This window comes from Scomber scombrus, chromosome 11 (assembly GCF_963691925.1).
Source record: "Scomber scombrus chromosome 11, fScoSco1.1, whole genome shotgun sequence".
NCBI lineage: Eukaryota > Metazoa > Chordata > Actinopteri > Scombriformes > Scombridae > Scomber > Scomber scombrus.
This window is the reverse complement of record NC_084980.1, coordinates 6379655-6486904: the sequence shown is the minus strand read 5'-3', so window position 1 is coordinate 6486904 and position 107250 is coordinate 6379655. Positions and strand designations below refer to the sequence as shown.

The 107250-nt window shown below is 41.4% G+C and overlaps 1 protein-coding gene across 1 annotated transcript; it reads left to right on the top strand.

Annotated features, from left to right (window-relative positions):
- The first annotated feature begins 40322 nt into the window (after positions 1-40322).
- Positions 40323-103311, top strand: zswim5 (zinc finger, SWIM-type containing 5). Its single transcript, XM_062428931.1, has 16 exons — positions 40323-40851; positions 87378-87565; positions 88705-88873; positions 90277-90425; positions 91855-92005; positions 93227-93403; positions 93547-93723; positions 94490-94636; positions 94746-94883; positions 98767-98915; positions 99582-99684; positions 99820-99955; positions 100158-100315; positions 100449-100612; positions 101208-101289; positions 102160-103311. The coding sequence occupies exons 1-16, from the start codon at positions 40323-40325 to the stop codon at positions 103020-103022; spliced, it is 3480 nt and encodes a 1159-aa protein (XP_062284915.1). The 3' UTR covers positions 103023-103311.
- The last annotated feature ends 3939 nt before the right edge of the window (positions 103312-107250 follow it).

Genomic DNA, 107250 nt, shown 5'->3' with positions numbered 1-107250 from the left:
TGTGATTGGCATGTTAGGCATTAATAACCTGGAATTACCTGTAATAACCATGGTAACACTGGCAATTTGCTTGAAGTTCTACTGTCTTGGTGAAAGGTGGTTGGTCCTGCTGGATGGAGAAGAAAACCTGGGAGATGTGTCTGCACAGCTCAACTTAGTATTAAGTGTGCACATTGTCAGCTTATAGCCATAGCCTGTGACAAAAGAACCACCAGCCGCTATCTCATCTCACTATGGCTCCATTGTTTTATGGAAGCTGCTCCCCTACTATCATTTTCTCTGCCTCTTTCTCTTAGTTTCTTTCTAAATCACTCTTTCGGATGCCCATAAACTCTAAAAGTGTATATTTATGTCCACTTCTGAGAGATTGTTCCCCTTTTCCCTTACGTACACAGTTTTCCACGTAATGTACTGGGCCAAAGCAAACATGAAAGTTCAGCAAATCAGCAGGTAAGAAAGAACAAAGGAAAAAAATATCTGGTTTTATTAAGTCAACTACAATTTGGAATATTAAAAACACTACAGAACATTATGAAAGTGGATTGACTTCATAAATTAACTTCATAGACATTAGCTAAGTGAACTAAATGAATACATTTTCATGATGACTAAATTACCATATTTCATCTAACAGTGGCCTTTATCAGAAGTAAGCTTATATAAGGGAAAGGCCTCCATTTCTAATTCCCTCTGTTTGATAAGCCTCCTTGTTTTCTGATCTGATCTTGTTTTCTTAAGACATGGAAGATGGAACTGTGTCTTAAGACTGGGACGTTTGTGTTGTGGTTTGGGTTTGGGTTTCAGAACCATACACTTCTATCAGTGTTCATTTCTTAAAGGTTGCTTCCAAAGTCAATGTCCACACAAATGAGGATGCATTGGAAAGAACAGTTAATGGTGCGCCTATCTCTAAGGAATAGGAATAAGGTCTTGGAGTACAGGAGTTTCTACAGCTGCTCCACGCAGAGAACCACTCTTCATTCATGTAAATAGAAGTTAGTTGATGGGTGGTTCAGATATCTTATCAGGATGCCTCCCTGTGGAGGTATTCGAGGCATGCCGATGTGGGAGGCATGTCCAGCTCCCACTTCGACCTTTAAGTCACAACTTTATGTCTTTTTGCTTTGATATTCATGTAAGAAGAGTCACCAACAGACTACTGCTAGCTAGGGGAATTTTTACATGGCGTACTTCAACAAAACGGAAAAAGGGGTGAAAGGAGCCATGGGGCCATCCAGGTGATCGAACAATAGTGTGTCAGGCTGTTAAGATGAAGGCTGAGATGGCAGCCATGCAGAACTACACCAGGCTGGTCAGCTCACTCAACTGGGCTGATCATTAATTTTTCACTACGCCATCGGCACAATTGCCATAGCAACCCACTGGGAAAAGTCTTTGTACCATCCTCGGATACAGTTCTTTGCCCTACTCACAGTGTGTGGCTTTTAAGTTGGCAATGTCAGTCCACTTTAAAAACCCAACAATTATTTCATTGATTGCCACAAAAAAATGCAGACATTTATGGTCCTCAGAGACTTCAGTGATAGCCTGGCTTTTCATTCAGCAGCACAACACTTTCACTTACCCAGTGCAATATCTGAACATTGTTGCAAAGTTTTGTAGAGACACTCATGGTCCCACAAGGATCAATCCTACCAACTTTGATGTTCCTTTGCCTTTTCCTCTATTGCCACCTTGAGGATGTCATTTGTGGTTTTGAGTGAAACATGGAACCAACGAGAGAGAGATATCTTTTAAAAGGCCAGGGGCAACTAATTAACTGGTTGGCTAAGTTCATGTTATTCTTGTGTAAAACATATTTGGTTTCTTAACATTGCAGGCCAAAGTCAGCCAAGTCATCACAAGGCAATAATACCAAAGGTCAGTGTTTTTAAAAAGTTATATTTTCTCAGTAAAAGACACAAGACTGTTTTTGAAAAGATCCATTTTATTTGCTGTAGATAGAAGGCCAAAATGGAAAAATACGATACAATTATTTTGGATATGATTCACCACAATCTAAACCTCACTCCGTCAACCTACGCAACCCACCTTCAACACAACTGCTTTTAACCCCACCAACCCAGTCCACATTTCTGAGGTGGCCTGACCCAGAGCTGTTGGCTATAAAGGACATTTAACTATTGCTGTCAAGGGTGCTGGATTTAGAACAACCTATCTCTTATCATCAGATTAGCCCCAAGAATTGAAATCTGAGTTGAAACTTCCCCCACTGAAGACAAATTCCTGATATGTCACACCATGTTTTCTGTATCTGTGTATCTTGTACTTGCACATCTGAGTTTATAACCTTTCATTCAAGATTGTTAAAGCACTTTGGCAGCTTGTGTTGCTTTTAAATTGACTTTTTAAAATGAAATGACTTGACCTGACACAGCCCAACAATAGACTGACAACCTGTATTGCAACCCTTAACAGGATAAGCATTTTAGAAATTCAATGGGCACACGATTTCAATGAATTTTACAGTGTTAATCAATACTTTTCTTAAAGAACATTTCTGTACATTAAATATAAATGTGTGTTTACACACACATTTCACACACAGACACATTTTCATTATCCCACCTCCGTTACAGTTGTGTGACTGAATGCAGGGCTGAAAGCATGAAGATTAATGCGGGGCTGTACTGTATGGAGGACTGAATGTAGGAGTGAATGCAGAACTGAAAGCTCGAGTGAATGTACAACTCAATGTAAGGTTGAATGCTGCAGAAGTGAATGCAGGGCTGAATAGCACAATTGTGCCAACACACTTACTGTCAGTTTGACAGTACACTCCTTTATTCTGGAAACACCCACCACCCTTGCTGCCAGCACACTCTTCTTTACCATACTGCTGTGCTTGAAAAAATGTTATGATTAATTCTGATTATTAAGGTATTATGCAACAGGGAAAATGGAAAGAGTAAGATAATTGAAAGACAAATATATGAGTGGTGGCAATGGTTTATGGAGGCAAAGTAACTGCAGAGGCTGAAATAACTCCTGACTTCATCTGGAGTTTATTAGAAGCTGGTAAGATCAACATTTTTGACTATTCATGCTGACAGAAGCTGAGATGAAAGTAGATAATAACAGTAAAAGAGGAAAAACTTCTCTGCTTAAACCAGGATATTTTAAAAAGATGTAAAATGGGCCAATTACACCTTTTCTTGGGGCTCCTTTTTACTTGATTGGGCAATCAAAATGGTATTGGTCAACTATTGGTGATCATTTGAGCCACCCGTTGTACCATTTTTGGCGTTTTTTCTCCAACAAAAGTTAGGTAATTTCTGTGAATTGGTCCCTTCTCTTCTCCAATTAGTAAAAACATCATTGAAATGTACAGGTCAATTGTGAGTTTAATAGGGTTGACATGCAGTAACTAATTTGACAGACAGAACCAAGTAAGTTTTGTTTTACAACGAGGCAGACACTATCATTTTGTCTTACTCAGAACCTACCCAACGTGTTCTGTGGCTGAATACAAAGACTAAATAACATACTCCCAATTGAAATACATTAGTTTGAAAGATTTGCCATAACAGTGTCCATACAAAAATGGAAGATTAATGTCCATGAAACTATAGATTACATTTTGTGACTATTTCATGAATGCAGAAAGCAACTTGACAGTGTTTGCCTGATAGTATGCCAACTGCACCTAATGGGGTCCACCAACATTGACTCAAATAGACCAGTAGACCCATACTAGCCCATATATTAGAGACAAATGTATGATGATAACACAATAAGCAATCGACAGGCTGATAATAGTCTAATCAGTCTAACCAGTCCGATCCAAGTCCTTTAATAGGAATTCCTATTATGAGAGAGGAGGCGGAGGGGACAGATAACAGATTTAGCACTATAGGAAACTAGAGAATGTATTCTGCCAATCAGTGTCAGACCTAGGAGTCACTCACAGAGGTGTGCCCAAATAATTTTCCACACTGTCACATTTTCACTGGTATATGCGGTGAAATGCTCAGACTGTGAGCTGTCGTAAAGGAGAACAGCACTGCAACACTAGCAGGCAGAGGTGATAAAACACAACAGAATACAGTAAAAAGATGATTGGTTTTTGAGCCGGCTTATTTTAGCTGAGCCCTATCAATTGAAATATGCCCAGGTCTGCCCTGATACTTAGATAAACAGCTCTCCATTACTGCTAAACTAATGTAATAGTTAGTCACAGACTGACAGGACAAGCTGCTGTTTTTTCCTTGACGTACCCTTTCAGAGGTATTAACATGATGAACTCACGATATTAATGTAGTGTAATTGAGTGTTTCTCGACCATTGTTTACTAGCATTAATTGATTGGTCAATACGTGGTTACTACCAGTCAAGAACAATCTTATCATTTTAAATAAAATGTTGGCACTCTTTTGTAAAGGGTTATTCACTTAACTAACTGTATCACTTTTATTGCATATTGATTATTCAAAGCACCATCAGATGCTGAGCCACTCAAGCTGATTATTCAAGATCTTCAATCTGACAGAGCTTTTAGTAATGGCATGTGTGCAAAGACACAAGACGGAAATGTTCCCGAATGTATCTGCATGTGTGAATAGTGAAAATCACAAGCGGTGCCTGAAATGTTAGCTGAGTAATTTACCGGGAACTGAGTGTGAAAGAGACTTAGCAGTTAATGCTAATATAATCATTTCTGAAAAGACATTCAATAGGGTTTTTTAAACACCACAATAGACATTCTTTTTAAATACCAAATTATATTCAATGACACGAGTGTATTTTCTTTTCTTTCTTATCCACATGTAATTCTGAGTTAACATGAGCTGCAGCTGATTAAATCTAAAACAGCATTGATCCTGCCCTTGATTTTATGAAGGACAGTTGGGTGCAGGGATGTCGCCCTTACGAGACATTTTATATTTTATGAGGGTCACTGTTGCAATGGCGCACTCTGATGCATTTGGTTTAAGCACATCCATCCTTCTATGCACATGAAAGATTCATTTAATATACTCATTGATTTAAATGAGATTCTGCAAGTTTCAATTAACTACTTGAAAATACCCAAGTATGTACATGGTTAAGTCTGCTTACTAATCAGCCAGAAAGCCAGCTCTATTAATCCATCTATCCATCCATCCAGAAAGGCTGACTCCTCGTGCCCTTTAGCCCAGGACAGGGCCTCTCTCCAGGGGACAGTGGCTGGCTTTGTTCGCATCTCATGCCTCGCATTCCCCAGACCTGCCCCGGTTTCCTTACATGCCTGCTCTGTGGGCAAGAAGGCCAGCCAGGCTGCGAGCCGGGAACCAGCATCCATCCATCCAGACAGCCAGTCAGACATCCATCCATCCATTCTTACAAGGAGCGACTCACTTCTTGTACCACCCTGGCCCAGAACAAGGCCTCTCTCTAGGGGACAGTAGTCAGCTTTGTTCCCCCCCAACCCTCCCCTCCATGCCTCACATTCCCCAGACCTGCCCTGGGTCCCCCCTCAAGGCACAGGGCACTGGGAGAGACGCAGGCCTCTATACGCCCCCATTTCCTTTTCTTTTTCTGATATTATCGCTCTTTTAAACCCCCATCGCACCATCACACCCACCAAATCTCCTCTTCTTTTTCTGAGCCTTTTCTCTCTTCAGCTTTTACTGATGCCCTTTCTTGCTCTTTCTCTTTTTTTCCCTGCTTGGCCATAAAACTGACAGTTAACAACCTTGTCTCTCCTCTCTCAATCCCTTACATCCTTCCTATCTGTTTCACTCCCACTCCCACACACACACAGATACACACACACACACACACACACACACACACATACACAATCAATCCACTTTCATATAAATCCTCTCTTTTTGGATTCCGTTTAATTGGTAGAACTCTAGTAGAGTGAGAATATTACACATGACTCTGATAGTTTTACTCAACACAAGGAAAGAATATCCTTGCATAATTATGATCTGGGCAAGTAAATATTTATCAAAATCATACCTACATATTGTACCTCTATACTTTCTTCCCTTAGGCCCGTTTTCCACTTTTTCTTTCTCTCTTAATATCCAAGTTGCCAAACCTCAGATCAGCTATTTAAGCCACTCTAAGAGGCTACCTGAACCTCTGAGCTGGTCCAGGATCAGCACCACCCACCCTCTCACCTCTTTTTAGCAGCTCTCTCAACACAAAACACCAAAACCTGATCCAGCGCCAGTGGCTGTCTGTACCTACAGCCCACTTCTATTCAGCAATGAGAAGGGTGGGGGCGTAGGCCATAATTAAAGATGGCGGCATTGCCGTCACACAATGGCTCTGCACAGAGAGGGCTTTTATTGCATGTATTTTTCCCAACAGGAGAGTGGGCAGTCTACCCTCTGTGAGCATTTAATTGGTTTAACAGCTGGAGAGGAGGAGGACGAGGAGGAGGAAGAGGAGAGGGAATGGAAGAATCCAACAGGAGAAAGGGAAACAAAGACACAGGAGAAAAAAGTGTGAATCAGTGGGATTTTAAATTTGTTGTGTCTGATGTTGATAAATTTATCAGCGGCAGACTTGAGCTATTGTGCATCAGAGTGGAAATTAATAATTTGCAGCCCTCACCTCCCATCTGCATGCAGCACTCATTAGCATGCATCCTAATTCTGCCTGAGCAGAAACATGCCAGGCGTGGGCTCTTTGGCAGGTAGTATTTTCCCTGTAGCACCATGGATATTATTATTATTTTAAAAAGATACACTGAGATTAAGAAGAGACTGGCAGTGTTTTTTTGTTTCAGGATTTTTTTTAAACATATTCTACCACCCACCCACTAGTGAGGCTCTGTGTGTGTGTGTGTGTGTGTGTGTGTGTGTGTGTGTGTGTGTGTGTGTGTGTGTGTGTGTGTGTGTGTGTGTGTGTGTGTGTGTGTGTGTGTGTGTGTGTGTGTGAACGCTTGGTTGGATGTGGATGCTGACAAGTGTCTTTGTCTGGCCTCTGCCAATAAATGAGAACTGGAGCAGAGCCTTGGGGCAAGGTGAGGCCTCAACGTTCCTCTGGAGGTTTCAACTAATGGAGATCCACTGTTGGGTTGCAGGACCGGCCCTCGGGGGCAGCGTTGGGGATTAAAAAATGTAATCCGTTGCACATTACAACGTACAGGCTTGAAATTGCAATCTGGGGTGTAAGTGGCTGCGTGTCTGTGCCATATTCCGATGCCTTCGACCCCGAAGTTGTTACTGGTGCTTTCTTTCAGTTTTGATTTGACTTTTCCATTCTCTGTTGAAATGATGGTAATTCAAAAGTGAACATTTTAGACAATGCTGCTACCTGTACAATTGAAATTTTGTGTAATATTATTAAACACAACATATTTTCTTCACAGAGTAGATATGGCTTTATAGAAAGAAACTTTGTTTAGTACCAAATACAATGACACTAGTGGATTAAGGTCCAGAACCAGAATTAGTTAACACACTAATTATTCAAGAGTAAAATGCAGGACATTCATACAATGTTTCAGTTTTAAGAATATGCTATAATATTTAGTGTTTCTGTCTAATTTCTACCATACTCAATGTCCGGTACTCTTTTATACAACTTACAAGGAAGGTTATACGCTATGCTATCTGCTCAGCATCAAACCGCCCACATACACAGCTAAAGAGCTAGATAATTCCCTCAGGAGTTGTGAGAGACCAAAAGCAGAGCTAAAATACAGCAAATATTGGACTTACAGTTGTTATGTTGCAAGAAACATGACTCCAAATGAATGATAATGTTGCTCTGTAACAGCTAGGTGTGTAAATAAGTAGCTGTTTGCTAACATATAAGCCAGGACTACAGTGGAGGCTAAAAGCACCTAAACACCGTTTACCCTCCTCTCAAATTCTGAAGTGGCGTTTATGATTTTCCATCACTTTACAGCTGTTAGCTCAGACTGGCGTCTTAACGTAGTCTCTGTTGCAGATTCCAGGAATGCTTTTTGATAAACCACCGTCTACCTGTGCTACGTAGGTATTGAAACAATCGACCTCCATGCTGAAGCTAGCAGGCAGGGGGAGCGGCGTAGCTTTCATAGGAAAAATGAGTTCAGACGATTATTTATATTAACTGATGTGCAACATTAAATAATAATGTCAGACAAAAGACCACAAAGTAAGTTAGAAAAGTTCTTCAGTGAAGTTAGAGGGTTTTTTTAAATTGACTTTCTGTTTGGTTTATCTGTTGCTACTGCTTTACACTAGCCTAATGTAGTGTTAGCTTGATAGTTTGGATAGTTTGACTGCTGATGCATTCCTACTGTGTGTCGCTTGTCCACAATTACTGTAATTAACACCATACAAGTTAAAGTTCTGCTTCATGCTCACCCACACTTTTAAAAGGAAGGCCTTTTTCATTTCTAGTGAGTGAATGAAGGAATTAGAAGAGAGGAGACAGAAGAAAGGAATAATTGCAGAATGTAATGGTGAATGGTAACTGTTGAAGGAAAAATGAGGAGGAAGTAAAGAACTGATTCAAGAATGAAAGAAAAAGAGACAGCCCAGGCATCAGGTGATGGAGAGACATGTGCAAATTCAAAGCAGGAGGTAGAGAAAATGGTTATTTACAGCTGTATCTAGATGAATTACTGTTCTGGTGAATATTTTTTAAAGGCACAATCTGTTATTCAAATGTAAACTGAAGGACATTCAGTTATTATAAAACACAAAATGCTGACTCACTTATAAGTCAAACTGTTATCTTGTTTTGGCTTTAAGTTCGAGCAAATTCATTTCCCATAAGTCAGTTTTATTTTGTTAAATTCCAAACATTGATCTATATTTATATTGACGGTGCAAGAATAGAGATTTATTTTTAAGATGGAAACTGATTGGTCCATCTAGCCATCAATGAGGCCTGGCAACTGCAATAGAGAAGCTGAGGTAAGGCAGGGTTTACCTAAGCTTTTATTTACCACGATAGTCCTATTTCAACTGAAAAAGGTCATAACATGTCAATGTTTACAGTAAAAAAAAAAGTGCTCTCACATCTCTGAAATCAGCAAGAGCACCCACCTTACTGAAAACAATGCAAGTTGATACATACTACTTTAAAAGTGAAATACAAGATAGCAGAATGTATCCTGATTTGTGTAGCATCAGTTACATACTGGTCAGGATCATTTTCTCAGGCAATTAGAGAAAATTGTCTGTTGGCAGTAAAGATGCCAACAGACTCTTTCTACTTGTTTTCACTCATCAGTAATTTCTTCTTTGGCAAGAAAACACATTACATGAGGCAAGTAAAAAAAAACAGTTTTATTTCTCACTAACCGTAAAAGACACTATCACTTGAAGTAACTCGCTGTAGCCTAGCAACATTAAGGTTACAATCAACCCATAGCGCAACAATCTCTGTAGGACCAGATGTTACGACATTATTCCTGATGTTGTGAATACTTTAATGTCAAGTCTTGTTATATAACACCATCCCTGTAAATTTCCCAGGTACTTTAAGAAAAGGTTTTATCCAGGCCAACAGGACAAGAAGTCAAGTTACGACTGATGCCTACAACAGTGAGAGCTCATGGGAAGAAGCTGTTGGGGTCTTTACAGAAGGAACAATACTTTCTTTTGTCTTCTTCAACTACTCTCTATAATGTATTCAATAGCCAATCATCTGTGGCCATTTGGAATTTAAGCTGCTACAAGAATGTTAAGATGCTGTTAATTACCAATTACTGAAGCGAGACCAGGGTGTGTCATTATTAAGTTATTAGTTCAGGTATCACACTGCATCCATGCAACTTTCTTTCCCAACATGAGTATTCCTGCCTGTAATTTTTTTTTTTTTTTTGGGTGGGGGGGGGGTCATGGAAATCACTGTCTTCTATGTAACTGCATTCCCTTGTGCTGCTATGTGAAATTGAAATGAATCCCATACAGGTGGTCAATAAAAGTAGACCGTATCGTATCGTATCGTATCATATCATAATGTATCGTATTGTATCATATCATATATATGATATCTTATCCTATCTTTAGGGCTAACCCATATCCTCTCTCCAAGGCCTCATCAGCAGATTACTGTTACACTAAAACAAGGGAGTTTATGTAGCCTTTAATATTCCCCGCTTCTCATTGGCAGTATATTCATCACATGGAGTACCCACTTTATCACCATCAAATGTTTGCTTTAGCAGAGGCCTAATGGGTAATGTGGGAGGCTATAGAGCTGGAGGGATAGATGGTAAACATGTGTGATGTGTTGAGGAGGGATTTCCCACAGCTCCACTCCAGAGAGACAGAGGAGCTTATTTCACACTTCATTTCATTCTAATATCTACAACAACTGTATGTGAGAACACACACACACTCACACACATCTGCTTAATATACGCCAACTGAGCAAATGCACACAGAAGCACTTGAACCTATAAACACCACAGATTTTTCTATATGAACATGGATATATGCACACATTTTTCATCACCCACACACGTAATAATGTTCAGGGATTAGAAGATAGAAGGAAAGAATGGTAGTAAACATTGGAAGTATCTGATCATGGCACTTATCAAGGTGTGTGTGTGTGTGTGTGTGTGTGTGTGTGTGTGTGTGTGTGTGTGTGTGTGTGTGTGTGTGTGTGTGTGTGTGTGTGTGTGTGTGTGTGTGTGTGTGTGTGTGTGTGTGTGTGTGTGTGACAGATATTCTGTGTTTAGCTAATCTCTAAATAAAAGTATTTGCGTGGGCTAAAAAATCAAGGCAGCACAACTTAAATGGATTGTAAATGGATTCATACTCAATTCCACAAAGATGAACATGTATGTGTGTGTGTGTGTGTGTGTGTGTGTGTGTGTGTGTGTGTGTGTGTGTGTGTGTGTGTGTGTGTGTGTGTGTGTGTGTGTGTGTGTGTGTGTGTGTGTGTGCGTGTGTGACACACACCTTGAATACTTCATGTTAGTAGTCATTAGTGAGAGTGCAGTGCATTATGAGAGTTGAAACCCCACTACACACACACACACACACACACACACACACAATAAATCCACCCGTCTGTCACATTTCATTCATCCATCCGTTGCTGACAAGAGAAAAGGGTCCTATTTAAATACAATTTCACAGCTGGGCCTGATTGGATATTGTTTGTTTATTAGTTCGGTCTCACATATCACATGGCTGTAAACACACAGCTGACAATAAATCAAAGGGTCAAGTGATGTGCAAACACACAAACGGAGAGAGAAACTATAATATGGAGAGAAAAAGCAGTCTATTTGTGCAACAATTTTTAACTAAAATCGATGTAAATGAAAAGTTAAAATGAAAAGTTAAAATTTTGATCTCAAACCCTCTCAAATGTAAGTGTACTAACTACTAAAACTATGACTTTAATAAAATGTTTATATTCAAATGTAATTTTGATATAATATAAACATTAAGACTTTCATTACTGTCAACTTATGACACTTTGAATAAATTATTCATTTTTATTTTCGAATTCCTTTCATTTTATATTTCTTCCTAATTGAAATCTGTTATCCCAAATAGATAGATAAACTCTAATTAGAAACTTATGCTTAGAAACATACTTCAGGTGAGAAGGCTGGTATCAATAAAGAGAGGTGATTGCAGCCACTGATGCTACTGATTTGACTGTATTCATAAAATGACATGACATTCATTCATTAAAAAACAATAATCATCCATCCTATGTGAGAAGCAGCAGCGACATACTTGAAGATGGATAAATCTTCACATCTGTTTGTTTTAATTCAATTATTATTCATATCTGTTATGTATACACAAGAGTTGATTACTCTGACCACCAAAAATCAAAGTAAGTGTGAAGTTGTAGCAAAAAAAACTGCAAACCCTACTGACATGAGATAATCCATATGATTTGAATCATATGAAGTGGTGATGGGAATTACAGCTCTTTTGAGTTCAGTAAGAAGAGTCGGCTCTTCTTCAACAATGTTTTCACCTATGACTTTAATAATTTCCAGATTACCATTATTTTACATTATGTTTAGTATAAAAATATTAATGTTAAACACCAGACACTATTACAAGTGTATTTAACCATTTATTTAGATTAAATGTTGTGAATTAGATTTGAAAAAACTATCCAAAACAAATACCACTACAAACAAATCACAATATAAATGGAACATAGAACAAAGAAAAAATACATTTCAATGTGTAACTGTGTTAGATTGTCTTTAAGGGTAGACTGACATTAAGACTAGAACAAAGAACTAAAACTAGTTTCTATTTGTGGTACTGTTACAACCAATCTCAACACTGTGTGCATTGCAAGGCTAAGCTGTGGTCTCATGAAGCCCCGCTATTTTGCACTTTAAATTGTAATTGCTTCGCCTCAGTATATGCCGGTGTCATACTCATACACACATTATACCATTCACTACAAATGCTGAAAGTGCCAACCAAATAACCTTTATTTCTTTTTTTGCAAGTGGCCATCAAGCACGTTCCCAAAGATGGTGTGAGGCGCACACGGGTGATTTGATCTAATGTCAAACACAAATTGTTGACATTAGAACTGTTACCTGAATGTTGAACATTTCTTTCTCAGCTGTGGATGAGCAAAACCCACGCACAGACAAGCTGTCTGTTCAGGTCTGTCATTTGCATATACATTTTATAGGTAACCAAGTGCTGCCTGGATTACCTCTTTTTTTCAGCATAACAAGAAACTGCTTCAACTGAACCTCATTTACCATTCAACATGTATACATTTGTTTCTTTAGGTTTGCAATGGGAAGGTATTTAACATCATTCTCTAGGTGATCCTCCTCCTGAAGACTGCAGGTCTACCAGGACCAGTTGGACAATCTGCCGCAATATTCCTTTTGGACTGGTACACTCTGGAGCATGAGTTAATCCTGGTTTTGGAAAGACCAGCCCTCTCCCAGGACCTCTACGATTACCTCAAAAAGAATCTACTTATCATAATGTGAGGCTAAGGTACTGAAGCTGTGTGGAGAATTTTTCTGTGTTTTTTTGTGTGGCCCATAATATTAATTTAGACACTTTTCCACTCTAAGAATCTGGAGAGAATACAGTCTTACTGGCCCTCTCAACTACTGTATGTCTTCATCTCCCTCTATCTTAGATGATCCTGAAGCCGATGGTGGATGCTGTTGTTGACATGCACACCAAGGGTGTCTTTCACCAGGACATCAAGTTGGAAAAGTATAAGTAGTAAGTAAAAAAAAAAGTAAAAGGATAAGTAAGCTGAGATCCTTCAATATCTGCAGGCCTCTTCTGTGTACAGTCCACCAGACTGTTGTGACCAGTGCTCTGTTCTTTGGTATTGTATGCTGAAGGGGGAGAGTGCTCACACAGCAGATAGAAATCGGGTCAACAAATTGATTAAAGGCAAACTCCATCATTGGGACTGAACTGGACATGATTCAGCAGGTGGCAGAGAGGAGAATGCTCTCAAAGCTAAACTCTATTATGAACAATCCAACTCACCCACTCCATGCCCTGGAAGTGGTTCAGCAGAGCACCTTCAGTCACAGGCTGATTACACTGAGGTGTTGGACTGAACGCTGCAGGACGTCTTTACTGCTTATCTGCCATCAAACTGTTTAATGTGCTGAATTAATGTTTTATTTTAAACTGTGTGCAGTGTACACAGGTTTTTTTTTACGTGTAATAACTTTTGGATATTTTTTAAATACTGCTGTGCACTTTTACTGGCACTTTTTGCACACTTTCCATTTCATTGCTGCTTTTCCTTATAATGTATGCTAATCGTTTTGCGGAGTTATTTAGCTTCTCCATTTATCCTCTCCATTTCCACAATCCATGACCCTCCTTGCGTTGTTAAAACTGTGCAAAGCATTTCAAATGAGTCTCCCCCAAAAACAAATGTGGCCTAGCTGTGTTGTATGTAAATAACATGTTTAACTGAAGATTTGCGCCTCTGACAAACTTGTTTTTTAAAACACGTTAGCTAGACGTTAGCCAGCTAATGCTAACATTAGCTGAGCTGAATCTGCCGGTTTGTCTCTGTTGTAAAAAACTGTTGCTACCCGATGTGAGTCGCTACTCGATGTGAGTCACACATGCGCTGTAGCGTCCGCCATCTTTGACAGTTATGTACGGCAACTCCGCTTGGAAAAATGTAGCGACTCACATCGGGTAGCGACTCACATTGGGTAGTGTGTTTGAGTCAGCACAATGGTAGTCTGTGGAGTTAAATGTGGACCCTCAGTGTTTTCATTTGTTCTTTTTTATTATTAACTTTTTTATTATTACACGTGTTTGTCTCTCACATCATATACCCCTCTTTAGTCACATTGTACAAATTTAAAAATTGTTTCGTTCTAGTTCAATGCAATTTTAAGAGACTGTGTGTGAACAGTTACATTTTGAACAGCTTTTTAAGAATGTTCTAAAGTGTTTGCATTAAAATCTAATGTAAACAAGTATGAAATGGTGTGAAAATTTTTTTACTTAATTTCTCAACCTAGTCTTTTCGGTCTTTAGTGACCTACTTTTGTGGAAAATACTGTACATTTATGGGGCTGATCATGGAGAAGCACTTTGTGTTCCAAAATATTTTTTTCAAGTAAATAAATGATTGAATGAACTGACTCTCTATCATGGCTGTGATGTTAATTTGTATGTGATATTTTTTTAGTCTACCCTGACATGTACATGAACATGTATGTCGATCTCCAGAGGAGAACTCCTTACTCAGGTCCCTTGTTCCAGAATGCTGCAGATCAACTGGCTTTGTGCTTCATATGTTCACGTCTCCTCCCGTCAGTTCACCGTGCATTAAGCTGCGCACCACACAGACGTCATGGTGCTCCTCACCTATAAATCAGAGAAGGAAGAAGACCACCAGTTTAAGGTCCTAATCACGTTATAACCCCTCATACAATTGTTAAGACTGTACACAGCGGCACTCTCCAAGGTGCTGATCCACCCCCACAAACACACACGCAGACAGTAGTGGAAGGCTCATTCTCATTTAATCTATTATTACTGCGATTAGTTAATTATGATAAATATTTTTCACTGTCCATTATGACATGTTCATATGTTGATGTAATTCTTTTATTTCTAATTTTTGCATGTTTGTGTACTACAGCATGTCCGTGTGTGTGACAGACAGAGTGTACACGCATTGTTCACCGGCCTATTAAAATCTTAGTAATGCACCCTTAAAATAACAGTGAAATACTGTGCCACTGATTTCAGACCAGATTTTAATAGGGCCCTTTCTGTCCTGAGCTTCAACACTGAGTCAGCACCAATCTACTTCTCCTTAGCGGGAGAGACTGAATGTTGGCTACAGCTCATGTTAACACCTGAGCCTTTACTAGAAAGAATTGCATATTGTTGATAAACAAGTAAAGTCATTTCTGTAAGTCAGGAAAGCTATTACAAATTACAATATAAATCAGACCTGCAAGATCCTCTAACTGTCTTCCCTTGTCCTAGCAGCTGGCATTGCTCTTTGTTTGTGCTTTGCTTTCCATACACTCACACACTTCACCACTCACACAAACATAGCACACAGCACTTGTCAAAAGTTTAATATTAAAATAGTATTAAAATCTGTTATTCTAATTAGATATGTATACTTGAATTAAAACGTTTGCTTAGAAACTGACATCAAATAAGAGGGGTGCGATCAATAAAGAGAGGCGATTGCAGCCACTGCTACTGACTTGACTGTATGGGGTAAAGGTCAGGAGGTCACTGACATGCCTGACTTTTTTTAGAACAAGACAGTAAGAAGGTGAGTATGTTTCTATTTGCCTGGTTTCATGCACATAATTCCAGAAATGTGAAAAAAGCTGGAATTCTGCATAAAGGTTTTACAGTTGGGAGTGGTGGAGAAGTTGCTTCTTGTAAAACCTCCACTCTACCAGAATGCCCTGAGAATAAAGACTAAATAGAACATGGGCATCAGTGGTGTATGCCACAACAACGTCCACAGATTAGGACCCTTGTTCCACATCACCCTCCTCTCAGTCACCATAGTGGTCAGTAAAAACAACCACAGTGTAAGGATCGGAAGAGTGACATTCATACATTGAAAAACAATCACCCATCCTATGTCGGAAACAGCAGTCACATGCCATGATATATCAATCTTGTCACATCTGTTTGTTTATATTCTCATAAAGGGAGTTGATAGAAACAAAATCCATCAGTTGACTCTGAGAAATTCACCTAAAACATACACCTCACTTGTAAGCTGTGACTTAATGGTGTTAAATACACACATTATACATAAAATATGTTGAAGGGGCATTTTATTAACATTTAAAGATTTGCTCTCAGATGAGACCAAATATTAAAACCAGTGGCAAATTGGAACTGTAGTGACTGTGTTAGTAAGAAACACACTCCAAATAGGATGAGATTAATCACCTGAATTCAAATAAAAATATGGAACTTTTGCTACATGTGTGCCTTTGGTCAGATTCTAAAGCATTATGATGTCAAAGGCCTGAAGACATAAAATTCCAAATGCACTGCTTTCATCACAAGAACCCAAGATACACTGATGAGTACACACTCTTCAGATATCTGCAGTTATATCTCTCAGTTATATCTGAGTTTTTATTGTCAAGTCTTAGAAAAAACTTCAACAACTCCATATCTACTATGTCCACACAAGAGTTGATTACTCTTACCACCGAAAATCCGAAAAGTAAGTTGTCCAAACATTAACTTTCAAGGTACAGGTCTGAGAGGGGTTGAAGTCTTGCATTTGCTTATTTAATTCGCTCTTGCCCTTATTATCATCACCTCTTGTTCATTAATGATATGATTATTAACCTCCATCACTTTAACGAGGTGCAAGTCCAATATATGTTTCTCATGTCATATTACACAACTATCAAATGTGATCATGTACATGAAATGTGTAGTATAAAAATGTGTTCACAAGTTTTTTGTGATTTGTAGAGATGAACATTGAGATGGATATCAATGTGAGGAGGAGAAAGACAGAGGAGAGCGATATTGCAGAGCCACCCACAAAGCAGATCAGGGGTTGCGACGTCTCGACTGAATCCAACAACAGGGTTCAGGAGGATGTCAGTGGGAGAAAGAGGAAGGCTGATAGTGAAAATGCCAGGACATCAGCGAAAAGGATGAGGTGTAGCAGCAGCACCTGCATCACTGTGTCCAGCACCACTCAATCAAGTGCTAATGAATTCAGCTCTACTGGATCCTTCGTTACTGTGTCCAGCCGCCCTGGATCCAGCTCCAGTAAATTCAGCAGTGTGGAATTCTTTCTGTCAGCAGTGGAAGACAAGAAGGATGATGCCATCAGTCATACCTTTAACAAAACCTCACTGGAAGAGGAGAAAATCTTTGAGATGGCCTCCTCTGGAAACTCAAGCAGAGGTGGGCAGATAGTGTGAAAGAAAGTTAGAGAAAGAATAGTCTGTGCTGCTATTGCTGTGTAAGCTAAGTGAAGGCACTCTGCCTGCACTTTCTACAAGAGATTACTTTCAGCCTGAGCTTTGTATTCAGGGTTATGGTTAAGAATAGATTCAGGACTGGTTAGGAGAATGCTTGGTAGTAAAAATACAAATGTCAGAAGTAAAACAAATCTCTTCTGCGTGTTTGTGTGTAGATGAATTTGAGGAAAAGTATCTTCAGCAAGGATGTATCGGTGCGGGAGGCTTCGGTTCAGTATACGCCGGAATCCGTAAAGAAGACTCTTTACCGGTAAGTATCATATTCATACACACATTATACCATTCACTGTAAACTCTGTAAGTGCCAACCAAATAACCTTTATTTCTTTTCTTGCAGGTGGCCATCAAGCACATTCCTAAAGATGGTGTGAGGCGCACACAAGTGGTAAGTGATTTGATCTGATGTCAAACACAAACTGTTGAAATTAGAACTGTTACCTAAATGTTGAACATTTCTTTCTCAACTGTGAATGAGCAAAACTCATGCATGGACAAACTGTCTGTCAGTTGCAGCATAACAAGAAACTGCTTCAATTGAACCTAATTTTGCAGTCAACATGGATACATTTGTTTCTTTAGGTTTGCAATGGGAAGGTGTTTGATGTCCTTCTTGAGGTGGCCCTCATGCTCAAGGCTGCAGGTCTACCAGGATCAGTGGGACAATCTGCCATGATATCCCTTCTGGACTGGTGCATTCTAGAGGATGGGTTAATCCTGGTTTTGGAAAGACCAGCCAACTCCCAGGACCTCTTTGATTACCTCCAAATCAACAGAGGCCACCTCTCAGAACATGAGGCTAAGGTACTGAAACTGTGTGGAAGATGTTTCTGTGTGTTTGTGGCCACATGTATTCACAGCTAGCCCAATTCTCAATTGAGTTTGCCTTAAAGACAATTGAAACTGACAGTTCAGCACTATGTAAAGTTTGAGGAACTGTTCTGAAAACTCTTGGTCCTTAATGTTATTTTAGAAAGAATCTGGAGAAAATTCTGCCTTTCATGCCCTCTCAATTACTGTATGTCCATATCTCTCTCTATCTTAGATGATCCTGAAGCAGATGGTTGATGCTGCAATTGATATGCATGCCAAGGGTGTCTTTCACCGGGACATCAAGCTGGAAAACACCCTGATTCAACAATCTTCAACTGGTGCCCCAAGAGTCAGGGTGATTGATTTTGGCTGTGGAAGCTTCTCAACAGAGGCACCTTTCAAATCCTTCTGTGGTATGATCTCCATTATCCAGTTTTTAGAATAATGACTTTTCATGTTTAAAGGAAGCTTAGCTCCCTTCTCATTCTTGCCCACTTTCTGTCTTTGTCTTCCACCATTGCTATACTGTCGTGTGTTCTAGGTACCCTTGAATACGCCCCTCCAGAGTGGTTTGATGATAAGTCCCACTCAGCCTGTCCCACCACGGTTTGGCAGCTGGGTGCACTCTTCTTTAATTTGCTGCATAAAGGAGGGTATTTTTCGACTGCGGAGTTTGTCAAGAACCACATTCAGTTTAGCAAGGCACTGTCCCAAGGTAAGAGTCTTATACCAGACAGTATCTCCTTCTAAAAACCAATATATTTTTCCCTTCACAGAAAACAGTAGCTGTGCCCTCAAACTTTGATCTGCTTTCGCTCTTACTTTTAAGACACCAAGACTTTGTTGAACATGTGCCTGGCCAGAGACCCAAAGGATCGGGCCACATTAGAGGAGCTACAGTGCTGCCCTCAACTCTAATACGCCACCATCTGCCCTCCGCCCACCAAAGGTTCCGTAAGTTCTCCTCCTCAATAAAAAGCCTTCAGGTATGTTCCTCTCTCCACCCGGCATTCTCACAGTCAGGACAGCATCACACACTATCTCCACAGTTACCATTGAAATGTCATTTGAGATATGCTTTCTTTGCATGGGATTGTGCTGTACCTGTTTCTCTTTCTGCTGAGATGTTCTGGAGCCCACCTGTTCTCCATCGCTGTCTGCCATGTGCCCTGCTGGATCCATGGAAATGGAACATTAATACGAAGGAGGAACCTGGAAAAAACACAGCTACAGCAACCAAAATGGACCCTGTAGAACACCCAGCCATCCGTGTAGAGGGGATCTCTCCTTGAATTGCCTCTTCCGAGGTTTCTTCCCAAAGTTCCAAACAGACTAAGAGTTTTGGGAAGTTTTCCTCGTCTTCTTGGAGAGCTTGGGCTGGGCCAGGAACTATAGCTGATGTTTAATCTACAAATAAATCTATCTTTACTTGATGTAGTGATGTGAGTGATTTCTTGAGTATAAGCTCATTGTACTTATATAGAAACAATAGTGCATCATGACCACTTATGGTTAAGCACATCTTGTCTTGAAAAATGTCACACTTTATATTTTTTAAACAAATCACAACTATAACAACTACAACAGTGGCAACCGATATTGTTGGAATCACTTTCAGAGGGATTTCATGAACCACACTGTACAATAGAATCTCCATCCTGCTGGACATTTCTCTTAAAACTTAAAAACCTGCGTATGTCAGCTTCATTATGGAAACTGACAGATGACTTTATTTATGATAATGTGGCTTTGCTCCTCTCTCACCACGGACTGATACACTGTAAATTGGAGCAGAATGACACCCAGAGGTTATCCTAAGTTTCTTTTGACCAAATGCGCAGAACAAAGTAGATAGATAGATAGATAGATAGATAGATAGATAGATAGATAGATAGATAGATAGATAGATAGATAGATAGATAGATAGATAGATAGATAGATAGATAGATAAATAGATAGATACAGTAGATACTTTATTGATCCCATTGGGAAATTCAGGTATCTCGCAGCTCACTGGTTTTTTCAGCAATACAACTTGGACATTCGACACATTAAGGCCAAAGGTAATATTGTGGCTGTCCTGTCCACCTTTGTAACTTAATTAATGGTAACATCTTTTCTACTCTGGCTTCTGCAGTCTCTGCAGGGTTTCAATTTCTCTTGAATTGCTCTCACTTCTCTTGAGTGTTTAGGCCAAGCACTTTCAGTTTTGTTTATAAGATAATTATTGGAGTAAAAAAATCACACTTTGGTGGTTAAGGTCGAGGGTATGAGCCCTGTCTTATGGAGGAAAGTAACAGTCTCAGGTTTGACTCCATCTTGTCTTCCCTTTTTGGCTTTTCCCTTTGTTTGAGGAGGTTGATGCTGAGACCTTGTCAGAGATGCCACACACCTGAGTAGGTTGGGCTCAGAAGTCTATAAATCAGACCTGCAAGATCCTCTTGAAACCTGTCACAGTTTAAAATGAGTGTATAGAGGCGCTGCAAGCAAATAGTATAAGATTAGAACAGTATTTTCCTGTTGAACACACTACTTCCCTCAATAAAAGCATTTTTATTGTTTTTTATTCCCACTGTCAACCATAACAAGTATACATTTGTTTATATTGTTTTATCCTTTCAGAGCAAACACAGCAGACAGACCACACATGAACACAGTGTCACACTAAATCTATCATTTTCTGCACAATACAATCTATACACACACACACACACACACACACAGACACACACACACACACACACACACACACACACGGCCTCCCACTTGGGTTTATTTAGGGTTGTAGAGATACCTCCCCAGATCAAGTGCTAGCCATCTGGTGCTACACTTACCACACCATGGACTCATATGGAGCAGGCGTGTTTGTGCATATATGTGTGTGTGTCTGTGTCTGTGTGTCTGTCTGTGTGTGTGTGTGTGTGTGAGTGTGTTTGTTTGTATAGTAGGTGGGGCATAGAGCATGTGGCCCCACCCAGGGTTACTTTGTTGTGTGCAGTGGTCTGGAACCTATGGATCACCACATTTACACCCCACCTCCCAGTCACACACACACACACACACACACACACACACACACACACACACACACACACACACACACACACACACACACACACACACACACACACTCCGGGGACAAGTCAAGATCCCTTTCAGAGTTTGATGGTTAGCTGCATTAACAGCACAGTGAGGGGAGTGGGGGAAGGATGGGAGGACACTGGGTGGGAATGATGGAGTGCAGCGAATGAGGTGGAGCAGGGAGAAGAGGGTGACAGAGTAAAGTGATGGCTCAGGGCAATGAAAATGGAAGTGGTGGCTGAGGTGAAGAAGAGAGTGCAGCCAGGCGATGATGCAGAGTTTAAAGCTGGATTTTCTCCGGTGCACCCTTATGACATGCTCGACAACCTCTAAAACGTGAGCTGTGTTTCATCAGCTCAAATCATTTTACTTTGTTCAGCTTTTTCTTGTGATGTCTTACTTAACAAAACAGTCTACAAGGCGGTAAACTGAAAGTAGATTTTGTTTTTTTTATTGCTAATGTTATGTAATATGGGGTGTATTGTCAAGAGATTTACATGATATTTTGTTTTCTGTGTGTTCTATTCATAGACAACTACAGTCTAAGGTCAAGCTCACAAGGGGGGAAATAGATTCAAGATATTTGGCGGTGATAAAAGAAACAAACTTTTATTTTTGGGAGCTTTTTTTGGCTTGTATGCCTTTTTCCCATCCTGTAACAAGCCTGTGGGTGCTATCAAACTGCTTCAGCATGAACTATTCTCTAGATTATGATTATGGTCATTATCAAGACACTGAGAATAGATATCTTGTGTCTCAAATTCCATTCTGGCATGATAATTTCATGTAAGCACCGGTGTAGGTATTTCAGACATTTTCAATTTGATGTTGAACTTCATTTTTGAAGATCATGTAGGGATAAGGCAAGAGAAAAGAGGGTGTGTGTAAGATGATAAGATAAATAATGTGTTATCAGCATGACTATTTACAGCAGGTCTCCATGACCTACTGAGGTGGACACACACACACACACACACCCACACACACACACAAGCACTGTCTTCTCATGCAAGCAGATGCAACTACCCGTGTATGCAGTACACAGAGAAGCACCCATGCACACATTTTCTCTGCTTGTCAGATTTCATTGTCCAGATGGCCAAACAGGAAACATAAATTTCACGGCTCTGATTGGTTAATTACTCTCTGTTTATATGTGTTCTTTTGTCTGTCATTAGAAATCCCCACATTACCTTGAGGCAAAATGGCAGTCCACTGACCTGCACTGAGATGTCACAATGCTGCTGGAAGTTTGTTCTGCCAGTTTCATAGCTATGGCTGAAAATGAGTAATTGTCTTACAAAGGCAAAGTAACACTTCAGTCCCTCCAAAAAGTCCAACTCAATATAAGCCCTTTCCCACACAACAAGCAAACACAACCTCAAGAGTCAGATAGAACCATGACAGTTTATTCAGACATGACACTGACTCATTAAGTTGCCATCAGATTAATGTAAAGGAGTGCCTGTCTGAAAAGGGGCTCAGTTATCTCTTTTTTCGTTTCTGTCATTTTGTACGTGAACAAATTAGTTCAACCCTATGAATGTTTTCCAAAAAAACTGACTGAAATTGTGCGCCATTATCCGCATGTTTAAACAATATCATGCCTCCCTCCACTCTAGAACAACTTTTCACTCCACCGTCAAGTGTGGTCATTTGGAATAAGTATAAACACTTTTCCAATGTGGTCCAGCAACATGTCATATAGCATAGCTCTGATTGAACATAGACCGATCCATACTTGTAAAAGTCATGATATCTCAGCCTCTATCTTAATAATTGTTTTTTTGTCTCTCAAATGTCCTCATATGGAAGCACATTAAGTACTTAATGTGTGACGTACCCTCAATGCGATCTATGTGACTATGAAGCGATTCCACAGTCTATTTGCACACAAAACGTCATGGAAAAAGGTTAGCAGTGAAAATGGCTTTGGGGCTAGAAATATGCTTTATGTTATTTATTTGACAAAAGATTAGTTAACCTCATTATCAACTTTAATCACCATCATCAGAAGCATAATGATAAAAACACAAGCAGCTCAAGCTGACTGATCATAGCCCTCATGGTCTCCACATGGTACCATATATTCATGAAGCCATGCTAAATTTTTTGAGAAAGGGCCCATCAGCTCAACTAGTGCCTCAAGCTACCAATACCTTGATGTCAAGCTTCAGTTTGGTCACATGTGTACGTATAAATGCACACACACACACACACACACACACACACACACACACACACACACACACACACGCACGCACACACACACACACACACACACACACACACACACACACACACACACACAAGGTCCTTTCAGAGGGACACAACAAAGACGTTAAATGGCTGACAGCTATCTTCCCTTCTCTTCGTTATCTGATCTGCAATGCTAATCTGCCGTATTTGTCTCCTGTCAAAGAACTGTTTATTGCTGAATCTTTAAATACACTTGATCCTGTTTGAATATGCAAATTAGAGAGTGACAAGCAACACAGACATATACACATATAAATAATCACAACATACACACGCAAACAGAACAGAAGGATGCATTCACGTAAGCAGCACGACCACTAATGTGAACATTGTACTGCACACTCATACACACACACTTGTGCAAGGAGAACAATGTCTTTGACTCACACAAGCCATTTGGCCAATATGGTGGCTGATGAGACCATAAGGCTGCTGGGTGTGAAATCAACTCCTAATACACACACACAGTTCAAATCACCCCCCCTAGCACCATTAGAGACATCATAGAAACACACACAAACACACTCCAATCAGGGCCCAATGAGCCCATACAGAGCGAGAAATGGGCAGAGGAGGAACACGTTGTTGGTTGGAAGAAAGAAAAACAAGATAGAAGACAGACTGTTTGATTTCTGTAGCTTTGAAGTAATGTCCACAATTTCAAATATAACTGTGATTTGATGGGAGTCAATTTTGTTTGAGTGAAAAGAAGCGAGCGCAGGGCTGGAATCGGACGTAAAAAATATGCTTGGTGTGATGTTTTATGTTCTCCTTCAGCTGTTATACCTTTTGGTTTCACGTTTCCTTTTTATCTCCGCAATATTGTCTCGTCTAACCATGACGCTGGCTTTAATGCCTCTGTGACTGGAGTAATTACAGGGCTTCTTCAGTAATCGTAGCTACTCATTGTGGCCACTTCTATCTGCAGTGTCATTCGTCTGGTCACTACTGAAAAAGAATGGAAATTGTTGTTGCAACCAAATTAAATGAGTTTCCTGTGCAGGGTGTCTGCAGTACCATTTACAGTCCTTTCATGATAGTAAGGGCCATTTATATTATAATGAGGAATACAATACAATGAAATTACAATTTTAAAAGCACAACATGTAATTACTGCCACTAGGGGTCTCTCAATTTCAATCAGAGTTTGATGACGTTGTGAAGTAGCGTTAGAAGTTTGTATCATTTCAAACTATACAAGTATCCATTCTTATTTTAATGCATCGGTTATGTTACGATGGAGCCACATTGCCAAACATAATTGGACAATTCTACGAAACGTCTTATCGCTGAACAGGGATTAAAGAGAGACAAGAGGAAAATCCAGCCAGTAGTGATGTAACACTAAAAGCAGACAACTCAACATTGTATCAACCTATCAAAGCCAAAGTATTGCAGCAAGATGGTTTGATGCCTCGCATCACCACGCCCAAAAATCAGGTGACCACCCCAAATGCCTCATTACGTTACACTCGTATCAGTGAGGTGTGGCATTGGTTTTGAATATGGAGTCTACTTCTTAAACTGCTACAATATCTAAAAACATCTGTAGAGTCTGTTTTAAAGTGTTCTGTTGTAATAGTATAGACTTTATTGAAAATAATGAAAATAAAAAAAGCAGTAATACCATTTATAATCTCACTAACTATTTCATCTCAATCTCAGATTCAGCCAAAGTAGCGCAATACCAATAGTTGCCCAGCAGATGTTGGGATTTTGACTGTATCAAATGCTTCAAAACAGTGAACCATTTCCAACTGCTTCATATTGTTTCAGTGCTTCAGAAAGTTTAATTTCACCATCACTACCAACCTGCTCTTTTATACTACTGCCAACTCTTTAATGTGTATGCAGTTTTTTGAAGAGGTTAGGTATATTGTCCAGAAACTTTCTCTGCTCTCCTCCACACATCTCAAAGGTGTTCCTCATTATCCCACTTCCCCTTCCTTCTAGAAGGAAAAGGAGTTGCTGCTCTTTTGTCCATAAACCCTTTCTACCACAAAACCTTGCATTCATTGATTTTTTTTGGTTCACTTGGTGGCAGCATAACAAACGGTTAACACACCATTGATATATTGTCACCATATGTCTACATGGCACGTAGAATATGGACATAAAGTTGTCATGGTGAACCTGACAGAACACAGTCACAGAGCAAAAGCCTTCTTTTAGAGATGTGGCCATCTGATTCATTTAAATCTGGTATACATTTTATTTTTAGCTCCATTTTGCTTTCCAACAACTCCTGAACAAACCATCTGTGCCCCATGATGTTTACTAGCCGGCCGCTAACTTTGCCTGGCATATGTTGCCGGGCAGGGAGCGTATAGTGGGTTTATCAGAGTTTCTTTGCTGAGTTGAGAGACACAAAGGATTCATCACTATAATTGACTGCTTTCACATCTCTCTTTAAACTAAAGCACTTGCTTTACTTATTTAGTTAGTTACTCATCATGGTTCCAGTCTCCTGCTTGTAGCTCTACATACCCATATGTTCCGCACTTCTACATAAGGGACACTGAGCCTTTGGTTATGAGTATGAATAGAATTAATGGGGGGACTGGGCTGAACCATGGCTTAACACCTGTCTTTTCATTGACCTTTTTGAGCTCAGCCAGATGCCCAGGAGGCCACTTTGTATTTTACCACACTGACATTTCATGGTATTTATAGTTTATCTCTTTTCTTATACATCCATACAATTCATAAAATTCAATGAGTCCACACTTGGCACTTTCCCAGCTAACATGCTGGACTCTATAAGGGGTAAATGATGCCTAGGAACAGGCTAAAACTGGATTCACAGTGTGATGTCCATATGGGTCCAACAACATGAATTCGACGTGGCGTGTGGACATGAGCTGACTGTATGGGCCCCTTATGGCATATCTTGTTGGCAAAGGAAAATTCAGCAAAAGGATGCTTTCAATAGCTTATTGGAACCATACTTAAATAAAGTTGGACTTCTTAAACACAAGCAGCATGTAAGTAATGGTTTTTAGTAATTTATACCTCAAATCAAATGACAGCCTGAAGTTGGTTGAAATTTTTATCAAATTTTCATTTCTTTGTAAAGAAAAGAAAAAGCTAAAGTATAAATCTAGCAGGAACTACTAGGTTATGAGCCAACATGTCCACCTGGGCATTTTGTCTTTTTCATGGGACTCTCTTCCATCCCTCTTTTCTTACCACCTTCATTGTCTCCTTTCCTCCTTCTCTCCTTAAATTCTTTTCCTTTTCTTCCCCCTCCCTCCCTTGCCCCAGAGTTTGTTTTGCAGCTCTTTCTCCTGCTGGATGTCCCACTGGGGCCTGAGAGCCTCCACAAAGCCCTGACACCCAGAGTGAAGGAGAAAAGGGCTGCGAAAAGAGAAAAGGGGAGAGAGAAAGGCAAAGGGAAAATAGAGGGTGAGAGGTCGCAGAGGAGGAGAGGAGGCAGAAGAAGAAGAGCGCTGTAAAGAGAACAGAGAATAGGGGACAGAGAAAGAGCGAGGGGAAGACTTAAGAAGACGAAGGATATTGAGAAAAGGACGCGGAGAAAAGGGGGAGTGAGAGAGACGGTCTGTGGTGAAAGAGATAGAACAAGAGGAGAAAAGAGGCAGGAGAGAAGATAATGGGAAAAAGACAAAGTTGCAAGGACGAGCAGAGAGAGAGAGAGATAGAAGCTAGGGAGGGAAAGAGGGATTGGATTTGACACAAACAAGAGTATCCAGCAGAGTAGAAAGGTGGAGATGAGAAAAGGGGAAGAGACAGACTTGATGAAAAGAAATTGAGCTCTGAATAAGGAGGGAGGGAGAGAGAATCCGTTGCCTGGAGCCTGTGTGTGAGTGTGTATTGTAGGGGATGGAGGGTCATAAGTAGCTGCTAAAAGGCTTGTGCCACCTCTGCTAAGGAGGAACCCTTCAGAAAACATCTCATCTGCTGAATGTGTGTGTGTGTGTGTGTGCGTCAGCGTGCAATTTGGAGAGGAAGTGTTGTCAGGCGCAAACAGCACGCTCATGAGTTTGCCATAGGTTAGGTGATTGCACACCTCCCCTCCCCTTTGACACACAGACAAATACACATACACACACACTGTCTGGCCAATCCACAGCCTGTTGACACCTCAGTCTTAATCATCACCTCAGTGTCAGGCTGACAAAATGTTCTGCTCTGATCTGGCTCTGTCACACACTCACTCGCGTTTACATGCACTTAAAGAAATCTGATTATTCTCGGCTCTCGGCAGTAACCTAATTTCTGAAATGCCATGTAAATGAGAAATCTGGTTTCCTTAACAAGGTTAAGGGATTAAGGGATTAACAGAGGTAGGTTTCAGCAGTAAAAACATGATTATTTGTTCATGTCTACTGATGGCTACTAAAAGTTTCTCACCATTCGTGCATCTCCATGACAGGTAAACAAGTAATCAAGTTGTGAATGCAAATAATTTAGTTATTTTTACTTGTACAGCTTAATTTGTGCTAACGCCATGAAAAAGTGTCAAGCTAACATAGCATTATCGCCTGAAGTTGTGTGGTCAGTTAGGGGGGAGCAGTTAGTAAAATAGTAGCTGTGTGACGGAAACACAAAAATGTGTTGATTTGTCAATTTGTTAATCAACAGAAAATTATAGGGATACATTTTAATAATAGTCATTTCATTTAAAGTAGTTTACCAGGCCTATAGCTATGTTAGCTATAGGCTGCATTCATACTGTGCACTAAATGCCAACATCAACATGCTAACATGCTCACAATGCAAAAAATGTACTAGCACCCAAGAAACCAGGTTACTTAACTGAGCTAGCACACTTGTAAGAAAGGTCTATGTGTTGCAGTTGTTAGATTACAAAGCTCCATTATGACCTGGTTGATCGGTTGATTCTGAAAATGAGTCCGGGCCACCTGAATCAGCTGTCTGATTGATTGGGGTTTGAATCTGTAGTTTTGTGTTCGTGTTATGCTGAGAATGTTTTTTGCAAACTGTGCTCTGAGAGGACAGTAGGCTAATTGTTGTTTTCTGATTAGGGCTGGGTTTTGGTCCTTGATACCTTTAAGGTATCGACCGAAATAAATAGATACCAAGTAGTATCAAAAAGTCTCCTGTCATATAATACCTGCAATCAATCCTTTTTGCACTCAGAGCTAGAAAATATGGCTATTTGTATGGACTTGCTCACAGCCAACCAATGCAAGCGTTTTTAATTTAATATGACATGTGATTGGCCCACTGCCACAGCAGCTACAACCCATCTGTGGTGGTGAACTCGCAATTTAATGCTTCTATTCACATGTTGGGTATCAAATGAAGTACTCAATTGGTGTCAGTATCACTTTATGGGTACTTGGATTGGGACTGGTATCATCATTTTTTAAATGATACCCAGCTCTATTTCTGATGTAGCCATCGTGAACCAACAATGTCTTTGATATGTATACATACCACAACTTTCAGCTTTTCCTCTATTTAGTTTTAAGCTATTTCCTGTAGTGGATTAGACTAATTGGACTCTGTGCTTCAGTTTTCACAGGAATCAAAAGATTGCGATTGGCTCTCGCTGGTAATCACTCGCACTGTGTACCTTGCATGTGTGTTAAGCCTTTCTCAACTTTCCCCTGTTGCTTGGCGCTTTTTGAATCACTTCAGCTCAGTAGGGCGCTTCAAAACCAGGTCTCATTCACAATGAATATTAGCCCAATGCTGTCACAGCTTTTCAGTCCATGTGTGAACAGCCTGTTAAGCAGGTGTTATCATTATGTAACAGTTTTCTTACCCCATCGAATACAAGAAGCCAACTATGGATTCTCTCTGTATGTAAATAGACCAGTTTGTGTTTTTTTCGGGAGTGTAATAACTACAATGTTAATGCTACAGAAAACTAAAGAGGTGTTAACTTGCTATCAGCTCTAAACAATGTTGACAGTTCTTCTCTTCTGTTCCATTACTGTATTTCTTTTGGGTTAAAAGTTCAATAATCAATTTTCCAAATATAAAATACTTAAACAGACGTCCCTTTTTCAATTGACTGCTTCTGAAGCAACATTTCAAGGAAATGGATAAAGGCTGCTTTCAATAAAGATGTGGTGAAAGAAATCAGTGCCATTAACACAGTAGGATGTAAGGAGCCATTGTAACATGTATGTATGTGTGTCCTTTCCATATCTCAACAACCGTTCATCCAATCGACTTCAAACTTGTCAGGTGTAATGCTGAGAACCCAGGGAAGTGCATTGTAGAGTGTGAAGTTGTTTGGATGAGTGGTGGTTGAAAAATACAAGCAAAAAAACGGATAGTGCCACTTTGCCATTGCAAGTCACATTGCACATTGTAGTCAGAGGTGGGACTGCATCTGTGGTGTTAATGAGTTTGAAAAGTTTGTGAGACATTGGCTCTACTACTGAACTGTGACAGATGAATTAAACTTGCCATGAACAGTCTCCTACTCAAAAATACATTTAAGATATCTAATAATCCTTAAAAAGTATATGTGGCCATTATTTTCAAGCAAAAATGACATGCGTCCATAGCCTTAGTTTCAACTCATTCCTGCAAATACCTCTGTCCACCTTAAAATGCTGAAAAGGGTAATTCCCCTAATACTGGTCAGGCACAGAGGACAGAAAAGCAAGTCAGCCATAAAAAGCCAGCAAAGAAGAACAAAATACTATTCCTCTTTATGCTGTAGCTTTCTAACATTGTATTTATCGCAAGCAGATTACACAAATTTCAGCAAGAGAAAGGTGGTGGTAGATAGGTATGTGGTAGAACAATATTTCACATGAAGCCAACCGCCATTGTTCTTGTCATTAGTCGTGTTTCTTCTCCTTCCTCTTCTAATTAAATGCCAATGAAGAACAAGGAAACACTGTGCTACTATCACCATCTCTTTTGTCACTGATACAAAGCTCCATTTTCCCCATACACACTACGTCACCAAGTCAGCGTTTTCAGATTTACACATTTCAAATATGCTCGCTTTTCAGGGGAGTCTGGACGGATGGCCAAAAGAGAGAGAAAAAGATGCATGGCTTAGTCTGACCACGGTCCAACCAGAGTGACAAAAGTCTGCTGTCATAACATCCTCCTAGCTAAATCACACATCCTCGACTGCCTGAATTTGTTGTCTGTAATGTAGTCTCAACACAACAAACTGTACCAGTCAAGATAAGGGAGCACACTTTCAAGCACAATGTCCTTGGAGGCATTCATGGTGCACTTGGTTGTACTCACAAAGAGCAATTGCTATTGCACCTCTGCACACCCTGCCAATCACTACGTGAAGTGGACATGCTTTCGGAATTGTCTTGCTTTCTTTATTGAATGGCACATACAAGTGTGTGTGGTGGGATGATTCAGACGCCGTAAGAGTGGAGGCAAGTCAAATCATACTACAAAATTGTACTCCATTGATTTGGCATAGCACCCCTTTCACCACTTTAACAGTCATACTTATAATTGACAGTTAAAAAAAAGATACAGCAGAACCAGGGCTATCATCTTTTCAATTCAATGCATTCTTCTTCATTGTCAAAACGGAGTGCCTACATTATCCACGGTGCAACTTGGCCACACTATCCTCAAGCAGAGATGAAGAATGGGCTATAGAAATCTGGCAACCTCACTTCTTCCCAACTTCACAACCCCAGTTGTTTTCTTCATTTTTAAACTTTGTAGTCCTCTATTCATGGAAATGTAAGGTAGTGCTTACCTTACGAAGCTGCTGGATTCGCAAGATCATGACATATTCATGTGAGAACCCATCTTGTCAGGCTTTCACATTATGAGCTTTTGTTTGGTTAAGACCAATGAGCGTCCTATGAAGATTCTTGCATGAACTTGCAAGTCCAGCTGCCTCGCAAGGTAAGATGGTGATAGATAGTTTATCCAATCACCTGACAAGTAATTTTTGAAAGTGCCTGCCCTTTTCCAAACAGTTTCCAAGGACGACTTCTTAGATGGTTTCTTGTATAACAAACCATCTGGCACATCAGTTTAAGGTGGTACAAGAAACTTCAGTCTAGATTTTCTGCATTGTCCATTAAAGGTACTTGCCATTTGAACTCTGTTATATACAACAATAAGCAATGGGAATATGCACAATCTCTTCTAGTGGTTTTGACACAGGTCTTGGTCACAGTCAAGTCCAACATTCACTGGGCTTTCATTTAAAATCCAGTCAGTAGTTTATGGGACCTTGCATGTGACCAACACCCCAACATGTAGACACAGATCTATTCTCCCTGCTGCCACTTAATCTGAAGCCTTTATATCAATGAACAATGAAGCAGTCGAGCTCAGAAGGACAAAACTGCTGTAGGAAATAAATTGAAGTGATTATAGCCATCGGTGCGGGGAGAGAGAGCGAAAAGACGGACAAAAGGAGAGGAAGAAAGGTGGATATTTTTGCTCTATTGTCCCCCAATGATGAACCGCTCAAGTGGAGTGTTTACGGTGTGGAAAGCTCCGGAGCTGTCAGCCCTTTGGTTAGCAAGACTTTGTGAAACAAAAGGTGTGTATGCGTGTGGTTGTGTGTCAAGGCCAATAAACACACACATACACACACACACACACACACACACACACACACACACTCACACATTGTATGTCTATTGAGGTTCGTTTTTCTTTCTGCTCTCACTGGACACAAAAAGATCTATTTCTATTTCTCTCTCACTCTTCAGGACATGACTCGTATTCCTGGAGGAGTGAGTGTGTGAGAGTGTGTATGTGTGTGGGTAGGAATGTGTGTGAATGGTACTTGGATATTGTGCAGTATTGTACAGTTTCTTGTTTTGTGTTTGTGCAAACATAAGAAAAATCAATATAGTAAACTAAACTGGAAAAGACCTATTGTCACAGTAGATATTATGACGTGTCAAAGTAAGGAGAGCACAGGTGTCACTTATAACATTAACAATGGCTCTTTTCTATTTAGGTGTCCCAGTAAGCCATCAATGACAGTGTGACTATGATCCAGCATGAACAATAGCAGGACCTTGAAACTGAAGCAGCTAAATGGAATTCAGCCATCATTCATTGTATGATTTACGCCTCTGCTTTTCCTACTGTGACATGTCAAATTGTCTGCTGTGAAATGGGCCTATTGTCCTACATAGGGGTGGTTATCAAGCCTCAATACTTCATTGGAACCAAAATTGCCACCTCGAGTTTCCACCACTCGTCACTTCTGCTTTAAGCAAAAATCCCAATTTGAACACTTTTTGATAAAAGGCTGGATTACTAAACAGACCATCACAGTTTTTGTCTGCACTCATCTGCGTGCAGAGGAGATTCTTCAGAATTCTGAACTCTTTCTTCAACTTTTCACATATAGTTTGCACATGAATTCATATGTTTTAGTAGTGTTGTCATTTAGCAGTTACAGTTAATTTGGTTTGGTTTGGTAAAGTTTGCTTTCATTTATAGCCTTAATTAACTCCTTAATTGCCTAATCAGTATAGAGCACACTGCATGGTCGCTATTTTATGTTAGTTATTTGTTTGTTTTGTTAGTCGTTGTCCTTAAACCATTGTATCATGAGCAGAAAGATGCAGTAATATAATCTCCGCATTCATGAAGAGAGTTTTGATAGTAGTAATGATAATAATGGTTGCTTGTGATTTAGGCAACAGTTAATAGCCTTTTTTCCTTTGAATGTCATCATCATTCATGTTTATAGTGGGATTTCGTATCATATATTATCTTTTATAGATCACACACACACACACAAAATATCATCATCTCTTCTGCCCTGATTCTTTGACCAGAATCATATCCATATCTGTCAACCCAAACCAGTCAAATCTTCTCAATGCCCCAGCCTTTATTATACCGAAAACTGACCCTCAGGGGTTTCAAAGGCCCCAGGTTCACTGCACAGCAATTAGTGTGCGGTAATTGGATTAATGGATTAATAGTAACTGAAATGGAAATTTTTAATGAAAAAAAAAAAAATTGTAATTGACAATGTGTTTAATCAAACTAAGTTAGGGAACATGGGGGCCTCAATAGTGGCCCATAACTCATATTTTTTTTGCCCTGAGCCTGTTAGCAGGTAAATCAGGCCCTGGTGTGACATTTCACCCATCCATGAGCTAATCTAACATTTACACATAGACTGTATTTAATGTCTGTTATATTAACTATACAGGGACTAAACATTCTCACAATTATCAGCACTGCTATGCTTCATGTTCATCTCTTTCCTCATATGTGCTTCCTGAGCCGCCCTGCACCAAACGCTGTGTACAAAATTTTGGCAGCTGAACCGACACGATGCAGCAACTGGGAGTCGGTTGCCTTGCTCAAGGGCAGGCTGACAGTGGCAGTTAAGGGACGGATTCAAAATTTTCATCCTCCTCAACTAGAATGTTTATATAATCTAGCCTCTGGATCCTTACCTGTGACTTTCTAATCACAAACCAGCCTCTGTAACCTCAAGGCTCCTCCACAACCTGAAAACACATCAATACAGACACACTGCGTATTTACGTCCCCTGGACACTGCCTGCGTGTGTGTGTGTTTGTGTGTGTGTGTGTGTGTGTGTGTGTGTGTGTGTGTGTGTGTGTGTGTGTGTGTGTGTGTGTGTGTGTTTCAGTGCCTCACACAGGGGTACCTCTACCCTTTATAGCACCTCCCCTCACCAAGTGATAATGAGGGGAATTATACACAATGGATCCACTTTTTGCTTTGGAGTCAGGTGAGAGAACGAGTGTGGAGGGGAGACAGAGAGAAAACAGGATGTGGGTGGGAATAGGGGCTAATACAAGGGAAAAGAAAGAGAGAAGAGGGAGTTACTGCAAGAGCAGGAGGGAGTGATTGCCTATTGACTTGATGAGAGAGAGGATGCATCATTATATAATTGTAAATCCCAGAAAGATAGGGTGTAATAGGGCTTTCTCTCCTCCCACTGCTGCTCTAGTAATTTATCCCTCTCTCCTTCCCATCCCTTTCTATCTCTCTCTTTCTCCCTGTCACCCATCAATCTTTTTCCAATTACCTGCTCTGTCTATCCACAAATCCATCATAATCATTTCCATGGAAACGAGTTGCATCCTCCATTGGCTTTGGCCTATTGTTCGGTATAATTGCATGCCAAAAAACAGTCTTTAGAAGAAGGAAGGGGATACACAGAGACACATATCTGGATATTGTCTCCGTGTTCAGCCACTAATGTCTCTCCCATGTCTCCAAAAGAGTCAACTTCAGAGGAGAGAGTCAGCTTAATTTCAACCATAGCGTCCATTCATCAGACGTTTTAGTAGCCATTATGAGTAGATTGGCTTTGTCCCAGGCTGATGAAACATCGTCTCCGCCCGCACAATTGTCAATTATTGTGAAAATGAAAAAGCATAGCTGCCCATACAAGGTCAGAGAAGATCAAAAACGATATGTATTTGTTAGGAATCAATGGGAGCCAACGCATTACGAAAATCTATTTAGGTGGTTTTATTTTATTTGGCCAGTTATAATTGTGAGTTAATGGATACGCCCCGAGTCTCACTCTTTTCCACATAATTCCCAGAGCGGCCTTTTTTTCACCTTTAAAGACCAGCAGGTTATTGGTCCATTGACTTGGTACCAATTATCCAGATAGTTCACTTGCTCTCTCAATGCACACACACTATCATATGCTAAGTGATAGTAGGTGCACTATCCAAAGTAAAGAGTATTTGTTTGTTTGTTCATTCTCTGTTTCAGTTTTGACAGGATGGAAAAAAATAGCAATCTACAGTTATTATTTAGCTGTAAACCAATAAATACTCCTAATTAAATAACCAATTACGTTGTTTCTAACCGACCTTTAGAACAACACATACTGTAGAAGCGTTTTCTTATCTGATGCTCCTAGAAAGTGACAATGCTAAGGTCTGGTTAGGTTTATTGGTACTTTTTTAGGGGGGGGATTGTTGTTTGGGTTAAAATAAGTGCTTTGTTAAGCCAAGGGAGGTTTAGTTGCGATATTCAAGGTTTTTTATGCAAATTGAAATAGAAAAAAAGACAGGTGGAGGTCATGCTGGTTGGTTGGATGCTCTGATTTTGATTTGTGAGTCATCTTTGTACTTTCTGTGTACTGCCGACACTCATGGTCATGGCTTTTAACCATGAATGTAATCATTCCCCCATCTTAACCATGTATTTATTATTGTGGCCATGACAACGAAAGGTTCCCCAAACCTTAACACAGTTGTAATTTTACCCCAAACCATGATTTTTCCCTAACTGAGTAATTTTTGTGCCTTAATCTTAATCATATTCTACAAATGTATCAATCCTCTGTAACTCCTTGTGTTTTGTGAACAGCTGTCCAAATGACATGAAATCTGTTTGTTGAGAACTTATTAACTGCGTATAATAATGGATCAAAGCCACCGGTTTCACTGTGGTGGGCCGTAGGCGAAGATACACGAGTCAATAAATTAAAACAATGCTCTTTTCTTCCTGTATACTTCTCATAGAGCCGACTTGAAACTGTCGCGTCTACTGAATTTCTCATTTTACAGTCGGGTGAGGGAGGTTTGTCCAGCTGCAGGGAAATAATACTGTTGAACACTTACATGCTGCTGCTGTATTCTGTCTGGTGTGTACTTGAGGTTTGTAGGATACAACACAGTGTGTTAGAAAATACAACTGGAGCCAACAATCAAACTGGAAAATCATGAGTTTTATGCATGAAACCTCCACAGCTACAACATGGAGCAAGTTGAAGAAAGTCTCATTTATATCTTATTAGTAACATCACACATATTTTGTGATCAAGTAAAACAATGTTTGCTGGTCACATTGTTCTGGCTTTAGTCTGGCTGCTTTAAAGATGACATGAAAATAGTTCCATCTGTACCTTAATAGTTAGCTACCGACAAGGCAAAGCTTCTTATCATCGTGCTGCATGATAACGTGAATAAAATGACATGTTATTTTTGTGAATGGAAAACCAAAACGGGAAGAAAAAAAGATTTCAAATGTAATGCATTAGGTTGGACATGACCTCAGACAGACATCATTATATACAGTAGGTTTTTTTCCAATAGCACACTCTGAACTCAGAACATGAGATGAGATCATCAAATCACATCAGACTTTGGTGCACAGGCTTTAAAACATCTTGTCCAGCTGTAAAGTACCTCCCGTACCTAACTTCATCACATTTCTAACCAAACCTAAATGATCTTTTTTGTATATACTGAATCAAGTATCAATCACTCTTTATTAGGTTTTCATTGCCTAGAAAGTTGATCAGATTGATAACCTTACAAAAAAGTGTGTACTCTTTGGTGTTGGAGGCCAAGATGCACAAAAGTCAATGCAATAGTGCTACACTATGTATATAAATGTTAATATAAGATAAGATATCCATTTATTAGTCTGACAGTGGGGAAATTTACAGTATTGCAGCAGCAAGTGAGAGTAAAAATAGAAAGAGCATCAATGAAAAGAAAAAAAACCCAATATCAATCAATCAATCAATCAATCAATCAAACTTTATTTATATTGCATCTTCCATACAGGTTAAGTGTTTCACAGTTGACTGACAAACTGATAATAAGACAAAACACGTGACAACATATAGAACAGGAATAAAAGCGAGAGAACAAAAACAAAGAACAAATTAAAAGAAAAATATAGTAGTTAAAAATATAGTAACATTATGTACAAGAGAGTTGGTTTCTTTTGTGTTTGATCGTACATGTTTGAATTAGTAAGCTCAAGCTAATTAACAGTTTAATTAAAGAGGGATTCAGTCTCTATAAATACACACAAACACTGGTACATACATTACAAATAACAGTTACACATGTTACGATTTATAATTAAGACATTTTCCTGCGTATTTCTCATTCATTTTAGGGTTTTCAACATCTAACAGTATAGCCTGAGCATATTGTTCTGTGAAATAAGCCTTTAGCCTAATTACTAAAGTTGCTGGTTGGGCTCTGAACTCACTGTGTCCTGCTGTGGGGAAACAGACACAGAAGTGTGTGCTGCACTTATTCAAATGAATGTGTATTTGCTGACCTGGAGTAATTGATATGTATAGGGCACGTAATGGTGTGAATTTAATTTGCAAAACAGTAACTTTGTTATTCATGAGGATGAGTTGAGATCGTTATCTGCCTCAATGTAAAAGGCGCACATGTCAAGGACTTTGCGGCCATGTCAGAAAGAAGAGAACAGGAGTGAGAAAGTGATTTTGTTGGGTTTTTGAAGAACAGCTAATGATCTTAAAATACATTTTACAGCATTAACAAATTACAGGAAAATTACAATAGGACTATTGTATGTATGTAAGCAATATATTCCATTTTTTCATTTTCTCTGTTACCCATTCGCCTTGTTTTCACCTTGTTTTTGTGCACCGTGTCATCTGATTGTTTGTGCATCAATGGCTAGTATGCTTTCACATAAATAATACAGCATTGTCTGAATGTAAGAGAGCTGGGATGTCACGCTGATCAGAGACTGGAAGGTTTTGTTATTGTGTGGGTTAGTGATGTGTAACATCTTCCACCTCCTATCAATCTTCTCTCTCTCTCTCTCTGCTCTCTATGTTGCTCTCTCTTCCTGTTCAGCTGCATCAAGGCACACAGTCATATAGCAGAAGAGACAGGAAATTAACACATTTGGTTTTTAAAATAAAAGACTCAACATTACCATAAGTGTTTTTCCACAGAGTACACGGGGCCAACGGATGGCTGCACATTTCAGACATTGTGTAAATGAGAGAGTTTCAGTATGTATAAAATACATTCGTCAGTTTAACGTCAGCTACCACGTTTGTCTTTAAAAATGCTTTCATCCTCAGCCAGACTGTCTGTAGGGACACACTGAAGCTTTCCTGAGGGCTCCTGAGTACAAAAAGTCTATTGTGAAAATAGCAGCAGAAAAAGACATTGCTGCCATTTTCTTAAAGGCCCAAATGGACTTTGAGGAAGAAAATGGCAGCTATAGTTTCTGCAGCTGGAAAATCAGGCTGTGGGGACACAGGGAGATGAAGCTAGAAGGAGATGAGCCAGAACAGGCCCACACTAGAATGATGAAATATCTGCGGCAGTGTGTGGAGCTCACAGGCCTCGCAGGAACAACTGGTAGCACCATTAAAGAGCAAAGTGGACACAGAGGTTGAAAAGGATCAAGACGCGACTGAATCCGACCTTATTGTTGACTTTTCAGTCTGCGCGTCATCTCCGAAGCGTCGTCTGGTTTCTGCAACAGAGGGGAAAGAGGAGAAACACAAGGGGAAAGGAAAGCACTTGAAGTAGCAATGAAATATTCAAGAGTTTGTTTTTTTTCCATTAAAGAAATCACAGTGGCAGGAATAAAGAAATATAAAGCTGATTGTGTGTCAGCAACGTCACTAAAATATGTTGTTCATTTTCAGTAAACATGTCAAATTTCTTAGTATAGAACATTTAAAACCACCACAACAATAGACAAAAAATAATAAAAATATTACATTAAAACATACTATACACACATACACATACATGTACATATATACATACATGCATTCATACAAACGCATACAAGGTCACGGATTAATAGTGGTCACATAAGTTGAACTCTTGAACGTTCTATCGACACTGCATCATACACCATGCTCTTTGTATATATTTCCTCCCTTGAGGCTGAATAAAGAAGCAAAGCAAGAGACAGATGAAAGATTGATAGAAAAGGAAGAAAGACACAGAGGAGGATTATTGTTAATGTTTGTGGGTTTCGTTACAGTTTAAAAATGATGTTTTTGCATCGTTTTAACTACTTATTGTGGCATTAACCTAAGAAAGAGAAATTAAATCTTTATTCTGGCCATAATTACCAGCAAAATTATATTTATGATTTAAATCCATTTCTAGGAACCATGCTTGAGGATCTGTCATTAAAAAAAAGTGGCTTTACATTGTAACTGTATCCTTTTTAAGTTAGGGCAGCAGCTGCAGCCCATGCTGATTAAACTCCTACATCTACTATAACCATGAGTAAACTAGCAAAGTGTGAGTGCTGCTGCTCCTGTTAACACTACGCTGTATACAACAGATATTATATCATATTTTAATATTATCTTCAAATGTATGTTATTCAATTAACAGGTAAATAAATTCTGAAATAAAAAAATAGTGTGATGTAGTCAGTGTAAATGAGGTTGTTTATTCACATCTAGTTCAACAAACTTATACATCAGATATTTAGAAGTGTGATCAAAGTTTATTGATAGTGAATTACAGAATTATGGTGCATGCAGTGCAGAACAGACTTATTATAAAGTCACTTTCAAGGGAGATTTCAGACATCTCTTTCTTGCAGACTTGTTAATGCAATTTCTTCAAACAGCAAACAAACAGCATTCATCCTTTCCTCACATGAAGCAAACAAACGGATAATTGTGGATGAGGCTTCTTGCTTCTGGATATTTGGCCTCAGTTTCCCAGTCTTATGTCAGTCACACTCCTACTAGTAGCCATCAGCGGTTTACACGATTGCAAATAACCGATTCAATTTTGAAATCTGTGATCGGAAGTCTTGCCTGAGATCCTGTCTGCTTTGACACTGGCTTCTCAATGTGTGTGTGTGTGTGTGTGTGTGTGTGTGTGTGTGTGTGTGTGTGTGTGTGTGTGTGTGTGTGTGTGTGTGTGTGTGTGTGTGTGTGTGTGTGTGTGTGTGTGTGTGTGTGTGTGAGAGAGAGAGAGAGAGAGAGAGGGAGTGTGTGTGTGTATTCGGCTTCCTGCTGCTGCTCGGTGTCCGCACACCGTCCGTGTAGTCAGTGTTGATCGGCTCGCCATGGCGGAAGGACGCAGAGAACAGCCGCATCCTCTCCTTTCCTTACCACCGGCCAGCAAGCGACCCTGCCTGCGCCCTGCTCCCCGTGGTCCCGGCCCGGGGCCCGGCCACGGCAGTGGGTTGCCCAGCTCCCGGTATCGTTCCCCGGAGTCCCTTCTGGACTGCGCCGCTAAGGCAGTAGCGGAAAAGTGGGCCTTCGAGAGAGTGGAGGAGCGCTTCGAGCGGATCCCGGAGCCTGTCCAACGCCGCATCGTCTACTGGTCTTTTCCCCGCAACGAAAAGGAGATATGCATGTACTCTTCGTTTCAGTGCCGAGTGGCCGGCGAGGAGGGTCCGTCGGCGGCTACCGGCGGGGCTGGAGGTACGGGGTCCGGAGCTACAACCACCGGTGGTGGCGGAGGATCTACCGCCGGTACGGCTGCTGCTACCGCGGGGGCAGCCGGAGCGGTGGGAACGGGAGACGGACTGCCTTTCCGCCGCGGTATCAGGCTGCTGGAGACCGGCAGTGTGGAAAACGTTTTACAAGTCGGTAAGTGGAATAAAAGAGGAAAAAACACTATCAAAGCACTTTGCGCTTGAACCCGGTGGACTGTTTGAGAGTGTCGCTGCTGCTGCTGGAGCTTCACTCAGATGATTGATGGAAGTTTTCTCTGCTATCGTGGAAAGTATGCAAAGCATCTGTCTTCGGTTTATTTATGACAACACTCGGGTGTCTGCTTGTGTGTGCGTGTTTTTTTTGTAGTTGAGTGAGCTCAGAAGGAAACATTTGTCACATTTAGTTTAGCTTCCACTAGCCTTTCTGGTAAAGGGGAAGGAAAGAGAAGGTCGCTCATTAGCAGAGCGGCTGCTGTTTAAAAATTAAAGGGCTATTCTGCTCTGTGAAGCTCTACTGCTGGATACTGCGTCTTTGCACAGTTTTTTCCCCCTCTTATTGAAGCCTTAACTCATTGTCTACGGGGTTGTAAAACACAGGAAGCTGCGTTTGAGCGACTATCAGCACTTTTCTCCCTCTCAGGAGCTCTTCGTCGACGGCCGGAGCTGGCTGTAGCCGTAGCCCGGAGAGAGGCAGGGGGAGGCGGGGAGGAGGAGGGCTGACAGACGCGGGTACAATAGGAGCCAGCGTTACAAGCGCAGGGGCTTTATTTTTGTTTGTGTGAATTCCCCAGTTGCAAAAGTCGTTTTTTTCCGAACTCGCCATCGGTTGGGGGTGGCTTAGGCAAAGAACAAAGGCGGTTATTGGGTCTCTTATTATGATTAATCCAATGTTAATCCGGGGGAAAAAAATCCCCCACAGCTTTTTGTTTATTTGCTGCTGCTGGTCCTACCGGACAAAGAGCGCAGTCGCCACCAACGTGGAAAATACATGTTGGTAGTGTGTGTTTGTGTGTGTGTGTTGTGTTTTTCTACTATTAAAGTGAGTCAGATACAACATTTAAATCGCCTTTTATGTGTGCGTTTCGCCCGCAGCCTCTCGGTCGCTTGCAAACACAAAAGGCTTCCAGTTTGAAATGATCGATAAGCGTCTCGCGTTTCCAGCGCTGCAGAGAGGCTGTTTCCAAACAAAGGGCCGTTCCGCAAAAGCTCCATCTCCACTCACATTCTCATTAGCTTCATACCCCCGGCTCCACACGGCCGCAAATTGAGCTCAGACATCAGGGAAATTGATGAGATGAAACCGATGGATAGTCCCAAAAAAAGAAAAAGCCTTTTATGGTGACTGGGGGGATTTTTCTCAGGCCATATGGTGTAAGAGCCACTGGAGCATGTCTGGGGTTTCATGTTGCTCCAAGGTATCTAGGGGGGTGGGGGGTTGCAAACTGTGGCTAGTGCATTTCTGTGAGGCTGCTGGATCTAATTGCATCTTATAAATGCCCATCGATTCCACCCCCATAACTAAATGAAATGTGAGACGCATGATTACGAAAGTGAGATTTGTTGCAGTCTGGGCTTGATAAGTTTGCGTCTGTCTCAGAGAGTTGATGTATTAAAGCTGAAGTCAGAATAAGTCTTGTGATTGTAGTTGTGTTGAGGGTTGTTAAAGGCCTTAAATTATGCATCATATTCAAGGATTGTTTGTAAAACTTAATTTAAGGGAGGTGATGACCTACTTTTAACACTTCCTGTCATTACAAACACATCAACTTTTTTTTTTAAATAAAAAAAAAGATTCAGTAACAGGTCTGCCACGTAACAGAGGCGTATAGATGAATAATACGTGATTAAACAAGCTGCATCCCGTCAGGTATAAACTAGTTGGAAATATAAACGGTCAAAGCCTGCAAGCAAACACTTCCAGTCTTACCTGCCTCACCAGCGAATCATTTCCATTTCCGTTACCCCTCCACCCCTCTTCAAGGTCAGTCACAGCAGACAGGCACATGGTTTTGTCTTTCTGTCAACAAAACACAAGACAGGCTTAAATAGCTGTGTGACAATCAAGATAAGATTTGGCTTGTTCTTCAGTTTGCGGGCCCTGGGAACCGGTTGCTGTGGAAGGTTTACCGACTGACTTAACAGAACAATTGTTCAGCTGGGAGGGTTTTTTCACGGTTGGATTTAGAGCGACTACACTCACGCACAATGCATTCATTATGGATCTTGTTACACACCTGTAAATGATAGTCTTAGGATTGCTTTCACCTGACTTGACATAATATAATCAGCCCTTAAAGTAGTGGCAGTGCTTGTTTGTAAGAAGGCGAGATGGACATGCCTCATGTACTTTGTAATAGGAATTTGCAGGGGAGCGATTAGTAAGGAGACGAGGCTGCGTGCTGACACATGAGTGGTTTGAAATATGGTCTTTATCTTAAGGTATGGCACTGTGGAAAAGTGCAGTTAAACTTGATATAAATTGTTACAGTCAGGGCGGGAAGCTACATTTATACACCAGAACAAACTTCCCTTTTTCGGTGTAAATATACCTTTTTTATTGCTCTGTAGCCCAGACAGCCCTCATCAATCTGCTTCAGTGTAAAGTTGAGGTGAGTGATGCTGTAGTTTCAACCAGCACTTGAGCATGACTGTGACTTTTAGGGAAATGAAACATTTTTCTATCTTTAAGGTTTATAAAGGTTAACCAGTTGGACATATCAGGCACTTAAATTACACAACCGTGATAGAAAAAAGAACACAGAAAACACTAAAGTGATGAATTCACAAGCCAGGATATCATGAGATTACTTTTTTTTTTGTGTTTTTCCTCACAGCTATCACAAGCACAGCAGGAGCTCCTGTTTCTATAAACTCATGCTCATCTTTAGACTCATATCAGTCCTGGTTTCTCTGAATTGTTGTGCCTAGAGCAAGCGAGATCAGGAATTGCGCCTGTTTTTTTGTTTGGTTCCTCTCAGGTAATTACTAATGGGATCTGGTATTAGGGAAGGGAGATTTGTGATCTGCTTTGCTACTCTGCAGGATTTCACAAATTCAGTGTCTGGGTCACAGAAAGTTTAAAACCAGACTAGGAGAGGAGGAGGACAACTGTTGATGTCTGTTGCAACAATGAAAAAACACGAATGTGACCAACCCAAGGGTCTCATCTTTCATAAAAGTGGTGGGTTAAATGCGTCATTTGGGTTTTTTCTAATGAGTAAAAAGGTTGAGGAAGTTGCATCAGCGCTGATACTTTAGATACAGAATCGTCTTCTATGCAGGAGATATTTGAATTTAAGACAGTGGTCTTAAATTCAACTATCCAAGCGAAAATTGCAACATTCAACATATGTTTTTAATTTGACCGACCTGAACACCATTTGAAACATGCGATATCTAGTAGCATCACACCTTGGTACTGTATTGGAACCAGTGACCTTCCAGTTACAGGACGTTTTTAGACGATCAGGACAACACAAGTCAACACTAAACATTAACTTCATTCATACATACGATAAGTGAAGTACTGCATTGAAGTCAATGAGAGTGAATCACTTAATGATCTGTAACGTTTAACCATGATTAGATATTTTGCTGGTGATCAGTTTTGTAAAATGGTTGTTTTTTTTAGCAGCCACTGATGGCTTTAACTCCCAGGGTACAGCAGGGGACCTAACCAGATGCGGGTAGTTTTCTGACGCCCTCTTGAACCCCAGCCACTGGCTCCTGAGTAACATCACTGCAGACTCAAAGTCATTTTTGTACTGAACGCCAAATTGATAATGCATATGTGTCAGCAGTTTTTTTTAAAGAATGAGTCAACTGGTATGTCCCTTATATGCCCCCCCCTCCCAACCCCCCTTGTACATTACAAGTAAAGGCCTTTGTCTGTCCGCCACCCTTAACGGTAACATTGACGGATTGGAGGGACGTGAGCTCATCAGCAACTCATCAGCCCATGTGTTCATAATAATCTACTTCTAGCTCCAAGTCATAATTAGAATAATCAAAGCTAAGCGTGCTTGTATTTGTAGCCCCCTCCCCTCCCCATAAACACACCACACACACACACACACACACACACACACACACACACACACACACACACACACACACACAAGCAAACCAAAAGCCCCCTTATAAAGTCCTCAGAGAGCGGGAGGAAGGGATATAAGTGGAGGGAGGGAAGAGGGGGTGTTATTTAGTTTTGAGTCAAGCTTTGGGATTATTGGGTCATGCTTTGTTACCCAGCTGTAGAAAACCCCTTGTTCACAGAAAGGGGGGTGGTGGAGAGGGTGGGGGGGGGCATACACATGTATGTGTGTGTGTGTGTGCGTGCGTGCGTTCCATGCACGCCCCTGTCTCCACGACGTTACATAAAGCTGTAATGGGTCCCCGACGCCTTTTGAAGCACTGGTGACTCTGACAAAGCGAGGCAGCAGAGTTGAACAGGATTAAACAGTGTGGGACAGCCAGTCAGCGGGCTGAAAACACCGTGGGGCGTCTTTACTCCAAACGTTTGAGGCCCCCGAGATGTCTAAAAGATCCTAAAACAGGTCCTTTAGTAAGAGCTAGGTATCGGAGGCGAGCGCTTTTTAGTGGCAAAGTTTCGAAACGTGACGAAAATTTAAATATCAAACAACTGGTCAGTTACATACTTTATCTGTATTTATTCTGTGATCAGACACTTCCAGATTTTAATCCAAAAATTTGCCAATGTTAGACATTTTTGTAGCCAAACTTCATTTATCAAGTTTTGTAGAAAAGTAATTTTTCCACTGGCGTACAAAAACTCCAAATAATGTCCGGTCCTCCTTTTAATTACCACAGAGTGACAGTTCAGTTCAGTGTGTAACTTCAGTATAGATTACCATGATGTTTTGTGTAAATGTTGAACAGGATTTCCCTTGTAAATGACCAGGAAACCAAGCAGAGACCAAACAAACCATTACATCATTGCACATTTTCTATTTAGGGCTGCGTCTACTGATTACTGTTGATTACTTATTAATCAGTTTATTGTTGTTTCCATTCATAGATCAAACTTTTAGTCTGTAAAACGAGGGGGGAAAAATAGATAAATAACAGTAACAAGTTTCCAGAGGTGACGGTGAAGCCTTTTAAATGACTAATTTTGCCCAACCATAACCATAACCTATAAGCTATTTAAATGTTTATTTTGATTCCCCGTTAAGTAAAACAGTTATAGGTTGGCGTTTTCAAGGAGTTCCTACTTGTTTAGTTTTTTTGCTGTGTTTACTTCGGGTCAGTTCATTTACAGTTGTCAGTTTTGACTCAGAGAATGTTTGTATGAGTGTGTGTGAAGGGAGGTGTTTTGCCAGTATTTCCTTAGATGTAATTTCCTGGCAGAGTGGCCGTGGGGGTTCCTCGTTGTGGAAAAGCTCGCGAGCTTCTGGTGTAAATCTTCGGTTGCTCAAGAGCGTTGCGATAAAAGACAGAAGGAGGCGGTGAGCTCATCCTCGCCTTGCCTCATCTCCCGTCTTTCTTTCTTTCTTTCTTCCTCGCTCGGCTCTCGGGAGCGGGTCGCTCTGACGCAGCTCGGTATTTCATCTTCACTTCTCCGTCCCGTCCTTACCTTTTCGTCCCCTTTGTGTTTTCTTATCTAATATCTTTATCTGCTTTTCACTCAGCTTACACGCAAGTCCTACATCTGCTTTCTATCTTTCATGCTCTTTTAAGTTCTCCACTCACACACTCCCTCCCCCTCTCTCTCTCTCTTTCCGTTTCTGTAACTTACATCATTAAAAGATGACTTGCTCTTTAATCATATTCTGTCTGTAGGCTCTCGTATGGTAAAGGGCTGTTAGTCGGCCAAAGCGAGATCTTTAAAGTTTTTATTTCTACCTCCCTTCTTCCCTTCTGCCTCCTCCAGGGTTGGTGTGAGAGGCTGCTGCCGGTTGGGGAAGTGTTAGTGGTTTTGACAGACGGAGTTGGTGGTGGTTTGGGGGGGGGGGCTGGCAAAGCTGGAAAGAGTCAGTCATGATGGTGTATAGTGACAAAGAGGTCAGACAGTAGAAGGCGACGCTTTGGGCACACGCGCCTCTCTGCTGCTGATGTTGTCTCATGTACTTCTGGGTAAACCATGAGTAATTTCACAGAGTTCAGACCCCTGTGTGAGGTAGATGATGATGGTGTGTGTGTGTGTGTACAGAGGAGAGACTACGTGTGTGAGAGGGTTTAATTGTCGGCCCTCAGAAACGGAAAAGTATCCTCTGTGTCACAGTTTTTCTCTGATTTTTTATTCATAATGATGTATCATGTAAGTATGTATGCAACATGTTTTTTTAATGTAAACAATAACCTGTAATATGAAATGGATTGCTTGTAGTAACAGAATTTTTACCCGACAGCTTTTTTAGTGTCTTTCAGCTCTTTGTTTTGGTTTTGTGGCCTGCAGACTGTTTTGCTTCACTCTCACGGCTCTCATCTTTCCCAGCAGCAGCCGGCAGGTGTTTGTACACTAGCTGCCCGGTCATGAATGCTAATGTTGCTCCATACCAACAAGCTTGATAGTTTTTTGTTGATTAACACTCATCTATGATATATTTTGAGTGTCAAGCTACTCACGCTGTCTAACAACAGAAATGTGGCTGAAGTTTGAAGCGGTTTGTAAGCCGTTGGGAAGGTTTAATCATAAACTGCACTTCAGAAAGCGGAAAAAAGGAACCGAAACACAAACCAAACATCACTGTGGTTCATCAATATGACTATTTTTCTACGTATCTAAAGGCCTCCGTGTTGTCTGCAACCATCAGTGTGCGTACTCGCTCTCTAAAGAATGTGTGCTCTTGCTTTTTTTTTTTTTCCAATTCGCTCCCTCGTTTTTCTTGTCTTTTTTAAAATACTTTGCAGTTTCTGGTGTGTTTTGAACCCTATCAATCAATGGTGCAAATGGCCACAGGCTGCCATGTTAGAAATTTGCTGAGGTTTGAAGGTGCACGCACAAGATTGCAAACATAGCTGACCTAAAGTTCTCAGTATGCTTAAAGCAAAACAACGTGGTATCGCCTAAAAACAAAAGTGCTTATACCTGCACTGAATGACAAGCAAGTAGAGCAACATAGAGAGGCGAAATACGTAATCAATCAATACAAATAGAAATGGCTGTCATAGTAACATACAGATTGTCACAGTTCAGTCAGCTGTTGTCAATCTCACAAGCACTCCACTTGAAGCATACTGAGGCCGTAAAGGCCAGTGAATGCTTAAAAAAGACCCAGTATGAAGTGGCTGAAGGCCTCTTCAGGTGACGAGCATCACCTCTTGTACAAAGATGTCTCCACGAAAAAGTGCACATAAAAAAGCTTTCATGAACTCTATATAAATGTTAACAGCACTGTGTACCAAACTCAGAACAAACATTAAATTAATGAAAAATTACATAATTATAACTTGAAACCTTGGAAAATATGACTTAACTTAATAATGCTCGCTGTTGAACAGATTTCTACCCCTGTTCTTGCCTTAGTATTTCCAGCATTGTTTCCATTGTGTGTGTGTGTGTGTGTGTGTGTGTGTGTGTGTGTGTGTGTGTGTGTGTGTGTGTGTGTGTGTGTGTGTGTGTGTGTGTGTGTGTGTGTGTGTGTGTGTTTTCCCCTGACATGTGCTCTGTTTACACCTGGCCTCAGGTGTCTCAGCCACATTTTTTTTTGCTGTGATCTTCAGCTATGCCATTTCCACTCTGGACTTGTTTGCAGTAGCAAGCGAAAATGGCATACTTTGCCGTTGGTACTGTTTGCTCAGCTCCATCCCTCAACAACAGCTCCTTTTTCTTTTTACAGTTGTGTAACAGTTATAACGCGTGTGTGTGTGTGTGTGTATGTATGTACGAGTGTATGAAGGTTGTGTGTATCTGTACATGTGCGAAGATAAACCTAAGAGCAAACACATTTTTACTACTCCTATCCTGTTTTCATTCGTCTGTGTGTGTTTTCTTCCACCTTTAGTGCCTTTACCTTGGGTGGTGGGTGTGCAATTATCAGCCGAGATCAATGGCAGCCTTGTCCTTTTAGCTTTTGAAGCTGACAGCCTGCTGTATTCAGTTATTGCACTGTCCCCACACCTGTCTTTTATTGCCTTTGTGTGTGTTTACCATTGGAAGTTGTACACATTTGTCCCCCCGTGCTGTCTTGTGGACAGACACAGAGAGGCTGCACTTGAAAGAGTAGGCTGAGGCCGGCAGACTGGACTATAATGTCCTCGTTTGGTTGTAATTGCCTAACAAATGTCGGGGGAGAGAAAGGAGAGAAATGGACAGACACAGAGGGGAAAGAAGAATTTGAAATGCAAAACAGACCCAAATCGAACTCTTTCTTATTGATCAGGTTGCTTGTATAGTATGCTGGTAGAACTACTATACTACTTTTCCCTGTAATATAATCTCATTACTCATCCTACATGAGATACAGAGAGTCATTTCCATAAAAATAAAAGCAGAGCCCATGGCGTGGAGTGCAGCAGGAGGGGAAATCCAGGATGACTTCAGCGGGGGAGGAAAGCAGTGACAGGTAGCATTGTTGTAAAAAAACAAAAAGGTAAATCTCTTGGGGGTAGACCTATTTGGAGAGGAAGTGAGTCTTTATATGGACATGTTCCAGTCTCGGCCTCCTCACTAGTCACATGTGAGGTTTAAGTCTGGAACTTGAAGAACTTCAGCCGTCAACCGTCTTGCTAATCGAGTCATTTTACCCCAGATTGAAACTTAAAACCCGCCTTCATTTTAACTGACCCACAACATTTTCCTTTCCTTCCTTCCTTTTTTTTAGAAGGATAGAGTGAGAGGAAAATAAGCAGCATCAACTCTCTTCATATTGATTACTTGATGGTTGGATAGAACTCATTCGAGCAGAACTCTCGTTTAGGCCTCGAGTCCGGATCTGTGTGTGTCTTCTCTTTATCTTCAAGTATTACACCAAGGAACTAATAAAGCTTAAAGGGATAGTTCAGGGTTTTTTGTAGTGGACATTAGTTCAGGCTGTAGATCATGTGGGTGGAAATATCAGAGAGTGTCTTCCACTTGTCGGACTGAAAGAAACAGGTAGCGGGTAATTGCTGCAGCTGTAATAATTAGTAGCATTTAAAGGTGCTGGAAGACAGATTTTTAATCTTTGGACACCGCCAAGCTAACTGCTTCCCTTTCCTTCCAGTCTTTATGCTAAGCTAAGCTTAGCATACCTGCTGGCTCTAGCTTCATATATTAGCTTATAAAGTGTCTTGCTGCTCCTTTAACCCGAGTGTTTTGATGTCTTTCTATCTTACAGGCTTTTGTTGTGCGCTGAGAGAGCAGTCACAGAGAGTAAAGCGTAACATTGAAGGGAGATCAGGGATCCTCAGAGCCAATTAGATTTGACCTTTTTACACCACACAGCATCATCAGCTGTGGTCACATCTCATTTTGATCAGTGCGGCAGAGCAAATTCCCTGGAACCAGCTTTGGGGATTCTGTACTGTGAACACTGTTTTACTCTCATAGTGTATCAAGACACAGCAGCACACACAAATACTGTACACAACATTCTGTATAGCAACCACTTAAAAGAGTCTTAAAGTAATGTGATTATCTTTTTTTTTTTTAAGTACCACAACTCCCTTTCACTTCTAATGGAAATCCATCCCCTCTCTGCTCCCATAATGCACTGCTTTGTGTTAGACAGTCCTGATGCTTTCCATCTTTCCTTTGGGTGCTTTATTGTGTCACCCATCTCCTCTTGAGGTGGTAGATGATAGATATCAAGCACAGATAGTTTCCTCCACTCCTGTTTTGAGCACACACACACACACACACACACACACACAGGGTAGTGTATTGCAGTGAGTGGCTGTATCCTACGTGCTTTCCCAATCTCAGCAGCACTCAAAAGCCCCCTCACAACAACAGTGCTATTACTGCCAGCCAGACAGGCGAGGGCCCATAGGAGGCCATTGTGTGTGAGGCATCCATTATAGCTGGATTAGACCATTTCCATACATTTGGTCGACTTTGATCTGCAGAAATGGGAGTCCACAACCATGCTACACATCTTTTTTCTCTCTCTCAGTGCGTGTGCAGCATGGTATTATCATGGCCTTCAGATGATAGCACTGTCATGTTCTTTCCACATGAAAACATTTTCCCGCCTGCTGTATTTAACAGTTAATATGTAATTCATCAGCACTGACCTCTTCAAAAGATTTGATCTTTTTCATCTCTCGCTCTCTTTCTCTCTCTGGTCTTCTTGTGCTTTTCATCACTCTCTTTTTTCTCTTTCTGGCTTTCCATCTCTCCCTCTCCCCAAATGTGTGGATAAGGTTTTAAAGGAACCACTTAGTGCTAAAACTACGAATAATTATATCACTTAGAGACCAAGTCCCCTATTATGGTGATTCAGACTGTCAGTGTGCATTAGCAAATGGGCCGGAGCCTCCTGTGTGGCTGAATTATTCTGAGTCGTTTTCTGTGTGAATCTGAAATGTGACCAGCCACACCACTTGTAACCCCCCCAAAGGTCCTTCAGAAAAATCCGAACCACTCCAGTTTTTCTTTGTCTTCTTTGTTCTTTATCATTGTGTCTCCATATGTTGATATACAGCAGCAATTGAGGTTACCTGAGGAAAAACAGGTTATATTTAAATATTCATCAAACTTCTAAAGTCTAGGAAAAAGCATACATAGTCTTTACTGTATCAAAATGTGCCAACTCATCTCCATTCAACAATAATGCAGATCAGCATCGGATCAGCAGCATCTCTGTCTGTTTTGTTGAGTCATTGTGGACACACAATTCTTAGGCCACCCAAATTCATACTAATTCCTGCACAAATACAAATATTTCTTACTTTTAGCCATCATTCCTGTTGATAATAACATTGTTCTCATAAATTTAAAGCTGCATTGTCTGATATTTGCTATTAACGTTACATTGACATATTACGCGTTAGCAAACAGTTGCTTACTCACGTTTAGCAGACACGGATCAATTTTAGCATTCATCTGCTGTGTCTGGCCACCTGATGAATCTAACTCCAATATTCACTTTTATTTTACTCTGCTATAGTTTCCTGAGGGAAATATTTGGTTAATTAGCAGCTAAACGCTCCACTATGATCTCCAGCTACACAAAAAGAAATGGAAGTAATTAGATGGTCATACAGGCTTTAAACAAACCCTCGGGTTAGCCAAAGTGATTTGTAAGAGTGCGAACAGTAAAATTATTCCCCAAATTGTCCGACACACTGACTTGCTGGTTTAACAGATTTTACCGTACTTGCTGTAGTCGTGCGCTCGCAATAATTGCAGTACAACAATGGATTATTATTATAGACATTTTGTCTTACGTTGTGTTTACTTGAATATAACGTGATTCCCATATTTCTTTGTTCACAATTATATCATGTTTCGTGACTTTTCAGACGTACTTGTCACAATGTTGCTCTTCTCATAGATATCAGCTTTCAATATTATGTTTCAGTTAACTTAAAGGCCGGTGTTACCATAACTGGCAGATATAGTCTAAGTTATAAAAAAAAATATATTGTCCTCTTATGAGAAACCAGCACACCTAACAAAACTCAGTGAAACTCAGTTTTATATGTGAACATGCGTCACTTTTATGTGGTTAAAAATTGATGAGTGGGGCTTTAATTTAAATGTTACAGACAGGTTTCTCAGTTTTATTGCATCTATTCAGGCAAAACTGACTCAGCTATCTGTCCTGGAAGAGATTGTCAGGTCATGCTGATCTATTGAAGGCCTCTTCTTCTGTAAACAAGCAAGTATGGATACGTGATGACTGTATCATGTATGGAGTGGAAGATTGCCTCATCAGCACTTCTCCGTTGAACGCCGTCACCTCAGCTTACCTTTTTCTTGCGCTCGTCTTTCCTGTACATTATTCAGCTATATTCTCCACTTCTTTTTTTTGCCTCCTTCCTCCGCTTTCTCTTTCTCTCCCCTGCCTGCTAATATCAGCACTCTGTGTGGGTTTCTTTAGTGGATGGCCTGCTATGGCCCATTAGGCTGCAGTCTCACCGACAAATGAACGGTACGATGACTGCAGAGAGAAGGAGGAGGAGGAGGAGGAGGAGGAAGACAGGAGTGCGAGGATGAAAAAGGACCCAGGCAGAGATGGGCTGGGACGGGTGAGAAAAGAGATGAGGGCAGGAGGAGGGAGAGGGGAAGGAGACAGGAGAGAGAGAGAGAGAGAGAGAGAGAGGAAGGTGTGAAGGGAAGAGGAAGAAGGGAGAGGAGGCAGGAAGAGGAGAGCTGAAAGGCAAATGTAGAAGTACACAACCAACCTGTCACCTCTGGCTCTCCCTTCCCCCTTCACACACACACACACTCCGCAGTCACCAAAAAAGCCAAAGGGGAGGGAGGGACCTCATTAGGCTCTCAGCAGTCCATCACACACAGGGAGAGAGAGGGAGAGAGACTACAGAGCTCTATAGTGGGGGGATGGGATGCCCTGAGAAAAAGGAGGGAGCAGAGGGAGGAATGAAATTGAATTGATAGGAGCAGTCAAGTGCAGCAACACACACACACACACCAATTCTCTCTATGCAACATGATTAATGTGGTCAACAGCCGTGAGGATCAGTCTGGTCGAGACCTCTCACCCTCTTACACGCATGCACACACACACATAAATGTCGCCCTCCTCCACTTCAAGCGTTTCCGTGCCCCGTTCACACAGCCTCCCCCCCCCCCTCCTCATACCCTACCCTTGCACCCAAACAAAGATGGAGGAGACAGACACATTATATTAGACTGCTAAAAGCTCTTAGCATCTTTTCCATTTCATTCTCGAGCCCCATTATGTATGAAATTAGATCATCTACATGGACTCAGCATTTGTTGATTCCTCGATATTATGAAAAGGCTCTGATGCTCATTTCAGGAGGAACAAGTTTCTTTAATAGTCACTGAAACAAAAAAATGCAGATTCATTAGTGAAGCCAACAATGACATAATATTTAAATGCCTAATACATGACTGCACCTAATTACTATTTTAATTAATCTGCAGGTTGTTTTCTTACTACATGGATTAATAAATAATTATCTAGGCAGTGAAATATCAGAAAAAAGTGAAAAATGTCTATTAAAAAATGTACCAGAATGTAATTGCCAAGAGTAAAAAAAGAAAACCCTTCACAATAGCCAGTTTACTCTCATAGAAATCAAAGAACATCAGCTCATCTTTAATTTCGTGAAGCTGGATTTTCATACTTTCGGACGTATCCTACCGTAGTTTACACATTTCGAAGGCTTGTTCATGATTCAGTACATCAGATAAAAATGCACCTATGTCACCTCTCCTATTGAGAATGTCCTGCATACTTTTGCCTTTTCACCAAAGCCTACCAACCGTGAACGCCTCCATTGACAAGTGATTAAGCCGATTATGTGAAGTATTTGTAACAGTGTACGTATTAATGGTCACTTGCTGGTTGACACGATTACGTAAAAGTTTCCAGACCGGTATGGAGCCTTTGGAAATATTACAGCATGGCCTTTTAACCTGCTCGCAATCAGCCTTAAAGCAAGACTTCAATCCCTTCTTAAGCCATCTGTTGGGATTTTGTAGATTTCAAAAGAATCAGCCTTCCGTTCCTACAATGAAGTGACATTTATCTGAGCCTATACAAGTACTGCACACACATTACTGTTAAAGGAAGGAAGCATGACTTGCTCTTTACTAGCTTTTGACCTATTTTGATATGTATTGTATTAGGAATAATTATCAAGAGTAGAACAATACAGTCTTGTTGACTTGTTTGTTATCCAGAGTGTCAGAGTGACTGTAAAAACACTCAAACATTCATTTCTGCTCTTGAAACCTGAGATTTTAGAATAGAAATTTGGTAGAAACAGGAAAAGCAGGCTGGCTGACTGACCTGCATATGCTCTGACAACATACTCTGTCATCCTTGCAGCCAACCAGCAAACACGCTGTTAGACAGACAGAATCACAGCTGTAAATATGACATAATGAACAAATGGATCCCGCTAATGCAGCATTACCTTTTGTAAAGATGACCTCAAGACGTTTGAACCCAAACCACTTAAACTGTCAGTTGAGATAAGGCCGGTAAAGTGTCTGTTACTGAAAGCACATTACAGGTCACTAAATGTCCACTTTAAGGCTGCGAATGATTTCCTGCTCCTTTGCTACGTGTTCGTGTGTGTGTGTGTGTGTGTTTAGAGGTCAATTTGTTCAACAAGTCCACAGTTCGGTTTGTATTCCGTTTTTTTGATCATGGTTTTGGTTTTGGTTCAGTTTGTTTGGCATGTTACGGAGAAGAAAAACATGTCTCGTTAGCTTGTTTTAAAAAAGTAACATGGTCTTCTATTTAGAGACTTACATATTTACAATATAGCTGCATTCTTCGTGTTTGTTGTTTTGTTTGTTGTTGTTTTTGCCTTATTAACAAAAATAACACTTTAAATTTAAACATAAGTAAAATAATATTTAAATAAACTGTCCCACTATCTATTTTAAAACACTTTACTACTTTAAAATAAACATAACATACTTTTTACTGTTTGGCAAATACTACCGTTGATGCGCCATCATGTTAGCTGTAATAACGTTAGCATATCTGACATGTCCATCAGCGCTAACAGACAGCCTCTTTTTTTACTGACGACTTTCACCCCCTCCCTGTTGTATTCAACGCTGAATCCAAAATATTCTTACGCAGCTGAATTTAAAAGACAAAAGTACACCCTCAAACGTTACATTTTACCCTCCACATACCATCTCTACACTGTATCATTACCTATTAGCTTCTCTTTCGTTTCCCTCTCTACACTTCCATCTACATGACCCATCACTGTATGTGTGTGTGTGTGTGTGTGTGTGAATAAAGGGTTTCTGGTAGTTTTCATACTGTCTCCACTGCCTTTCAACACATGATCATTTTGTGTGTGTGTGTGTGTATTTCATGTCTCTGTTCTAAAATTCTTGACAAAAACTTGAAACCTTTTCAAAAATGACACTTCAAATAAATGATTAAGTATGATTTTACTGGAGGTGGATATTAGTCTATTTAGTGGTGCAAAGTTCAAGTTGTTTCTGCTCATTTTTACTTTCATTTTCTATCTTGACCTTGACAGAGAAAAGATGAATTTAAGAAAAATCTATCATATCTGAAATTCTCCTCCCTTCACCCCCACTCCTTTTTAACTCTTGCTTCCTCTCTCTAAGGCACACACACACACACACACACACACACACACACACACACACACACACCAAGCCTGATCTGTATATTCTGTTTTGTATTTTAAAGTCTAATTTTCACCTAGTTAAATTTTGCCTCAAAAAAGGGAGCATGTGGCACGCTAAGCACTTTTTCTGCCACGGCAGCAGAAAGGAAATCTTAGTGTGTGTGTGTACATATATATACCGCGTGTGTGTAAATCAGCGTTCAAAGTGTTGTGAGTTATCAGTGGGATGAAACACCACTGCTGTAACAATGGGATTAAAGCAGCGCTTATGAAGGAAGCAATTAAATGGTATCTTATCTCATCTGCTTCCAACACCAAAAAAGCACTTTCATATTTTTCAAGTTTTTTCTCCCGTCCTCTTCCCCGGAGGCCATCTGCAGGTTCCCAGCAGACGCCGCTGATTGGTGAATGGTCGAACAGTCCTTTCATCTGATTGGTTTGTTGCACTTGTCTAAAGTAGGCTAAATGTGCCACGCAACTTTCTACTCTTTAATTTTGCGTGCTGGATAATTAGAAGATTTTCATAGAAGTAAATGTGCAAATTGTGCAGCCCATACTTCACTATCATATAATAAGTCAACTTGCAGCTTTTATAATTGCTGGTGCTTGCTAGTTGTCTATTGGGAGATGCTAGCTTTAACTTTTTTGTAAAACAGACCAATTAAATTAAAATGTGAGGTGAGGTAACGAACGAGCTGATGTCAGAACCTCTTAAAGCTGCGTTTATACATTAGTCATCGACAACAATAAACGGACAATAATCTCCACCTTCTTCATTCTCACCTTCTCCACCCCATGCCCCCCTCCTCTCCACCCTTTTGCAATGGAGAAAAAAACCCTGCAATATCCACAGCCATTACCTTTTTAATCATCTTTCATCTCTTCATTCTGAGTGCTTTGGAAAGAGACAGATGAGAGAAAAGCAAAGAGATGTAGCAGTAGGGGTGGGGTGGGGGAGTTGATGGCTGTGTGATTGAAGAGGGTTTGTCAGGATAATTCTCTCTGATTGGAGTCTCTGTCTTCTCTCTTGGTGGTGGCGAGCGTCAGAGCTGCTACTTAGCCTTGACTTGGCCTCTTTGTCCTCTGTTTGTTCCCCTCCCTCCCTTCCTCCTTTCTTTCTCTCTTTATTTCCTGCCTCTGTCCTTCGAGGCCAGCAGGAGTGTAGCTTTCAAAGTACGGCGGTGACCGGGCAAGAAAGGTGTTCAAAGAAAGAGGAAGTGAGGAAAAAAACCCACCAAACTTCGGATGTTTCAGCCAACTTTTACTTGTTATGATTCAGGTTTTAGGTTAAGATGAGATTGAAGAATAAGTCAGGGTGAGGCAGGAATATTAAAAGTAATTTTTAGAGAGAACGTACCATTGAACAGTATGTAACGACAGAGCTAACTGGAAGCACAGCAGCTGATTGCAGTCGGTTTTCAGCACAGAGCTCTTTGCAGTTGGAGCGTCTCCCAGAGCAATGCAGATTGTGTTTCACTGACCTGACCTGATAGACTCTTGGTGAAAGGAGTTATTAAATTGAATTTGTGTCCAGCTGTTTTACCATTTTGAATCTGTTGAGAAGGGAAGCTGTTTTAAATGACCGTGGCAGAATTTGAGTGCTGTGTTATTCTTCTCTTTTTTTTGGCTCCCCCTTAGTCTTGCCAATGGCAAACTTTATGTGATTACTTATTCTTTCATCACTTCGTAGGTGTCTCCATGGTTGAGCATTATCTGTAAGTCATTGTGGTCTGATTTTGGATGTGAGACAGAACATTTGCCATGTGTGTATTGAAGTTCTTGAGTTTCTGAAGTGTCTTTTTGGGCCTACTACAAACCACCAGAACAGCTTCATTGCTTCTTGACAGATTCTTCAAGTGTGGGAAACATTCTTGTAAAGATATTCCCCCATTTGGTGCAATGGAGAGTGCCATCTAATTCATCTAGTATTGATATTATGTAATTGACTAATTCAAGCAGGCTTTTACCTTTTTATTTGTGCCTGTCTGTAGTTTTAGGAGCAATAATTGACATTTTGAACAAGCCGTTAACACATCTATCAGACACAGCAACACTAGCATTCATTTGGAGTGAGATCATATAAAAAGAAAAATATTTATTAGTGCAGGTTATGTAGAGTGTACACAATATGTAATTGCAATGTTGGGGGTATAATGGTTTCACGGTTCAGTACGATTTCAGTACTGCTGGGAAAAAAGAAAGATATACACCATTTTGGTTCTTTTATTTTGAAAAATGTAAGCATCCGACAGTTGCTCATTGGCGATAACTGTTACTGACTCAGTTTAGTTGCTGCAGTGGGAAAGGAAAACAACATTTATGCTTCCTGCAAGTATTCAGTACACCTGCTGACAGCTGTTCTATGCTGATTTATGGTCTGATTGTATATAAAGACGTTGAAACTAGCTCCACCTCCAGCAGCTACAACAGTAACATGCTGATGATGTCATATATAATAATATATCAGTCAGAGCGACCAAACCACTACTTTTACTGCAATGCTTTTTAACTACATTTTTGAACATAGAAACATCCAAATATCCATCAGTATTAATGTGCAGCAGCTGTGCAGTGAAGAGGTGTTTCCTTGTTTTTTTGGGGGTCATGAGAGAGGAAAACAGCAGAGGCCTCACAGTAACAGATGCCTGTTCACATTCATGACTATTAGCTGCTTCCCCCTGTGGCTGCCACGCCATCCAGATATCAGCAATGACATGCACACACACTCATAAACACGCACACACACACACACACACACACACACACCACTCTGCAGATTTGATGCAGTTTCAATGTTGTCCATGTGCACTGGCAGTATTTAACTGCACACACAGTCCCACACTAACTGACCCTGGCCTACACCCCTAGGGGGGTTCCCATGCTATTTAACCACAGCCTTTGTTGCAGAGGTCTATAGCCGAGCCTGGCACACCTTTTAACTTACAAAGACCAGTTCAGTTGGAAGCCAGCGGTTACTGAGGCCCAGGGGCAGTGTGTGAAAACCAAAAAAAGACTGTGATCAGACCCCCCTCAATTGTCCAGCCCCTGCTCTTTTCTTTTCTTTTCTTTTCTCCTCCTTCTCCCCATCTTTCTGCTCAAACTAAACTAACTCCATTCAAAATGTTCTTTATTCTCGCCTGTTGCAGTGTCCAGTTTGTCTCCCTCAGAGGTTTTTAATCGTTATCTGAAGAATTATGCGAATCAGTGCAAATAAAAGCTGCCCACTGCGGTGTTGTGAATCAGGGTTGCTATGCACGCTAGTTAGGGAGAACACTCGGTGTATAGAATCGCTGAGGTGAAACCGGGCACTAGGTTTTAGCGTGTTGCCAGGTGACTGATTCAGCTGGCTCAATAGACAGGCAGCACAACGGTAGCTGACTGATGAGGAGAAGAATGCTTTTGATATCAAATACCACAAAGCCAGGAAAGAGTCATTTTTCTAAAAGTCGGAGCAAGTCCACGCAGGGCCTGCCAGGACCAGCTCTAAATGCTGCTGGCACTGGCTGAAAAAAACCCTGTTACTTTTATTATTATGGGAAGCTACATTTGCCATAGCAACAGGATACAGAGATGAATCCCGTAAAGGATATGAAATCTTTTGAAATACAGAGGCGCGGCCCTCCTGGCCATCAAGGCTAAAGACCAAAGGCTGATATTCAGTGTGAGACTGGCAGAATCCTTCTTTAAAACCTCTGTTATTAAACTGTCTAATTAATTTAGAGGCTGATCACTTACATATTTGCTCCAACTAAAAACAAAAAGCTTCACTTCCATCTCATGTAACCTTGGCCAAACAAAGTTATTCAGCATCTTCACATGCACTCTATTCATTTGACTGTAATCAGATTAAGACGACACTCTGACTATGGGAATTGTTATGTAAAGGACTTGGTCAGATTAGTTTCTTAACTGCATTAAGCTTGATTATCGCCATCAACATAACATGATTAGCACACCTCATTTTTCACCACTAATTAGATTACTTTCATAGGAGGACATCAAATTGCACTGAAGTGATTACTCAATTAATAAATTAGCCAATAAAGGAATTTTCTTGTTTTTACATAGTTGTAAATGAAGTATATTTACATGTATTTGCTGGACAGACAAAAACAAGCAAAACATTGGCATTTTTTTCATAAACTAAATCAACATCAATCGACAGATTAAACATAATGAAAATAATTTTTGGTTGCAGCCTTGTGTCACCTGATATGTTGTTTCCAATTTAAAGGAGCAGTGTGTAGGATTAAGTGGCACCTAGCGGTGATGTTGAAAATTTGCAACCAACTGAATACCCCTCCTCCTCCAAGTGTGTAGGAGAACCTACGGTGGTTGCGAAACTCTCTCTGGTTTTTCTGTACCAGGCTACTGTAGAAACATGGCGGTGCAACATGACAGCCTTTATAGAAGAGGATCCACTCCCTCTGTAAAGATAATGAAAAGATGATTTACATTTTAAGGTGATAATATAATATTTAAATAACACTCATGAATATTACACTCCATTTCTGCATAGTCTGTTCTGCTGGATGCCTCTAAATTCTACACACTGCACCTTTAAAACCGCTCTTATGAGTAGTTTTATGTAAACAATTGATCAAATATCCTGGTGTAATATGTCTGTAGTTCCCCTCAGTTATATGGAGCATTTTAGCATCTTTCAGCTTTTTGTTTTGGTTGACAAAAACATGACTCTGAATGAATGCCAGTGTTGCTTCCTGTCTGTGGGATGTGTAAGTAGTAAAATATTCGCTAAAATAGGCTCTGGAACTACATGGTCATAATATGTCTATGTGCTATAAGGGTCACTGAGGTCGCTTTCTGCCCTGCTGTGCATCTGCATCCATTTTGGAGAATACCAGGGACTTCATTCAAATGGAAAGCAGCATTTATGAGCACAAGTAGCGTCACTGTTAGCAGGTGTTGAGGGAGAAAAAGCAAACTTGACGGCGACATTGAAACAGGTTTAAATGTTTCCTTTTAAAATTGAGACAGACAGAAAGTGAAAAGCTGATTAGTGTAGACTTAAATCAAATTATAAACTCAATCTGGTTATTTAGATTAATCTAATTACAGCCAGGATGTTAATGTGTAATCCGGAATGATGAACCACTCGTATAAGACGCATAAATGTTCTGTCTTTATTTTGGCCTCTTTCTGTCTTCGTAGTCTCGTCTCCTTCTCTGCTCCCTGCAGTATTGTGTCATGGCTGTCTGCTGACTTAAGGGGGAGTTCCCCCATTCGTCTGTGTCTTCTCCCTCAGGTCCTCAATGTGAAAGGACCTTATGTGTGTATGTGTGTGTGTGTCCAAGGACAGGCTGCTGTGACATTTCTATTGAGTTCAAAGCAGAGAGAGAGAGTGTTTATGACACTAGAAAGCTACTATAAGATCTCAGTGTCTGAATTTGTCACTAGTTCTCTCTCACACACACACACACACACACACACACACTCACACACACACACACACACACACACTCACTTTCAATGAATCTGACTCACCCCCAAGCCTGAAAACTTAGAGCTTTTCTTTGTGGTCCATCTGCATTGGATTGTATTTCATTTCCAGCTAACCATCACTGCAATGGGCTTTTTTTTCTGTAATAAAAATACAACAGGTGATATTTGAGCTGCAAACAGGGCTGGGTTTACACACACACACACACACATATACACTCAAAGAACACACAATGTGTATTGTCAGCACGATCAGACGTTTGTTGCCCGTGGGTTCAAAGTGAGACAGGGCTGTTTTTGTGTCAAGTGAAAGGTATTTTCATTCATACCGGGGCAGTTTCGGAGCGTTGTGGTGGTAGCAGCTATGCACGAACACACACTGAAGTCTGGTCAGCCATTGTGTGTGTACGTGCATGCGTGCGCGTGTTCTCTTTGATGATTGTACGAGAACAGAAAAAATCCACCCCATCATCAAATCCTCCTTTTAATATCTAGTCAGGGGGCTTACTCTCATTATCCTCATCTTCTATTTTACTCTTGTCTGTTCTTTTTATTTAACCATTGAGAGGTCCTGAAAGTCCTGACGGGCATTTTCTCAGGACAGTCCGTTGCTAGCGAATTTGATCCATTGGCCTGCTATGTGTGTGTAGATTTACAGGTTTCCATCTCTCAGTGCATGTGTGTGTGTGTTTTTTTTTTTACTGTACTAGTTCGGCGTCTATGTATCTGCCAATTTAAAGGGACAATGCACTCAAATAAGCTCTTGAAGTGCCAACAAAACAGATTGAGAAAGAACCTGTTTAGACCCGCAAATACCCGAAGTGATAGTTTGCACATATCAACTATACACCAGCAGTACCAGTTTAAAGAGCCCTGAGCTTTAGAATACCTACTAAGTATAAGTGGTTGCATGTATTCGATAAGCCACCACACTGTGACGTCTGAAAATGTCACAATTGGCTGCAGCAAGGATTGAGTCAAGATCAACTTTTTTACGGACGACTCTGTGTTCTCTTAGTAAGTCTGCAGCAACATCCGTGCTATGTCAAAGCAGACCATGTTCCTGATCTGTATGAGTCTGTGTGTTTGACTCATGCTGATGCAGAATCAAAGACAGTTTGCATGTATTAGCCTGATCTGATTAAATTCACATGAACTGAGCAGGAACCATTCCCCCTAACCAGTAGGTTTATCTTCATCATGATAAAAGCACAGACCTAAACAGCATGTAAAAGTGCACAAAAAATCCATATAAAGACTTCTGTGCTCTTAAAGACTAGATCTCTGTGGACTTTGCCTTTCCACAAGCTCTCCATAATCTCCACTAGGAGCCTGATGAGATGAAACTTTAATGGCCCCTGTGGGGAAAGTGGGTCTGATCACAGATTTACCCTACACACCACCGCACATTACATTACATTACATTTAGCATTTAGTTGAGGCTCTTACCCAGGGGGACCTATAACACCGTTTCTAGTTTGTCACTGTCAAATTAAGTGTTGTCCTTTTCCCCCCAGATTCTGACAGCACAGCTCTGACATGCTCTCATTCCTTTTTGAAATGAGGAGAGAAAGCAACATATCCATGGCGGGAAAATCCTCTCAGTGTTTTCTGCTTATTTAAACGAGAGCAGGCAGAGCCTGTGAGCTCACTGGCCTCCATGCAGGGCCGTCGCCGAGCACTCTGCACTGGCTTTCCAAGCTCTATTCATTAATTCATTTCTTATTGGGACGGAGATAACAGGATTAGTGCTCCAAGCATCCAGGAGTCAGCAGGGAGGGAGGGGGACCCTTTAACCCTCTTCCCTCCTGCAGACAATGGCTGTGTGTGTGTGGTGTGTGTGATTGTGTGACTTTGTGATTGTGTGGGTGTGTGTTTGTGTCCTTGCCAGATGGGACCAGTGCTTCTTCCAACTAAGAAAATCAGCAACACACACACACACACACACACACACACACACACACACACACACATACACATACATATTACATTCTCTAGCTCTTATCCACCTCCTCCTGGTTTATGTCCAATCCACCACTTCACTCTATTGTCTGCTGGCTTCCAGCAGAGCTATATTTGTAAAGCCAAATATCACAAAGATTTTGCCCAAACACTAAACCTTAATATTCATTATTGTTGATATAATGGGGGGAAAGTAGATGAAGGGAAATGAATAACCTCTTGTGGATGATAACCAAACAGAAGCAGTCATAGTTCATTTAATTCTGACAGTCGAGTAGCTCAGAAAGCATGAGTTGTAATGTAGCCTTTATGCCCAGGAACTATCACAATATTATGTCTGGGCCATTATATTACCATATCAGTGTTTTATGGATACATCATCAGGCTTAAGCTTCCAGTAACTTCTCGTAATAAACCTTTTTAATATCCACATTTCAACTGAAGAACTATCAGTACAACAGATGAGCAACTATGTTCTAAAAAGTCAGTGTGTAGATAAAAATGTGAATAGAGAAGGAAAAGGAGATAATTGACCTAATAATTGATCCTCTATTGTGTTCAAGTTCAGTGCTTACAGAAGTTAAGGAATACAAACTACATATAGAAGTCATGTTTAGCTCTTACTTGCTTTGTTTTGTAGTCTTGCAACTTAGACTTAACAAGGCTGCGTGGCTTCAAAGGTTAGCGTGATATATATATATATATATATATATATATATATATATATTGTCTCTTGTCTACTACTGCAGGGTCTGTGTTCTGCCCACAATGTGACGTACATCCCAACAACTGTGTGAACAATTCCACCTATGCAGACACCATATGTAACCGAACCACATGAACGTCTGCTTGTCCTCCCATTTGCCGTACATCCGGCCCTTTAGCATCCAGAGTGCACTCATTATCTGTATTTAAGTTATGCTGCGCTGCCGTTTTAATTGCTAATACATGTTATGAGACCTAGTTTTAACAGCTAGGAACAAATGAGAACATTTTTGGTGATCATTAGCAGTCCCATCCCATACAAGATGCTTGTACAGAATGAAGACTGTAAAGCAGAAATCCAGGCACACAACACAAAATAAGATGTAGAGGATGGTGGATGATCAGTAATGTTATGATACTACATGTGGCGATGAATAGGTCATTGCATAAAAGCACTGCTCCGTCTCTCTTTTTCGATCTCTGGTTTTGCTCTTCCTCGCTCCGCTCCCGAAGCGGCGTTTCGTTCCCTCTTGCTCGTCCTCCGTTCCCTCCCACCCTCCCTCTGTTGAGACAGAGTCTATTGCCTCCTCTCACTGTTACTGTGGAGAAACCGGCAGCATGCGTCCCAGGAATGCAAGCATACACACATTCCAACGCACACACACACACACACACACACACGCAGCCACCCTGTGCCCTGCCAGCTTTGCGGGTCATTGTGTTTGGCACGTGGCCACTATCTCCCCTACGTTGCAGACACACACACACACAAATCACACACTCGCCCCCTGCCTGACTCCTGCCTTGGCAGACAGCTCCTGCTGAGTGAGGAGGCCTGCGCTCACTTTCTTTTCCCCCCCTCTCCCTCTCTCTTTCTCTCTTTTTGTACCTCTAGTTTCTTTGCAGACTTCTCAGCCATCTCTCTTTATGTCCACACAGTAGCCTCATTTCATCTCTTCCCACATATTTAACACATCCTTAACGCGCCAGAGAATAAGTCAACCCAAGGCACTCCCTATTCCACCCATTTTCCGACGCTAACCCCCCCCCCCCCCCCCCCCGTCCTATCAGATCCCTCAAAAGGTTTTTTTTTAAACTGTCGGCCGTATTGCAGCACGGCTAAGCTGCACTGCATGCTTTGGAGTTGACACGTTGTAACTGGATGTGAAGATTTAACTTTGGCCATTAGTCATGTCTTCATTCTGCTGCTGGCAGTAATGTCTCAACAGCTAAGAATTAGAGGTGGGGCGTCAGGGATTGAGGCAGCTACACTGAGCCTTAAGCTATAGACGCTGTTTCACAATGGCGGGTAGTGTATGGCCGGGCTTGCCCAATCCCCCTCACAGTGACTCACACGTAAATTACGGATTTAGGACGCTGCAAAAACAAAAAAGTATAGCTTTAGATGAACAAGGGCGCAACTCGAACCTACAGACACTTGCTTAAGCGCAGATTTAGTCGCACCTCGGTTGCTGTGTCAGCATACTTTGACCATCGTTCATTCTAATAATTTCAGCCTACACGAAATACCTCGTCACACGTGCTGACTGTTGATTAAAGGATATATACATTGAGTGACGTCTGAGTCACTGGACCAAATGTTAAGCTGTTTGCTCCCAGTAACCTGACAATGACTACTATTCTGTAAACCATATAGATAATAACAATATTTAGGGCCTAGTGAAGTTTTTACAGCCTCAGTGTCCTGTCTGAGCTAATTGCACCCACTCACCCGGATAGCCAGGTCCTGGTATGAGAAATATTGTGAAAAACTCCCCCTCAGCTCATTATGCAACACAGCTTTTGGAATGATGGAGGAGGAAGTATTGCATATTTTAGGGCTAAATAACTCGAAACCTTATGTTTTGTGTATCCGTGGTTCTCTATTGAGGTAATGTCAACAAAGCAAACTTGGTGCATCTGTTGAAGATGGTACTTGCTCTAAATTGCCTTAATAAAGGTGCTTTGAACACAGGCAATAGCTGGAACACAGCCTCTCCCTTCCTTTTAGAAGTCATTGGATTTTGGAACTTTTAAAGGTCTAATTAATTAACTTTTTTTCTGCAAATCTTCATCCTCTGATGGAACAGTTCCAGATGTACATACATTTGTCTGTATTGCTTGAGAGACACAAACAGCCAGATCCTTGTATATGTTGACATACTTGGGCAATGAATCTGATTCTGATTAATCAAACCGCTACTGGAGGCTCAACACCTGGTTGCGGCTTCGGTCTCGTCCCCTGGCATAATTTACGATTTCCTACCTGGTAACAAAGTTGTGTAATTGTGTGTGGCGCCTTGAACTTTGAAGCGTTGTGGCTTGTGCTTGCACTGACGCCACATGGCTTGTTGCAGATGATTGGCTTCTGGTTGCTGTGAGTAACTATTTGGAGCATCTGGTGGTTACACCAGTATTGAAAAGAATATTTATTTTATCTAGGGAATCTGCATGTGGTATCATGCTGCAGACATTGCACTATGTGGCAGCCATCTTGCTTGGGGTTTTGCTTCATAATGGGTGACATTTTTTAGGTGTAACATAGGAGGTACTCTATGTAGAACAGAGATCAATATGTATGCTGGTTAACTTGTGGTAAAGGTCTCATCTTCTAGTTTCAAGGAATGCCATGTAGCCTTTTAGACACTAATCAACTCAAGTTGGTTTTCCTTAAACAGCAACGAGTGATGAGTATTGTGCAACAGAATCAGTTGGTATACCAGGTCTCATATTGACCTTCCTGGTTGCTTTCCAGAATACTGTCTGTGAAGATTCGCCGTTATCCAGGTCCTCTGGAAGAGCTGAGTCAGGGTAACTGGAGTTGTTTTAGATTCTTGAAGACATTAGTCAGTCAGTGGTGAAGAAACCTTTTGTCTGAGAGGCAAAACATCTTCAAGAAATTGGGGTCAGATCACGTACCCACCACAACCGAACCACTCCACGATTTGTTTGGGACTGGACCGGGGCCACTTTCTCAAACAGTTTCGGTAAGGTTGTTTTGGTCTGCACTTGAATATAATTGCTATGTTTTTTATCCACCCAAACAAACAACACCAAGGGAGACAGCAAACTAGAATCTGATTCAACCAGGTAAAACAAGATAGGTTTGAAAATGCCCGAAGGGAACCAATCCGAGAATGGATGGTGACCATAGAAAGTTTTTGCGCTATTGAGTGTTTATCCTCCATGAAACTTTAATGTACGAGACCTTGACTCACAAGGTCAAGTCAGTTTTCTGAGACCATAAACACTACCCAGCACTGTACTTGAAGTAAAAGCCTGTCCCAAATATTTGTCCAGCTCCCTCAACAGCCGCCAGCTGAGTCCTGTTCAAGTTCTTCTTGTATCTCTTTGCCTACACTTGTTATAAAGATGAAAAGAGGTGTTTCTGTGGTGTAGCCCCTTCTTACTGGGATCTGACGAACAGAACCTGTTTTAAGTGTTGGGCCTCTCTACAGCTTTTTTTTTTTTTTTTTACCTGAGAAGCTGTGTGTGTGTGTGTACATAGGCATGTGTCTACGTGTGTGTGTGTGTTTCATTGTCATGCCAAGGACAAGCGGGCTTGTCCCGTGCCAAGTGGTGCCAAGCCAGCTGGCTGTCGCTCATGCTTTTGTTTTGTGCTATGCTCTGTATTCAGCCCACGACACACATTGTTGTGAAGAGCCTTTCACTCGCTCTCCCTCCCTCACCCTCTTTGTGTGTGTGTGTGTGTGTGTGTGTGTGTGTGTGTGTGTGTGTGTGTGTGTGTGTCTTTTATGGCAGTGACCTTGATATGGGGAGAAAACTAGAAACACGATTGGGCCAATAGAGAAAATGAGAAATTAAATGCTGCTGCATGTAATTACCTACTTAATATTCACTGGTGTTTGACTTTGGACGTACAGTAACTCTGGTTTTGGCCTGTTGTTACACCAGAGAGGTGAAGGGTCACTACTTCACTCTGCAGTCAGATGCTATTCAACTTTTGCATAGATTTATATTCGTAGCAAGGCTGAATGCACTAGTTGTCCTCCAAATATGTTGATGCTACTAAACTAAACTGTAAAGAGGTCAGTGCTTGTATGATTGTTGAACGTTATCTGAGCCACTTTGACTTTTTAAGGGAACGTGCTTGTGCTACTCAGTCACAGTCCAAGCTACTTTGTCATTTTTTGTGCCCAGGATTGTACATCATTTCATCGAACAGAAAGTTGCTGGAAGGATATAAAAGCTTCTTCTGTTGAGCTTTCTAACTGACAGCTACGGACAGTTAGTTCACACAGTTTATTCAAAAGGCATATTCATACCATTAAGTCTTGTCTGCAAACCAGATGTCTTAGTGGAGCGGTTTATACTCTGACAGAGGAGGTCAGATAAAGTGGGACGGTGCAACACAACCAAATAAAATACCAATAGTTTCCTCCATTTTGCATTCTGTCAAAGTTCACCAAATCTGAATGGATTTTGTTCATCCCTGCAAGCAAATCCACTGTTTTCTGTGATGCCATTGAAATTAATTGATTTCCCAGTGAGTGCTGTGATGATCGGCCCTTTAAAGAATTACTAAAAAGACAAGAAGCCTCTTGTAGTGCTTTCACCCCATTAAATCATGGATTCAACAAATAAGAGAGCTGACTCTCTGTTGACTGAGATTCAAGAGCTAAAGGTCAGCCTGAAATACTCTCAAGAAGATATTAATGAAATAAACAACGATCAGACCAAGTATTCTACTGAGGCTTAGGATCTTGGAAAACAGGCCAGACAAATCAAATCAAAGCCATCGGATTCGATAGACAATTCCGAGAGGCTGGATTATTTGGAGAATCAAACCCAAAAGAACGATATAGTTATTGAGACTTGCAAAGGTGATGAGACCTGGGCTGAGACTGAGACCAAGGTCAAAGCTCAAACAGGTTACATATAGGAATGGTACATTTAGGGGTGATGCTGTAGTTATGTAATTGTAATTGTATACACTTGTATATGAAAGCATATGTATGCAATTATGTTCTAAAAAGGGACCACAGAAAGTGCAGCTCTTACCTTGGTAACAACTAATGGATGTTCAAATAAACAATACAACAATACAGCCAGCCTGTGGTGCACATGACAGAGGTAGTTTTTGAAAAGAAACTGATTTTATTTACTTTTGTATGTGACAGACAAAATTAGATATTTGCTCTTCTGAACGTAGTCTTCTTTTTTGTTCAATTGAATTTTAAAAGCTTTGGCTGAGCTGTTTTTAACATTCGTGCCAATAAAATAGACCAACTGGACCGACTTGAACAGCGGTGGCAGAAAGAATATTTCTCAAAAGAAGTTGATTGGCCGATTTCCCCCCTGTGGTGACCCATGAGAGGATGTTTAAAGTGTTTATTCATAAATATTCATGGAAAGAGTTCAAACCCCTCAACCCCCCCCCCCCCCCCCCCCCCTCCTCCTCCTCCTCCACCTCCTGCTGCCTCATGTGTCCAAAGCTGTTTTTAAATCTACATAATTTCGGTTGAAGTGCCATTCAGGTGGCCTTCCCTGTTCTGACACTTTACGGAAACAAGGGAGAGACACACTTATTAATCAGGCTCTCATTGTGTGTGTGTGTGTATGTGTGTGGTGGAAAGAGAGAGAGAGAGAGAGAGAGACAGAGATACTGTGAATTTCTGCAAAGGGACACCCACAATAGTCGAGAGAGAAGTGGTGAGAATGGAAAGAAAGTCGCACAGAGGGGATAGTGTGCGCCAAACAGACCGAACAAGACGAGGAATCGTCATGCTGCATTCACAGTGGTGGCTTAAAAAAAAGCAAAACCAGTTGGCGTGGTGAGATGTCGGTCAGCCACAACAGCAAACTGCCACGGCGGTTTTGATAAACAAGATGTTTCAACTATTTAATGTACAAGCATGAAATTAAAAGCATTCACTTGTCGTTACTATTCTCAGAGAAACAGTTTGAGTGCTTTGTCTGCGCTGGAGGAGGACACAAGGAGAACAAGAGAAAGGACACTCTCTTGTGTTAGAATTCAATGACTGTCACCCTGCCCTGTCTGCAAATCAGCCATGGTTGGAGTTTAAGCATCATTCTCCTGTTGAAAAGCATTAACATTGCCATTAACATTGCCACGTACACCGCACTGGCACAATGTGAATATACCATCTGGCATGAAATGAGTCTCCACAAAGTACCCTGGGAAAGGCTTTCTCTTTCCTTGTCAATGTGAAGAATATTGAGCGTAGAACTCCATGTCACGATGTGTTTTCTCACCTCTAATCATCAAATTTGCGCTAAAAGGCCAGTTGTCTGCTTAAGTTTGGCTGATCAGGTCTTAAGGTTAAGCAGGTCAAGGGCAAATATATAACTGGATTTTGAGTTTTTTTTGCAGTCTGATCAATAAGAGCATGGTAATGCCATGGAGGTCTGGATGGAGGTCAAACAGCAGCTCCACTGGAAGCCTCTAGAGAGAAAAGAGTCTGAATACATCTTCATCAGACCCCATTCACCAACAGTCATGAATTTAATAAAGTGCATATAGAAATCAGATAGAAATAATGTCTAATCAAATCAATCTTTCATGTATTAAGAACATGGGGACACATGGGCCAGCATACAAAAATCATATCATCAAAAGGCACATCAAGGTTACTAGCTTGGGGCTTCATGTCCAGGCACAGCTACTCATTCTGGGACTTTCCTGCAGTAAATCTGTATGTAATCTTTGCTTAGTTGCAGAAAACTTAGTCCTTATGATCTGTGCACTTTGGTATTCAAGGGTGATATAGAAATGCAGCCAACGAATACGTTACTGAACAGCTATGAAAATCAATCCGTGTACAGTAAAGGGTAAATTAAAAAAGGGACCCAGAACGGAGCCCTGGGGAATCCCACATTACACTGACGTTAGCAGAGAAATGGTCTTTCATCTATTTAATGACATATATTACAGTAAGTATATCAATGGCAGAACTCATATTTGAAAATACTAAAATTGAAAGATTCACGTTCACACTCGGGTCACACACAGCTTTAGCCGGGGCAGTCCCGTTGCTTTGGTGATCACGAAACACGCGTGCACATTTAAGCTTTGTGAAACACAGGTATAATTAAGGTAGGCCTTAGCTGTTGAGGTCTTTCAGCGATTTTGCTGAAAGAAATCGCTGAAGCGTTAAAGAATGTAGGACTAGGTTGCTTTTCTTTTAACAGGTTTCACAATAGCACCTTTCAGTTGCCAGGGGGGGAAATACCAGGAAATAGGGAATGACTGACGAAAGCTGGCGCCTCATCCTCTCAACAACCAAACATACTTTAAGAGGTGGTTGGTTTGGAGGTCAGATATGCAGGTTAAGGACTTATGTTTTTCTTTGTCATTTATTTGATTCTTTTTACTAGTTTGAAGAAAAAGACAACTTGTTTGACTGATCAGTGTTTGTTTCAGTATATCTTTTTAATTGTTAATTTAGTTAGTACAACTTTCTACACCTTGAGATATCATTTTTCTGAATATCTTCTGTAACAAAAGTAAGTGTCAAAACCAGAGTTGGGTAATCATTTGGTAGCATGGTGTTTGAATGAGAAAGCCAGCACACACACACACACACACACACACACACACACACACACACACACACACACACACACACACACACACACACACACTCACACTTATACAACTGTAGCCCCAGGGTTGTTGTTACTAGCCCTTCATTGTCCATACAGAAGGGGTTTGGAAGGCTTGCATCACTGTTGGTTCAGTCTCAAGCCGTCCCCTGCACTGTGTGAATCCAGGCTATTGTGATGGGATGCGATGTGTGCGCCAGTTTGTGTGTGTATGTGTGTGTGTGTGTGGTGCCGTACTGAGTCGGGGCCCTCGAGTGCAGCCCGTCCTATATTACCAACTCAGTGATAAACGACGGAGATGCTCATAATGAAGAAAGCAAGTAAAAATTCATCCAGGAAAATGGTTTATTTTAAAATGCATTAAAGATGAACAGAGAAGGGGGGAAAGAGGGAAAAGAGCAATTGAATGACTGAATAGAGTAAGTGAGTGAATGTCTGCCTGGCATTGTGTGTCGCGTAGTGCATGTCGTAAAGGTCTCTCCCTCTCTCTCACCCCAGCTGTGTGTGTGTGTGTGTGTGTGTGTGTGTGTGTGTGTGTGTGTGTGTGTGTGTGTGTGAATGAATGTCTAGCGATTGGAAACCTTTTTCTTTTGTAAACTCAAGTCTCTGCCAGGGAGCATTGTGGAGCATTGTTTACCAGCCTCCCCTCCTTTGTTCTGCCACCGTGTGTGTGTGTGTGCACATGCACGAATTATGTGTGTGTCCTTGTGTGACAGTTGACATTATCAGATGATTGCTCCCACGACTGTGTGTGTGTGTGTGTGTGTGTGTGTGTGTGTGTGTGTGTGTGTGTGTGTGTGTGTGTGTGTGTGTGTGTGTGTGTGTGTGTGTGTGTGTGTGTGTGTGTGTGTGTGTGTGTGTGTGTGTGTGTGTGTGTGTGTGGTTATGTACATAACAGCTGACATTATTGGATCGCCACTATTGTGTATGTGTCTGTGTCCGTACCCACGTGTTTGTGTGTGACAGTTGACATTATTGGATGATTGCTTGTGTGTGCATATGTGTGTGCGCAGTTCATCATTTTTCCATTCAAATGTGGCTTGTGGTCCGTCAACAAGAAGCTCCATTATGTTTAAAGCAGCATTGCACTGCCGCCTGTCACAGTAAGCGCTACCACGTGTGTCACATCTTCATTCAACATGCTAAACCGAGCTAAACAAACTCTTGTCAGTGGCATCACACTGCAGGTAAACACGTTTTAGTTTTGCAGGGTGCTGCTGAAACCTCAGTGGCAGCTTTTGTAGATGTCCTTGTTGTTGCGTGACTGTCATTGCTCTTTTCTTCCAGCGTTCAAAACTGGATCATATTTGGAGGTGCAGGAGAGGGTTACAAGCTATACGTTACATCAGTAGACAGAATCTATCTGATCAGGTTCAACAGATTGCTACTATAGGATATTACTCCAAAACTGTAATGGACAGGCATGCATGCAGTTCTGTTTCTATGCCGGGATCCTGTATAGTGGGACTTGGTGCAAATAGTCCGTGAAGCTACACATTTCATTCTGCACACACCGTCACAAACATCGGGCACATACCCTCACAGCTACACCGATGCAGAAAGCATCATTTGAGCTTTAGTGGATGTTAAGACTAAAATAGCGCTGCATTTAAAATGGGCGTCTGTTGGTGTGGGTGCATTGCTACATGCTGGTGAGAGAAGAAAGTCCATTAATAGATCCTTAATGCCTCATCAGAGCCCTAAACACTGCACATTTATCATACTATGACACATGATTTTACTACTCTCATCACTGCAGCACTGATTTTATCCACACTTTCAATGCTCGCCAGGTAAACGTTGAACCGCTTTGATCATGTTACAAAGTATTTAGCAATAAGTAAGTAAGCTGTAGCAAAAGCTGAGCTAAGTTCAACTTTTACCTGTACTTTCTGCACTGACTCCCCCACTGTGTCAACACAGTGGTCTGATTGAAATCAACGCTGTTTTTTTAAAACTTGAGCGCTAATGTCGGCCTGAACACGTCTTTACTGTAAATCCCGTAGTGAAAACGGAGCTTATGATGCAGTCTGGCTGCAGTGACAGATGCTTCTGTTTGAAATAAATAAATGAAGCACCACCGGAGAATAAAGCTCACTTTATTAAGCTTGATCCCAGCTTCAGACGGCAGGCTCTGTAGAGTAACGCAGCCTGTGTCCCGTATGATGCTTTAGTAGCTTTGTGATCTGAGCTCACACAGACTTAGTTTGTTAATCTGTGTCGCTTCTACTAAATTATCCTGCATTTTCATCATAAAGTCAGTTCAGTTTATGGTGCTAAGTCTTTTGTATTTCAATGCATATTCATTTCAGTAGCTGCTCTGCTCCCTTTCCCCTGGCTTCCTCCACAAGGCCTTCTGGCTGCTGCCTGCCTGCCAGCCGCCTCTCACCCATTGTGGGCTAACAATGGCAGGCGAGGCCCCAGCCTCGAGGCCTGCAGCCTGGGTCTTAGAGGGGGTGTCGTGGTGGGCGGCGCTTGGGGAGAGATAGGGGGGGTATGTGTGCTTGCCCGTGAAAGGCTGACTCTATGGGGGCAGCCAGTAGGGGAGGGAAGCCGGGGGGAAGCCAAGAAAAAGCAGGTCACGCCCAGATTAAAATTCGATGTATGCCCCATGTACGACTGTCTGCCTACGTCAGCAAGCTGGCCTCGGATCGGTGTGTGTGTGTGTGTGTATGTGTGTGAGCAGGCAGGGGGTGCAGGGAGTGGAGATACTTTAGATTTTCAGGGTGCCTCGCTGGCTCGCCAGTTAATATGGAGAGAGGAAGGGGAGGAAGACGAGGCTAGAAATTAGAGAGGGAGGAATAAAGACTCAATTGGGGGGGGGAGAGGAGAAATGTGTGTGTGCATAGGGAAAAGGAGGAGGTAGTAATCAGAGTGTCTGGCAATCGTCATTGCACTGCTTCAGCTGTTTTGAGCCCAACACACCTTCAGGGTGTGTATGTGTGTGTTGGTAGGGGGGTCTTCTTAATGGGGCTGCAGTAGCGTCATAATGCATGCAAGACAAAGCTGATTTGGTGATGCATGCTTCCTTTGTGTTGGTGTTGCATTTGGGGATGGGGGGGGGGGGGTTCTGTAATACACACACATGCACACACACAATCAAATCCCCCTCTGTTTTGGGCCCCATCCCCATATGGTGGCTAGGCTTGATGAGAGCTTGATGAAGTCAACCAGAAGTCCCCCACCCTTCTCTGTGTGTGTGTGTGTGTGTGTGTGTGTGTGTGTGTGTGTGTGTGTGTGTGTGTGCGTGCGCACGTTGCGCAAATCTGTGATTGCTTTTCAGCTAATGGATAAATGAGAGTTTCACCCTCGCAGAGTTAGTGTGTGTGTGTGTGTGTGTGTGTTTGTGTGTTTGTGTGAGAGGGCATGTGTGTATCGTCAGCTTGTATATTGGCTTGCAAGCTGTTTTCATTATATTTCATTATTCATGTTTCATGCATGATTGTGCAAGGCGAGCAGTGATCAGCTCTGTAGGGGTGGAGGCTAATCAGGGGGTGGAAAGGTTTCTAAACTCAGACATGCAGACGGTCCAACAAAATCACAAATGTCACGACCTTTGCATCAGACTAAATATTTCCCAGAAAGAATCGAAGAAAATAACTCGTGGAAGCGGAACCAAAACATCACATAAAGCCTAAAGATACAGTTTTGTTTTCATGTTTGCAGATAACTAAAGCATCAGCAGGGAGTCCAGCTCTAAATTCCCAGCTCTTTTCTTCAATTTGAAAATGTTACTTTGGTAAATGAGCAACCAGATTAACCAGTAAACTAACAGCATTTATTATTACTTCCCTGTGTGTGCTTCCATTTTTAGCATCTAAAATAATCTGAGGTTATTGTCTTTAAATGTGTTTCTGTCAGAAATAAAGCCGAAGCAGATCATCTGTCATGCAAAATTGTCGACATGCTGTACTCGGGCCACTTTCAGTCACTGCAAAACATGAAAAAGTTTTCTTAATTATTCATCCAGTGTGTATTTTTTGCTAATTTTGTGTGCCTGTCTTCTTTCACAAGCTCTGTGAGAGCGTGTCATCCGCTTGACAAGTCTAGGTCAATATTCACTTATTCTGAAATGTCCTTGAAGTTACTTTTGTTCAGCCTTCAGACATTGATTTGGCTGCTTTCATCAGATGATGGCTTTTAGCTGTACAATAAACACAAACGCTGATTAATAAAGCTGGATTTGTATATCAAATGTTCAGCTTTGTGCTCAATTGTGCTTGTGCACAAACTACAAATGCTCGGCTTTGTGCCTCCTTTTCTCTGTGTGTGTACACAAACGGCGTCAGAGCGAGCTTTTGCTTTTCTTTATGTTTTTTTGTTGCCACCTCGCCATTCCTTGTGTTGTGTCCGCCAACTCAGAATGGAGCCATTTTGTCTCCTTCAGTTCCTGAAATGAAATATAAGCCTCTTAAATGCATACTTATCTTGCCCTGCAGACTGCGCTTGAAGAACTAACGCACACATGCATGCAGGCACACACACACTAAAGAGGCATTGTGATGCCAGCCCTTGTTGTTCCTAAGACGGCGGCTGCATGCATATGGCAGATGGTTGTTCTTGTGCTTTGCATGCCGCCATATTAAACAAAAACCATGGCTAAGGCCACGGCTGGTTTAGGAAAAGGGCAAAGTGCTAGAGAGAGAGAGAAAGAAGAGACAAAAGAGCAACAGAGGGAGAGACAGAGACAACAGGCCTGGCATACATCAACACAAGCAGGAAATCCTTGTGTGTAAATGTGCATATGTGTGTGCATAACCACATTACCGTTTCATGCTTTGCTTACACAGATGCATACGGACGGACACAAACACACACACACACACACACACACACACACACACACATTCTGCTAAGTGAACACACAAAGATAGCCAGGATACACACATACATTCCAGATGAATGGTTTGCTGCAGGGAAGGATCTATACATGTTGCAGATATCATATGTGTGTGTGTGATTTCATGTGTACGGGTGGTTACGCTAACTGAAAAAAATTGGTGTTGCATGTGTAAATGTGTATGTGTGTGTGCATGTCTTTGGTAAGCTGATGTATCAGTAATTGGAGGGTAAATCCAGCGCGGTGACCTTTTGCAGCTGTCGGCTCCTTTCATATGCTTAGATGTTGGTGTCTTGTTAGTGTGTGTGTGTGTGTGTGTGTGTGTGTGTGTGTGTGTGTGTGTGTGTGTGTGTGTGTGTGTGTGTGTGTGTGTGTGTGTGTGTGTGTGTGTGTGTGTGTGTGTGTGTGTGTGTATGCGCGTGCGTGTCCATATCATGTAATGGTTGTGTGAAAGGCAGCGTTTTAAGAGTTGGGGTCATTTTCAGTTACTCTTCTGTGCTTGTCCCACTTTTAGACCCAGTTTTGCTTCCAGCACTGATTTAGGAGGAGTGAACAAAGCTTTTGTTACCATCCCTATTAAAAATATATATATTTTAGTGGTAAAGAAGAAATGACACACAGCTGCCAACAAATGTTTGAGATGATAATCAAAAAACTGTTGCAGTGTTTAACAAAACTTAAAAGTCTTTGTTATGCTAACACACTTACGCTAACTGCTATGGCAACAAATTCCCATGACGTCTTTCAGCCATAAATAAGAGACAGAAGGGAATATTGTATCCAAAGACAATGAAAAGAGACCTCCCAAATTAGCACACACACTCAATGGCACATCCATGTAACAAATTAGCAAACACATTAGCATTCACTTGTACTAAACCTCCTCAATTTTTAAAGTGAGCTTAATGGAAAACACAAAGACACACACAGTGTTCCCAGGTGTTCATGTTAGCTTGTTGGTTATAGTCACAAACAGTTGGTTGTGTAGTTGGGTAACATTTTAAAACATTTCAGTGGCTAACTGGTGTTTCTTGCTAATGAAAGCTAGTTGTAAGCATATATTTTTCTCACTGTTTCACGTGTTTGTCAATGATAAAAGTTCACAGCAACGCTTGGTTTCCTCTAATAACTAAAACTGACAATATGTCACCAGACAGTTATATTAGCTTGTTGGCTGCTTGGTCTGTGACATATATTGTGGCTGGTTAGCATTTTGCTAACGTTACCAGTAACTCATTTTTTCAGTCAGTAGGTTGTGCAGTTACATTTTACATCGTCTCATGCTAACAAAAGCTAGTTTTTCTTGACGTGAGCATATATGTCACACACTGGTCATGTGTTTAGCAATGACTAAAGTGTATAGCAACTTTTTAAAATGATAATTAGCTGCCCATACCATAAAATTAACAAATTGTTATTAAGAAGTCGTATTAGCTTTTTGGCTACATTTCTGTGTATTTATAACACATATTGCAACAAGCTGTTAATTAAACAGATGGGGCAACATGTATATTTTAAAAACAGCTAACTCCTTTATCTCATGTTAATGAAAGCTAGTTCTGTGAGGACGTTGTCGCATGTGTGTTATTGACACATAAACAGTTTTGTTTTTTTGTTTTTTGCTAGCTTAGCAGCCCATACAGTAATATTGACATTTCAACATTTGACAATAGGCTCTTTTATGGCTTTGAATAGTTGCCTGCTAATAGGACACAACATAATATAACATAATAATATCATGTTTACTTCCATGACTTGTCCGTGTGTTCACACATACAAAGAGAGGTGTGGGCTGTTTCTTGCCTTTCGCTGAATCTGTAGCTTCAAGGCATATTTACACTATTTGGTTTGAGCATGTTATTTACACATTCAGCTCTGATTGGGCAACTGGGAATCAACACAAGTGCTTTTGTTTCACACGAGTTGTCGTCCAGTGTCGCAGGGACATTTGCATAAAGGTAATCTTAACAGTCAGCCTTGCATCTTTGTCTGACTGAGCTGCTTCCTGTCTTTTTTAATTTTTTAGCTTGAATTGTTAAATTGTTTGGTTCATGGGTTCTACATAATAGACACTGCCAAGTCTTATCCACAGTCAAAAAAATAAAACAAAAGTTGAAACTGGAAGTCTGGAAGTTTTCCAGTAGACAGTGAATAAAGGCTTTATCACCTACAGGGGAGTGACATGAGTCTGTCTGCGAGTGCTTGCAGCTCCATAAATTGCTTTTGCTTGCCTCTTTTTAAGTGTGTCCAGACAAGGCCGCAGCACAATAACGCCTCTACACTGAAAACAGAGCAAAGAACAGGCCAGAATAAAAAAATCACGGCCTTCTTATCTGTAATTTAGCCTTGGGTGTACAGGGGCTGTACACGCATCAGAGTCACACACAAGTACCAAGGCCCTTTAACTCTGCGTCACCTCAACCCAGCTTGTGTTTTGTGTTGCATATAGTGGTGTTATTTGGGGTTTTTTTGCGTTGGTGTGCGAGCATTTATACTCTGCACTCTCAGGGTTTCAGTCGTTTATACTCCTGCGAGCTGAAAGCAGCATTTATGGCTTTTCTCCTCTCAAAGTAACCTTCATTCTGGTGTGGCGCTCACTCACAATGGCTTGAATCGACCAAGTGACTCTCCATTAGCAGCAGAATGTATGCGAGTCTTGAATTGGATCACTTTGGCTTTCAGGTTGTTATAGCTTGCTTTCAGATTAGACGGATAAAGTCAATGATTGAATTTCAGACGCCGAGAAGAAAAAGGATGCCGTCCATCCATTCATCCATCCATCAATCCATCCCTGGCTACTGTTCAGAGGCTGCTGCTTTTATCTTGAGCTTTTATCTTCATTCTCATGGTTTAGATCAGTCTCTGTCCATCTCTTTATCTCTTTTTTTTATATGCACATTTTGATCTCTTCCTCTGCTTCCCTCCCTTTTGATCTCTTCTCTCCTGTCCGCTTTTCCTCTCCACGTGTTCCATCAGGTTGGGAACTCGGGGACCGACGAGTCAGCCTTTTCGCAGATTTCCCGCCACTTTTCCTCGTCTTTTTTTTTTTACAGTGAAATATATCAGCTGAAAGGGACTTGATTAAACCCCATCTTTTTCTCTCTCTTCCTCCCTTTCCCTGTCTCTCTGTTATCCCCCACCCCCCCACCCTCCCTGCTACCCCTCACCCATCGCAACAGAATGGAGCAAATCAGGGAATCAATTCAATGTAATCATGACAAATGAGTCCCGGTGGTTAGCGAGGATTTTTTTTTTTTTGTGCATTAGTGTATGTGTGTGTGTGTGTTTGGGACAGGGCTGCTGGGAAATCACAAATGAATCAATCAGCTGTTATCGCATCAGCAAACACTGCAGGAGGGGAGGGATGGAAGGATAGATGGATGGATGGATGAATTGGCAGAGGGGAGGCGAAGGATTCAGTGTGCATGTACATTCACGTCTGTTGTGCAGAGATAGATGGCTGATTGAATACAGGGCCATGTGGGTGTCTCTCTGTGTGTGTGTGTGTGTGTGTGTGAATGAGTGCGAGCAGGGGGGTGCTGCGTTAACCTTGGAGCTGTCAGGACAGATGGGAGATGGGAAGGGCCGCAGGCTGCGAGGGATGTGTGGGCTGCTGGAGGAGGATGAATCCCAGGCTACTTCTGGAAAGGGACAGTGAGATTACAGGAGAAAAAGAAAAAAGATGGTTGTGGGATTTTTTTTCTCTACTGGATGTACTTCTGCTGAGAGTGAGAGACACACAGCAGAGGGCAGATTTGACAGGGAAATTATACGTTTACATGTTTTGTTGTATTTTGTGTCCAAATAAGTGTTGGTGTTAAATAAAAAACTTAGAAAATCAGTCTGAATTTGATGTTTCTAGAAGTCTAACATAACAAGCAAGAGAGAAAAAGCACAAGAAGCATCATCTGCCTACAATGACTGACAGTAGCAGTGAATCTGTGAAATGCAGTGGCAAAAAAAAAGATTGTGAGTGCCACAGTAGCCTGAATAAACACATAGTGAAGATAAGAAACCATATTACAAAAGTAGTCTTCTTGAAAAAGTTTCCCCAAGATACTCTCAGCCATACTTGATGATGAGATCTACAAGGAGACTAGAAAAGCATATTATTGAACTCGCTTTTTGGGTTCTTTTTTCCTAAGTCTGGCTCCAGATGATTATTCTTGATTGTTATTGATACATTGGTTGATTATTTTCACGATTAACTGATGATTTTGGTCCATTGTACATAGTCTAAAAGAATTGTGGAAAAACGCCAAAACCCAAAAGAAATTCAACTTAGAATCATGTAAAACACAGAAAAGCAGCAAATCGAGTTTCATCACTATGAGACATCTAGATGATTTCTGAGTGAATGCAGTGATTTTATTCGATTTTATTGGACTCTCTTCTAAGCTGCAGCTCCAATTACTGGCAACTTTGAGTGTGAAATCAGCTGCAAAGTTGGGTTCGAGGTCTCGTCCGCACATTCCCACTGTTCTATTAGGGTTGCGCAGGTAATAGCGATCGTAGTAGGTGGGATGCGAGCGTCAAATGAGCCATATTGCAAATATATTTCTGTACCAAGTGGGGGATGCAGCGTGATCCTGTGTGGGTGGTGAAATAAAGGAGTGGCTGTTGGCAGAGTGTGTGCGGTGTAGGCGCGGTGATGTGTGCAAAGTAGATGAATGGCATTAAAGATCTTCTCTGCCTTAAAACTTTTTTAAAAATCCACTTTAAGGAGTGGGTAGGGTTTGTCTGAGGAGTTGAATAAGACTGTGGTTTATTTGTGTGTGTGTGTGTGTGTGTGTGTGTGTGTGTGTGTGTTAATACGGTGTTTGCGTGCACATTTTGGCTCACCGCCCGGCTCCCATCTCCCCAGCTGATTAGGGGTTAATGGCCTATGAGCGTGGGGATCATTCCGCCTGCTGATTGGCTGCCTAGCTGCTGTGTGGGCGGGGTTGCCAGCGAGTGACAGATGGCGGCAGAGTGTGTGTGTGTGTATATGTGTGTGTGTGTGTGTGTGTATATGGTAGTGAGGGGGAGGTCTCTAATTACAATGGCGAGATGTACAATGGTGGTCGTCTTTTCTCCTCTCTTCATTGTTTCTTCACACTTTTTTGTGGTTTTTCTCACACACACACGAAAATAGACAGAAGTGTGAAGCAGGATTTCACCTGCCTACAGAAGCCTCCACAAACAGACGCCTACATCATACTGTCAATAGGGAAGTCTTACCTACATGCATTACTACACTATATTGATTGAAATGGAAACAATCCAGATTTGAAAACAAATCCACACACGATAAGCTGAATTCTCTGATGCGGCGACGTGCTTCATTTTATTCTTTCTTTCGCTAAACAGAATCAGACTATGGATTATAGCTGAGGTTTGAATGCACACAGCTGTATACGTAGCTCTAAATGATGTGCAGCTCACACAATGAACGTGTTAGCATTAATACCCGCAAATGACACATGTACAATACACATTTTTTCCATTTTGAGAGTTGTCAGCCACAGACAGTGTGTGTGTGTGGGTTTCAGGGCAGGCAGGCATACCTGCATCACAACAGACAAGAAAACAAAATGCACACACAGACACACATTGGGCCATGTGACGTTCCCTGAGGATTAGACCAGATCTTTGTACTTGGCAACACTCCCAGTTTACATACATCGCACTCCTAATTCACCTTTGTTAGAAATTCATCTGTTCAGCCGAACCAGCCCTGTAGCTTGGTATAAAGCAGCATAAGGAGTGTGTGTGTGTGTGTGTGTGTTTGGGTATGAGACACAGAGAGAAAAAGAGAGAGAGAAGATTAGTGATATCTACTGTGAATATCACTGACTAGTTTACGTCGTTTCATCTGCAGGCTCACCGTGGCATTAAGAACAAAAGCAGACAGGCTTTGAAAAGGTCGTTTTGTTGGTTGTGTACATGTGTGTTTGTGTGTGTGTGTGTGTGTGCACGCTTGCAGACTGTCTGATGCAGCGTCTTTTTATCAAGTGTCATTGCATCCCCATCTGCTAAAGACACACTGTCTCGCTCAGCCTTTACATGCACACACACACACACACACACACAGCACACAGTGTATGTGAGAGCGGTTTAAAAAAAAGATATGGTACAGTTTTACACCGAGCAAAAGTCATTGAAACATTGAATACTTACATTGTGAAAAGATACACATAAAATTTAAGAAACACACACAATGCTTTGGAAATATGTCCAGTATATTTCTGGCTTCGATATAGTTAAGTTCTCCAACGTTCTTTATGAATTTATCCATGAAGGATGATAGTTTGACATTTTGGGAATTGTTTTTTTGCCGAGAGTTACATGAAAAGATTGATACCACACTTGAGAGCGCCATCAATCGTCTCCTTGTCTCAGCCAGAAAGCAAACAACTGTATTCCCCAAAATATTGAACTAATCCTTTATCATTTTACGAGCGAGCCAGTCACAACAAACTCAAAAGTTGTTTTTCTACATACAATCCTGCAGCACCCCGTCTCAAGAGCCAGGCACCAAATCTGTGGCTTAATCTGTTCGGAAAGGCCAAGTTGTGTGGGAGGTATGAACGCCAAGAGCTGCTAACTTACCCGGATAATTAAACCCAGCAATGTCACGGGTTTCATGTGTGAAACTGGCAAAAGGGATAGAAGGAAGGGGGAGGGTGCCAGACAGACGGACTGTGAACTGCGTCTGAGCCATTTTCGACTTGATTGAAAGTGAAAAGAGCAGCGGTGTCACCGTCACATTCATCCCTGTGGCCCGAGCAACAAAAGGCTTTAACCTAACAGACACAGACAAGAAAGAGAAGGAGGGAGGTAGGGGGCTGGAGGGGGCGACATCCGAAGCCAAAAGAGAATCAAGAGAGCCGCACTCCCAGCTGTGGGAAAGTCTTTGTGCTTAATATCATCTGCAACCATAACTCCTAAAGTCATCTGAAATGCTAGACTGCAGTTTTTAGAGACAAGTGCAGCCATGAATGATGACTGACGAGACATTATTTAGACAGCTTGGATGGAAGATAGCTCTCAAATGTTCCCCTGATGCTTTTAAGAAATGCACTCCCCCTCCAGATTGTTGCCTGATCTTTTGCACTCCGCTGCGATGATTTCAGCACTGGAAGATCAAATTTGGACTCCCTTACGCTAAGCTGTGGTTAGTGCAAATTGGCTCTACAGGTATATCCATTATAGAGACGGAGGGAAGGACTGGAAAGCCTTTTCTTGACATTTATGATATTACCATGTGCTGCCAGACACGAAGATCGGTTGGACAGGCGGACTCGGTTGGAGGGAGAGATTTCAACAGTTTGGAGGACTCTTTATGTCCAACACTCCCCCTCTGCAGTCTGTTCTCTCAAAGTGTCTCTCTCTCGGCCCGGCCTTAACAACTGTCATGGTCAGATGTCCTGCCTGGCTCAGCAGACCGTTCGTCACTTTCTTTCGGAAGCTGATCAATTCGTCGGTCAGCAGTTTGTCAGGTGGTCGGCGTTGATCCGTAGGTATGACGGCAGGTTGTAGAGTATGTGAGCGAGTTGATGTGGTTGGCTGACATAAGGCCAACTATTGCAGTTTGTCAGTATGTCGATCAGTAGATCAGTCAGTGGTGTACATGTGGTCGCTGTATCAGCTGGTATGTGGGTATGGTAGTCTGTTGGTGGGTAGTTCAGATGGTTTGGCCACATGCAGACTGAAAATAACACAGTGTTACAAGGCCTCTCGGGGGGGATTTTTTAGGACGGGTGTGTTACTGCAGGCACTAGTGCTAAAAGGAAATATAATCCAGGAAGTCCACAAGACATTGCACAGTGGTTCGTACCACTATGAGACAAGATTATACCTCCCTGAAAAGTTATCAGAGGTTGAATGCACTGACTCAAAGTCCTTTTGGACTAAAGGCATCTACCAAGTAAATAAGTGTTACGTTATCACTGTAGCAATCATTATATTTAGTATTCAGCAGAATGAGCTCATTCTGTTCATACTACAAGGTATTGAAAGGTCACATATTCTCCAGATGACCCTTTGCTTTATTTGCTTGAGCAACCTGTGTCATGAAAACGCAGCAATGTAGCGCCGTTGTTCAGTTGTCAGTCAAAACATTTCAACCTGGCTGAACCTTTGCTATCATCAGCATCTGGTAAGCTTCGTTGGCTTATCAAAAGTGTGCATTCCTGGCCTAGTTAGTTTCTGTTGATCTTTGAGACAGAGGATAAAAGATTGGGGCAAGGAATAACGTTGTAGAGTTGTAAAATCTTGCTTCATGGCATAATAAACCACACGGCGTTGGCGCCTGGCAAGCATTCACTCTAGGCACGCACCAGTTCCATACACCGTCATTGGTTTTGTTACCAATACTGACCTTACCAAGCAGATATTAAGATTAAATAAAGTTACTTTGTCAACATCATTATCAGTCACATTCATTAAGTCATGGCTATTGGATGGATGTTTTATCGCTACAGCAATCTGTGGCCTCATGTACCCTGCATACAAATGGTTCCAATGAGTTCCACACAGTTAATTTGACTCATTTTAAATTCGGATGAGAGAGCGCACTGGTGTTGAACTGGTAATCTGTGTTGGCAGATATCTTAAATTTAAGAATCTGAATAGGTATTGCTACAGAGGAAAAGTTCGATCCCTGCTTAACTTTCATCAGTGTATAATACAACCTGGAATTCCTCCATCATATTTCCTCATCTTACCTGTAACTAGCAGCACCCCCACACTAACGTAGGCAGGCCTTTTTTTTATGGTTCTCAGTAGTTGTTACATCTGTAGGTGTATTTGGTGGCAGTGTGTGCGGTAGGTTGAGATGTCCATCTGAACAGCAGGCAGTCAGTACGCCGAACCGACAAGTTTGGTCTTGGTTCAGATTGTACGAACGGTGTGCACGTGTCCTTTTCAAGCCTTCACTTGCTCTTCTCTCTTACTCTCCTGTAGCTCTTTATCTTTCTTTGTCATAGTGAAAGCAGCTTGCAGTTGATTGGATCTCAGCGTGTGTGTGTGTGTGTGTGTGTGTGTGCGTGCTCACAACATTTGGTTTGGAAAAGCCTATTGTGGGATTTTGCCAGGGAGATGGCTTAACACGCGCTTATTAGGCAGCTCTACCATGCTGGCCCATACCCCAGAACTTAATTGTTCATGTCTGTGTGTGTCTGTGTGTGTGTGTGTGTGTGTGTTTGCATTAGTGTTTGTTGGTTTGTGAAAGCTTTAGACGTGTACTCTCCCTCCCTCACCCCCTTCCACCCTCCAACCCCCCCCCCAAAACCATGCCCAAAATAGCCATATCATTGCTTTCCAGTTAGCTTGCTCATCCTCCCTTTATGTCTCTCTCTCTCTCTCTCTCTCTGTCTCTCCTGTCTTTCTAGCTGTGAATGCAGCAGTGGGGTTGCTATGGTTCGGTGCGATACAGTAATCCAATGTGTACACACACACACACACACACATACACACACACACACACACATACACCTCACCTCATAAATAATTGACCTGTCACAGTGAGACGACAGGACAGACCAGATACACTCTTCCCTCCTCTATTCTCTGTTCTCCTCTCACATTTCTTCCTCCTATCGCGTCCCCCTTTATCCTCAGTTTCCTCACTCGCCATTCTTTTCTTCTGCCATTTTCTTTTCTTTTTTTTTGTTCTACCTGTACATTTTTCTTTCTCTTTAGTTCTCAGCTCCTCACAACATCACCGCTTTTTGTTAGCACCTGGACAATAAGGCCTCTACAGAGACTCCCTGCAGCTCAACATAGTGGAATAAAAAGGCTGTACTTGGTTTTTAAGTTTACATGGAGATCAGGAGCATTACAAAATGTCACTCTGTGTTTCTGCTGTTTATTCTGCTATTTATTCAATCAAGTGAATTTCACTAGAAGTACTTTTTTCTTGCTTTCACAGCCCCCTTTAATCAACCTTGCATTCAGACCCAAAGCATAATCATAAGCTTCTGTGTACTTACCGGTCTCTTAAAGGAGTCAGACATTGTAGACAACCTTTTAAAAAAGACACAATGCATCTTTAGATTTTCTGGCGTCAAGTGTTATGTAGGGTCATTTTTCATTCGTAGATAAATTAAAAGCATTTTTGTACAAGACATTGATCTGTCACGAATCAGGCTCAAGTCTTTAGCAGAGGATTGCTCTAAAAAGCTGCCTGTAAGCGTCAAGGAAGAGGAAGTGAGGTCAGATGTTTTTTTTGGTGTGTGTGAGAGGGTCTGGGTTCAACATGCTAAATTTTGCTTGTAAGTGCCAACAAGAGCCAATGGTGCCTGACCAAAAGCCCAACCGATGGTCAGCTCAGCGTGTGAGGGAAGTAAAAATTAACAATGCAAAGCAGAGTTAAGTTCTCTCTACAGACAACCACCCAACCACATGAATGAAACCCATGTAGTCAACACACAGCAACAGGAAGTGGTCAGAGTCTAGCAACCCCCTTTTGCACTGCACCCACACACACACACACACACACACACACACACACACACACACACACACACACACACACACACACACACACAAGCGGATAGAGACATAAGGAGAGAGTATCAGATGGCGCAGTGCCTTGTTGGAGACATCTCAATAAGATGTGTGTGTGTGTGTTTTGTACTGAAGCTTCACTCTGTATGTTTGTAGAGGCTCACATTACCACAGATGCTCGCTCTCTGCTTCTTTTGTGCTTCTTTTTCTCCTTGGTCGCCCGCACATGAGATGCAGGTAAAAGCTGAAACAAAGCAAACAGTCAGAAAATTAGAAGGAGGTTAGCCCACGGGAGTGTAATCGTATTACTTTTGTCCTGTCCTTTTTGTGTTTTTTTCATTACAGTGAGTGATGAAGCCAATTAAAGCTCACTCTTTCCTTCTCCTTCCTCCTTCCTGTCTTTGCAGGCTTTCACCTCAGCGGCACAGTAACTGAGCCCGCCACCTCATCGGAGCCAGAGGTCACCCACAAGGTGGCCATCAGCTTCGACCGCTGCAAGATCACCTCCGTCACCTGCGGCTGCGGAAACCGAGACATTTTCTACTGCGCGCACGTGGTGGCACTCTCTCTTTACCGGATTCGCAAGCCAGAACAGGTAGGAACCCCCACATTCATACACCACATATATTTATGTCTATAAAAGGATTTCACACCTTCTTTTTAGGGTCTTAATTCAGTCAAACAGCTGAAATCAGGCTTTTTCAAATCATCCGATCCATTTATAATAATAAACATCCATAAATACTTTCATAAGCCATGTATTTTTTTAAAAGCGAACTCCTTACCTCCGGTCTTTTTCTTGAGTATCAAAAGTAATCCAGTTATTTGTCTGTATCCATGGTTACAGAGCAAACATGATATTTTTATTTGCACACATGTATAACAATATAAAAACCAGATCATAGAAATGAAACAGATGTGACCAAAGAAGTTAAGAAGCCACAGACTTACGCAATCCCTCCCTTCAAATTAAGAACAAAAACAACTAAGCTAGTAAATACATGATTTAACAAAATACAAAGAACATAAATGTCAATAAGAAATGTATAATAAATGGACAGAGGAGTTCACCAATCACCACACAATCATTTTTATAAAAACTAAGAAATATACACATGAAACATAAATTAGTCTTTTTATTGTGCAGATTTATCAAGATTTAATATTTACATATCATAATAGGAACCAAACTCATGCAAAAAAAAAAAGTAGTTGGCTAACTCACTTCCTGTTATATCACATACTGGGAACTTGTAAAACGAATACATCACAAATGTAAATAAGAAAAATAGAAGTGATAAGATTCTACCGGTACATTTCAGCATCAGTCACATCAGCATGACTGAACCCTCTGTTCATTCGTCATATACACATATCTGTGTATTTGTATTAACAGGAACACAATCTTAATCATTTGAAATTGCATAAAACTTTTAGTTTTTTTTATTTAAAAACCGTTTAAAACAAATAACAATACACATTATTCTGAGCTAAGACATGTAGTGACTACACCACAAGCCTGTAAATAAAGGTTGTAGCTGATGGTTAATAGGCCAAAATTGATCAAGTTAAATTTAAATGATAGTTCTTAAAGCAGAAGGTAAACTATAAATGGGTTTGCATTTGTTTGTATTCACCGAACATGTATAACAAAAACACAAACTAAAAAGTCACAGAACAACATTCCACAAACACCAACATTTATATGTGTGTGTGTGTGTGTGTGTGTTGCAGGTGAAGCTGCGGTTGCCCATCTCAGAGACATTGTTCCAGATGAACAGAGACCAGCTGCAGAAGCTGGTGCAGTATCTGATAACAGCCCACCACACAGAGGTGCTGCCCACCGCTCAGAAACTGGCTGACGAGATCCTCTCCTCCAACTCTGAGATCAACCAGGTCCACGGTGAGAGTGCGACCTTTTCAAACCACGTTTCTACTTATATCAAGTGAAAATACACGTGACATGTGATCAAGTTCAACCTGTGCATTTAAAATCTGCTTTTTAATGTTGGAAATTTGCCACAGTCAGTAGCGTGCATCTTAATTGTGAGAAAGTCAGCTCTTTGGAGATGCTGTCCATCCCTCCGCGGTGATATCTTCACAGCAACAGGCCAGACTTAAAAGCTTCCAGACTTAAAACATCCAGCACACCAGCCCAGAGGCTGTCATACGTCAGAGCCCTGATTACTCCAGCAAGGCTGCAAGCCAGGCTTCAAATGGCTCCTTTGATTTCTTAGTTCCCACTCTCCAGTCGCTACCTCCTCGCAGTGGCATCATGGGTTTGGTAAAGAAAGCAGAGGAAAAAAGGGGAGCTGAATGATGAAATAGATGCAGGGAAAAGATGGAGAGAGAGAGAGAGAGAGATTTGTGGAAAGGAAAGGAAAAGGACACTAAGAGGAAGAGACTGGAGAAACTCACTCAGGGAAACAAGACAGAGAAAGGAGACGGGAAAGGAGAGGAGAGATGAAAGGGAAGCAGAAAAGTACTGAGATGAAAAAGAAAAAAGAAGAGGGGGAACCACTGTGGACCTGCATCAGGCGGGGGGAAAAGGACAAACTAGACACATCCTTTCACAAAACAAAACTCTTTATCTCCTTTCTCTTTTTCATCCTCCTCACTTAATGTTGACATTCTTCAGCTCTCCTGTCCAGGAAGCCCCATGCAGTGTTTCCCGTCTGTGTTTGACAAGGGGGATCATGGGGGTTGAAGTTCAGTCGATCCAGGAGCGAGGCTTTGATGGAGGAATGTGGCTTGTTTGCTATTTTGCGTAGCCGCAGCCAGTTGGAAACACATCTCTGGGCTTTCCTCGGCTCGTTTCCTGCTAGATCAAAGTGGCTTCCCCCCTCATGAGCATATCTACATTTCCCCGTAGTATTACTCAGACACGCACAAACACACACACACAGTCGGCACTGAACAGACGAAAAATAAAGTTGGCCTCTTGTTCCCCTCAGTGCACCATTATCCTAAATCGAACATCTTTTGTGAAGTGTCACATAGGTGAGCTGTAAGTTAAATGCAAAGTAAACTGGTGTAAGAATAAGCGTGCTGATTAAGGACAAATCACTTAAATTCCACATTTGTTCAGTATTTGTTCCCAGAATTAAGGAAATCTTCCGTAAAATGGGAAGGGAGGGAATGAAGTGAAAATACAGATTTTACTGTTTATTGCAGCTTTGATGTGGAGAGAAGGATGTTAATGTTAGATTGAAATTGTACTCTTCTGTTCAGTTTTTGTGTGCTTCCCTCGCACGGTAGCATTGTGTGTGCCTGTCATTAATTGTGTGTGTGTGTGTGTATTCCCAGGTGCTCCCGACCCAACCGCAGGTGCCAGCATTGACGATGACAACTGCTGGCATCTGGATGAGGATCAAGTCAGGGAGCAAGTCAAACAGTTTCTCTCCCAGGGAGGATACTATGGCTCTGGGAAGCAGCTCAACTCCATGTTCGCTAAGGTACACATCACCACCACACAGCCAGCGTTCACTGATCATTTTTAATTGTTCTACAATAAACATGAAGCATCAGAAGTTTGAAAAAAAATCTGTACAGGTTTATTTGAAATTCTTTAACTTTATATTGTTTTGAGGAGATTCCTCTCTAAAGCAGATTTACTGGAAATGAACATAGACCTGTTTTAAAGTGATACTCCATTTTTAAATGTTGCATTGCTATATAGTTTGGGGACTCATAAGAGACTTTGAAGAGTTTTTAAAAAGAAGAGTGAAAATCGACACAGCAGAAGCAAAAATATCCTGACTTTTTGTCCCTAGAATGGATCAGTTGTCAAAAACACTGGATCCTACATTTCCCATAATGCAACTCAATATTGTTTTTTATTAGACTTCTGCTGCTTGGCAAATGCCAAAAGTCGTAAGTCTCTTAAAAACAGTTTTATCCTGATATATGAGTTAGAATGTATCATAACTTCATCCCTACTACACACTGAACCTCCTGCTTATTCTGTACTGTCAAAGGACAAAGTGACAGGAAATGAAATTTAAACTCTACACTTTAGCGTTGAACATTTTGCAGTGAAACAGCGCCCGCAGGTCTTGAGAACATCTTAAGTTTACTTTAACTGTATTGTTTAAACTCAAGGCAATAAATTGTCTTGGATATGGTTAAATACAGCTTTTGCAGATCATCAAAATCAACATAGATGCTTTAGAAATGCACTTTCTTACTGTTTTCTGACTGAGTGAAACAAGTCCCAAGCTCATTGTGACTCTCACTTTAGTGCTAAACTATTTCTTTAATTTAGCTCTAAGTGGCATTTATATGTTTTGCTTAACATCTTAAACTCTTGAATCTTGTCTGCTCTTGATGATTAGCTTATTGCCTGAGCTACATCTTTTCCATTCATTCTGATTTCAAATTCAATGTTTTCAAGTGTCATATCTCCATTTTAAACACATACTATGGTCATGTAGTTGTATTAAAGTAATAGTTTGACATTTTTTTGGAAATATATGTGTTCACTTTCTTGACAAAAGTCTGATGAAAAGGTCAATAACACCCTCATATCTGCCTAGTAAATATACGTTAGCATACAGCTAGCAAATGATTAGCTTAGCCTAGCATAAAGACTGGATATAGCAAGGGGAAACAGCTAGCCTGGCTAAATATGAGACTATTCCTTAAACAACAGTAGTATTCTCAAGCTATGTTTGTATGTTAGCCTAAGTTGTCCTCTTTTTGATATACCTGCACCCCCTGGCTGCATCTTTGTGTTCATTTCTAACCTCTAGAGAAGATGTGGGTGATTCTATCTTGTGCGTCTTAGATACAGTTACACACAGATTGAAAGTGTATTTTCCTCTCTCCTGAAAAACATTCAGAAACCATAATGTGACTAAACTTGAACTCTGTGGGTCATTCCAGGTTCGGGAGATGCTACGAATGCGAGACTCCAACGGTGCTCGGATGCTGACGCTCATAACGGAGCAGTTTATGGCGGACCCTCGGCTGTCGCTATGGAGACAGCAGGGCACGGGCATGACGGACAAGTGTCGGCAGCTTTGGGATGAGCTGGGTAAGAAAAAACACTATCAAAAAAGGACTTATTTGTGTATTTTTGTGTCCAGTTTGTCAGTTTACTCTGACAAACCGGCAGTCACCCCGTCGGGTAAACGTTCATCCAGTCAGCAGCCTCTCCTGCTGCTCAAGCCTCTCCTCTCCTCTCTGCTCCCTGCACACAGTGAATGTTAAAGGCTGCCGATCAATATGGCTGCTTAGCTTCTCTGCAATCAATCTCAGCATTTAGGAGGTCAATAAGAACACTTCCTGGGTGAGCGAGGGAGATCATGACACAGACAGAAATAACAGCCAGACAGTCTGAGTTTGTCGCCTGATCATTTATTTCTCACGGATGCAGACAAACAGGTTAGCAGCAAAACCAACAGGCTGACAGTTGTTATTACCAATATAATTTTGATTTATAAAAAGTACACCTCTAGCTTTTCTTAATATGTCATTTAGGAAATTTAGAGTAGTTGCGAGCTGTCCTTTTTGAGGTCTTTATAATGGATGTGATGTGATTATTATTATAATGGATTTACTGAAGCCTTCATAGAACTACCTATCTGGATATAATAACATGCTTGTGATGATTTATAGTTTTATAGGTTTTTTTATTAAATTGTGTTTGTTCACACCTTTCAGACATAAATCATCACTCAATTCATATCTTAAACATTTTTTCTTGTTTTTCTACTACATTAATATCAATGTTAAGTGTATGATTCAGGCTATCAAGGCTTTTAAAGGCCAGTACTGTATTTTTGTGGAATGAAGCGGTCAAGTATCAGTATTTTATTTTATTTTCTTTCATGTAGTTTATGATTTCCTGTTAAGTTAATGTATGATTTTAAATTTGAGTTTTATTTCTATATAAAAATACTGCATTCGTATAGCTTTCAGTAATTTTAAGGATACTCTCTAAAGCTGTATCTCCCTGAGGGAAACATAGCATAGCATTATGCATAAAGAGACAAAGACCTTTGTTTTAGACAGGATAGTAGTAAGATGCCAGAGAATTATTAAATGGTTTTATCCTTCACTTCCATAAAGAATGATTTATAAAGGCTCCATGTTTCTGAAGCACCTTTTCCTTTCTTCTTCAGCACTTAGACAGGCCTGGGTCAATCCACTCAGTTAGCACCACACTCTTAAACAGCACTCCAAAACCTCTGCTATTTCCTTTGCATGCTGACCTCTGACCGCCATCCTTCCCCCCCCCCCCCCCCCCTCACAGGTGCATTGTGGGTATGCGTGGTGCTCAACCCCCACTGCAAGAGCGAGGAGAAGACCGGCTGGCTGAAGCAGCTCAAGAAATGGGGCGACATGGACGTGTGCCCGCTGGAGGACGGCAACTACGGCAGCGAGCTTCCCAACATCACCAACGCTCTGCCGCAGAGCAACCTCGCACAGGGTCAGTGCTAAAACACACACACACACACACACACACACACACACACACACACACACACACACTGTAATCAGAATATAAAACACGACTGGAATCAATCTGAACTTGAATGTCACTGATCAATGCGTGTGCGTCGTCTGTCTCAGATTCTCTATCCAGGCCGCGGAGGACAGTGTTCACCCGGGCGGTGGAGGCCTGTGACCTCCACTGGCAGGACAGCCACCTGCAGAGGATCATCAGCAGCGACTTCTACATGTCTCCATCCTACCAGAGAGAGGGAGAGAGCTTGCTGTTTAACCCACAGGGTCTGCCGCTCTGGCTAGGTAAACACACACCAGCTCACTGATGTCATAGTCAACTGTTTTATTTTCACTGGTTTTGTGTGAGAAAACATTTATGTCATTGAAATTGAAAGAGTAATTAATGACTAATCGCCAGGAAAATGGATTCTACACATTGAGAAGTGTGAGCGCACACATTCGTTATGAGTTTATTAAAGCTGCAAACACACACTGAGCAATACTCACACTCTGTGCATTACAAGAGTGTAAAGAAACCTCATTTAGAGGAGGAGAGACAGTGTTTCTGTGGCACTTTCATATACACACAATCTCTAATTCCACTGCAGGCCAACCTAACACATACACACACACACACACACACACACACACAGTAATTCTGCTGATATTGAGGCCAGTATCTGCAGTAAGCAGCTTCCAGCTAAGATCTGTCAGATTCTGCAACTTAAGCCAGCTATCAGACACACACTAGTGTTCTGCTGAGCCTGCTGTGTGTGTGTGTGTGTGTGTGTGTGTGTGTGTGTGTGTGTGTGTGTGTGTGTGTGTGTGTGTGTGTGTGTGTGTGTGTGTGTGTGTGTGTGTGTGTGTGTGTGTGTGTGTGTGTGTGTGTGTGTCATTACTATATCCTGTGTCCCACAGCTTGTGTCTGTTAGTAAGAGAGTGAGTGGAAAAAGTTTTGGGGAAAAAATGTGTGTGTGTGAAGTAGTAGTTTTTGTTGGTGCATGTCTTTTAGTTAAATGTGTGTGTGAAGCCGTCCTAACCCCTCCTCATCGCTCTGTCAAACACACAGACCACGTCCCGACGGCATGCGCCCGTGTCGACGCTCTGCGTTCCCACGGTTACTCCAGGGAAGCCCTGCGATTGGCTGTCGCCATCATCAACACACTCCGCCTCCAACAGCAGAGACAGATGGACATCTACAAACACCAAAAGAAAGGTAACATACACACACACATATATTTAGTGCTTTCTAGAGCTACCAAGGTACCTGCATTCATTCTAATATTGGTGGTCGTCACCCATTCTCCTCCTCTTTCTCCTCACAGAGCTTCTCCAGAGGGGCGTCACCTCTACCACCAACCTGGAAGGCTGGGTGGGTCATCCCTTAGACCCGATTGGTTGTCTGTTTACCACGCTGACAGAAACCTGCCGTGTGGATGACGACAACAACATGGACACCGGAGGTATGAAAACAAAAACATAGTTCTATCTATGGGAGTTACCGTGAAAAACATGATGAGCACAGTAAGAGTTATTTTAAGCTTCTTGTAGGCTGTTATGAAGGTTCATATTAGTACCAGGCAAAAAGGCGGACATGATTCATTATTTTCATTTACAAACTTAACCCATGACTGCTCCTGTAATTTTCTTTAACGTAAAGACTTATTTTTTATAAAAAGAAAATGAAATTCATTTATTGTAGAAAAAGGATTTCAGAGTTAGATTACTTTTACTGCATCAGTAGAGCTAATGGGACTTGTGAGTAGTGTAAGTGGGTACTCTTGATGTTGGTAGTAGTGAAAGGGAGGGTAGGTACATAGTCAGGTGGGCACCCTCTGTCTTTGAGGTTTCATTTCAAAGTCCACAACAGCTCCAGAGGGCTGATCGGTGAAACCTGGTGTTCCAGGTACCCTGCTCAGTTCCTCCAATCTTCATCTTGCAGCCCAGTTCTTGTCTTTCCTTTTAATCCAAAGCCAATTGCTGTTTTTTTTACTGGTGCATTTGATCAGGACTTGATTATTCGTTGGAGGGATCGACCCCACACAACCATTTTCTTCAGTAGCATGATCGTAGATATAGCGTAGATATACCAATCCCCTGTGTCCCACTTCTTTACAGAAAATCTTGGTCTTCCAGCCATTCTGGGCAGCTTCAATTGCCAGTTCAGAGTACTTCCTCTCAAAAGCTTGTTCAACACCATCTTCCCTTGGTACTGTCAGTTCCACAGCGTATGCCAGCTTGGCTACGGTGGACCACAGGAACATGTCTGGCTGTAGTGTTGTAGCTGCTATGTCTGGAGGAAACACAAGCTTTTTTTTTACCCAAGTCCAAGTCCATGTTCCAATCCCTAGCTCCTTTGATGTTATATGGTGCTCTGGAGGCTGGCCTGCTGGTACAAATGGTGTGAAGTGGACGTATCCTGCCGATGTTTGTGGGAAAGCGTTTGTGGAGGTTTGCCCCTGTTCCAAAATTGATACCAGCTGTCTGAGAACGTGGTTATGCCGCCAAGCGTAACGCCCTTGGGCTAGGCTTGTAGTGCATCCTGTTAAAATGTGCCTCAGTGATGCAGGTGCTTGACAAAGGGAGCAACCACTGCTTCAGATTCTGGTGATGTGGGTAGGAGGTCATGAGTGGCTTTGATGACTAAACTTAGCCAAGATCCCGCCGTCTCACCGTCTCACCACAAGGACTTACATAATGAAACAATTAGCTAAACAATAGAGTAGCTGATCAACAGAAAAGTATTCAGCAACAATTCTGATAATAAGTTAACTATTTGAAGTCATTTATGAGTCAAAAAACCCACATATTTTCTGGTTCCGGCTTCTCAAATGTTAGGGTCTTTTTTTTGCTTGGGTTTTGGACTTTTGGTCAGATTTTCTCTATTTTCTGACATTTTATAATTAATGTTAAACTGATTCTTAGTAATTAATGTATAAAGGTGTTACCACCAAACTCGTTCACCCTCTGCATGTGCACTGTTTAGTCTGCTGCTCCGCCGTCGACATGGTTCTAAGCTAACCTACTCTGCACTAAACCTACAAATACACACACTCATCCCTCAATCTGCTCCCGGGCTTCTCACACAACAATACGTTAGTCAGAGAGCTTATTTGCCAAACACAAGGTATAATTCCTCGCGCACTCGAACAGCTGATGCAGTGTAATCCTGAGCAGAGGTGATCAGGCTCATCAGCAGTGACTCATCAGACAACAGGCTCCATGTTCTTATATTGAGGACCAGGCACTATTGTGCTGCAGACAGCCATAAACTAGCAGGGCATGAATGGATCAGGCTGGAACACCCTGCTCATTTAGACCACACTGCGGTTGTGTGTGTGTGTGTGTGTGTGTGTGAGTGTGTGTGTGTGTGTGGTATGTATAGAATCCATCACCATTTGCATTTCACACCCTCCCTAGACCTTTTTTTTTTTTTGCACCAGCGGCTATTGCAACAGAGCAGAATAGGGGTTAGGTTTTCCCATTGTTAACAGGCTACAGGGAACTATTGTCAATTCAAACAATACTGACCACTGGCACACTCAGTGTGTGTGTGTGTGTGAGAGAGAGAATTGGAGATAGAGTGAATGATTGTCTTATGATGTTTTGGGAATTTGAGGAGAGTGGTATGAATTTTTTGTGTGTCTGTGTGTATATCTTGGTTACCATGCTTTCTTCCCCTCTGGAAGACAGCTGGGAACATCTGTTCAAAAGGGTGACAAACTCACATAATGTGTCAACCAATCAGAATGCACTTCTTCTCTCTGGTCTTTTCGAACCAGCCAACAGAAAGCACCCGTGGACCAAAAAAAACAAACACTGCACTGGGGTTTAGTCTGTAAAACATGGTTTAGACTTTTCCCTAGATTTCTGCACACACACACACACTTGCACACATACTGGATCCCTGGAATAAACAGGATTGAGAGGGTGTATTGCTAAGAGGGGATTTAAGAAGGATGGTGGGGTGGAGGGGGGATCAAGAGAGAACAAATGGGCACCAATCAACAGCTGAGACTCTCGTGGCATCTGTTCTTGGTTATAGCTGTCAAGCTGTGGAGTCAGCGGCCATCTTAGATTAGAGAATGTGGTCCACCATGTACACCAGGTTCATATTAAGTTATACCCGGCTTTAATCCAACATGTGCACAAGTCATGTCGAGTTAGTTTTTTTCCCTGGGAATTGTAGTTTTTCAGACACGCTAGCTCCATTCTTCAATAAAGGTCCCATATTTTCTAATTTTCCAGTGTTTTATGTAAAGTCTTGATATCTACAAGAATAAATGTGCATTTTTCTTATTTTAATATAATCCATACACTTCTCCAATTGACCCCTTTGACTGCTCTGTAAGAAACAGAGGGGCAACAAAAATGCAGTGAAGCTAATATGCTTTAGCCATCAGAGTTAGCCAAATTAAGTGTCTTTTTAAGGATTCTAAAGTTACTTTTTACTAAAACTACTACTACTTTAGTGTATCCACAGTGTTATCTCTCTTTAAGCAGTGGGTGAAGAACACATCCTGGTAGTTATATGTATTGTAGCTTTGACTACCAGGACAAAGATAGCTATTTCATTTGGCTAGCTGAGGCTCAATGGGGCTACATTTTATTTAACTTTGTGCGTAAAAATTTGTGTATTTCACTGAGTACTGAGAGACGCTGAGTTTAGTAGGATTAGCTTGACACGCAATGACTACCATGTGGCAACCGAGGGAACAAAATATTACTAGATTTTATTACTTTTTCTCCTGTTAAGATTAGCACTCAGTCGTAGCTTTGTGGTAAATCAATTTTCTGTTCATATAAGTAAGACATTTAATGTAACTTAAGACTTGGAAGAGATCTTTTGTTCAATTTTCCCCTCCTAAACTTACACTAATAATAAAAGAGATTACCAGAAGTATACCCTTTATTTTTCTTGCACTCATATTCAGCTACAGCACCAATTATATGGACAAAACCCCATATTCTAAAGCTGGGTTAGAAAGGACTGATTGCTGGCACTAATATCTCTCTCAACTTACATATGTGCATGCAAGTATTGAATAAAAGTAGATTTTCAAAATGTATCCTTTAATGGATGTGGCTGGAAATTGTCCTGATTTTTTTGTAGTCTTGAACACATCTTTCTATGCTGTGGTATGACATGACAGTTGTCTTTGTTTTAAACAGTTAAACAGATGCCTGGTTCTTTGTTTTGCAGTCTTTTTGTTTCTCTGAGGTTTTCTTACTCTTTATGCTACCAGTACAGATGATATAAATGAACTAAAAGATTGAAGTAGAATTAATCTGCCAGTAAGCACTAAACATTCTTTCTTTCTTTGCTTTCTTCCCATCTCTCAGAAGATGACTCCAGGCCTCCAGTCTACCATCATGTACCTGTGTGGGGCAGTCATAATGGGGGGGAGTCCTACCTGACTCTGGCCTTAGAGGTGGCTCTGATGGGTATGGGCCAACAAAGGATAATGCCTGAGGGCCTGTACGCTCAGGATAAGGTACGGAAGTCCTGAAGTACCCACGTTTACATGCTTTTATATCAATTACATATGCATTTTAACACAATCAAGGTTTTCCGGTGATTAATTTCATCCCTTCATAGATAATACCGTAATGATAGGTTTTTAGTCTTTCTAGTTCATTCTGGCAGCGAGCAAATGAACTGAGTCTATTTGCTGCATATTTTTAAAATGGTGTGAAAGTGCTGGCGTCCACACGTTGCCGTGATAGAAAATCACTGTAATTAAACGTCTGTGTAAAGCAATTGCCGTGCACAAAGAGAGAAAAGGTCACAGCATTTTGTTTCCCGAACAACTAGCAGAAAGTCACAGCGCTGAAGTCCACTTGGAATTACAATAAAACAGGAGGAACATTTCTGTGTTTAAACAGTAATCTCCTTTAGAGTGCAGACACGGCCGCCTTTCTTAATGTCATTAGAATCAGAGAAGGTTTCTTTCATAGGTCTCTCATTGACACTGCTAATATGAATTTCCTTAGTGTATCGGAAACATGTAGAATTGCTAACAAAAAATAATCTGAACAAGGACTGTTCTTTGTGTTTTGGATTTTTTTGGGGGTTATTTTTCTCTCAGTTGTTATAGAAACTAAACCGAACATTTCCTGTATGATCACAGTGAATAATACATGCGTCATGTGTTGTATAGGTGTGTCGTAACGAGGAGCAGATTGTGGCAAAGCTCCAGGAACTGGAACTGGATGACCTTCTGGTTCAGACCCTTCGGAAACAGGCCATTCAGCTACTAGAAGGTACGACTGCAACATGGCCTCAGAACACTAGATTGCTGTTGTTTTTCTGTCCCGTATAAATTACATTTTAGATGTGAACATTTAAGACACTCACACCTAAAATCTGAACATTATTTTGTGTTTCTCCTGATGTAGCTGGTCCATTCAGCGGTCTAGGTGAGGTCATCCACAGGGAGAGCGTTCCCATGCACACCTTCGCAAAGTACCTCTTCTCAGCCCTGCTGCCACACGACGCAGACCTGGCGTATAAAGTGGCTCTTCGTGCAATGAGGTCAGACTCCTGATTCACTTCTATATTAAACAGTTGTGTTTTATATGTAAAGAATAATACACACTTACTGTAACAATGAACTTTCTGTGGAATCTGCTACAGTGGCACAGTTCATAGATATTTTTGTATATTCTGATGTAAATTTCAATGGAGAACATCATAGCATTATAAGAGTGTAACACGTGCTGCTTGTTTCTGACAGGTTGCCAGTGTTGGAATCATCGGGAGGCTCCGGGGATGTGGGCCACCCTCATCATGGCATCTCCATAGTTCCGAGCAGATATCCACGCTGGTTCACGCTTGGACACCTGGAGTCACAGCAGTGCGAGCTAGCTTCCACCATGCTCACTGCTGCTAAAGGTACCGCACATCAGCACCTCAGCATAATCACAGCTGTCTCCGTCTTTTCAGATGTCCCTCTAACAGCGAGAGCTCGTTAATGATGTATTCCTGCAACAAAGCTGTAATTTGCGCTCTCTCCCTTTGCCTGCAGGTGACATGTTGAGGTTGCGGACGGTGCTGGAAGCCATCCAGAAAAACATCCACTCCTCTTCCTTAATCTTCAAACTGGCCCAGGATGCCTTCAAGATAGCCACACCCGCAGACAACCCGCCTGATATAACTCTGCTCAACGTGGCACTGGAGCTAGGACTGCAGGTACTGAGAGTGTGCATGTGAGAGAAAGAGAGCTGGCGAGGTATGAGGGCAAATCTGTAATTATCATAAATCATCACATCAGGAAAAAAAAATCAGGGCACCGGTCACCAGTCAAAACATGCAACAGTTTCCCTAAACTTGTAATTTTTGCAGGCCTCCACAGCCTTGCTACAAATTAACAGAGAAAACATCACACAGCGTCTCACCGCTGTTGATGAGGAGAAACCACATAATTAAGCCTTTTGGGTTCCACTGTAAACAGAGGAAAAACTCCTCAGATCATCAAGGCAACAGTGTCCTTGTGGTTTTACACGCCTCTTTTTTCTGCTGGAACTTAGCGTCGGCTGAATTCCTGTCAGCATAACTGCTAATAAAATGTTGAAAATGGAAGGGTCACAATTACTCATCTGGGTAATTATCAGCACATTTTGGATACGTCTGTCATCACCATGTTGTATTGCACAACCCTTCATATGATGAAACTGTTACCAGTTTATGTGTGGAAGACTGGCAGATTTTTCTAAACTAATCATCATTTGCAAAGTTTCAGGGGGAAAAATGGAGAGTTTCATGAGTGGGATTATGTGTTTTGCAGGTGATGAGGATGACTCTGTCTACTCTGAACTGGAGGAGGAGAGAGATGGTTCGCTGGCTGGTAACCTGCGCCACTGAAGTCGGTACGTAACAACACCTTTTTTCCGTCCTCTCGCAGCACTCAGACAATGGTCTAATTATGTCCTCCAGAGAGTGTTAAGATCTCTTCTCTGTGCTTCACTGTAGTTCATTTTTATTCAGTTTGAATGAGGGCATGGGGCTTCAGTATTTAAAGAGACACTCCTCCAACAGTTTTACATGTCAAAGTCGGTTTATTAGTCTTGAGGAGGACTACTCAGCCTGTGGAAGCGGTTGATGGTGTCGACCCAGATGATGTCATCAAGGTTGCGTTACAAACTGGGGGAATGGAATTTAAAGGATGTGGCAATTTACCAGAAAGAGGGAGTCTAACAAGAAACTGGAAGTAAGAAACTGTAGGAACCAATTTTTTTGGAGCCAATATTTCAGCTAAATTTTACTTTTCACAACTAATCTCTCCCCTCATAACTTCCCCCAAATTTATGTCTGTAAAAGTAAGTAAAAAGCAATGTAAACCCTGCAGCATTTATCTGTGCTACTGGATTGAACACATTATCTTGAATTATTACTTAGGCTGGTCTAGACATGATGAAACTGATGCATAAATAATCACGTCTATCTCAGGGTGAGAGACAAAAGGCTCTTTTTTGGAAGTAAAACAGAAACACGTTGCCACGTGACATGCTGATCAAAGCTCTTATCCTGTTCAAAAATGACACTCTGCAACTTCAGGGTTTTTTTTTCTGCATCAGGCTGCAGAAAATCAGAATATATTGTATAAAGAGATCATGTATCTCTAGAGAATTCCTGGTTAGATAAAGGTTAAATTAAAAAATAAATAAAAGAAAAAGAACAAATTGCTCATAAGAGTGTAATCACATCAATATCTTATTGTTCTCTCTCTTCCTGCTCAGGTCTGCGGGCGCTAGTGAGCATCTTACAGAGCTGGTACACTCTCTTCACGCCGACTGAGGCCACCAGCATCGTGGCGGCCACCGTCATGTCCCACAACACCATCCTTCGCCTCAGCCTCGACTACCCACAGCGCGAGGAGCTGGCCAGCTGTGCGAGGACCCTGGCCCTGCAGTGCGCCATGAAGGACCCCCAGAACTGCGCCCTGTCGGCTCTGACGCTCTGCGAGAAGGACCACATCGCCTTCGAGACAGCTTACCAGATTGTGATTGACGCAGCGAGTACAGGGATGACGTACTCCCAGCTGTTCACCATCGCCAGGTACATGGAACACAGAGGATACCCACTGCGGTCGTTCAAGTTGGCCTCCCTCGCCATGACCCACCTTAACCTGGCTTATAACCAGGACACACACCCAGCTATTAATGACGTGCTCTGGGCCTGCGCGCTCAGCCACTCTCTGGGTAAAAATGAGCTCGCAGCCATTATTCCCCTGGTGGTGAAGAGCGTGCACTGCGCCACGGTGCTGTCTGACATCCTGCGGCGGTGCACCATGACAGCACCAGGTCTCGCCGGCATTCCCGGGAGAAGGAACTCTGGGAAGCTTATGTCAACAGACAAGGCGCCGCTGCGGCAGCTCCTGGACGCCACAATCTCGGCGTACATCAACACCACGCACTCTCGACTGACGCACATCAGTCCGCGGCACTACGGAGAGTTCATAGAGTTCCTGAGCAAAGCGCGGGAGACTTTCCTGCTGGCACAGGACGGCCACATTCAGTTTGCCCAGTTCATAGACAACCTGAAACAGATCTACAAGGGCAAGAAGAAACTAATGATGTTGGTCAGGGAGCGCTTCGGCTGACCTTTGACCTTACTGACCTTAACCCCATCCCCTCCCCCCGTCACAGGGACCCTCTTCTTGGGAAGTAGTTTGACTTATTTGTTTCTATTTAAGGTTTTTGGATTTCTTGTATTTTTACTTCTTATGTTGAGCCATTTGTTGACTAAGTCTTAAGTTTTTGTCCTGTTTTGTTGTTTTGTTTCTTGAATGTGAACCAGGAAGTGTTCGCAGTACATTGCTCTACTTCATTGAGACTGCAAAAAGGGGGAAAACTTGATATGTCAAAGAACCAACAACTAAAACGCAGCAATTTCCCCTCCAACTAAATGTCAAATCTAGTATGAAAAAGTCAAAAGATTGTGATGACAAAAAGCAAAAGGAACTTTTGTTGTTTATGTGGCACATGATGATATGAAAAACCAAAAGATTTTGTTGGACGGGGTACTATGAGCCAGAAGACGCTTTCAGCTTGGGTTAAGAAAAAAAAAGAAGTGTTTTTTAAAGTGGAGGAAACATGTGATTCCAAAAAAAAAGGAACCCACTGAGGTTGAAAACACACATAGTGTTACTGTCATACCTCAACTGTATTATTTGTCAGCTTTAACTTCTCTATCAGAAATGGCCCCTTGTTTCATTCAGGGCATCTTAGAGTAGAGAGTGTAGAATACAGACATGTGTGGTCTTTCTGTAGAAGTCAGTACCAACAGGTTTAAAAAATTAGACTAAAACCACTGCAGACTAGCTCCTCCTACCCTCTCCACCTGCTGGTCAGTGCTTCTCCTTCACAATATCTTTAGAGGAAGAACCATGTTGCTTCACAGTGCATGTTTTCAAATGCAGAAGCCTGGGAGTGATATTCAGGCTGTTCTAGCTAAGGTAGAGTAGTTGAGGCTCCATGGGCACATACATATATATATACAGTTTATCATGTATATCCTCCTATAAGCTTATTAACAGTGACAAAAGACAACTGTGATGAACGGTTGGGTCACAAGCACTCCCATTTCAAGAGACACCACTGCACTGCTGTACAGCTATTTATGGCCAAAACCTTCTAACTCTATAAGACTCCAATGGTCACTTTTCAAACATTATATCAAGATTGAGCTAATAAGCAATGCAAGTCAAGCCTCTTATTCATTTCACCCTCTGTTAGAAAGCTTTGGAACATTTTGGGACCTTGCTGATTTTAGTGACTGTTAGTTTGTTAACTATGCCTCTAGCTAAAGTCCCTTTTCCATCACAAGAGCATTTGTTGGAACTTTTTCCTGAACTCCAAAACATTACCCCTTTATAATTTGGTTCCAATTTTAGTTCCTTAGTCATATCCCCCCAAAAAAGCCCCAGCAGCCCAGGCAGTACTTCTCAAAAGGACCGTTGATTTGTTGGGGTGAAGTGCTGACTGCTAAAATACAAGCTTCAAGTTACCCAAGCACTATTTAACAGCCAGTTTTATTTCAAATTATAGTAGCAGGAAAAGGAGATGAAAGCTAAATAAGCGCTACCTTTGTATATTTTTCAAATGAAGAGATTGACAGAGATTTATCATGAAAAAACCCTATAAAAAGCCTATAAAAGGATTGTCTATGCATTTATAGTAGAGCTAAGCATTATGCCGCTTTTCAAATGGCTAATTTCGTGTGATGTGAAAGAATTAGCATGTAGTTAGCTCTGTGACGCTTTTAGCATCATTTAGCTAGTTGTTTTGGTTTTCCTACCCATAGATTTACTGTTAGGTTCAGTCATACTGCTCTCATTATACTTATTTCTAGCCACAGCAGCTTTTTTTTGTGTGAAAAAGTACACTATCTGCCTAGCCATAAAAGGCAGACAACGTTAGCTAGCTAATGAACATAGCAGAGCTTTTAGCTGCTGAAGAGCCAGATATTAAAACGGAGCTAAAAGAAGTTTTTGACTTTGTCAGTTGGACAAAAACTCGACTCCAAATTAATGCAAATTTTGCTCAACATCTGCTAGTCGTCTGTTTGCTAACACGTTAGCCATGGCTACCTTGTAAAGCTAATGTCCGTTTTGTGTTCAAAGCTTGTTCTGCTTCCCCCAAAAAAATCATTGAATGCAGTTTTAAGTATAATTTGGATACATTAAACAAAAATGGCCAATATTTCAAACATTAAACACTGTAGCAATTGCACTTCTCTTGACATGGCTAATGCAGAAACATGCTAAGGAAACTTTTTGTGGTTTCAAAACGTTATTATTTCTATTGAATTTTTACATTCCTCCAGTTCCTTGATCTTGTGATGGAAAAAGGTCTTAAGCTAAAAGCTAGTTGTTACCTGTGAATGCTACTGGACTGTGAAGACGAGTGGCCTTGTCTTACTCAAAAAGGTTGCAGATACACAGTGCAAATACAAAAGATACTGTAGCTATATTTTATGACTTGATGACTCAGTCATACAAATTTGAGACCACATGCCTTGGCACAGGAAGTTTTCTTTTTTTCTCTCTCTCATTAAGGGGAATGTTCACGCTACCTTTTTCTTACCCAGTGGCAAAGTGTTGTTGTTAATGGCAGTATACAGTACAGCAAGAGCTTGAATCTTTACTGGTCGGACTAAACGTCGCCGTACAAGCACTTCACACAAATACCTCTTCAGTACGTTCCTGCCTGCTTCAGCATTTATTTATTGATTGTTCGGTAACTTTGTATGACTGAGGAGGGAATCGCAGACACAAAAAAGGAACAGGACGACGTTTAAGAAAGACACAGCGGATGAGTCAGAGGGACATTTTCTTGTCTGCTTTGTACATTCCACGAGAGCTACCTTCACCCACTACCCGGGTAGTCAGTCACAACTCTGGGCCTTTTTTGATCTGAAGAAACACAGATAGAAGAATGGAGGAAAAAAAAGGAAAACTGAGCAAAAGAAAGAAAAGAAAGGCTAAACTCAGTTCTCAGGGACATCACTTAAAGAAACAAAACAAAAAGTAGTAGCATTAAGCATTTAAGATATTGTAAATATTAAAGTGTCAATTCAGAAAATTGTAAAGTTATAATTATTTATGATAAGTATGTTATGTGTTTGTTTTTTTTTCTTTATTTTTATGTCATTTTTTTTGGGGTTTTTTTGGGCGGGGGTGTACTTGAACTGTTTTGGATGGGGGAATTTGACAGCGTTTTTTATGTAAGAGCAAAGACTTCAAGGCATTTCTCAGGTGCTCCTGTGTACATTTCTTTCATTTTGTTTTGCTATAATTACTATTATTATTTGTATCTTCTTTTTTTGTAAAGATTTGCAAAGAAAAAAAAAAATCAGTTTTCCAAAAAGGAAGCATGTTATGTGGCGTTGAGGAAAAAATGAGGACGGCATTCATTTGTAAGCAGATACGTACTAAAACCTGACTATGCAGAACCACTTTGACGGTCTTGTCACCTCTTAAAGACGCCCCCCGAAACTTAAAAGTGTGCAAGAAGAGACACATATGGAGGGGGGGTGTTGGTGGTGGTGGTGTGGGGAGGGCAGGGGTGGGGGGGGTGGGTCAGACAAAGACAAGCATGCTTTGTGTTTGGACAATGCGCAGTAGCCAGCCTGCATCCGCTGCAACATTTAGAGGAGGAAAAAAAAAAAAAAACTAAAAAAAATTACAATGTTGAAAAATGCCTTTCTGACCGATCAATGTACAAAGTTTTTTTTTTGCTTTACTCGTTTGTTGATTTTATTTAATCAGGACTCAAGCCTTTAGTGTCTTCTCCAGGTGTCGCGTGGCGGCGCCACAGTGAGACAGAACAATACATACACACACGTCAGAGAGTCCGAATCAGAAACTGTATGAACAAAACAGTGTTCATCCCTCCTGAGTTCACCTCTTCTTCAGTTGTTCGTCGCCTCGTTCCCTCTCACTGTAGGGAGGGTTTCATTATGGCCGCGTCCTCTGTTGTCCTACCTTAAAGCACTCGTGACATCAGTGCGTTACAGCAGCCTTGTATCTACACAAACTAGCTGATGTCTGCTGTGTAGTTTTGACAATTTAAAGCGTCATCAAGCTTCTGCGAGGTTTCTACATAAAGAGGATGGCTACTACTTCCGCATGATAAGGATGACATCCTAAATCAGAACAAATAGTTTTTCTACATGTGAAAGAGGGACATAATTATTACCAGTTGCTTAACTTGGAAGCTCCTGCCTTTACGTGATGCATTTTGTTGAACTGACAGCATTACAAGTTCCTCCCTCTAACTTGATCTCTATTTTTTTCCGTCTGTGTTAAATGTATCAGCCAGAGGTTT

Coding starts and splice junctions, on each gene's coding strand:
- zswim5 (XM_062428931.1), top strand. CDS start 40,323: ATGGCGGAAGGACGCAGAGAACAGCCGCATCCTCTCCTTTCCTTACCA. Junction 87,566..88,704: donor GGATTCGCAAGCCAGAACAG/GTAGGAACCCCC, acceptor TGTGTGTTGCAG/GTGAAGCTGCGGTTGCCCAT. Junction 94,637..94,745: donor CTACAAACACCAAAAGAAAG/GTAACATACACA, acceptor TTCTCCTCACAG/AGCTTCTCCAGAGGGGCGTC.